General features: G+C 45.0%; 2 protein-coding genes across 5 annotated transcripts; both read left to right on the top strand.

The window, feature by feature from the left end:
- The first annotated feature begins 12,464 nt into the window (after positions 1-12,464).
- gramd1c (GRAM domain containing 1C) lies at positions 12,465-73,748 on the top strand. Of its 4 annotated transcripts, XM_033023126.1 has the most exons (15): positions 12,485-12,565; positions 28,003-28,070; positions 32,562-32,620; positions 32,860-32,983; positions 35,196-35,367; positions 39,051-39,225; positions 48,399-48,542; positions 50,493-50,611; positions 57,899-58,041; positions 58,249-58,352; positions 60,262-60,423; positions 64,052-64,130; positions 67,316-67,435; positions 71,300-71,402; positions 72,702-73,748. In XM_033023126.1, exons 4-15 carry the CDS (start codon positions 32,895-32,897, stop codon positions 72,777-72,779), a joined length of 1,488 nt encoding a protein of 495 aa, XP_032879017.1. In that variant the 5' UTR covers positions 12,485-12,565; positions 28,003-28,070; positions 32,562-32,620; positions 32,860-32,894; the 3' UTR covers positions 72,780-73,748. The 4 variants fall into 4 exon arrangements, with proteins under 4 accessions (XP_032879015.1, XP_032879016.1, XP_032879017.1 ...); XM_033023124.1 differs by lacking the exon at positions 28,003-28,070 and having other exon boundaries at positions 12,465-12,565; XM_033023125.1 differs by lacking the exons at positions 28,003-28,070; positions 32,562-32,620 and having other exon boundaries at positions 12,468-12,565.
- Positions 73,749-117,985: 44,237 nt separating this feature from the next.
- Positions 117,986-119,743, top strand: LOC116974728 (bifunctional glutamate/proline--tRNA ligase-like). The gene is made up of 2 exons (XM_033023442.1): positions 117,986-117,990; positions 118,154-119,743. Exons 1-2 carry the CDS (start codon positions 117,986-117,988, stop codon positions 119,676-119,678), a joined length of 1,530 nt encoding a protein of 509 aa, XP_032879333.1. The 3' UTR covers positions 119,679-119,743.
- The last annotated feature ends 1,010 nt before the right edge of the window (positions 119,744-120,753 follow it).

The raw sequence follows: 120,753 nt of genomic DNA on the forward strand, positions 1-120,753 counted from the left end.
TTAAAAGGCCACAGGTGTTGTGATCCTAGTGCTGCAATAAGTGCACAATTTTAATAGGATGAAGCTGCCTTGGAAAGCAAATTCAAGGGGGGGTTTGGAAAGCGTCCACCTTTTAGATCCATAAATGTCCTTCATAACCTGAAACATGGGTTCTTCTCCCCAGCTCGACTGTGCCGGCCATATAGGAGCTGGTCATATAAGCACACACCCCTCTAAATCTTTCCTATCCATGTAGCTGTCACCATTATACCCACCTTTACAGCTTCCTCTGGCAGCTAGTCATGACTAAAGGTTTAAGACGACGGAAGAGAAAGCCATCATCTTAAACAACAGTGGATCAGAACTATAGTCCTCTCTGGACTATCATGGAGTCTCTCAGGCTAAAGAGAAGAGAAATGCATTTGCAGTGAAGCCCAACAAAAGCTTAATGGGAGAACACACAATCCAAGCCTGGCATTGGCTTACCTGGATCATCTACAACAACTTGGACATGGATCATCTCACCAAACTTGCCCACGTAAAAATCTAAATAACCCTTTTGCAATCAGTACTCAGGCGAGCGTAACCTGCATGAGATAGCCCAGCTGTCGGCGGTTGCACAGGAGCAGAAGATTAATCTATTCCATTTTATTTACGGGGCAGGTTTAAATACCTGAGATTAAAATAATTTATCTACTTTCAATATGAATGTTCCTGCTTAAACAGTGAAAATCAACAATGAGAAATTGCTGAACAATGCAAGGTTGTGAAATAATCAGGGCTGGCTGACCTTTGTGATATGGTTAAATGTCATAACCTTTTTGGTTTCAGCATCTGAACATAGGAAGCAATGTAAATACTTGTCACATGTGACTAGGCTCAGTGAAAGTAGGTATGTTGCAAAGCCTACCTGAAGCGTCGCTGAAAATCTGTCGCTGCGGGTGTGCGCGATTTTGGCGCCGTTTAGAGGGGGGCGGGTTTAAAACGCGATTTTCTCTAGGCTGTTTAAAACGCGATTTTCTCTAGGCTGTTCAGCCTAGTTAATTATTAACGAAAAATCGCTGAAATACCCCGTCGCAAAAGCTATTATTAGTTTTAAAGGCCTCGTATAATAGTTATAGTAGTTTAAAAATCAATCTCTAAACCCGCGACCACCGGCAGCTGTCAGGGTCTCGTAGAGCAAACAACTGAAGGTAGGCTGCATATTTTTACATTAAAAAGGGCTTCTTAAGATCCCTTTATACAAAGTTTAATATTGCGAGTAGCTCATTTTGGGCGCATTATATCCCGCAGTATTTTTCTGGGCATTTGAGGGCACAAATCTACCGCAATGTGAACGTTCTAAACCAGCGCGTTCACAGGATCCCACTAGAAAGCTGATTTAAAATTGACTTTAATTTACAGCAATTAAACACTAAATTCCTTCCATTTGGCCTATAAATTAATGTAAATGAGATTTAAAAATCATGTTTTATTGTGAATTATTTATGAATATTATTTGGACACTTAGGCTATTTAAAAATGTTAATCATTTATTAAGAAATGGATAGATGTTTAGATCTAGTAATTGAAGTTTGAAATTAGCTACACTTGGGTAACTAACTAATTATATGCTTTAATTTCAGGTCATCCAAGAAAGATTATTTTATATTTGTTTCAGAATGGTTCAATCTACGATAACTGAAAATTTCATTCAGTTCTCTTAATTTTTAAGAAGGTTATGGGCTTTTGACTGTCCACGATCACAGCTTTTTTGTTATGTCCATAGAAAATCAATAGGGAACAAGATGCTCATTTCCCAGTATGAAAATGGCCATAACTTTTTAAATACTTGAGATATGAAAGTGAATTAGGTGTCAAATAAACTTCTTTTTATGCTTTATCTGATGGGATAAATTACAGACTTGATTTTTTAAATCTCAAAATTTTGTAACATTGCTAGTGAAAGGTATACAAATAGTGGCCACCTACGGTACTGACAAAGTTACAAAGCGATTTTCCCCAGCTTTTATTTATTTATTTTTTTCTCTCCCCCCCCTCCCCCGGGTCCCCATTGTTCTTCTTCCCCCCCCCCCCTCCTTTCGTCCATTGTTTTTGCCCACCTCCCTCACAGCGCCGCCCCCCCCCACGCCGGGTCCTACATTGTTCTTCCCCTCCCCCCTTACGGTGGTCCTCCACGCTCTCGTCGACCATGGGTCGATCCGCGAGGCTTCACCACCGTTGAGGCCCCATCGCCGCGAGGCTTCACAGCTGCTGTCACTTCACTGCCGCCGGGGCCTCACTGCTGTCGACGCCCCATTTCACGCCTCCATGGTGCCGACCCGGGCACGTATAAATATATTAAATTTAGGCTCGCTGGTCTTGTCATAAAACTGCAATGAAAAAGCACCAGGGGAGGCAGCGATCACATCTGCCTCACTGAGGGGGCATGTCTTGAGCCTAGTGGAGGGAGACCGAGCATCAATTACGTAGGCTCAGCCCACATAATTGACGCTACCTCACTCTCCCTCCACGTTAGCTAGTTTCAGCAGCAGCGGCGACGCAGCACTGGATTCCACCGCTGGCGGCGCTGACTTTCCAACCGCGGCCTGGATTTGTAGCGGCTGATTCGGAGGCTCTGGGCTGCTGAGAGCTCCCAATTGGGCCCTGCGTTGGAGTAATAAACTCTCAGCTCGGGTAGATCTACCCCAGGTGGAGGGGGGAGAGAGGGGTGGAGAGATAGTAGAGAGGCGGAGGGGGAAGCAAGGGGTAGACGGGGAGGGGGGTGTGAAGGGAATGGAGATGGGGGAGAGAGGGAGGTGGGTTGTTCCCTCACAGTCCTGGGGCAACGCTCCCGCCCCTCCAGTCGCCGTGCTTCACGCACACAGCCCTGGCTCCACTCCTCTCTCTCCCGGTGATCAATACAGGGAGGGCTAGGCCACTGATACTAGCCAGTGCCTCCCCAGCCATTGACCTCACCGCACGTCACTGATTAGGGTAGGCCATACTTGGATGCTATGTATAGTTCTGGTTGGCATGTTTATAGGATGACAGTAAATCCATTGGAGAGGGTGCAGGGAAAATTCACTTTACTTGGTTTGGAATTAATTAAACTAATGGTGTTCAATGACTAGTTGTGATTTATTTTTTTTGGTATCCTGGGGCCTTTATCATGATTCGAAAACTGATTGGCATTAAAATGGAGTCTTAAGCTGGTAACATGAGAAGGTAATCAAATGAAGCAAAGATCGAAGTAACAAGTACTAAGAGATGGGGTTTCATTTGGTAGCTTCATGCCTGATGATTTTGTAGCAATTTCCTGGAGTGCTCCATTATGTAAGTAGGTGTTTTTATTCTCTCACCACAAGAAGTGAACGGGGAGATTCACCAGAATGTTGCTCGATTTGGAGTATTTCGCTTATTAGTGTTTGTTTTCCCGAGAGGCAAGGAGGCTGAGGGGTGACCTGATAAAGGTATCCAAAATTGACTGAGATAGACGAGGGAGGTCATGGTGGGGGTATCGTAAACAAGAGGACTCAATCTGGGGGGAAAGTCTTTCACACTGAGAGCGGATGGAGCGTGGAATGTGCTGCCTGAGGGTACGAGCACTCTCAGAACATTCGACAAGAACTTGAATGTCCAACACATAGAAGTCGATGGACTTAATACAGGTAAATGGGACTGGTGTAGATAAGTAAAAAGGCCAGCAAGCATGTGAAGGATGGGTGCTGAAAGACCTATTTCTGTTCTGTATGACTAATATTATTATTGCAGCTTTCTTTGATTCAGCCAAGCAATAAGCCTCTGTGTTTAAATATAGGAGCAACAACAAATAAATTATTTCTGTATAAATTTCTACCTATGTCATGATGGATAATTGACATGCCTAAATATTCTTAAAACTGAATAAACCAATATGTTTTCATCCTGAGAAGAAACAGGCAGGGTGAACATGAACTGTGTCATTGATTTTAGCCATGAAATGAATAGCACAGCTTTTCCATTAGGATAACGGCAGCACAGTTGTATAGCTGCAAAGAAGATTAATTGGCTTCTGTAAATAGTCCCTAGTGTGTAGGGAGTGCAGGCGAAACTGGGATAACATCGAATAATGTGAATGGGTGATTGATAATCAGCATGGGCTCGAGGGCCTGTTTTTCCATGCGTTCAATAAAAAAATAACACGAAAAGAGCTCACATCAATGAATAGATAAGACAGCAACAGCCAGACTACAAATGTATATGCAAGCAAACACAAATCATCTTCCTCTTCTACACACATTTTGCTCATAAACAACATGAAATTGTGGGGCTTCTCGGTTGACCCTGGAAAATATCCTCTGCTCTTTCTAAGATCTTTACATCACTAAATGTTAAACAATACCGAACTAGTTAGTTTCCAGCTCAGAGGTAGAGTAGCGATGAGCCATTTGATTGGTTCATTGAGAGGCATAACAACAAAGAAGAAGGGGGGGTTGACTGGAGTGGCATAGGGGGAGGGGTTGTGTTGAGGATAAGTGCTGAGCTTTGGCCAGGAATGTGAAATAAGGTGAGGTCTTATCTTTTTACAAGTTGAGGAACTTGTGGTGGAACATAGTGGTGAAAATGATAGTTAAGGTCTACACGTCTGTTTCTCCCTCTGGATGTGGAAAGTCAGTGAGACTTCCTATATCCTTGAGGACTACACCAATGGGAAGTGCATCCAACTGCAGCTCCTGACTGACTGCCTGAACAACGTTAGGATCATCTCAGGAATAGGCAAGCGTAATGGATAGGACTCAAAGCATTCAGATGACACAGTGATTGTGGCATGTGTAAGGAACGGGCATGAGGAGGAATACAGGAACTTGACCAGTGCCTTCTGTGCCTGGAGTAAAGAGAACTGTCTCATCCTGAACACAACTAAGACTAACTTTGGCAGGTCCAAGCTCCCCCTTCAGCCGGTCAACGCTGCAGGGGCTGACATTGAGGTGGTGCAGACATGTAAATACCTTGGAGTGCACCTGGACAACAAACTGGACTGGTCTGTCAGCTCTGACGCCCTCTACAAACAAGGCCAGAGCAGACTCTTTTTCCTCAGAAGGCTCAAATCCTTCAATGTGCGTAATGATATGCTGCACATGTTTTACAACACTGTGGTTGCAAGTGTTATTTTCTATTGCTGGGGCAACAGCATTAGTGCAAAAAACATCAAGAAGCTGGACAAACTGGTTAAACGAGCTAGCTCAGTGCTGGAGGGGAGAGTGGACTCTGGGATGGATGTGCTTGAGAGGCATATGAGGCGCAAGGTGCAGATCATCCTGAAAAACCCCAGGCATCCCCTCCATGTAATTCTGGAGAGTCAAAAGAGCACTCGGAACAACAACCGGCTCCTCTCCCTGCCCTGTAGAACGGAGCGGTTCAGGAGATCCTTCACCCCTGCAGCCATTAGATTTTATAATTCGGCTGTAGGGGGATGCATTTTTTAATTTTTAATTGCTAATTATTGGTCTATTTAAGTATTTATTGCTCTCAGGTATTGTCCACATGGTATTTTATGTATTTTATGTCTGCGTTCGTTTTGAATGTGTGGGTTTGGTGATTGGGGGCTTCTGTACATCTGAATTTTCCTGAAGGGATCAATAAAGTATTTATTATTATTATTATTATTAATATTGAATGGTCACACCTAAAGCACAGACAGGAAGTTGATGGGTGACCAATGGGTGAAAGGACAGAATGTATTCAGCGAACGCAACTGTCAGCATGCAGTACTGAGGGAGTGCCACACTCTGGGAGGGGCAGTACTGAGGGAGTGCCACCACTATGGGAGGGGCAGTACTGAGAGAGTGCCACCACTATGGGAGAGGCGGTACTGAGAGAATGCCACACTGTGAGAGGGGCAGTACTGAGTGAGCACCTCAATCGAGGATGGGTAGTTCTGAGGGAGTGCCACGATATGGAGTGGGAAAAGCTAAGGGAATGCCACACTGTAGGGAGGACAATGCTGATGGTACATTGCACTGCGGAAGGGGCAGTACCGAGGGGGTGGTGTACACTGGGGAGGGGAGGGGGGGGCAGTCTTGAGGGAGTGCTGCACTGTGGAGGTGCAGTATTTGCAGGAAGGGCATTGGTGAGGGAATTCCTCAATGTGGGATGGACAGTACCGGGGGGAGTGCTGCCCTATGGGAAAGACAGTATTGGGGGAGTCATTTTTCTACCTACTACTTATATGCTGAAATCCATCAGTATTTTCAGCATCTGTGGGGATTAGTCAGTACTGGTCTGAAAAATGCCCTGTGCTACATTTCCATAAATTTTCTTCCGCAAATCAAAATGTACCAATTTCCAATTGTATTTATTTTCCAGCAAATTAGCTCCCTCAAATTCACACAAAATGAGGCTATCCACTCAGTGAGCTGAAAATTATTTAGCAGATAGCCACGCTAGCCAAACCGCATTCTGACCGGTTGCATCGTGGCTTGGTTCGGCAACTTGAGCGCCCTGGAGAGGAAAAGTCTACAAAAAGTAGTAAACATTGCCCAGCCCATCATCGGCTCTGACCTTCCTTCCATCGAGGGGATTTATCGCAGTCGCTGCCTCAAAAAGGCTGGCAGTATCATCAAAGATCCACACAATCCTAGTAGAAGTTACAGGAGCCTGAAGACTGCAACAACCAGGTTCAGGAATAGCTACTTCCCCACAGCCATCAGGCTATTAAACCTGGCTCGGACAAAACTCTGATTATTAATAACCCATTATCTGTTATTTGCACTTTATCAGTTTATTTATTCATGTGTGTATATATTTATATTACGGTATATGGACACACTGATCTGTTTTGTAGTAAATGCCTACTATGTTCTGTGTGCTGAAGCAAAGCAAGAATTTTATTGTCCTATCAGGGACACATGACAATAAACTCACTTGAACTTATATTCAAGTGTAAGACACAAGAGACTCGGTGAACAAAACATATTACAACAACATGGGTTGAGGATTGACTAACAGACAAGGCAACAGACAGCTGGAGTACATGGGTCGTTTTGAAGATGGAACAATGTAGTGCCAGAGAGTGGCAAGTTTAAAATGCAGGATTCTGACATTTAATAACTACAGTAGCTGCAGTGTGCACCATCGGCAAAATGCATTGCAGTTACTTACCCATGCTATTCCGACAACAGCCACAAAAACAAACCGCTGGAGGACAAAATGTGTATGAAGGAAATGCAGATGCTGGTTTAAACCAAAGATATGACACAAAATGCTGGAGCAATTCACTGGGACAGGCAGCATCTCTGGAGAGAAGGAATGGGTGTTGCTTCGAGTGAAGACCCTTCTTCAGACCACAAGCAAACCATTGGAGGAACTCAAAAATGCTGGAGAAACTCAGCGGGTGCAGCAGCATCTATGGAGCGAAGGAAATAGGCAACGTTTCTGGCCAAAACCCTTCTTCAGACTGATAGGGGGTGGCGGGGAGAAGGAAGGAAAAAGGAGGAGGAGACAGCCCGAGGGCTGAGGAAAGGGAGTAGACAGCAAGGGCTAACAAAATTGGGAGAATTCAATGTTCATGCCCCCAGGATGCAGACTCCCCAAGCAGAATATGAGGTGCTGTTCCTCCAATTTCCAGTGTTGCTCACTCTAGCCATGGAGGAGACCCAGGACAGAGAGGTCGGACGGGGAATGGGAGGGGGAGTTGAAGTGCTGAGCCACCGGGACCCATGGCCAGAGTGAGCCGACCTCTCTGTCCTGGGTCTCCTCCATGGCCAGAATGAGCAACACCGGAAATTGGAGGAATAGCACCTCATATTCCGCTTGGGGAGTCTGCATCCTGCGGGCATGAATATTAAATTCTCCCAATTTTGTTAGCCCTTGCTGTCTCCTCCCCTTCCTCAGCCCTCGGGCTGTCTCCTCCCATCCCTCAGCCCTCGGGCTCCTCCTCCTCCTTTATCTTTCCTTCTCCCCGCCACCCCCTATCAGTCTGAAGAAGGGTTTCGGCCCGAAACGTTGCCTATTTCCTTCGCTCCATAGATGCTGCTGCACCCGCTGAGTTTCTCCAGCATTTTTGTGTACCTTTGATTTTCCAGCACCTGCAGTTCCTTCTTGAACACATTGGAGGAACTCAGTGGGTCAGGTGGCATCTATGGATGGAAATGGACAGTTGGTGTTTCGAGTCAAGACACTTTCTCTGGACTGGAGCGAACGATAGCCAGTATAAAGAGTTGAAGAGGTAGGGAAAGAATTGGCACATGATGGGTGGATCCAGGTGAGGCATGGTGTATTGATGGATGGGATTGAAAATTTCAGTGATACTCTATTGTCACATGTACCAAGACACAGTGAAACACTTTGTTTTGCATACAACCCGGTAAAATCATACAGCAGACCTCACCTGGGCAGTACACAAGTGTCACCATGCTTCTGGCACCGACAAAGTTGCAAAACTTCACCGAAAAATCATCAGGTGGGGGAGACTGGGGTAGAGTTAACAACAGAGGCTGGGATGTAATTGCTGGTGTTAACTAGAGACTGCAGAAGATGGAATCTGATGCAAAAGGAAGGTGGAGTATGGGACCAAATAGAGGAGAAGGAGTGGGTAGATTGGAACACAGGACCAATAGAGGGGAAGGGAGCTGCTGAAAGATGTTGAAACAAGGAACTGCAGATGCTGGTTTGCCAAGGAAAGACACAAGATGCTGGAGTAACTCTGTGGGTCAGGCAACATCCCTGGAGAACACAGATAGGTGATTTTTGGGAGGGAACTTTCCTCAGTCTGATGAACGGAGTGGGTGGGAGAGAGGCAGATAGGATGGGTGGGGGAAGAAACTGGCTGTGGAGGGGGCGTTGTGGGAAAGGTGAAGATCTGGATGCAGAGCCGGATTTACCTATAGGCTTCGTAGGCTGAAGTCTAGGGCCTCAAAATCTAGGGGGCCTCCAGCCAAGGTGTTTTTTTTCCTCTTTGACGGAAATTACCCAAAATTCTGGTTCTGGCCCGCTGGAAGTTTTGGGGAAAATAACATTTCGACCATCCGCGCCTGTGCAGTTGGGGGAAGCCGGTGACGCAGTAGCGATGCAAAATGACGCTGTCTCTCCGCGCAGTGGGCCCGGGCGGGTTCAGATCTCCATTTGCACTCCACACAATCACCTCGATGCCTAGTGTCTACTCTAGGTAAGTAGTGGAATATTGCATTGCAGGAGTGCCCGTTTCTCTGGGACGGGGGGGGGGGGTGGGGGGGGGGGGGGGGGGGTCTGCGGTGTCTGCGGCGCGGAGTCAGAGCCTCGCTGCGTGGGAGGGAGAGAGAGAGAGAGGGGGGGATGTGAGAGGGGGAGAGGGTGGGGGGGAAGACAGAGGGGGAGAGACAGAGGGGGAGGGGGAGAGACGGAGGGGGCGAGAGAGATGGGGAGGGGGAGAGAGGTGGAGGGAGAGGGAAGGGGAAGGAGGAGGGGGGAGAGGGAAAGGGGGATTATCTTTAGTGAGATTGCAAAATTAAGGTAGGTTTTAGAGCAATTATATTTTCTCCTCCATATGAATAATATCAAACAATTGGAACTGCTTTCTTTTCCTTGATAACAATCCTGAAAAATATGAATTCCATAGTTTGAAACTTTCTTTTTGCATCATTTTTAATGTGCACACACTAACACAGTCAAACAGTAACAGGCAATCAAATCAACACACAAAACATTTTCTAAAAAAAGGTTTTATTTGCAGTGTTTGAATGCTCTTTTATAACATTTTACATAACATTTTACAGTACAACTTGATTATTAAAACAAGGGCAACTTCAATTCTTGATTTTTTTAAAATGTATTCAACAATGATCCCAATCATCCCATTCCACTCACTCATTACTCTTGACTCAAACAAAATTATTTCTGAAATAGTGGTCATAAATTTGGTGCAAAATTGCTGCAAAATAAGGCCCAGAATGTATCAGAGAGCATCTAAAACCTCAGAGCTAAAGCGGGCCCTGGACCCTGGCTGCAAGGGACTTTGAGCTTCGCGCTTGTGATATGCACTGCGCGCACTTATTTCACATTAAATATTTGTAATCCTGCCATGCCACCCCCCTTTTTGAACAGCTTTGTACAGGCCTGGTGCATAATATTTTTGACACTGTCATAGGCCTTTCTTACATAGGCTGTCACAACGCACTGTAGTCTCTAAACAACACTTCAGCCATTTTCCTTGCCCTACATTTCAGAATAACAGTGTTTTAAGCTGATAACTCGACACTAGCACTGGCAATAAATAAATAAATAAAGTGCCGCTTTCCAGCCTCTTATCTCATTGGCCACGCTCGGCTGCACATTGGTGTCAATCTGGTGGACTCTTCCATCTTCCTCTAGTCGTGGGGGTGGGGGATTGGGAGGGGCCTCACAAGTGAAATAGCCTAGGGCCTCTCTTCATCAAAATCCAGCACTGTCTGGATGGATAGAGAGACTGAGGAAGAGCAGGTTACCTGAAAGTAGAGAACTCAATGTTCAAGGATTGTAGACTATTGAGATGGAATATGAAGTTTTGTATTTGTAGTTTGTATTCTGTTCAGACAATACTTCCAAAACCAAGGACTTCTACCATCAGGAAAGCCAAGGCAGCAGGCAGATGGGAATACCAGCATGTGTAGATTCCCCCAACGTCATGTGAAATATTGACTTGGAAATACGTCACTGGTCCTTCATCGTGTTCTTCTTCTTAGGCCCTGTAGATTGGCTATTGCATGTTAGTCAATCAGAATGCTTAGTAATTATAACTCCGGCTAAATGTATGTTTTATAGTGTAAGAACTCGCCTACTGTCTTCAGTAGCTGCAGTAGACTGAACTTGTGATGTACTGCTTATATGATGATGAACTAGACAATAAAGATGCTTGTGCTTTAACCTGTGTATTTACAGGCCCCCTTCGGTCATGGCTGACCATGGGTGTCTCCAGGGTGCTATTCCCTGTATGGAGGACACCTGTGCATGACTTTGTTTAACGTGGGGAGACTGGTGCACAGACAGCCACCCCACGGTCCTTGACAGATCTGGATCAGGATCCAGTGGCATGGAGTCCAAGACGACCGGAGACCCTTTTCTGCTACAGCCTTCATCCTCCGCCTGTTCCACCAATGAGGTCTTGGTTGGATTGCCCTTTGTCAGAGACCTCCCCCTCGACCTTACTGCCATGGGTGGCCCTACCAGGAGCATAGCTCCAGATGGCATCGCTCCCAGGAGCTCAGGTCCACACAAGCTTCTCCACTTGGACAAGGTGACAATCCACAAATAAGTTAATTGTGGTAGAGGCAGGTAAGTTTGCAATGTTTAAAAGACACTTGGACAGATACATGAACAAGAAAGGCTTGGAGGGATATGGGTCAGGACAGGCGCAGGCAAATGGGACCAACTCAGTTAGGCAACTTGGTCGATGAGTTGGGCTGAAAGACTGTTTCCATGCTATATAACTTTCTGACATTACGTTGAAGTGGCAAAAGCTCCTCATGCCTGCCTCTTGGATGAGGAAAGGGGAGGGGAGAGAGAGAGAGTACAATGCTTTGGCATTATATGCTTCTGGCTCAGGCAAGATGGGATTGATGTTGATTACTGTGTCCATTTTCACATTGCTTGTTAACTCTTGGTATCAAGGCTTCCACTTGGGATGAGTGTGTTTGAGATGCCAAAGGAAGACCAGGCCCTTCCTGGAGGGTGGAATATTGACTTGACAAAAGTTGAATTCCAATCCCACATTTGCACCAGGCGACTGAATAAAAGATGAGTGGATATTTTTTATTTCACAAATTTGCTTGGATGGTTTGAAGCCCCATTGAGTAAATCTTATACAATACTGGAAAATCCTCCAAGCCAAAGTTGCTTTCATGCACACCCGATGTCAAACAAAAGCAAATTAGACACAGCTGAAAATTTCAGTTTACATGGATAGGAAAGATTCAGAGGGATATGGGCCAAATGGCAGCAGGTGGGACTAGTATAGATCGCACCTTGGTCGGCAAGGGCAAGCTGGGCTGAAGGGCCAGTTTCTGTGGTATCACTCTATGACTCTAACTGCATCTTCCCCAATACTGCTGCCTCTGCTTCCTGATACTTCACAGATTTACAATGTTTACTGTGTGCAGTAGGTTTTTGCACAGGTAAAAGAAATCTGCATTATTGTGATTAAATTATCTTATAATATTCACATTGCAGTTTTCACAGTTGAAATGCTTTGGCACGACATAAATCGGCTTTTAAATAACATCTTGTTAAATGTAATTAATCAGTTTTGAAAGGAATTGAAACGTTTTCCATTCAAAAGTGAGGAAAATGGTTGTAGTCACATCTGTTTAAGAAATAATTGAAAGTGTAGCCACAGCAGGCAACATCAAGTTATTCTACCACAACAAATAATAAATGAACCTAATGCTGTCTTTCACGGTGGTACTGGATGAAGTGAAGGTAAGAGCTGTCACCCATCAACCCTGATCTACCTGAACTCACCAAACCTTACAGGAAGCAGCAGCACTGCTCTGAACTTTGACCCTGAAACCCTCCCTCTTCAACTTTCAGCGGCTTCCATGTTAATCAGGTTTTACATGATTGCTGCTGTGTGAACAAATGTCAGCGCCGACTGGCAAGGTGCAATACTGCCCAGGTAACTAGAAAGCACTTTGTTGAATGTTTTATCGTCAATTTGCAGTTTTGAACGGCTTAATGCCTGGCTTTCAGGTGTTCACTTTGTAAACCTGTTTTAGTGTTTTAGCCTGAAGCTGAAGGGAATGAATCCTCAATGCATACCATCTTGTTTTTTGTGTGAGGTTGTTGCGTCCTTGAATCTGTTCAAGGCTACAGTAGCTGCAATTCATATCTGCTGTGAGCTGTTTGATAATAGTTGTCTGAAATTGTCTTTGTGAGGGCGAGCTCCTCCGTGATCAGGGGGGATCAACGAAATAGTGGAGCGATTGTTCTGAAATCCAGGTGGATAATGGACCTGCTACTTCATGCATCAGCCCCTCAGTATAAACACTCCCTCCCATGGCTGGTCAATACAGTTTACATCATGTGGTTCTGAAAATTATTGAGCTGGCCGTGCGGTAAATGTGATATTGGCGTGCACAGCTGAGCGCAAAGAATGCTTTACTCTTTGTAACTATTGTAGCATGCAGTTAGAAATGACTTTTATTCATTCCCATGTTTTAAATATGGCAGAACTGAAACCAAAGGAGCTGCTGCTGGGTAGTTGATGAAATGCAAAAAAAGGTTTATTTTGTTAAAATGAAAGGACGGATATGTTTGTTCGTGTGCGCAGAACAAACAACAATCTGTAACGTGCCTTGTGCAAGGTTCTGTATCTGTTTTGTTTGTGTTTGTCTTCTATAAAATCTAATCCATTCCCTGATTCAAACTGGGTCAGACCCCATCCATCATTCCCTTCACAGTAGACTCCTGGCCAAACCTCCCCTGGTCTGTGATGTACATGTACCGAAACGATATCCTAGGAATACAATACAATATTCTGCAATACAAGGAACAAACCTGGTGAGGAATTACATTGTTCAGTCTGTATTTGAATGTGTGTGTTATAATGTGGTGCATCAGCCAGTGTACATCACTCTGGCTTTTCTTGATCTGAAAACAGCTTCTGTAAGCTTCTGTGAGAGATAATTGCCAATGGTCCACCACAGATTCAGTCTCTGTGGGTCAAACAAAGCAGTACCCGTGGCCAAAGTTCCTCTCAATGTTTCTCACTACAGTTGTCACCTCGCACCAAACAAACTCCTCAGAGCTACTCGACAAGACGTGGTAACCTGTTTGTTCTACCATACCTCACATCCCCTCATCCTGGCCCTGGTCATCGAACTGCATTATGGAGACAATGTGCATACACGTATTCTGGGAGGCTGTGCTGCAAGTCCTTGACTTTTTCATCGAAACAAACGAGAAGATGCTTCAGTAAATGAGTAGTCTGTAAAACTGAGAACCTCTTCCAACCAACTTACAAAATTCTTAAGTGGTTGGACAGGCTAGGTGCAGGAAGATTGTTCCCGATGTTGGGGAAGTCCAGAACAAGGGGTCACAGTTTAAGGATAAGGGGGAAATCTTTTAGGACCGAGATGAGAAAAACATTTTTCACACAGAGAGTGGTGAATATCTGGAATTCTCTGCCACAGAAGGCAGTTGAGGCCAGTTCATTGGATATATTTAAGAGGGAGGTAGATGTGGCCCCTGTGGATAAAGATATCAGGGGGTATGGAGAGAAGGCAGGTACAGGATACTGAGTTGGATGATCAGCCATGATCATATTGAATGGCGGTGCAGACTCGAAGGGCCGAATGGCCTACTCCTGCACCTATTTTCTATGTTTCTATGTTTCTAACCAACTCCTTCTGCACACCTGCAAATTAAGGTCTATTGCCAGCAGACTCCTGCATCAGTACCAATGCTGTCTCTATCAAAGCCTCCAAGGCCATGGTTAGATAAGCAAACTAATGCCAGCGTCCTGCCATTGTTCTGGTGCTTAGGCAGCCTTGGTGTGTGGGTTGAATCGTTTGTGTGCTCCACCCTCTTGAACCAGGCATCTAATCTGAGTCACGTCACCTCAAGAGACTTCCAGGGAAATGTCTGTTCCCAAAGTCTCCTCGACTTCATGGATCTCTGAAAATCCAACCATCATTCAAATGGAGAAGAAGTATCCAATAGAAAAGAAGAAGGGGGGGGGGGGGGGGGGGGGGAAACTTTTCAAAATCTTTCCCCTGCACGGAGAACCCGACCCTTTCTCTGTCGGGTCTCCGTTGTCGTTGGGGCCGAGCACCGTGGAGCGGCCTCCAACCAGAACGACCCGGGGGCTCCAGTCGCGGAGCCTGCGGACTTGCCCACCATCGCGGAGCTGGCCGAGTTCGGCTTTATAATTGCCGCGGGACTTATTTACCATCGCCCGCCGGGGGTTTTGACTCTGACATCGGGAGGAGAACGAGGACTGCAGGGGAGAGATAAGACTTTGCCTTCCATCACAGTGAGGAGGAGATTCACTGTGATGGATGTTCGTGTAAATTGTGTTGTGTCTTGGTTCTTCTTCTTGTTTGTATGACTGCAGAAACCAAATTTCGTTTGAACCTCTGGGTTCAATAGACAACAAATAAATTGTATTGTATTGTATTGTATTGTATCCAGGAAGTCCCTTCCAATGGATCTGCATTCCAAACTATCAGTCCACCCTCCGCCCCTTTCAACACACTTACCACTTCTGTGGAAGAGTCTGTGGTTTCCACATTGGCCCTTCCAGCAACCTTCGACTCACAGGGTGGAAGCAAGTCAACCGCCAACTCTGAGGCTGGTTGTTCTCTCTATATTCCTTTATATTACAATAGACAATAGACAATAGGTGCAGGAGTAGGCAATTCAGCCCTTCGAGCCAGCACCGCTATTCAATGTGTTCATGGCTGATCATCCCCAATCAGTACCCCGTTCCTGCCTTCTCCCCATATCCCCTATTTTTAAGCCCTATTTAGCTCTCTCTTGAAAGCATCCAGAGAACCTGCCTCCACCGACCTCTGAGGCAGAGAATTCCACAGACTCACTACGCTCTGTGAGAAAAAGTGTTTCCTCGCCTCCATTCTAAATGGCTTACTCCTTATTCTTAAACTGTAGCCCCTGGTTCTGTACTCCCCCAACATCGGGAACAGGTTTCCTGCCTCTAGCATGTCCAAACCCTTAACAATCTTATACGTTTCAATGAGAAATCCTCTCATCCTTCTAAACTCCAGAGTGCACAAGCCCAGCTGCTCCATTCTCTCAGCATATGACAGTCCCGCCATCCCGGGAATTAACCTTGTAAACCTATGCTGCACTCCCTCAATAGCAAGAATGTCCTTCCTCAAATTAGGGGACCAAAACTGCACACAATACTCCAGGTGTGGTCTCACTAGGGCTCTGTACAACTGCAGAAGGACCTCTTTATTTACCTATATTTGATTCATCTTGTTATAAAGACCAACATGCCATTCGCTTTCTTCACTGCCTGCTGTACCTGCATGCTTACTTTCATAGACAGATGAACAAGGACCCCCAGATCCCGTTGTACTTCCCCTTTTCCAAACTTGACTCCATTTAGATAGTAATCTGCCTTCTTGTTTTTGCTACCAAAGTGGATAACCTCACATTTATCCGCATTAAACTTCATCTGCCATGCATCTGCCCACTCCCCCAACCTGTCCAAGTCACCCTGCATTCTCATAGCATCCTCCTCACAGTTCACACTGCCACCCAGCTTTGTGTCATCTGCAAATTTGCTAATGTTACTTTGAATCCCTTCATCCAAATCATTGATGTATATTGTAAATAGCTGCGGTCCCAGTACCGAGCCTTGCGGTACCCCACTAGTCACTGCCTGCCATTCTGAAAGGGACCCGTTAATCCCTACTCTTTGTTTCCTGTCTGCCAACCACTCCTCTATCCATGTCAGCACTCTACCCCCAATACCATGTGCCCTAATTTTGTCCACTAATCTCCTATGAGGGACCTTATCAAATGCTTTCTGAAAGTTCAGGTACACTACATCCACTGGCTCTCCCTTGTCCATTTACCTAGTTACATCTTCAAAAATACCAGAAGATTAGTCAAGCATGATTTCCCCTCCGTAAATCCATGCTGACTCGGACCGATCCTGTTACTGCTATCCGAATGTGTGGCTATCTCATCTTTTATAATTGACTCCAGCATCTTCCCCACCACCGATGTCAGGCTAACTGGTCTATAATTCCCTGTTTCCTCTCTCCCGCCTTTCTTAAAAAGTGGGATAACATTAGCTACCCTCCAATCCACAGGAACTGGTCCTGAGTCTATAGAACATTGGAAAATTATCACCAATGCATCCAAGATTTCTAGAGCCACTTCCTTAAGTACCCTGGGATGCAGACCATCAGGCCCTGGGGATTTATCAGCCTTCAGTCCCATCAGTCTATCCAACACTATTTCCTGCCTAATGTGGATTTCCTTCAGTTCCTCCGTCACCCCAGATCCTCTGGCCACTGCTATATCAGGAAGATTGTTTGTGTCCTCCTTAGTGAAGACAGATCCAAAGTACCAGTTCAACTCATCTGCCATTTCCTTGTTCCCCATAATAAATTCACCTTTTTCATTCTTCAAGGGTCCAACTTTGGTCTTAACTAATTTTTTCCTCTTCACATACCTAAAGAAGCTTTTACTATCCTGCTTTATTTTCTTGGCCTGCTTACCTTCCTGCCTCATCTTTTCTCCCCGTATTGTCTTTTTGGTTATCTTCTGTTGTTCTTTAAACATTACCCAATCCTCTTGCTTCCCGCTCATCTTTGCTACAACTTATCCTGGGCACAAGTGGCAGCCCAGAGATATCTGCAGGCCAAAAGCAAGAGAGGAACTCAGGACAATTACACTCACCAGGGTATAGGGACTGAGCAAATTGTTGGAACCTCTCCAAGTCTTCGGTGCAGTGTAAAGTGGTTGATGCGTTGGTTTAAATTTTTCAAAGTTTCATGGACTTGGAGAAGGTTGCATTAAATTGGAAATTAGAAAACGTAACTCCTTTAGTCAAAAATCAAAAGAGACAGAGAACAGGAATCTACAAGTCAATCATCTTAACATCTCTCTGGGAACATAATGCAAGCTTTTCTGGATTCTGGATTTAGTGTTGTCCAATGAACCAGATTTGATAAGAGAACTCGAGGTAAAGGAACCACTTGGAGATAGTGATCATAATATGATTAGTTTTAATCTGCAATTTGAGAAGGAGAAGGTTAAATCGGAAATGGCAGTGATGTAGCTGAACAAAAGGGATTATGAAGGCATGAGAGAGGAGCTGGCCAAGGTAAACTGGAAAGGGATACTAGCAGGAATGACGGTGGAACAGCAATGGCAGGAATTTCTGGGCATAATCCGGAAGACGCAGGATCATTTCATTCCAAAAGTGAAGAAAGATTCTAAGGGGAGTAGGAGGCAACCGTGGCTGACAAGAGAAGTTAGGGATAGAATAAAACTAAAAGAAAAGATGTATAACACAGCAAAGAGTAGCCGGAAGCCAGAGGATTGGGAAACTTTCATAGGACAACAGAAGGAAACAAAACGGGCAATACGGGCTGAAAAGATGAAGTACGAAGGGAAGCTGGCCAGGAATATAAAGAAGGACAGTAAAATCTTCTTTAGATATGTTAAGGGTAAAAGAGTAGCAAAGCCAAATATGGGTCCCTTGAAGGCAGACACGGGTGAAATTATTATGGGATACAAGGAAATGACAGAAGAGTTGAACAGGTACTTCGGATCTGTCTTCAATGACGGATGACACAAACAATCTCCCAGAAGTACTGGAGGTAAGAGGATCTAAGGGGATAGAGGAACTTAAATAAATTTTCATTAGGTGAGAAATAGTATTGGGTAGGCTAATGGGATTGAAGGATGATAAATCCCCGGGGCCTGATGGATTGCATCCCAGGGTCCTCAGGGAGGTGGCTCTAGAAATAGTGAACGTATTGGTGATCATTTTCCAATGTTCGATAGATTCAGGATCAGTTCCTGGGGATTGGAGGTTAGCTAATGTTATCCCACTTTTCAAGAAATGAGCGAGAGAGAAAACGGGGAATTACAAACCAGTTAGCCTGACTTCGGTGGTGGGAAAGATGCTGGAGTCAATTATTAAAGAGGTAATAATGGGGCATTTAGATAACAGTAAAAGGATTAGTCCAAGTCAGCATGGATTTATGAAAGGAAAATCATGCTTGACTAATCTTCTGGAATTTTTAGAGGATGTGACAAGTAAAATGGATGAACGGGATCCAGTGGATGTAGTGTATCTAGACTTTCAGAAAGCCTTTGATAAGGTCCCGCACGGGAGACTGGTGACTAAAATTAGAGCACATGGTATTGGGGGTAGGGTGTTGACGTGGATAGAAAATTGGTTGGCAGACTGGAAGCAAAGAGTAGGAGTGAACGGGTCCTTTTCAGAATGGCAGATGGTGGCGAGTGGAGTGCCGCAAGGCTCGGTGTTGGGGCCGCAACTGTTTACCATATATATTAATGATTTGGAAGAGAGAATTAGGAGCAACACTAGCAAGTTTGCAGATGACACAAAGCTGGGTGGCAGTGTGCACTGTGAGGAGGATGTTAGGAGGTTGCAGGGGGACCTGGACAGGTTGAGTGAGTGGGCAGATAGGTGGCAGATGCAGTATAATATAGATAAATGTGAGGTTATCCACTTTGGTGGCAAAAATAAGGGGGCAGATTATTATCTCAATGGGATTAGGTTAGGTAAGGGGGAGGTACAGCGAGACCTGGGTGTCCTTGTACACCGGCCACTGAAAGTTGGTGTGCAGGTACAGCAGGCAGTGAAGAAAGCTAATTGAATGTTGGCCTTCATAACAAGAGGATTTCAGTATAGGAGTAAAGAGGTTCTTCTGCAGTTGTATAAGGCTCTGGTGAGGCCACATCTGGAGTATTGTGTACAGTTTTGGTCTCCTAATTTGAGGAAGGACATCCTTGTGATTGAGGCAGTGCAGCGTAGGTTCACGAGATCGATCCCTGGGATGAGGAAAGATTGAAAAGACTAGGCTTGTATTCACTGGAGTTTAGAAGGATGAGGGGGATCTTATAGAATCATATAAAATTATAAAAGGACTGGGCAAGCTAGATGCAGGAAAAATGTGCCCAATGTTGGGCGAGACCAGAACCAGGGGCCACAGTCTTAGAATAAAGGGGAGGCCATTTAAGACTGAGGTGAGAAATTTTTTTTCACCCAGAGAGTTGTGAATTTGTGGAATTCCCTGCCACAGAGGGCAGTGGAGGCCAAATCACTGGATGGATTTAAGAGAGTTAGATAGAGCTCTAGGGGCTAGTGGAATCAAGGGATATGGGGAGAAGGCAGGCACGGGTTATTGATTGGGGACGATCAGTCATAATCGCAATGAATGGCGGTGCTGGCTCGAAAGGCCGAATGGCCTCCTCCTGCACCTGTTTCTATGTTTCTAAGCTTTTACTAAAGACATGATATCAGGCTGGGAAAATCGAAGGTAGTCAAAAAAGCTGGAGAAACTCAGCGGGTGAGGCAGCATATATAGAGCAAAGGAATAGGCGACGTTTCAGGACGGGACCCTTCTTCAAACTGATGTCGTGGAGGGGCGGGTAATAGAAGGGAAGAGGCGAAGACAGTAGGCTGTGGAAGAGCTGGGAAGAGGAGGGGAAGAAAGGATAAAGCAAGGACTACCTGAAATTGGAGAAGTCGAATTTGGGTAGGGTAGTTTACCCCCCAGGGTATGAACATTGCCCTCCAATTTCAGGCAGTCCTTGCTTTCTCCTTCCTTCCCCTCCCCTTCCCAGCTCTCCCACAGCCTACTGTCTCCACCTCTTCCTGTCTTTTTCCCGCCATTCCCCCCCCCCCCCCCACACCCGGATATCTGTCTGAAGAAGGGTCTCGACCCGAAACGTCGCCTATTTCTTCGCTCTATAGATGCTGCCTCAGCCGCTGAGTTTCTCCAGCTTTTTTGACTGCCTTCGATTTTTCCAGCATCTGCAGTTCTTTCTTAAATGTATCAGGACACAGAAAACTTTATGGTGATCATTCAAAGTCAACATGATTTTAGTGGAAAGGAAATAAAGTCTGACCACGATACTGGAGTCCATTTGAAGAAGGAACATGGGTTGTGGATGGAGTGAATAGTCAGGTGCTTTATGCTTAGTTTTCCCTTGGGTATTTCACAAGGTGACGTGGCACAGATTATTTTTGGAAAATAAGAGCTTGTGGAGGAGGAGGTAACCTATTGCTGGGAATGTGTGTTCAGGAAACACAGTAAGCAAATGTCAATGGATCTTTCTCATGTTGGCAAGATATAATGAACGGTGTGCCACATGGTTTGGTGCTGAGCCGCTATGATCAGGTTAATAAAGGTATGGTCGATGGCACTTAGTCAGGTAGGAAAGTAATGCACCTGCCCCACTTAGGAAACCTGGACGGCAACCTCTGGAGACTTTGCGCCCCACCCAAGGTTTCCGTGCGGTTCCCGGAGGTTGCAGGTGGTTGCCGGAGGTTGCAGGTAGTGGAAGCAGGTAGGGAGACTGACAAAAACCTCCGGGAACCGCACGGAAACCTTGGGTGGGGCGCAAAGTCTCCAGAGGTTTCCGTTCAGGTTTCTTAAGTGGGACAGGGGCATTAGTTGTGCACAGTTGATCGAGAGGCTGGGATAGAGATAGACAGATTACAAATAAGGCAAACATCTAGCAAACCGAGTTTAATTGTGAGAAGTTTTGGGGCCCATATCTGAGGAGAATTTTCTTTTAAATCTTCTAAATGGTGACAGATTGCAAAGTGCTGAGATGCAGAGTAATTAGGAATAGTTATTGATAGGGAAGGGGAAAGTACAACCTGTCCGAAAATTCTGCGCGACAACGTCCTGTCGGCCCGCAGGCGCATTGAGGGCGTACGCTGCGTCTCGACGGGCGTACGCAGCGTCTTGACGTTGTACGAAGCGTCTTGACGCTGTACGCAGCGTCTTGATGGGCGTACGCAGCGTCTCAATGGGCGTACGCAGGGTCTTGACGTCGTGGCATTGCGCGATGACGTCACCGCCCGACGCAGTGCGACGTCCAAATTCAGTCGGCCCGCCTCCTGCCCAGCTGATTGGTGAGTATGATGTCGGGACCAGCCCAGCACAACTCCATACGCCTCCGGGGTTCGAATTGGGACCGGCCCCGCGAGGCTGTATGCCTCAAGCGACCACGTTTGGTCGCGCTAGACGCATGCAATCACATGCAATCGCATGCTGGTGGGACAGGCCCTTTACCATCGTGGAGCTTGCTATCCCATTGCCGGGGATCAACTGTGGAAAGCTCCAACCGCGGGCCTGAGGACTTTAACATTGTGGAGCCCGTGGTCCCTGGTTAGAGAACGATTCGGGAGCTCCAAGCCGCAGAGAGTTTCAACCGTCCCGACGAGGGAGTTTCGCTCACCCTAACGCGAGGGCTTCGGATCGCCAGCTGCGGGAGCTTTTGATAGTCCCGACTGCGGGAGAATAAAGAGGGAGAAGATTGTTGCTTTTCACTTAGTATGGCTGTATGGCAACTCAAATCTCACTGTACCTTAACAATAAACTGACCTTGAAACCTTGAACCTTGAAGTTAAATTGAGTTTATTGTGATATGCATGAGTGATGAGGCACAGGTATAATGGAAATCTTGCTGCAGCGGCATCACAGGCACATAGACGCACACAAGTATAAAATATACATGGATTACACATGACATTTCTAAAAGAACTAATAGAAAAAAAAATTAGAAATGAATTAAATGCCCAGCAATTTGAAGCTGCTGGCTCTCAATCACCAATCCTCCAAAGGATAATAATACACATGGTCTCCAGACTTCTCCTTTCTGATTGAAGTCAACGATTAGTTCCTTTGTCTTGCTAGTGTTCAGCAAGAGGTTGTGTGGCAGCACCATAGAAGGGTCTTGACCCAAAACGTCACCTATTCCATTTCTCCAGAGATGCTGCCTGACCCGCTGAGTTACTCCAGCATTTTGCGCCTATCTTCGGTGGAAACCAGCATCTGCATTTCCTTCCTACACATGTTCTTTCTCTCTCATGTACACTCACTCATCGCCACTGGTACTTTGCCATCCACAGTAGTGTCGTTGACAGATTTATAGGTGGCATTGGAGCAGTGCTTAGCCACGCAGTCACGGGCATAAAGAAAGTCGAGCAGAGATCTGGGCATGCAGCCTAGAGGTGCACCTGTGTTGATGATCAGTGAGGAGGAGATGGTGTTACCGATACACACTGATTGAGGCCTGCCAATGAGGAAGTCAAGGATCCAGTTGCAAAATTAAATATAGAGACCCAGGCATTGGAGCTTGATGAGTTTGGAGTGGATGATTGCATTGAATGCCGAGCTGTAGCTGATGACCAGCAAGCAGTCTGGCGTATGTGTTCCTGTTAATCAGATGTTATCCTGAACAGAGGGCAAGACCAACAACATAATCAAGGATGAGTGGCACCCTCTCCTCCCCTCTCCCATCGGGTAAAAGGTTTAAAAGTGTGAAAACGCACACCTCTAGAAAGAGACAGTTTCTTCCCAGCTGTTATCAGGCAACTGAATCATCCTACCACAAATCGAGAGCAAACCTGAACTGCTATCTGCTACCTCATTGATGACCCTAGGACTATCTTTGATCAGTCTTTGCTGGCTTTACATTGCACTAAACATTATTCCGTTATGTATCTATATACTGTAAATGTCTTATTTATAATCATATATTGTCTTTCCGCTGACTGGTTAGCATGCAACAAAAGCTTTTCACTGTTCCTCGGTACACTTGACAATAAACTAAACTGAACTGAGAGCCAGTGAGATAGCAAATGCCATTGACCTGTTGTGGTGATTGGCAAATTGAAGTGAATACAGGTCAATTCTGAGGTAAGAGTTGATTTGCGGCATAACCAACATCTCAAAGCACTTTAGAAACATAGAAACATAGAAAATAGGTGCAGGAGTAGGCTATTCGGCCCTTCGAGCCTGCACCGCCATTCGATATGATCATGGCTGATCATCCAACTCAGTATCCCATCCCTGCCTTCTCTCCATACCCCCTGATCCCTTTAGCCACCAGGGCCACATCTAACTCCCTCTTAAATATAGCCAATGAACTGGCCTCAACTACCTTCTGTGGCAGAGAATTCCACAGATTCACCACTCTCTGTGTAAAAAAAGATTTTCTCATCTCGGTCCTAAAAGACTTCCCTCTTATCCTTAAACTGTGACCCCTAGTTCTGGACTTCCCCAACATCGGGAATAATCTTCCTGCATCTAGCCTGTCCAACCCCTTAAGAATTTTGTAAGTTTCTATAAGATCCCCCCTCAATCTTCTGAATTCTAGCGTGTACAAGCCGAGCCTATCCAGTCTTTCTTCATATGAAAGTCCTGCTATCCCAGGAATCAGTCTGGTGAACCATCTCTGCACTCCCTCTATGGCAGGAGTGTCTTTCCTCAGATTGGGAGACCAAAACTGAAACACTAAGGGGCAGAAAACGCTGGTGGGTGTTGTGTACAGGCCACCTAACAGTAGTAGTGAAGTTGGAGATGGTATCAAACAGGAAATTAGAAATGCGTGCGACAAAGGCAAAACCGTTATAATGGGTGACTTCAATCTACATATAGATTGGGTGAATCAAATTGGCAGGGGTGCTGAGGAAGAGGATTTCTTGGAATGTATGCGGGATAGTTATCTAAATCAACATGTAGAGGAACCAACGAGAGAGCAGGCTATTTTAGACTGGGTATTGAGTAACGAGGAAGGGTTAGTTAGCAGTGTTGTTGTACGTGCCCCCTTGGGCAAGAGTGACCATAATATGGTTGAGTTCTTCATTAGGATGGAGAGTGACATTGTTAATTCAGAAACAATGGTTCTGAACTTAAAGAAAGGTAAATTTGAGGGTATGAGACGTGAATTGGCCAAGATTGACTGGCAATTAATTCTAAAAGGGTTGACGGTGGATATGCAATGGAAGACATTTAAAGACTGCATGGATGAACTACAAAAATTGTTCATCCCAGTTTGGCAAAAGAATAAATCAGGGAAGGTAGTGCATCCGTGGATAACAAGGGAAATCAGGGATAGTATCAAAGCGAAGGATGATGCGTACAAATTAGCCAGAAAAAGCAGCATACCGGAGGACTGGGAGAAATTCAGAGACCAGCAGAGGAGGACAAAGGGCTTAATTAGGAAAGGAAAAATAAATTATGAAAGAAAACTGGCAGGGAACATAAAAACTGACTGCAAAAGTTTTTATAGATATGTGAAAAGAAAGATTAGTTAAAACAAATGTAGGTCCCTTGCAGTCAGAAACAGGTGAGTTGATCATGGGGAACAAGGATATGGCAGACCAATTGAATAACTACTTTGGTTCCGTCTTCACTAAGGAAGACATAAATAATCTGCCGGAAATAGCAGGGGACCGCGGGTCAAAGGAGTTGGAGGAATTGAGTGAAATCCAGGTTAGCCGGGAAGTGGTGTTGGGTAAATTGAATGGATTAAAGGCCGATAAATCCCCAGGGCCAGATAGGCTGCATCCCAGAGTACTTAAGGAAGTAGCTCCAGAAATAGTGGATGCATTAGTAATAATCTTTCAAAACTCTTTAGATTCTGGAGTAGTTCCTGAGGATTGGCGGGTAGCAAACGTAACCCCACTTTTTAAGAAGGGAGGGAGAGAGAAAGCGGGGAATTACAGACCAGTTAGTCTAACATCGGTAGTGGGGAAACTGCTAGTTATTAAAGATGGGATAGCAGCACATTTGGAAAGTGGTGAAATCATTGGACAAAGTCAGCATGGATTTACAAAAGGTAAATTATGCCTGACGAATCTTATAGAATTTTTCGAGGATGTAACTAGTAGCGTGGATAGGGGAGAACCAGTGGATGTGGTGTATCTGGACTTCCAGAAGGCTTTCGACAAGGTCCTACATAAGAGATTAGTATACAAACTTAAAGCACACGGCATTGGGGGTTCAGTATTGATGTGGATAGAGAACTGGCTGGCAAACAGGAAGCAAAGAGTAGGAGTAAACGGGTCCTTTTCACAATGGCAGGCAGTGACTAGTGGGGTACCGCAAGGCTCAGTGCTGGGACCCCAGCTATTTACAATATATATTAATGATCTGGATGAGGGAATTGAAGGCAATATCTCCAAGTTTGCGGATGACACTAAGCTGGGGGGCAGTGTTAGCTGTGAGGAGGATGCTAGGAGACTGCAAGGTGACTTGGATAGGCTGGGTGAGTGGGCAAATGTTTGGCAGATGCAGTATAATGTGGATAAATGTGAGGCTATTATCTAAATGGTGGCCGACTAGGAAAAGGGGAGATGCAGCGAGACCTGGGTGTCATGGTACACCAGTCATTAAAAGTAGGCATGCAGGTGCAGCAGGCAGTGAAGAAAGCGAATGGTATGTTAGCTTTCATAGCAAAAGGATTTGAGTATAGGAGCAGGGAGGTTCTACTGCAGTTGTACAGGGTCTTGGTGAGACCACACCTGGAGTATTGCGTACAGTTTTGGTCTCCAAATCTGAGGAAGGACATTATTGCCATAGAGGGAGTGCAGAGAAGGTTCACCAGACTGATTCCTGGGATGTCAGGACTGTCTTATGAAGAAAGACTGGATAGACTTGGTTTATACTCTCTAGAATTTAGGAGATTGAGAGGGGATCTTATAGAAACTTATAAAATCCTTAAGGGGTTGGACAGGCTAGATGCAGGAAGATTGTTCCCGATGTTGGGGAAGTCCAGGACAAGGGGTCACAGCTTAAGGATAAGGGGGAAATCCTTTACAACCGAGATGAGAAGAACTTTTTTCACACAGAGAGTGGTGAATCTCTGGAACTCTCTGCCACAGAGGGTAGTCGAGGCCAGTTCATTGGCTATATTTAAGAGGGAGTTAGATGTGGCCCTTGTGGCTAAGGGGATCAGAGGGTATGGAGAGAAGGCAGGTACGGGATACTGAGTTGGATGATCAGCGATGATCATATTGAATGGCGGTGCAGGCTCGAAGGGCCGAATGGCCTACTCCTGCACCTAATTTCTATGTTTCTTTGTTTCTAACTGTACGCAATACTCCAGGTGACTGTAACTTTGTTACAGTGGATGCAATTTCTACAAAACAGTTGTTATCAAGGCATACTACCTTGCTTTTCATTAGCACTGGGATGATAGTGGTCTTAAAGCAGTAGCCAATTCTCAGATTGGAGTAGGGAAGAGATTAAAGATGTCCACAAAAACTCTTGCTAGCGGATGCTAACAGGTTGTGAGGACATGGCCAGGAACTCCACCTGTGGTTTTCTGCAAGTTCACTCTCAGGAAGGCTACAATCAACTGACATCCGCAACAATACAGCTGCACCCAAGGATGTTGGGGCGGTGACCATTCTGGTGTTCAAAACCAGCATGAAATGCAATGAGCTCATAGGTGAGGGTTGTGTTGTCAGCACTCTGGCCTTGAGTTTGCACTGTAGCCTGCAATAACATGAAAACATTGCCACAATCAACCGGTTGCTGCGTGATTCATTTGGACTCTAGCTTGGGAAGGTACAACAGATAAAAGCAGATTATAAAGTCACTATATATGTCAAAAAAAAAAGAACAACAGAGGTTAATGACTGTAGTGATAAGTGTGGGGAATAAAGGAACAGCACAGAAGTTCAAGTTCAAGTTCAAGTGAGTTTATTGTCATGTGTCCCTGATAGGACAATGAAATTCTTAAAGCTTCTGCACACAGAACATAGTAGGCATTTACTACAAAACAGATCAATGTGTCCATATACCATAATATAAATATATACACACATGAATAAATAAAATGATAAAGTGCAAATAACAGATAATTGGTTATTAATAATCAAAGTTTTGTCCGAGCCAGGTTTAATGGCTGTGGGGAAGTAGCTATTCCTGAACCTGGTTGTTGCAGTCTTCAGGCTCCTTTACCTTCTACCTGAAGGTAGCAGGGAGATGAGTGCGTGGCCAGGATGTTGTGGGTCTTTGATGATACTGCCAGCCTTTTTTAGGCAGCGACTGCGATAAATCCCCTCGATGGAAGGAAGGTCAGAGCCGATGATGGACTGGGCAGTGTTTACTCATTTTTGTAGTCTTTTCCTCTCCAGGGCGCTCAAGTTGCCGAACCAAGCCACGAAGAATGCAGAACTCTCGCCACCCCTTCTTTCTCCCATCGCGCCCCATCTTCTGCATGTCCTTCTCTTCCCTGTGCCCCGGCCCGACTCTCATCCATTTCTCCCGTTCCCGTTCCACCTACATTCCTTCCCCTGTCTTCACAATTCTCAACTCTTCTATCTTTATCTCACACCTTTAGTCTTTTCAGCTCTGGCCATCCATGTCCATCCATCTTCCTATCCACCTTTCACTTGCCAGACGTTGTTCTGCACCTTCTTTCCTCTAGTTTTCTTAACCCGCTCCACCACCATAATCAGTGTAAAGAAGGGTCCCGACCCAAAACATCATCTATCCATGTTCTCCAAAGATGCTGTCTGACCCACGGAGTTACTCGGGCACTTTATGTCTTTTGTTTTTAATAGCATAGAAGACACAAAAAACTACTGGGAATTGGGACTGCACACCCAGGTGAACGTGGATCTCGGAGATTTTTGTGTGAGTTGAAAACTTAGTATTAGAGAAATTCATGAGACCGAAAACTTGAGTTCTGGGTTTTTGTTGGAAGCAGCTACAGAGAAAGTGGATGCATTGGTAGTCATCTTCCAAGACTCCACTTGTTCGAGAATGGGTTCTCCAAACTGGAAGTTGGCAAATGGTAACTCCATTGCTGAAGCAAATATGTAAACTATACGCTCAGTCATCACTGTACACCTCCGCTCAGTCTGCCTTAACCTACCTGATCTCCTGTTGCTCAGCACTTTAACCCCCCCTCCCATTCCCAATTCGACCTTTCTGTCTTGTGCCTCCTCCATTGTCAGAGGCCCAGCAAATTGGAGGAACAGTACCTGATATTTTTCGCTTGGGTAGCTTACACCCCAGCGGTATGAATATTGACTTCTCTAACTTCAAATAGCCCTGGCTTTCTCTCTCTTTCCATCCCCTCCCCCTTCCCAGTTCTCCACTAGTCTTAAGGGCCTGTCCCACGAGCATGTGACCTGCACGCGGCAAGTGCGACCGAACCGGAAGCGGGGGCCGCGCGGAGGTCGAGTGATCCCCGGACAGGGCCGGTTCCACCAGCATGCACCTGCATGCGGCGAGCGCGACCAAACCAGAAGCGGGGGCCGCGCGGAGGTCGAGTGAGTGACGTGAAGTTCGAGCGAAGTCTGCATGACGTACGGCGTCAAGACGCTGCGTCCGGCGTCGAGACGCTGCATATGCCCGTCGAGGCGGTGCGTACGGCGTCGAGGCGGCTGCGGGCCGACAGGCCGTTGCCGCACGGAATTTTTGAACACGGTCAGTTTTTCGGAGCCCCGCGCGATGTCGGGACCAACTCCGCACAACTCCATACGGCTCCGGCGATCGAAGTGGGACCGGCCCCGCGAGGCCGTAGGGCTCAAGCGACCACGTTAGGTTGCGCTTGCCGCATGGAGTCGCATGCTTGTGGGACAGGCCCTTTACTGTGTCCAAGTACATTCTATCTCTGTCCCGCCCACTCCCCTGACATCAGTCTGAAGAAAGGTCTCCACCCGAAACGCCATCCATTCCTTCTCTCCAGAGATGCTGCCTGGCCCGCTGAGTTACTCCAGCATTTTGTGTCTACCTATGGAAACTATAGACTGGTTTGTCTATGGAAGCTACAGACTGGTGAGACTGATGGAGAAAATGCTGGAGATTGTTTGTAAGAAAATGGAAACGAGGTGCTTAGAAGTTACAAAGATTGAGACAACTCTTTGTGGGAATTTAAAAGGGAAGTCTGTTTGGCAGATCTGAGGGGGGACTATAGTGGTCAGTGCTGATGCTCATGATACCCATCAGTGAATTTGCTCATGTAATCATGTATAATCCATCCATGTTTCTGGACAATATAAATGTTGGTGGTAATAAGGAACATGAGAAGAATCCAGAAGTTAGATTGTTAAGGTGAGGATATGGCAGGTGGTACATAGGGACAATTTAGGAATAGTTCACATGGTTTTGTGCAGAAGAAATCCTATCTCTCCAATCTGAGTGTTTAGAGGAAGTAAGTAACAAAATTGGTAAAGACAGGGCGATAGAAATACTTTATGTAGGCTAGTAGCCTCATAGTAGGCTAGTCTTGAAGGTTCTGGCACATGGGACTTAAGGTGTGTTGGCAAACACATAAGGTGTGTTGGCAAACTAGATCCAAAATTGGTTTAGTGATAATAGACAGTGGGGAGTGGTTAAGGGTTGCTTATCCGACTGAAAGTCTGTAAGCTGGTTCTTGGGACAGACAAGAGAGGAGATTGCAGGTGCAAATATCTTCGTATCCTCTCTAACCATTGACGAGGTCCAAGAGGACTGGCGAAGAGCCTTTGTTTAAGAAGGGAAATGGTGATAATACAGGAAATTAAGGGCTGATGAGCTTCACATAGAAACATAGAAACATAGAAAATAGGTGCAGGAGTAGGCCATTTGGCCCTTCGAGCCTGCACCGCCATTCAATATGATCATGGCTGATCATCCAACTCAGTATCCTGTACCTGCCTTCTCTCCATACCCCCTGATCCGTTTAGCCACAAGGGCCACATCTAACTCCCTCTTAAATATAGCCAATGAACTGGCCTCAACTATCTTCTGTGGCAGAGAATTCCAGAGATTCACCACTCTCTGTGTGAAAAATGTTTTTCTCATCTTGCTCCTAAAAGTCTTCCCCCTTATCCTTAAACTGTGACCCCTTGTTCTGGACTTCCCCAACATCGGGAACAATCTTCCTGCATATAGCCTGTCCAACCCCTTAAGAATTGTGTATGTTTCTATAGGATCCCCCCTCAATCCTCTAAAATCTAGCGAGTACAAACCAAGTCTATCCAGTCTTTCTTCATATGAAAGTCCTGACATCCCAGGAATCAGTCTGGTGAACCTTCTCTGTACTCCCTCTATGGCAAGAATGTCTTTCCTCAGATTAGGAGACCAAAACTGTATGCAATACTCCAGGTGTGGTCTCACCAAGACCCTGTACAACTGCAGTAGAACCTCCCTGCTCTTATACTCAAATCCTTTTGCTATGAATGCTAACATACCATTCGCTTTCTTCACTGCCTGCTGCACCTGCATGCCTACTTTCAATGACTGGTGTACCATAACACCCACATTATCCACATTATACTGCATCTTCCATGCGTTTGCCCACTCACCCAACCTATCCAAGTCACCTTGCAGCCTACTTGGGGTCCCAGCACTGAGCCTTGCGGTACCCCACTAGTCACTGCCTGTCATTCTGAAAAGGACCCGTTTACTCCTACTCTTTGCTTCCTGTCTGCCAGCCAGTTCTCTATCCACATCAATACTGAACCCCCAATGCCGTGTGCTTTAAGTTTGCATACTAATCTCTTATGTTGGACCTTGTCGAATGCCTTCTGAAAGTCCAGATATAACACATCCACTGGTTCTCCCTTATCCACTCTACTAGTTACATCCTCGAAAAATTCTATAAGATTCGTCAGACATGATATACCTTTTGTAAATCCATGCTGACTTTGTCCAATGATTTCACCACTTTCCAAATGTGCTGTTATCCCATCTTTAATAACTGACTAGCATTTTCCCCACTACCGATGTTAGACTAACTGGTCTGTAATTCCCCGTGTTCTCTCTCCCTCCCTTTTTAAAAAGTGGGGTTACATTAGCTACCCTCCAATCCTCAGGAACTACTCCAGAATCTAACGAGTTTTGAAAAATTATCACTAATGCATCCACTATTTCCGGGGCTACTTCCTTAAGTACTCTGGGATGCAGCCTATCTGGCCCTGGGGATTTATCGGCCTTTAATCCATTCAATTTACCTAACACCACTTCCCGGCTAACCTGGATTTCACTCAGTTCCTCCATCTCATTTGACCTCCGGTCCCCTGCTATTTCCGGCAGATTATTTATGTCTTCCTTAGTGAAGACAGAACCAAAGTAGTTATTCAATTGGTCTGCCATGTCCTTGTTCCCCATGATCAATTCGCCTGTTTCATGACTGCAAGGGACCCACATTTGTTTTAACTAATCTTTTTTCTCTTCACATATCTATGAAAACTTTTGCAGTCAGTTTTTATGTTCCCTGCCAGTTTTCTTTCATAATCTATTTTCCCTTTACTAATTAAGCCCTTTGTCCTCCTCTGCTGGACTCTGAATTTCTTCCAGTCCTCTGGTAGGCTGCTTTTTCTGGCTATCTTTTTCTCACACCAGTGATTGAGAGGATTCATAGGAATAGGATTCATACACATTTGGATGAGACCATTTAGGGATAGTCAGCATGGCTTTGTTCATGGCATGTCCAGATTAAACTCCATCTTCCTTTTCTCTGCCCATATTTCCAACTGGCTTATTTCTAGCAGTGCCCTATAAAAACCTTCTTTATCATCCTCAAATCCACAAATTATTTTGTCATCTCCAAATTTACTAATAAGCCCATCTAGATTTTCATTTGTTACCAGCTAATGTCCCAAATGTCCCATGTACCTGCAATGTGGTTTGATGTTGTGTTCTGTAGATGTACTTGAATCTTTAAAATACTTTGTAATATTGATTAGCTTTCAATGGTTGTTTCATTTGGAACCTGATTTCACCAATTAAATAGATGCACTTGACTCATTGGGTAGAATTGTTATTAGGAGCGAATATCCCTGGTTATTACCTCTCACTTTGATGAACTATGAAGAAGGGTCTTGACCCAAAACGTAACCTGTTCCTTTTTTTCCAGAGATGCTGTCTGACCCACAGAGTTACTCCAGCTTTTTGTGCCTATGAATTCTTTGACGTCTATACTGATGTTATTAATTTTATTTTATTGAAAGTATGTTCTGGCAGTTTAATGCTGGTGATTCACTTGGGGTTAGGACAGGAGAACATATGCATTTTAATCATATTCATGAACAGAATGATTGAACTTCCCTGAGGTAATTGAATAAGTCACAACTCACTTTAAATCGGATGAAAGGTTCTTGACTTGAAACATTAATTCTGTTTCTCACTCCGCAGACGCTGCCTGACCTGCTGAGTGTTTGCCACATCTCCTCTCTTTAATGCAGTGAAGGAAGGTAATTCATCATTGTCCAATTTTTTAATGTTCTGATATGGCTTTTATTGCTGGTGGACTGTGCAGGGTCCAAGTGGGACCAAGTGGTTTAAATCTATTGATGGACATCGACATTTCTGTCAAGGTTCTCAAAACAGTTGAACATATATAATTCCACTCCTTGTTAGTGTGGAGTCAGTTTCCTAATCTGAGTGGTGATTCAGGTTCTTTATTTCATTTCCACATTCTTTGTGTTTCCAGCATGTGAGGCCTGTAGTTAATTGGAGCCCTGTAGCATGGTACACCAGAATTACGACAGAGATCGGGGAGTAAATACACATGAAATGGATAACCGATTATCACATGAGAATGGCCCGTTGGCAGGGTAAGGAAAAGTCTGCATTGTAAACTGATATCTACCAAGTTGTATTAATTACTAGCCAATCAGTTTAATTGTACTTTAATATATCAACTGCTGATCAAATACTCGCCTTGTTTAGTTAATTGATGAGTTGAACCCTGCAGTTAGGAAATTCCAATGCTTATCATTTATGGCGGCACAGTGACACAGCACTAGAGTTGCTGCCTAATGCCCCCGTCCCACTTAGGAAACCTGAACGGAAACCTTTGGAGACTTTTGGCTTTCTTCCCAACCAATTGTTCAAGCGCTTTTGATTGCAACATGCGCCTTAATTTAGTTCAACAAAGAAACTGACAAGTTACTAAAGAACCTGGAGGTTCCTGGAGGTTGCAGGTGGTTGCCGGAGGTTGCATGTAGTGGAAGCAGGTAGGGAGACTGACAAAAACCTCCGGGAACCTCTGGGAACCTCCGGGAACCGCACGGAAACCTTGGGTGGGGCACAAAGTCTCCAGAGGTTTCCGTTGAGGTTTCCTAAGTGGGACAGGGGCATTACAGTGCCAGGGACCCAGGTTCGATCCTGATACGGGTGCTGTCTTTATGGAGTTTGTACGTTCTCCCTGTGACTGCGTGGGTTTTCTCCGGTTTCATTCCACACTCCAAAGACGTACAGGTTTGTAGGCTGATTGGCTTCGTTAAAAATTGTAAAATTATCCCTGGGGCATAGGATAGTGTACGGGGTGATTGCTGGTCGGCATGGACTCGGTCAGCCAAAGGACCTGTCTCCATGCAGTATCTCTAAAGTCTAAAGTATAGTAAAGAAATGACAATATTGATGAAGATGAATTGATTTTTGTTAGCAATAAAAATTATTTCCTTAAGTTTATTCCGTGTACTTAAGCCTCAATGCACTGACATTTTCTGAAGAGCTAGTGTAGTGCCCCTAATAGCTGTTAGACTGTAATAACTTAATGTGTTTTACAATTAATTACAAACACTGGTCCCATCAATTGCAGGTGGAAACCTAGCCATTGTAGTTCAGGCCAATTTTGGATCTAGTTTGCCAACACACCTTATGTCCCATGTGCCATAACCATTTTACTTCTATGTCTACTAGGTTTTCCCAAAGTAACTGTTTTTTGCCTCTGTCATTTCTTCATCCCCTCTGCAAACTCTTGATAGACATTTGATATATAACATTTTGAGAGGCATAGATAGGTTAGACAGTCAGAATCTTTTTCCCAGGGTGGAAATGACCTACCCGAGATGGCACAGCTGGAAGATAGGAGAGGAAATATTGAATGGAGCTGCAGGCTCGAAGGGCCGAATGGCCTACTCCTGCACCTATTTTCTATGTTTCTATGTTTCTATGAAAAGTTTAATGGAGATATGTAGCACAATTATTTACGCAAGAGTAGTGGGCACCTGGAACACATTGCTAGGGGTGCAGGTGGAGGCAGATACAATTTAAGAGGCTTTTAGATAGTCACATGGAAGCTCAGGGGATTTCAATTGTGTACACACAGATGAGACCAGTTTAATTTGGCATCATGTTCGGCACAAACATTCTGGGCTGAAGGGTCCATTCCTGTACTGTACTGTTCCATGTTCCATGTTGTTCTATGTACTCCAGTATCAGATGCAAGGGTACCTACATTTTCCATCACTGCTCTGCTCCTTTTTACTTACCTTTAGAATTCCTTATAATTTTATTTTCTTTGTTTACTCTGATATTCCACCTTCTCTTCCTTTATCAATTATCCTGGCCCTCTTTTGCTGAATTCTAAATGCCCCCAAGTGTTGTTGGAACTCTATGAACCTCTGCCTGGATGAAACACTATCACTAATTTCCTCTGTCAGCACAGATATGTCACCTCCTTACTGTTGCGTTGTTCGTTTGGGAGAATTATTCTGTGAGAAATTTATGTAGATTTGGTTAGTTGTTGTTTTTGTTATTTACCAAAGAGAAAAATGTATCTTTTAATCAATGAGAAGCAAAATGCAAACATTTCTTAATATTGTAGTTTACTCCAAACTATATTAATTCAAAGTAAATCAGAAAATAAGGACCAAAAATCATTAAATCTAATATTCACTTAATTCTAAAATGACAGGGCATTTGAAAAAGCAAAGGCCTTGCCTGCTCACAGTACAATTAATTCAGGGTGATGGAGGGAGGGGATGTGAAGGTGATGGGGTGAATCCCTTTCTGGTACATGACAGTATTGTTCTTGTTTAGAACTGTGGGCAAAGACGTGTGCAATGACTATAATGATAAAGGAATGCAAGCAAGTACACCGAAAGTATCTTGGACTGGCACATGTGCTCAGGATACAAGTTCCCCACTTCTGTCTGGAGACACTGTGTTTATAATTCCTACACCTCTCACCCGGGATAATGGATCAGCCATGGTAAGAACAATTTTGCTTCTTTTCCCTGGATCTTTTGTTTTCCTCTATTTTTGCAGCGTGCCAGCCACAAAATTCACTCCATTGTTCAAAGTTTACAACAACAGGTAATGCCAATTATCCATGTTCCTGCATTTCTCCCAGGTGCCATGTGTCTGGAATCTGTCTCCACTGCAGATTTACATGAGAGTCCGGTCTTGATTATTGCTCTTTTGGAAATCATCTCCACCCTCGTGTCTTGTAATCTTCCTAACTTAGACTGACAGAGTTCGATTTTTCCCACAATGTGGAGGACTGGAATCTTACCCCTCCAATCCCAGCTTGTCCTCCTGTGTTCAGTATCCTTGTGGATGGACAGAGAGCATCAAAGGGTAAAATGCCAGGATCAAGATGGTAGGAATTGTTGGGTGCAAGGCAAATGCTCAAACTTGCAAGATCTTCTTAAGAGAAGAGGTGGAAGACCTTGTTTAATTGTGCACACAGCGATATGTGTTTCTGACTGTAGGGTCATTGCAGGATATTGAGCACAGAAGTAACGAGTCCTGACCAGCTCTTCTTATTTGGCTTGCTAACGTGCCTGCATATACACCTATGGACAGAGGTTAGTTCATAACTTCATAAGTTATAGGGGCAGAATTGCTCAATTTGGCCCATCAAGTCTACTCCACCATTCAATCATGGCTGACCTATCTATCTATCTTTCCCTCTCAACCCCATTCTCCCCATAACCTCTGATACTGTTCTAATCAAGAATCTAGCAATCTCTGCCTTAAAAATTGACTTGGCCTCCACAACCTTCTGTGACAATGAATTCTAGATTCACTACACTCTGACTACGAAATTCCTTGAAGTATGGTTTCTCATTGTTCCTTTAACCGTCCATGTAGACAATGTATGGTCCTAATTCCACTATGGGAATAGGGACCTAAGGAGATACTGAAGGAGAAGTTTGACTTGCCAGTATGTGGAGCACATTCATCCATCCATTTGTCCCAGGTGAGGACAGTAGCAGATTAATCTTTGGGTGCTAACTCAACCTGCAGGGTCTGTAGGATTGGGGATATAGGAATGCCCAGAATCCACAGTTAGCTTTGTGAATCACCAGTTTTTTAATTAAAGTTCGTCAAGTCAAGTCAAGTTTATTCGTCACATACACATACGAGATGTGCAGTGAAATGAAAAGTGGCAATGCTCGCGGACTTTGTGCAAAAAGACAAACAAACAAACAACCAAACAAACTACAAACAGAATGGAACAGAATCACATATTCCCTAACCGCTGTGATAAGTTCATAGGACCCACTTAACTCAGCAGACTTATGACAGGTACACAAAAATGCTGGAGAAATTCAGCGGGTGCAGCAGCATCTATGGAGTGAAGGAAATAGGTAACGTTTCGGGCCGAAACCCTTCTTCAGACTGAAGTTCCTTCTTGAACACTTTGTCTACTTCGCTCCATAGATGCTGCTGCACCCGCTGAGTTTCTCCAGCATGTTTGTGTACCTTCGATTTTCCAGCATCTGCAGTTCCTTCTTGAAGACTTATGACAGGAAAGCTTTGTGCATTTGTACCAGGGGTCTATATCCAGAAAAGGGCCTGAAGTTATGCAACCAAACAGAATTTTTCCTGTAGAAACAAAGAACTACTATTGCTGATTTATACCAATGACAGACACAAAGTTCTGGAATGACTCAGTGGGTCAGGAAGCATCTCCAGAGAGAAAGGATAGTCGTCAATTCTTCCCTTCCCTCCCGCACCACCCCCTCCCCGGGCACTTTCCGTTGCAACCGCAAGAAATGCAACACCTGTCCCTTCACCTCCCCCCTCGACTCCATTCAAGGTCCCAAGCAGTCGTTCCAGGTGCGACAAAGGTTCACCTGTATCTCCTCCAACCTCATCTACTGCATCCGCTGCTCTAGATGTCAGCTAATTTACATCGGTGAGACCAAGCGTAGGTTGGGCGACCGTTTCGCCGAACACCTCCGCTCAGTCCGCCTTAACCTACCTGACCTCCCGGTGGCTCAGCACTTCAACTCCCCCTCCCATTCCCAATCCGACCTCTCTGTCCTGGGTCTCCTCCATTGCCAGAGTGAGCAACAGCGGAAATTGGAGGAACAGCACCTCATATTCCGTCTGGGGTCCTTGCGCCCTTATGGCATCAACATTGAATTCCCCCAATTTGGTTAGCCTGTGCTGTCCCCTCCCCTTCCTTCACCCTCTAGCTGTCTCCTCCCACCCTCCCATCCGCCCGCCCTCGGGCTCCTCCTCCTCCCCTTTTTCCTTCTTTCTTTCCCCACCCCCCATCAGTCTGAAGAAGGGTTTCGGCCCGAAACGTCGCCTATTTCCTTCGCTCCATAGATGCTGCTGCACCCGCTGAGTTCCTCCAGCAATTTTGTGTACCGTCGGGAATCTTCTTCATGGTTTCCTGTGGACTCTTCCATCCTTTTGTCTCACAGGTTTTTCTTTCATCTATGACCTTTGTCCAACTAACTGCCTATTAAATACCCCCTTTGCCTGTGTTCACCTATTACCTGCCATGCTTTGTGCTAGCCCTCCTCTCTTCTAGCTTTCTTTCTCCCCCTCCCACCATACAATCAGAATGAAGAAGTTTGCTGACCCGAAATGTCAACTATCCATGTATTCCAGTGATGCTGCCTTTTCCGTCTCCAGCATTTTGTGTCTTGTTTTTTGTAAACCAACATCTGCAGTTCCATGTGTCTGGTGGCCCCCCATTCCCAAATGGATCCTCTGTCGAGATCTTCGCATCACTGAGGAATCCCTGGTCCAAACCCGCTCCCTCACACTCCCTTCAGTTAACAATTGAATCACACCCTCCAAATAAGGTGCACATCCATATTTTGCATCTTGAGTCATGGTGAACACCAGGACAACCAATGTTCCATTTCTTGCTTGCCTTTCCCCACCACCTGTGTTCCAGGAATAAGGAATGTTGAAAGAGTTTCTCGGTAAAGTTTCTCGCACTTCCATGCCCTAGGCCTTGTATCACCTCAATCCTAGTCCCTCCATCATCAGGTACCTGCAACCTCTGGCAACCACCTGCAACCTCCGGCAACCACCTTCAACTAGCATCGCAACCGGCTTTGACTAAAAAATTACCGATTTTTAAAACAGCAACCTATTTTCAGTCGCGGCCGGTTTTGAATTTTTTGAAATAATCGCCGGAACATAGAAGAAGCGGAAACCACTTTTGACCATTATGGAGACTGACAAAAGCCTCCGGGAACCGCACAGAAACCTTGGGTGGGGCGCAAAGTCTCCAGAGGTTTCCGTTCAGGTTTCCTAACTGGGACAGGGGCATTAGTCCAATATTTGAAGTTGCTTTAACACGCAACATGCAACATTTGTATTTCTGTTTCTTCCAATCATTGTTGCCTGCTCCTTTTTAGGATATGCTTTATTCTCACCCACGGTGAGACCCGTGACTGCAGTCTGCACCCCCCCCCCCCCACCCCGCCCCCCACCCCCCCCCCCCCTCTCCGACGGCACTTGTTGTGATCTGTGGGTGTGAGTGAGGTGAGGAGAGAACGTGGGCAGCGAATACTCTCGCACGAATGTGTCCAGACCACAAATGACCAAGCACTCCTTTAGAAAATGGGCCGAATCATAGTTTGGGTGCTATCTGTGTCAAGTAACATATTTTTTTTTAAGTATCTAATTCCTGTTCAGTCCCCCAGAGAAGAGGTCAAAGGTGAGAGTTGGGAGAGGAGCCGTTCAGAGAGGAAGACTAGCAGAGGCAGCAGAATAGTGCTGCCCACCCCATCACCGGTGTCCTCCTTCGACCTCAACGGCAATGAAGAGCTTCCCACAGACAGGACCGATACATCTGATGCAGCAGAAGAAGGTATGTCTTTGTATGGGATAATGATTTAAAAACAATTGAAGAAAAATACATTGTAGAGTCTTAAATGTTGAGTTTTATTCGTCAAAGTTATTAAATCTGGAACTTTGACAATCTTTTATTTAATTCAGTCTTTGCCTGTATACTTATTATTTGTGTGTGAACGGTGACAAGGTGTTGGCAACTACCTGACTGAAGAGGGAAGTATTTCCACTGCTATGCTGTCCCATTAACCACTTCCTGTGACACAGGATACCATTCAGCCCATCAGATGCATGCTGATCTCAGCACAGCCATCCCATCAGTTCCATTTCGTTTTTTTTAATGCAGCGATTAGCTATGATCTCAGCTGCAACTCACTGCCCTAAATCATATAACAATTACAGCACGGAAACAGGCCATCTCGGCCCTTCTAGTCTGTGCTGAACACGTATTCTCCCCTAGTCCCATCTACCTGCACTCAGACCATAACCCTCCATTCCTTTCCCGTCCATATAACTATCCAATTTATTTTTAAATGATAAAATTGAACCTGCCTCCACCACCTCCACTGGAAGCTCATTCCACACAGCTACCACTCTCTGAGTAAAGAAGTTCCCCCTCATGTTACCCCTAAACTTCTGTCCCTTAATTCTCAAGTCATGTCCTCTTGTTTGAATCGTCCCTACTCTCAGTGGGAAAAGCTTATCCACGTCAACTCTGTCTATCCCTCTCATCATTTTAAAGCCCTCTATCAAGTCCCCCCTTAACCTTCTGCGCTCCAAAGAATAAAGACCTAACTTGTTCAACCTTTCCCTGTAACTAAGTTGCTGAAACCCAGGCAACATTCTAGTAAATCACCTCTGTACTCTCTCTATTTTGTTGACATCCTTCCTATAATTAGGCGACCAAAATTGTACACCATACTCCAGAATTGGCCTCACCAATGCCTTGTACAATTTTAACATTACATCCCAACTTCTATACTCAATGCTCTGATTTATAAAGGCCAGCACACCAAAAGCTTTCTTTACCACCCTATCTACATGAGATTCCACCTTCAGGGAACTGTGCACAGTTATTCCCAGATCCCTCTGTTCAACTGCATTCCTCAATTCCCTACCATTTACCATGAACATCCTATTTTGATTTGTCCTGCCAAGATGTAACACCCACACTTATCAGCATTAAACTCCATCTGCCATCTTTCAGCCCACTCTTCCAACTGGCATAAATCTCTCTGTAGACTTTGAAAATCGACTTTATTATCCACAACACCACTTATCTTAGTATCATCTGCATACTTACTAATCCAATTTACCACACCATCATCCAGATCATTGATGTACATGACAAACAACAGTGGACCCAACACAGATCCCTGTGGCACCCCACTAGTCACTGGCCTCCAACCTGACAAACAGCCATCTACGATTACTCTCTGGCATCTCCCATTCAGCCACTGTTGAATCCATCTTGCTACTCCACCATTAATACCCAACAATTGAACCATCTTAACCAACCTTCCATGAGGAACCTTGTCAAAGGCCTTACTGAAGTCCATATATACAACAGCCACTGCTTTACGCTCATCAATTTCCCGAGTAACCTCTTCAAAAAATTCAAGAAGATTAGTCATACATGACCTTCCAGGCACAAATCCATGTTGGCTGTTCCTAATCAGACCCTGTTTATCCAGATGCTTATATATATTATCTTTAAGTATCCTTTCCATTAATTTGCCCACCACTGACGTCAAACTAACAGGTCTATAATTGCTAGGTTTACTCTTTGAACCCTTTTTAAACAATGGAACAACATGCGCAGAACGCCAATCCTCCGGCACTATTCCCGTTTCTAATGACATTTGAAATATTTCTGTCATAGCCCCTGCTATTTCTACACTAGCTTCCCTCAATGTCCTAGGGAATATCCTGTCCGGACCTGGAGACTTATCCACTTTTATATTTTTCAAAAGTGTCAGTACTTCCTCTTCTTTGAATCTCATAGTTTCCATAGCTACTCTACTTGTTTCCCTTACCTCACATAATTCAATATCCTTCTCCTTGGTGAATACCGAAGAAAATAAATTGTTCAATATCTCCCCCATCTCTTTTGGCTCTGCAGATTGCTGTCCACTCTGACTCTCAAATGGACCAATTTTATCCCTCGTTATCCTTTTGCTATTAATATAGCTGTAGAAACCCTTTGGATTTACTTTCACCTTACTTGCCAAAGCAACCTCATATCTTCTTTTAGCTTTTCTAATTTCTTTCTTAAGATTCTTTTTACACTCTTTATACTCCTCAAGCACCTCATTTACTCCATGCTGCCTATAATTATTGTAGATCTCTCTCTTTTTCCGAACCGTGTCCAATTTCCCTTGAAAACCATGGCTCTTTCCAATTTTTACTATTTCCTTTCAACCGAACAGGGACATAAAGATTCTGTACTCTTAAAATGTCACCTTTAAATGTCCTCCATTTCTCTTCCACATCTTTCTCATAAAACAAAATGTCCCAATTCACTCCTTTTAAATCCTTTCGCATCTCCTCAAAGTTAGCCTTTCTCCAATCAAAAATCTCAACCTTAGGTCCAGTTCTGACCCTTTCCATAATTATATTGAAACTAATGGTATTGTGATCACTGGACCCGAACTGTTCCCCAACGCATACCTCTGCCACCTGACCTGTCTCATTTCCTAACAGGAGGTCCAGCACCGCCCCTTCTCTAGTAGGTACCTCTATGTATTGCTGCAAAAAACTATCCTGCACACATTTTACAAACTCCAAACCATCCAGCCCATTTACAGAATGTGTTTCCCAGTCTATGTGTGGAAAATTGAAATCTCCCACAATCACTACCTTGTGCTTACAACTAATATCTGCGATCTCCTTACATATTTGCTCTTCCAATTCTCGCTCCCCATTTGGCGGTCTATAATACACCCCTATAAGTGTTGCTACCCCTTTCCCTTTTCTCAGTTCCACCCAAATAGCCTCCCTAAACAGTGGTGGAAGTAGAGATAATCAGGTTTTTCAAAAGAGAATTAGATCAGCACTATGGAGAATGATATTTGCAGAGTGACGAAGAAAGGACAGGGAAATGGTGTGGGGTTACCCGACTTGAAGCAAGCAAGCAGCCAATGGGCAGAATGGCCTGTTTCTGTGCTGTAACACTGTGCTGTGTCAGATACCACCCATGGATGTTGGCCACATTACCTAATCCAGAAGCAAAAGATTGCAATGAATGAATGAATACATGAATACTTTATTATGAATAGAGTCATAGAGTGATACAGTGTGGAAACAGGCCCTTCGGCCCATCTCGCCCACACCGGCCAACAATGCCCCAGCTACACTAGTCCCACTTTGCCTGTGCTTGGTCCAGAACCCTCCAAACCTGTCCTATCCATGTACCTGTCCAACTGTTTTTTAAATGATGGGATAGTCCCAGCCTCAACTACCTCCTCTGGCAGCTTGTTCCATTCACCCACCACCCTGTGTGAAAAGGTCACCCCTCGGATTCCTATTAAATCTTTTCCCCTTCAGCTTGAACCTATGTCCTCTGGTCCTCGATTCCCCTACTCTGGGTTAAAGACTCTACACGATCTATTCCTCTCATGATTTTGTATACCTCTATAAGATCTCCTCTCACCTTCCTATGCCCCATGGAATAGAAACCTAGCTTACTCAGCCTCTCCCTATAGCTCACACCCTCTAGTCCTGGTAACATCCTCGTAAATCTTTTCTGAACCCTTTCTTCTGCAGTTGTATAGGGCTCTGGTAAGACCACATCTGCAGTATTGTGTACAGTTTTGGTCTCCTAATTTGAGGAAGGACATCCTTGTGATTGAGGCAGTGCAGCGTAGGTTCACGAGATTGATCCCTGGGATGGCGGGACTGTCATATGAGGAAAGATTGAAAAGACTAGGCTTGTATTCACTGGAGTTTAGAAGGATGAGGGGGTATCTTATAGAACCATATAAAATTATAAAAGGACTGGACAAGCTAGATGCAGAAAAAATGTTCCCAATGTTGGGCGAGTCCAGAACCAGGGGCCACAGTCTTAGAATAAAGGGAAGGTCATTTAAGACTGAGGTGAGAAAAAACATTTTCACCCAGAGAGTTGTGAATTTGTGGAATTCCCTGCCACAGAGGGCAGTGGAGGCCAAATCATTGGATGGATTTAAGAGAGAGTTAGATAGAGCTCTAGGGGCTAGTGGAATCAAGGGATATGGGGAGAAGGCAGGCACGGGTTATTGATTGGGGACGATCAGCCATGATCACAATGAATGGCGGTGCTGGCTCAAAGGGCTGAATGGCCTCCTCCTGCACCTATTTTCTATGTTTCTATGTTTCAAGCTTGACAATATCTTTCCTATAACATGGTGCCCAGAGCTGAACACAATATTCTAAATGCGGTCTCACCAATGTCTTGGGGTGGGAGATTGCAACCTTCACGTGGTCCACCCTGTTTCAACTAATGCAATCAACCCGACGAGCACAAACAAGATCAAATAGAACAAGTTGACCTACAACTTTAGGCTGCGCACGCCACATGCAAGAAGAAGACCAACGTCTTATACATAATAACGGAAGCTGGAATAATAACAGAAGCTGGAAACCAGAAATGCAAAGGGACAGGGTTGGAAATGCTCAGTAGGTTGAGCAGCATCTATGGAGAGAGGGGCAGAGTTAACGTTTCAGGTCAATGATTCTCATTCAGAAGGATTCTAAACCATTAACTTTCTTTCTCTCCACATATGCTGCCAAGAACTTCCAGCATTTTCTATTTACAGTTTTGGTGTTATTTATGGGCTGCTGGTAATAATCTGAAGATGGCACCTATTCTGTGACAGATTTTGGTTAACACTTGGACACTTCCACCAGAATCTCAGTCTCTTTATTCCAGAATTGATAACCCAGAAGGGCAGGTTTGAGCAAGCAATGAACGGCGCCATCTCCTGGGCACTGGAAGCAACAAGTCTGCCATCATGCACTGTATTACGAAAATTAACATCACAAAGATGTTTGTTTAAGAAGGAACTGCAGATGCTGGAAAACCAAAGGTAGACAAAAATGCTGGAGAAACTCAACTCAGCGGGTGAGGCAGCATCTATGGAGCGAAGGAAATTGGCAACTTTTCGGGGTCTGAAGAAGGATCTCGACCTGAAAAGTTGCCCATTTCCTTCGCTCCATAGATGCTGCCTCACCCGCTGAGTTTCTCCAGCATTTTTGTCTACCTTCACAAAGATGTTTCATATTTTTAGTTTAGTTTAGAGATACAGTGCGGAAACAGACCCTTTGGCCCACAGGGTCCGCGTCGACCAGCGACCTACACACTAGGGACAATTTTACCAAAGCCAATTAACCTACAAACCTGCTCGTCTTTGGAATGTGGGAGGAAGCGCAGCTCCCAGAGAAAACCCACGCAGGTCACGGGGAGAATGTACAAACTTCATACAGACAGCACCCACAGCGGCCGAAGGTGCACGTCCCTCGGGACAGCCCCCACTCTCCGACGGCCACCCTCCGCGGGCTGTGGGTCGGGTGGAGCGGAGGTGTGGGACAATGTTCATCCATGCTGAGTCGGACCGTTCCTGTTAATGCTATCCAAATGTGCCTCTTTTATGATTGACTCCAGCATCTTCCCCACCACCGATGTCAGGCTAACTGGTCTATAATTCCCTTTTTTCTCTCTCCCGCCTATCTTAAAAAGTGGGATAACATTAGCTACCCTCCAATCCACAGGAACTGATCCTGAATCTATAGAACTCTGGAAAATGAACACCATTTCGCGTCCACGATTTATGGAGCCATCTCCTTGAGTACCCTGGGATGCAGACCATCAGGCCATGGGGATTTATCAGCCTTCAGTCCCATCAGTCTACCCAACACTATTTCCTGCCTAATGTGAATTTCCTTCAGTTCCTCCGCTATCCCAGATCCTCTGGCCACTAGTACATCAGGAAGATTATTTGTGTCCTCCTTAGTGAAGATGGATCAAAAGTACTGTTCAACTCATCTGCCATTTCCTTGTTCCCCATAATAAATTCACCTTTATCAGTCTTCAAGGGTCCAAATTTGGTCTTAACTAATTTTTTCCTCTTCACATATTTAAATAAGCTTTTACTATCCTCCTTTATATTCTTGGCTAGCTTCCCTTCGTACCTCATCTTTCCTCCCCGTATTGCCTTTTTAGTTATCTTCTGTTGCTCTTTAAACTTTACCCAATCTTCTTGCTTCTTTACTATGTTGTAGTTCTTCTCTTTTATTTTTATACTGGCCCTGACTTCCCTTATCAGCCACGGTTGCCCTTTACTCCCTTTGGAATCTTTCCTCCTCTTTGGAATGAACTGATCCTGCACCTTCTGTATTATTCCCAGAAATACCTGCCATTGTTGTTCCACTGTCATCCCTGCCAGGGTATCTTTCCAGTCAACTTTGGCCAGCTCCTCCCTCGTGGCTCCTTAGTCCCCTTTGTTCAACTGTAATACTGACACCTCCGATTTACCCTTCTCCCTCTCAAATTGTAGATTAAAACTTACCGTATTATGGTCACTACCTCCTAATGGCTCCTTAACCTCAAGTTCCTTTATCAAATTTGGTTCATTACACAACACTAAATCCAGAATTGCCTTCTCCCTGGTTGGCTCCAGTACAAGCTGCTCTAAGAATCCATCACAGAGGCACTCCACAAACTCCCTTTCTTGATTTTCACAGCCTACCTGCATGTTGAAATCTCCCATAACAACCGTAGCATTACCTCCACGACATGCCAATTTTAACTCTTGATTCAACTTGAACCCTATATCCAGGCTACTGTTTGGGGGCCTGTAGATAACTCCCATTAGGGTCTTTTTACCCTTACAATTCCTTAGTTCTATCCATACTGACTCCACATCTCCTGTTTCAATGTCACGCCTTGCAAGGTACTGAATTTCATTCCTCACCAACAGAGCTACCCTACCCCCTCTGCCCACCTGTTTGTCTTTTCGATAGGAGGTATACCCTTGGATATTCAGTTCCCAGCCCTGGCCCTCTTGCAGCCATGTCTCTGTAATTCCCACAACATCATACTTGCTAATTTCTAACTGAGCCTCAAGCTCGACCACTTTATTTCTTATACTTCACGCATTCATATACAACACTTTGACCGGTAGTCACCTCCCCTCTCACACTGCTCACAATTGGCCCTGACCTTACTCTCTTATCCTTTCTCGAGCTTTCCTTCCCATTAATTCGAGAATCTTTTATAACTTTTCCTGTACTCACTTCCCCATTAACTACATTTTTATACTCCCAATTTGTCAATCCCTCCCCCCCCACTATTTATGTTTAAACCCACACGTGTAGCCCTAGCAAACCTGCCTGCCAGACGTCGGACCCCTCCAGTTAAGGTGTAACCCATCCCATTTGTACAGGTCACCCCTACCCCAGAAGAGATCCCAGTGGTCCCTGCACCAGCCCTTCAGCCACAAATTAAGACCCCTTATCTCCCTGTTCCTGTCCTCACTAGCACGAGGTACTGGAAGCAATCCAGAGATAACCACCCTAGAAGTCCTGCCTTTCAGTCTTCTTCCTAACTCTCTAAACTCGTGTTGCAGAACCTCCTTCCTCATCTTCTCGACGTCGTTTGTGCCGACGTGTATGACTACTGCCGGCTCTTCACCTTCCCTCTCGAGGATGTTCTGAATTTGGCTCGTGATATCTTGAACCCTGGCACCAGGGAGGCCACTGACCATCCTCGAGTCTCACCTGCCTCCACAGGATCTCCAGTCCGCACCTCAGACAATGGAGTCACCCACCACTATAGCTCTGCCCGACGTCGGTACCGTCGGTCGAGTCTCATCTCTAGTATTGGAGCCACCGACGTGTCCGCCGCTCGGACTGGAAGCGCGCTCCCCCGACAGCTCCCAAGAGGGCGTACCTGTTTTTATTAGGCACAGCCGACTGGGTCTCCTGCACTCCACAGTTACTCCCCTTTCTCTGAGTCACCCACCTTCGTTCTTCCCGTCTCCTGGCGTGACCACCTCACTGTAGGTCCTGTCCAGGAAACACTCGTTATCCCGGTTGATCCTGAGGTCATCCAGCTGCTTCTCCAGTGCCCCAACACAGTCCTTCAGGAGCTGAAACTGGACACACTTACCACAGCTGTAGCAGCCAGAGGCACCATCAGAGTCCCTGACCTCCCACATCCTGCAAGCATCACACTGACTCATCTTGCCCATCATCTGTTCACCGCATCCCGTCCTCTCCAGCTGTTGGTATAGTCTCCTCTACTCAGCCTCCTCATCGAAGACTCTCGAGCCAAAGACTCGCACTTTTCTCTCAAGATTCTCGAGCAAAAGACTCACACTTCCCTCTCAAGGCACTTCCCTCACAAGGCCGCTCCCCCACTGCCTCTCCCCTAGAGCAAGCTTGCTTATCAAATCAAATTCCTCAGTTTAAAACCGTGTTTTCCCTCTGACTCCCATGGGTTTCAGCCAATAATCTCTTCTCCCTGCTTCTGAGTGATTGAATTCTCAGAATTACAAATGAAAATGAGTACATAAGAAATTTGCCTCATATTCCCAGTGCAAATCACTCGTATGCAAAAGCACTAGATCTCCAAGGCTGTGAGGCTTTTGTGCTTTTCCAATGGTGAACAATGAGGTCAATCAGTAGTCTTAAAGCATTATGATGCTCTTCAATGTTTGGGCATAAAGTTACATTAATGTACATTTTTGGCTCACCTTTCCCAATTAAAGTCCCCGTTTTTACCCACCTGCATATAGATTTGAGCAGAAGCTTCATCATAAAATAAAGAAAACTATTGAAATTCTTGACAATCTCAAAGCAGTAGGAGAAATAAGATGCGCATACTACCTGCATACAAAATGCATATGCATTCAAACAAAATTCCCACTGGCAACCCTATATCAGCCAATGAGTTGGATACTGAGTAGTGCAAATACTTGTACGAACAGCAAACAGTCGTTAACAGTGTTAATTTAATCAAAATCATTTAAAATGATAGAAATTTTCCCCAATGAAAGCAGTGGATTTTCACCAGAAATACAGCAAAACACACACATTTGATGCAGCTAAAATATAATGCCATGCACGATGATTTAAGTATTATACATCAGTGATTTTTGTTAAAGAAAGGATTCTTGAGGAACTCTGAAATGACTTTCATTTGATTCTGTGCAGCTGAAGAGAGAACCTCGTGCAGTGATCTCCAGGGTAAACTTTACATTAATAGAGTATTCAACATGAATGCAGACAAGATGTTTGAGCTTCTCTTCACCGACTCTCACTTTCTACGGAAATTTGCAAATGCAAGAAAAATTACAGGTAACTGCAATTTTATGTAAAGTTGGGACAGGTAACTGTTCCAACAAATGTGAGGTGATGCATTTGGGGGAGCCAAGTAGGCGTAGAACAAATGCAGCGAATGTTAACAAACTGAGAGGTCGTGGGGTTCAAGTCCATAGCTCCCTGAAAGTTGCAACATTGGTAGACATGGTAGTGAATAAGGTGTATGGCATGCTTGCTCTGTTGGTTTATAATATATAACGTTAAGACATTAAGTTGCGACTTTAAAGAATACTAGACCAAGTGCAGAATTGGGTCTGCTCCCCCAACGCACCTGTTCCCTACCCATAGCCCCCACGGGAGGCATGGTCCTCCAACTCAAGCCGTTCCCGAACGTAAGTGAAGCTGATCACTGCTAGCTGAGCCATGCCTGGAGGGGGAAAATGGGACTCAGAATATGTAAAAATCTTGTGAAAGTTGGCATTTATAAAGCTTTAATCACGAATAACTTGTCAAATATAGGATGATATCTTCAGTGAAGCTGATCACTGCTAGCCGAGCCATTGTGACGTCATCAGTTGAAGCTGGTCGTGTTAAATTCAAAGTCTTTTGATTTTTTTAAACTTTAATCAGTAATAAGTCGAGAAATAAAGCATAAAATGTTCAGTGAAGGTGCTCTCTGCCTAGAGGGGAAAAATGTGAATCAGAATATGTAAAAACATAATCGTTATCGCGTAGTGTTTTTGCGAAGATGTAAAGACAACCACTTATACACACATACATATACACACACATATACACACATACAAGATCAGACTTTTAATAAGTATATGATATGATAGACTTGTAATATTATGTGCTGTTCTGCTTGCCACACTTTAGGAATAATTTGATTGTGCTGGAGAGAATGCAGAAGACAATTACCAGGATGTTACTTGGATTGAAGAAGGATCTCGACCCAAAATGTCACCCATTGCTTTTTTCCAGTATGCTGCCTGTCCCACTGAATTATTCCAGCATTTTGTGTCCATTTATGGGTTGGAAGAAGTTAGTTATGGGGAGAGAATGTACTCGTTCTCCCTAAAGCGAAGGAGGCTGAGGGGTGATATAACTACATAAAATTAATACTGGCATAGATATAGTAGTGAGGCTGAAAATGTTCTCCCATGCTAGGGATATCAAAAACAAGAGGGCTTAGGGTTAAGGTGAGGGGAAAGGAGGTTAAAGGGGATTTAGTGTTATGTTTTTTCATTCATTCGGAGAATGGTTGACATGTGGAATGCGATGCCAGAGAAAGTGGGGGAATCATAAAATCACTATATTTATGAAATATTCAGACAATCACAAATAGGCAAGATACTGAGGAATGTGACCCAAATGAGGCAAATGGATTGGCATGGATAACAAGTCAACATGGACATGGTGGGCTGAAGGGTCTGTCTCTGTGCTGAATATGCTGACTCTATGACTAGTTATATTTGGGAATCTCATTGTTAAGCATTGAATATAGATATAATTTCTCTTTGTTTCTTTCAGGTTTGTTCATTCTCATTGTTAGTGTAGCTAGATCATGTGTATGTATACTGGGCATAGAATGAGCATAGATGTGCACAGTGAAGACTTGGCAAGCAGTGGGATCTGATTAAGGAGATTATACATGATGCTCAACAAAAGCATTACTCAGTAAAGAGGACGGATTCAAGAGGGCAGTGAACAAGGGTAAAAAGAATCAGAGAATGTAGAACACTACAGCGCAGTATAGACACAGAATGCTGGCGTAACTCAGCGGGACAGGCAGCATCTCTGGAGAGAAGGAATGGGTGAATTTTCAGGTCGAGACCCTTCTGTGACTGAACAAATTGAACAATTAAATTTTTACTTGCAGCAGCACAACAGATGTGTAAATGTACTCCATTTGTAAATTATTAAGAATGGAATAGTAGCTGAGTGGCTACTAATATGAAAGAAAAACTAATCTTGTTCCCTTAGATCTTGTTGTTGGTCGATGGGAGAAAGACATGAGTGGTTACCAGACAAGGACACTAAAATATGTGATAACTATCTCAAACCCTCTAATCGGCAAGTTTTCAACAGCAACTGAGAACCAGGTACTGACAAAGGCAATGTTTTTTTATTGCATGTGAGAACATACAGTGCCCTCCATAATGTTTTGGACAAAGACCCATCATTTATTTATTTGCCACCGTACTCCACAATTTGAAATTTGTAATAGAAAAAAAATCACATGTGGTTAAAGTGCACATTGTCAGATTTTAATAAAGGCAATTTTTATATATTTTGGCTTCACCATGTAGAAATTAGAGCAATGTTTATACACAGTCCCCCCATTTCAGGGCACTATAATGTTTGGGACACAGCAATGGCATGTAAATGAAAGTAGTCATGTTTAGTATTTTGTTGCATATCCTTTGCATGCAATGACTGCTATTCATGGACATCACCAGTTGCTGGGTGTCTTCTCTGGTGATGCTCTGCCAGGCCTGTATTGCAGCCATCTTTAGCTTATGCTTGTTTTTGAATTGAATCCTTTATTTGTCATTCAGACCTTTCGGTCTGAACGAAATGTCGTTGCCTGCAGCCATACATGTAATAACAAACAACACACAATAAACACAAATTAACATCCACCACAGTGAGTTCACCATGCACCTTCTCACTGTGATGGAGGCAAAAGTCTTAGAGTTACTGTCTCTTCCCTCCTCTTCTCCCTCTGCGCTGAGGCGATACCCCACCGGGCAATGGTAAGTCAGTCCCGCGATTCAAGCTCCGCGGCCCGGGGGTGGTCGAAGCTGCCGCCCTCCAGTCCAGCGGACGCAGCTGTTGCCACGGGAGCTCCGGAAAACAAGCATCAACCTGTGACCCGCGAGCTCCCGACGATGTCATCCACTGGCCCGCGGCCGAGCCCCGGATTCAGGTCGTTGCCGCCAGAACGCCACCTCAGCCACCGGAGCACCGTCTCCGCCCCGCACCGGGCCGCCCACACGGGAGCGTCTCAGCCCCGCACCGGGCTGCCCCCACGGGAGCGCCTTCCAGCCGGGAGCCGGGCCGCCCTCAGAGGAGTGTCTCAGCCCCACGCCGTCCGCCCTCACCGGAGCGCCTTCCAGCCGGGAGCCGGGCCGCCCTCACTGGAGCGCCTTCCAGCCGGGAGCCGGGCCGCCCTCACAGGAGTGTCTCAGCCCCGCGCCGCCAACCTCACCGGGGCGCCGAGACGAGCCGCTGCCCGAACGCCGCCGCAGCTCGAAGACGGCCAGCCTCGCGTTGGTAAGTCCTGGCTGGCTCTACCTCCGGATCCTCGAGGTCGGTCGCAGGTTGGAGGCCGCCAGCTCCGCCATTAGGCCACAGCTCAGACGGGGGAAGAGAACGGGGATACGACAAGAAAGTCGCATTCCCCCGAAGGGAGAGACAGAAAGCCCTGTTTAACCCCCCCCCCCCCCACACATAACACAACCTAATAACCAAAAGTTTAACTAAACAAGACAAAAAAAAAACAAGACAAAAAAGTAAAAACAGACAGACTGCAGGCGAGCCGCAGCCGTTTCACAGCGCCGCCACTTCCGGATAGTCCCTTCAGTTTTCTCATCAGCATATAAAGAGCATGCTCACCTGCTTTCAGATCGGGTGATTGACTTGGCCAGTCAAGAATTGACCATTTTTAGCTTTGAAAAACTCCTTTGTTGCTTTAGCAGTATGTTTGGGATCATTGTCTTGCTGTAGAATGAACCGCCGGTCAATGAGTTTTAATGCATTTGTTTGAACTTGAGTAGATAGGATGTGTCTATACACTTCAGAATTCATTGTGCTCCTACCATCAGCAGTTGTATCATCGATGAAGATAAGTGAGCCAGAACCTTCAGCAGCCATACATGCCCAGGCCATAGCACCCCCACCACCGTGTTTCACAGATGAGGTGGTATGCTTTCGATCTTGGGCAGGTCCTTCTCTCCTCCATACTTTACTCTTGCCATCACTCTAATACAAGTTAATCTTCGTCTCATTTGTCCACAAGACCTTTTTTCCAGAACTGTGGTTGCTCTTTTAAATACTTCTTGGCAAACTGTAACCTGGCCATCCTATTTTTGCAGCTAACCAGTGGTTTGCATCTTGCAGTGAAGCCTCTGTATTTCTGTTCATGAAGTCTTCTGTAGGCAGTGGTCATTGACAAATCCACACACATGTTTCTGAACTGTCGGACAGGTGTTTGGGGATTTTTCTTTATTATAGAGAAAATTCTTCTGTCATCAGCTGTGGGCGTCTTCCTTGGCCTGCCAGTCCCTTTGCGATTAGTAAGCTCACCAATGCTCTCTTTCTTCGTAATGATGCTCCAAACAGTTGATTTTGGTAAGCCTAAGATTTGGCTGATGCTTCTAACAGTTTTATTCTTGTTTCTCAGTCTCATTATGGTTTTTTTGACTTTCATTGGCACAACTTTGGTCCTCATGTTGATAAACAGCAATAAAAGTTTCCAAGGTGATGGAAAGACTGGAGGAAAGACTAGGTGCTGAGAGCTCTTTTATACCTGCATTAAGGAGGCATTTAAACACACCTGATCAATTAGGAACACCTGGAAAGCCATGCGTCCCAAACGTTATGATGCCCTGAAATGGGGGGGACTATGTATAAACACAGCTGTAATTTCTACATGGTGAAACCAAACAGTCTAAAACAGGCCTTTAATAAAATTTGACAATGTGCACTTTAACCACATGAGATTTTTTCTATTACCAATCTCAAATTGTGGAGTACAGAGGCAAATAAATAAATGATGTGTCTTTGTCCCAAACATTATGGACGGCATTGTACATTGTCTTGTTTGCCAATGTAGTTGCAAAATGCAAGATAGGAGTGACCTTTACTGTTTTGCACAACAGTACTATTTTTTGGGAGGATATTTATTGAGCGATCTAATGCCTTCATCTAGATTTCTAGCGTTAGTACAGATTTAAGTGTGAACGCAACTCAGTGGAGAGCACTGTTGTCTCTGTCAGTTCAAGGTCTACATCAGCACCTTGAACACACAGCTCAAGCTGCACACCCTCTGCAACACAAAGGGTCCAGTGCACCTTCACAGGTGCTGTTTTCCAGGTGAGATGTTAAACCAAGGTCACATCGGCCTACTTAGCAATAAAGAACATATCCCTTTACATTGTTCAACACAGAACAAGTAATTGTTCCCAACATTCTGTGATGTTCATTATTTTGTAGCTACTTAAGGGCCTGTCCCAAGAGCATGCGACCTGCATGCGGCAAGCGCGACCTAAAGGGCCGGTCCCACCAGCATGCGCCTGCATGTGGCAAGCGCGACCTAACGTGGTCGCTTGAGCCGTACGGCCTCGTGGGGCCGGTTCCACTTCGATCGCCGGAGCCGTATGGGGTTGTGCGGAGCTGGTCCCGACATCGCGCGGGGCTCCGAAAAACTGACCCTGTTTAAAAATTCCGCGCGGCAACGGCCTGCCGGCCCGCAGCCGCCTCGACGCCGTACGCACCGCCTCGACGGGCATACGCAGTCGCCTCGACGCCGTGTCACTCACTCGACCTCCGCGCGGCTCCCGCTTCTGGTTTGGTCACGCTTGCCACATGCAGGCGCATGCTGGTGGGACAGGCCCTTTAGGTCGCGCTTGCAGCATGCAGGTCGCATGCTCGTGGGACAGGCCCTTAAAAAGCAGATTATTTGGATGTTATCCCATTGATGTATGTGGGCACTTGATTTGAATAAATTAGTTGGCCATCCTCGAAACTGCACATGCCTAAGGGGGGCACAGTGGCGCAGCGGTAGAGTTGCTGCTTTACAGCGCCAGAGATCCGGGTTCGATCCTGACTGTGGGTGTTGTCTGTACGGAATTTGTACGTTCTCCCTGTTGGTTTTCTCCGGGTTGTCTGGTTTCCTCCCACATTCCAAAGACGTACAGGTTTGTAGGTTAATTAGCTTTGGTAAAAATGATAAATTGTCCCTAGTGTGTAGGATATGCTAGTGTACGGGGATCGCTGGTTGGCTATAGTTGGGTGGAGATTATTCCATGCTTTAATTGTGCGGGGAAAGAACGAATTGCTGTACACATCTGTCTTTGTAGCTGGGATCACAAATTGGATCGAATGCCCTCGTCTGATCCTAATTGGCTTGGGTTTGGTGTAGGTCTTGTAATCTATGTCGAGCTGACCATTTAACATTTTGTAAAAACAGGTCAAACGGTGAACTTCACGTCTGTCTTGGAGAGGGTTCCACCCCAGAGAATTCAGAAGCTTGGTGACACTCGCTTCTCTCTCAAGATATCTCAAGATAGCTTTTAGTTTAATATCTCATCCAAAAGAGGGCACTCCTCAGCACTGTAATGGATCATCACTCCAGACAATCTCTTGTGATTACAAAATTTAAACTCAAACCCACAACTTAGTGTCAAAGTTATCACAAATCTGCAAGGAGAACTTTTGTTGTCGGTTCAGTGGTGCAGCAGTAGTTTCTGCCTTCAGGGCCGGCCTTAAGCCGATTTTGTAATCACAAGAGAATGTCTGGAGTGATGATCCATTACTTCCAATTGGGGGCTAAGGGGGGCCCCGTGCCAGTCTACCCCGGGTGGAGGGGGGAGAGAGGGGTGGAGAGAGAGTAGAGGGGTGCAGGGGGAAGAAAGGGATAGACGGGGAGGGGGTGTGAGGGGGAATGGAGAAGGGGGAGAGGGAGAGGGGGTCATTCCCTCTCGGTCCCGGGGCAGCGCTCCCGCCCCTCCAGTCGCCGTGCTTCACGCACACAGCCCCGGCTCCACCCCTCTCTCTCCCCGGGAAGACGCGGTGAACAATACAGGGAGGGCCGGGCCGGGGGTTGGATCAACGTTTACAAACCTCGGCCTCAGCTCACACCCGTCCGCCCGGACCCCAACATCCGCTCCCGCTGCCGGCCCTCTCCCTCACTTCTCTCCTTCCCTTCTTCCCTCCCTTCCCTTCCTTCCTTCCCTCCCTCCCTTCTTTCTCTCCTTCCTCTCTCTCTTTTCCCTTCTCTCCTTTCCTCCCTCCCTTCTTTCTCTACTTCCCTCACTCCCTTCACTCCTTTCTCCCTTCTCGCCCACCCTCCCTTCTCTCCTTCCATCCCACACACACATAATGCACAGCCAACTAAAGGGCCTGTCCCACCAGCATGCGACTGCATGCGGCTAGCGCGACCTAACGTGGTGGCTTGAGGCGTTCGTCCTCGCGGGGCCGGTCCCACTTCCAACCGTGAAGCCGTCTGGTGTTGTGCAGAGCTGGTCCCAACATTGCGCATGGCTCCGAAAAACTGACACTGCCCAAAAATTCCGCGTGACAACGGCCTTTCGGCCCGCAGCCGCATTGAGGCCGTACGCAGCGCCTCGACGCCGTACGCAGCGTCTTAACGCCGTACGTAGCGTCTTGACGGCGTACGCCTAGCGCGTGGCATTGCACGATGTTGTCACCGCCCGGCGTTGCGTGATGACGTAACCGCCCGACGCCGTGCGACGTCCAAATTCAGTCGGCCCGCCTCCTGCCCAGCTGATTGGTGAGTATGATGTCGGGACCAGCCCCGTACAACTCCAGACGGCTCCGCGGTTGGAAGTGAGACCGGCCCCGCGAGGCCATACGCCTCAAGCCACCACGTTTGGTCGCGCTAGACGCATGCAATCGCATGCTGATGGGACAGGCCCTTAACTCACACATCACGCACGCACACACACACATCATGCACAGACAACTAACACACGTGCACACACACACACACACACACACACACAACTAAGTTAGGATGGGGTAGAAGCCCAAAGGGTAGGATGGGGCTGAAGCCCAAAATTTAATGCCTGGACTGGTTTTTCGCCAATAGTTATTGGTTTTCCAGGATCTAGTTAATTAGATTTTTTTTTTTTCATTTCACAGTCACTAAAACAAGTGGTATTGTAACTATGCACTTTACAGGTCTACACGTTTTGTTTGTTACCTGTGGGTTTACATGTATGCAATTTTATATTAAATTGTAGCTTAGATCTGTTTAGTCCATTAACTCGCAGGCACTTTTTAAGCGCACATGTTGATTACTTTCCATTCTGCCATAGCGATATAAAGTCTACAATAGTCTATGATTCTACAGACCTTGGCTGAGAACCTAGGGCTCACCAAAATTGTTCCCAATTGGGCCCCGCACCTCCTAAGGCCGGCCCTGTCTGCCTTACAGCGCCAGACACCCAGGTTCGATCCTGAGTGCGGTTGCTGTCTGTCCGGAGTTTGCATGTCACCCCCGTGACTGCGTGGTTTTTCTCTGGGTGCTCTGGTTTCCCCCCACATTCCAAAGACGTGCAGTTAATTGGCTTCTGTAAATTGGCCCGAGTGTGTAGGATAGAACTAATATACAGGTAATCATTAGTCGGATCGGTGGTCCCAAGGGCCTGTTTCCATGCTGTATCTCTAAATTAAACTATAGAACTGTAGAAAAACCAGTGGCGATGTTTAGGAGGCAACATCTATCTGAATAATTGTGTAGAGCAACTTCAAGATTCAAAAAAGTTGGCTAAAGCAAAATCCTGTCCAAAACAGAAAGGGGTAATATTGGCAGCACTGTGGTCAGGCAGCATCTGCGGTGGGAAAAATAGATCGATGTTCTGGGTCAGGACATATCAGAACGGAAATGGGAGAAAATAAGTGTGTTGTGTTCCTGATCGAGAAAAAGCAGAGAGAATAAAGAGAATCGTTTAATCAAAGGTTTATTTGATTAAACGATTTTAGTCCCCTGTCAGGTTATGAATCATTCTCAGTATAAATACATTGTATGAGAGAGGAAATATATGCATATAGTGTGTACACAAAAATGCTGGAGAAACTCAGCGGGTGCAGCAGCATCTATGGAGCGAAGGAAATAGGCAACGTTTCGGGCCGAAACCCTTCTTCAGACATAGATGTGGGATGTGTTGAAGGGCATGGAGCTAGATGTTCCCCATAATTATGCATGGAAAAACAAAGTTAGCAAACATAGATCGTAGCATTTATAAATTGGGGCACAGTGTACGATGTTGTCATTGAGCAGATAGTCTAGTTAGGGCAGAGCATGACGACCAGATATCAGGAAAGGCGGCTTCAGTTATAAATTGATGCAGGAACTTTATTTTGAGAACCTTTGATTAAAGTGGCCATTTGGTGTTTTGATTTATTATGTTTGGGAAAACTGCTTTGGGTTTGTAAGTTAGTACAGAAGACCGATAAGATAATGTTCAAAAGTACATTTTCTTTTGTGTAGTCATCTGGATCCGACAAGAATTAGCGTTGGAAACAAAAGCACGATATCTTTTAAAAGGTGGTGGATAAATATTTGGAAAATGTCTTGTCTCTGGAATCACTGCCTATCTACCGGGTTATTAACTAATTGAGATATCTCTGCATTGTTGCAGGCCATGTCCAAAGACAGCCAGACTGGTCAATACTACCTGATCGATGCTGAGGTTATCACACATGATGTGCCTTACCATGACTACTTCTATACGCACAACCGGTACTGCATTATTAAGACGTCAAAACGCAAGTGTAGACTCAGGTAAAGCATGCACTGGTGCGCTCTGGAGAGGATATTACTCTCGGATCACTGTTGTCTCCTGCATTCCTGTTTAATTGCTTCCAACTTGAAAGACTTTGTGTTTCGATTGATTTCAGGCCATGGTTTAGATTTTTCCCTTCAGGTCAGGGTGTTGTAGCAATGCCTCTTATTTTTCAGTAACTTTACCCTTCTTTACTTTCATTGCAGAGTTTCCACAGATGTCTGTTACAGGAAGCAACCATGGGGTCTGGTGAAGACATTCATACAGAAAAACTCCTGGAGCGGATTGGAAAACTACTTCAAGCACTTAGGTTTCTATCCGGCCAAGAACGGAACTCACTATCAAAACATGGAGGGGACGGGGGACACAATTTTTTGGTGGCCACGCGCGCATGCGCACACTCACACACACGCGCGAGGCTTCGGAGGCTCAATCCAGCGCTAAAAACGGCGATTTTAAAATCTGGATCACAAAAACTTGGGGGGGGATTTCCCCCACCTCTCCAAACATGGGGGGGGAAGTGTCCCCTCTGGCCCCCACGGGTTTTCCGCCACTGTATCCGGCGTTGTCACCTTATAAATGAGGAGATTTGTGACGATAAACAGAGATCACTGCAGTGAGCCTGGTGCAAGTCATATGACGGATGTTTAGCCATAATAAACAAGAAGAAAAGTGGAGGGGACACATGGAACTGCCTGGCATTGGAGATGGTGGCTTTGAGAGTTAGCTTTAGCTCTTAGGGCTAAAGGAATCAAGGGATATGGGGAAACAGCAGGAACGGAGTGTTGATTTTAGATGATCAGCCATGATTATATTGAATGGCGGTGCTGGCTCGGAGGGCCGAATGGCCTACTCCTGCACCTATTTTTCTATGTTCCTATGTTAAGGGAAAATAAAAATCAGAGAGCAGGCTTCCTGGGAGAACTGCTGAGTAGGACCAGTCTTTCTACAGGGGGGATCTGGTTCTCCTTATTCTTCGTATCCTCCACCCTCCTCTACTGAAAGGGTTAAGTTATCTGGAGTACAATCCTCAGCGAGATCAGGAATGGTTTTCCACATGTGTAAGAAGGAACTGTAGATGCTGGTTTAAACCAAAGATAGACACAAAAAGCTGGAGTAACTCAGCGGGACAGGCAGCATCTCTGGAGAGAAAGAATGGGGGAAGTTTTAGGTCGAGACCCCGAGGAAGGGTCCCGACCCGAAACGTCACCTGTTCCTTCTCCCCTGGGATGCTGCCTGACCCGCTGAGTTACTCCATGGTTTCCCACATTCTCGTGCACATTGTCTCGAGTCGGTGACCGTCACAAACCAAAGGTGCAGGCCGCTCCAGGCTCGATTACTCGATGTTGTACAGGCCGGTTGGAGTGAGTTGTTAGCCTCTTGCCTATAGAACATTTTAAGGCAATTGAACATGGTCCTAATTCTGATTTATTGATCTGCTGAGTTGAAGTGCATCTGTGAAACTGAGCTTGGATTTGGTGGCACATAGGACACAAAGCGCTGGAGTAACTCAGCAGGTCAGACAGCATCACTGGAGACCATTGATTTGGGTTTTGGTTTTAGTTTTCAGAGATCCAACATGGAAACATGCCCCTCGCCCACCAAGTCTGCACCAACCAGCAATCACACGCTTACTAGTTCTATTGTACACACAAGGGACAATTTACAGAAGTCAATTAACCTACAAACCTGCACGTCTTTGGAATGTGAGAGGAAGGTCACAGGGAGAATATACAAACTGTACAGACACCAGCCATGGTCAGGATCGAACCCTTACCCTACTTTGCTGACTTGAGGCCCTGTACATGAGATAGGGAGGACCATAACTGATCTCACTGAGGATTATACTCCAGATAACGTAATCATTTCAGCACAGGAGCAGAATAAAGAGAACAAATCCTCCCTCTGAAACATTGGTTCTGGTCAGCCTCTCTTGCAGGAAGCCTGATCTCAATTTTTTTTTCAAGAATAAATACTCCTCATTCTCAAGTGCCAGGACATTCCTCCTGGGATCCTTCCATTTTTCATCTTGTTTATAGTGGCATATTGTGGCCCAGACACAATGGGTGAACATCCACCATTGGCATCTGTGCTAAGGTGTGCTATATTACTGTGGCTCAGCCTTTCATGATCCGCCAGGTTTCCAGGCAATCAGCCTATCCCCAAATTAGGATGAGAATGCAATGAGAGCTAACTTCACCTCTGTCTTCCCTTCACAGAATCTGAACTGCTGACTGAAGAGGTCTTGCACAACCCTGTCTCTGCTGACCCAGGTCAGCCTGGACTTCGGAGAAGGCGCCGAGGATTTGGCCGGGGTGTCACTGACCAGTTTGGCAGCTTATCTCAAAACCTGGATGCTAGCACACGAGAAGGCTACACAGGTAGTACATTAGTAGCATCCGCTACACCTTGCTGTAAGTAGGTGGTCACAGACAGCTTAGGGTCTTATCATCTTATCATAAATGTCAACATGAAAAATGTACCAGTTTATTAAGGCAAGAGTCAAGATTATTAGGGTCAGCACCAGGATTATTCAGGGTGATTAGGATCAGGGGCAGGGTTCTTTAGTATCAGAGGCTGGAAGATTAGTCAGAATAGTGGCAAGATTCCCGGGGCAGTGTCGGTTCCTTGGGATGGGGGCAGGGTTCATGGGATTAGGATTATTAGATTTGGGATTAGGTTTGGTTTTAGTGCTATTAGTCATAGAGCCATACAGCATGGAAACAGGCCCTTCGGCCCAACTTGTTAACACCGACCAACATGCCCCATCTACACTAGTCCCACGTGCTTACATTTGGCCCATATGCCTCTAAACCTATCCTATCCAGATACCTATCTAAATGTTTCTTAAATGTTGCAATAGTATCTGCCTCAACGACCTCCTCCGGCAATGTAATGGTGTTGGGATAAAGTCTGAATCCAGGATTTTGGCCTTTGGCCTTCTGCCACAGGCTTCCGGACCTCCTGACAGTCCTCAGTCGGTTAGAATTGGTCATAACATTTCCTCCACCCTGACCCTCAACACTGGTGCCCCCCCCCCCCCCCCCCCCCCCCCCCCCCCCCCCCCCCCCCCCTGGTCTACTCCCGATATAGCCATGACTGTGTTGGCAAGAACAGCTCTAACTCAGTCTTTAAGTTTGTTGATGATACTATTGTTATTGGTGAAATCAACCACAATGATGAGACGGAGTACAGGATAGAGATGGTGTCAGAATAACAGTTTAGCCCTTAATGTCAGAAAGATGCAGGGTTGGTATGGAGGTTAATGGTAGGGTTAGGATTAGGATAATTATATATAATAAATGATAAACATCCCATTAATAGCAAGACATGACCTGAATGGAATCAAGGGATATGGGGAGAAAGCAGGAAAGGAGTACTGATTTTGCATGATCAGCCATGATCATATTGAATGGCGGCACTGGCTCGAAGGGTCGAATGGCCTAATCCTGCACCTATGTTTCTATGTTCTATGTTTCTTATGATTAGCTGGTGGATTGATGAAGTGGGCATCTTCTTTGAAACACAGAAAGGGCTGAGGACGTTTAAGGGTTTTTGTAGAACTTAGAAACATAGAAAGGTGCAGGAGTAGGCCATTCGGCCCTTCGAGCTTGCACCGCCATTCAATATGATCATGGCTGATCATCCAACTCAGTATCCTGTACCTGCCTTCTCTCCATACCCTCTGATCCCTTTAGCCACAAGAGCCACATCTAACTCCCTCTTAAATATAGCCAATGAACTGGCCTCAACTACCTTCTGAGGCAGAGAATTCCACAGATTCACCACTCTGAGTAAAAAATGATTTTCTCATCTTGGTCCTAAAAGACTTCCCCCTTATCCTTAAACTGTGACCCCTTGTTCTGGACTTCCCCAACATCGGGAACAATCTTCCTGCATCTAGCCTGTCCAACTCCTCCCCTTCCTTCACCCTCTAGCTGTCTCCTCCCACCCTCCCATCCGCCCGCCCTCGGGCACCTCCTCCTCCTCCCTTTTTCCTTCTTTCTTTCCCCACCCCCCATCAGTCTGAAGAAGGGTTTCGGCCCGAAACGTCGCCTATTTCCTTCGCTCCATAGATGCTGCTGCACCCGCTGAGTTCCTCCAGCAATTTTGTGTACCCTTAAGAATTTTGTCAGTTTCTATAAGATCCCCCCTCAATCTTCTAAATTCTAGCGAGTACAAGCCAAGTCTATCCAGTCTTTCTTCATATGAAAGTCCTGCCATCCCAGGAATCAGTCTGGTGAACCTTCTCTGTACTCCCTCTATGGCAAGAATGTATTTCCTCAGATTAGGAGACCAAAACTGTATGCAATACTCCAGGTGTGGTCTCACCAAGATCCTGTACAACTGCAGTAGAACCTCCCTGCTCTTATAGTCAAATCCTTTTGCTATGAATGCATGCATGAAAACATGTTTGTTGCCCTTCCCTATTGCAAAAGTGGGGTCCACCAAAGAGGTGACTGATCTTGCACAACATCACCCAGGCTACCCAACTCAACATTCTCAACTTAACTTTCTGCTCTACAGATGCTGCCCGACCTAATATATATTTCCACTCTTTTCAAGTTTCCAGCATGACTGTATTTTGTCGATGAAAGCCGTACTTATGGAAAGCCGTATGGAAATCCTGCATTTCACTAGTGTTGATCTCTGGGACTGAGTAGAAGAAAGAAATTGGGATGGATCCCATCCCTGCAATGAGGGAGGGGCATGTTGGTACCTCCTGCACCAACCTGAGCATCTTTTGGAAGTGTTTGTCCTGTAGTGCTTCCTGCTCCCAGAATCTTCCACTGATCCTCTCTCGTGGCTGATTGTAATATACATAGAAACATAGAAAATAGGTGCAGGAGGAGGCCATTCGGCCCTTCGAGCCAGCACCGCCATTCATTGTGATCATGGCTGATCGTCCCCAATCAATAACCCGTGCCTGCCTTCTCCACATATCCCAAGAGCTCTACCTAACTCTCTCTTAAATCCATCCAGTGACTTGGCCTCCACTGCCCTCTGTGGCAGGGAATTCCATAAATTCACAACTCTCTGGGTGAAAACGTTTTTTCTCACCTCAGTCTTAAATGATCTCCCCTTTATTCTAAGATTGTGGCCCCTGGTTCTGGACTCGCCCAACATTGGGAACATTTTTCCTGCATCTAGCTTGTCCAGTCCTTTTATAATTTTATATGTTTCTATAAGATACCCCCTCATCCTTCTAAACTCCAGTGAATACAAGCCTAGTCTTTTCATTCTTTCCTCATATGACAGACCCGCCATCCCAGGGATCAATCTCGTGAACCTACGCTGCACTGCCTCAATCACAAGGATGTCCTTCCTCAAATTAGGAGACCAAAACTGTACACAATACTCTAGATGTGGTCTCACCAGAGCCCTGTACAACTGCAGAAGAACCTCTTTACTCCTATACTGGAATCCTCTTGTTATGAAGGCCAACATTCCATTCGCTTTCTTCACTGCCAGCTGTACCTGTAAGCCAACTTCCAGTGACCGGTGTACAAGGACACCCACGTCTCGCTGCAGTGTACTAATTGTACGCTACAATGTACTAATATACTTGTGGGCCCTATATTGCAAAATGATAGTTTTCCAGAGGGGGAATAGTAGGTGCACCAAAGGGGAAACATTAGGAAATGGTTCTCAAATGCTATCAAGTCCGCAGACTAAAGCAATAATATACCCCTGCTCTTGTGTACCGATCCTGATGGTTAATGGCCTCCTCTACACATTGGAGATGGGTCCATGGTGAAGTTCATTCCATGATACGCATGTACCTTAGGTACAGTGAAATTATTCTTATGCATACAGTTCGGTAAAAATCCTGCTATACGTGAGCACAATCACACTTAACTACAAGAGCATAAGAACAGTAGATTACACTACAGTGCACATGAGTGGACCCTTTACCAACACCATCTTGCAACGTTCAAGTTCAAAGTGGGTAAAGGTTTGCTGACCTGCACAAGGTATTAGCGTAATTAACGTTTATTTTTATTGCAGATAAAGGAAATAATTTGGAAAACAAACCAGCAAATCAGAATCAGAATCTGTCGAAGCTTGTGTTGACCATGAGTGCTATGTAAGTATGTAAGCTTTGAAAGGCTTGTCTAAACATCTGCAGGAGCATTCCAAATACAGCTAAAAACAGTTCTTGAGCAGATAAAGGGATGTTGGATATGATGATTAAGTGTTTGATCAAAAGAAGACATCGCAGTGAAAGAGGGGATGGTGTAGTTTAGGAAAGGGATTTTAGATATTGGGCAGCAATTGAAGACACACTGACTGTGATGAAGTGATCCTTATTGGATCATCTTTGACCCTTAGAGACTGTTTAAGAATGAAAGAGAACAATCCAAGGTTATCCAACCTCTCCTTATAGTTAATACCTTCTAATCATCTTCTGTACCCTCTCCAAAGCCTTCAGATGTATGTAATAGAGCAACCAAAACTGCACACAATACTCCAAATGCAGACTAAGCAAACTCCTATAAGGCTGCAACATAACTCGCTGATTCATATGTTGCATGCCTGGACCGATGAAGGCCAGCACACCATATGCCTTCTTTACCACTCTGTCTAGTTGCTTTGCCAATTACAGGGAGTTATGGACTTGGACCCCAAGATCCCACTGTACCTCAGTGTTGTTAATGGTCTTGCCATTAACAGGATTACTTCTAGCTTAAGCAAGAGGCCAGAAGACACATCTCAGAAAGGTGAAGAGGAAGAAAGGACAGGACTTCATAATGATATTAGTGATCATAATATGATTAGTTTTAATCTGCAATTTGAGAAGGAGAAGGTTAAATCAGAAGTGCCAGTGATGCAGTTGAACAAAGGGGACTATGAAGGCATGAGATAGGAGCTGGCCAAGGTAGACTCTAAACATCTGCAGGAGCATTCCAAATACAGCTTAAAACAGTTATTGAGCAGATCAAGGGATGCTAGCAGGAATGACGGTGGAACAGCAATGGCAGGAATTTCTGGGCATAATCCGGAAGACGCAGGATCATTTCATTCCAAAAAGGAAGAAAGATTCTAAGGGGAGTAGGAGGCAACCGGGGCTGACAAGAGAAGTTAGGGATAGAATAAAACTAAAAGAAAAGATGTATAACACAGCAAAGAGTAGCCGGAAGCCAGAGGATTGGGAAACTTTCATAGGACATCAGAAGAAAACAAAACGGGCAATTCGGGCTGAAAAGATGAAGTACGAGGGGAAGCTGGCCAGGAATATAAGGAAGGACAGTAAAAGCTTCTTTAGACATGTTAAGGGAAAAAGAGTAGCAAAGTCAAATGTGAGTCCCTTTAATGCAGACACGGGTGAAATTATTATGGGTAACAAGGAAATGGCAGAAGAGTTGAACAGTTATTTCGGATCTGTCTTCACTAAGGAAGACACAAACAATCTCCCAGATGTACTGGAGGACAGAGGATCTAAGGGGGTAGAGGAACTGCAAAAAATTTTCATTAGGCGAGAAATAGTATTGGGTAGCCTAATGGGACTGAAGGATGATAAATCCCCTGGGCCTGCATCCCAGGGTCCTCAGGGAGGTGGCTCTAGAAAAAGTGGATGCATTGGTGATCATTTTCCAATGTTCAATAGATTCAGGATCAGTTCCTATGGATTGGAGGATAGATAATGTTATCTCACTTTTCAAGAAAGGAGCGAGAGAGAAAACGGGGAATTACAGACCAGTTAGCCAGACTTCGTGGGTAAGATGCTGGAGTCAATTATTAAAGTGGTAATAATGGGACATTTGGATAGCAGTAAAAGGATTAGTCCAATTCAACATGGATTTATGAAAGGGAAATCATGCTTGACTAATCCTCTGGAATTTATTGAGGATGTGACAAGTAAAATGGATGCAGGGGGGCCAGTGGATGTAGTGTATCTACTTTTAGACAGCCTTCGATAAGGTCCCGCACGGGGGGCTGGTGACAGAATTGGTTGGCAGACCGGAAGCAAAGAGTAGGAGTGAACGGGTCCTTTTCAGAATGGCAGGCAGTGGCGAGTGGAGTGCCGCAAGGCTCGGTGTTGGGGCCGCAACTGTTTACCATATATATTAATGATTTGGAAGAGGGAATTATGAGCAACACTAGCAAGTTTGCAGATGGCACAAAGCTGGGTGGCAGTGTGAACTGTGAAGAGGATGTTAGGAGGTTACAGGGTGACCTGGACGGGTTGAGTGAGTGGGCAGATGCGTGGCAAATGCAGTATAATATAGATAAATGTGAGGTTATCCACTTTGGTGGCAAAAACAAGGGGGCAGATTATCATCTCAATGGGGTTAGGTTAGGTAAGGGGGAGGTGCAGCGAGACCTGGGTGTCCTTGTACACCAGTCACTGAAAGTTGGCTTACAGGTACAGCAGGCCATGAAGAAAGCTAATGGAATGTTGGCCTTCATAACAAGAGGATTTCAGTATAGGAGTAAAGAGGTTCTTCTGCAGTTGTATCGGGCTCTGGTGAGACCACATCTGCAGTATTGTGTACAGTTTTGGTCTCCTAATTTGAGGAAGGACATCCTTGTGATTGAGGCAGTGCAGCGTAGGTTCACGTGATTGATCCCTGGGATGGCGGGACTGTCATATGAAGAAAGATTGAAAAGACTAGGCTTGTATACACTGGAGTTTAGAAGGATGAGGGGGCATCTTATAGAAATATATAAAATTATAAAAGGACTGGACAAGCTAGATGCAGGAAAAATGTTAGTAATGTTGGGCGAGTCCAGAACCAGGGGTCACAGTCTTAGAATAAAGGGGAGGACATTTAAGACTGAGGTGAGAAAAAACTTTTTCACCCAGAGAGTTGTGAATTTGTGGAATTCCCTGCCACAGAGGGCAATGGAGGCCACATCACTGGATGGATTTAAGAGAGAGTTAAATAGAGCTCTAGGGGCTAGTGGAATCAAGGGATATGGGGAGAAGGCAGGCACGGGTTATTGACTGGGGACGATCAGCCATGATCACAATGAATGGTGGTGCTGGCTTGAAGGGCCGAATAGCCTCGTCCTGCACCTATTTTCTATGTTTCTATGACTACCGAGGGAAAATTAGAATGATCTAGGTGTTGGGACCGGATGCTGCAAGGTACAAAATAAGGGATACAAAGTAAGGGAAATTCTGGCTAGGAGCATTAAGGATGAGCCAAATGGAAGAGGAAGTTTTAGTTGCATTTTATGTTACATATTTTGTCTGTTAAATTAATGACCGTTTTTAAAGAACAGCTCGTTTTGGACATCTACTAATTCAATGTTCTTATGTTTCAGTCTCGTTATCCTAGCTGCCTTGAACATGGGTCTATTTTTTAAACTTTTGGATGTAGAAGATGTGGCCCAAAAGGTCTATTTGTCGAACAAGTTAAGGATGTCAGAGGATCTGAGCGTCAGGTAAGTGGTGCTCCACTCAGAAGTGACGTGCAAGACAAAACAGAATGAAATTGGAGATGTTGTAAGGTTTACGGTTGTATTTTTAACCACTGATTTACCCCAAAGTGTCTCATGTTCTGAGTAGGCTGAAGAAAAACCTGATTCGATTCTTCTGCCATCCTGGACTGGTTGTCACATTCTGTGCTTTACTAGGTTTTAATCAAAAATATACTTCGGATCAATACATTTCGGATCAATCAGTTCATAAAGGATAATAACGATTATACCATATTTTGAATGCATTGTGCCTTGATTTCGGTCACAGATTCAGAGAGAGGTATAGGAAAATAAGGCCCTTCGGCCCATCAAATACTTAAGTAGAGAGAGTTAAGGATGGGACAAATGGAAGGGGATGTTTTGGTTGCATTTTATGTTGCATATTTGGTTGGTTAAATTAATGCCTATTTTCCAATGATCGCCGGGCCGCGCGGCCAAGGCTTCACGACAGTCTCCCCACCTGCTTCCACTACCTGCAACTTCCGGCAACCACCTGCAACCTCCGGGAACCGCACGGAAACCTTGGGTGGGGCGCAAAGTCTCCAGCCGTTTCCGTTCAGGTTTCCTAAGTGGGACAGGAGCTTATGGAGGACCACCATGAGGAGGAGGGGATGAACAATAGAGGACCCGATGTGGGGGGACCGCCGTGAAAGGGGGGGGGGAGAACAATGGGGACCTGGCGTGGGGTCCTGCGGGGTGGGGGAGAACAAAAGTTGGAGCCGCCGTGCTTTGCAGCTTTGTCAGCGTCGTAGGTGGCTGTTATTTGTATACATTGTGTACGCAGCAAAGAATTTCACTGTGCCTAGTCACATGTGAGAATAAAGTATTCCATTCCATGCAGTCTGTGCCATCAACTGCCCACTTCCCCATTTTTCTTATTCTCTCCACCTTCTCATCAACTGCCCACAGATTTTACCTTGCACCTGCACAATTGGCCCAATTTACTGTGGCCAATTAACCTGCCAACCCGCACATTTTGGGCTGTGGGAAGAAACCAAGAACGTGCAAACTCCAGCCAGACAAGGCTCAGGGTCAGGATTGAACTTGGGTCTCTAATGAGATCTGCCAGTTGTATCACTATGCTGCCTTTTGAAATAGACAGTTATCAGATACTTTGTTTGCTTTAGTAGGCTGGGTGCTAAATATTGGACAATATAGGGCTTATGTTTCAATGGTGATCTGGGATCACTTGCGTTCATCAGAGGGAGTAGAAAAGATCTTGGATTAACGTTTCTTCTGAAACTGGCACCTCCAACAGTGTAGCATTCCCTCAGTTGTAGAGAAATTCAACCTAGATTACAGTGATCCTCTGAATCATGGGAATGGGCCTCACTGGTATCTGACTCGGGTGCCAGTGAGGCATGGTTGACAATTCTAAAGTAGTTCAGTCCCTGATTTGTAATTCCACCCAGCTACTGTTGTGGTTGCCGATACTCAAAATTAACACAGGCGACGCGGAGAATTCTTCAAGAAGTTCAAACCTTTATTTGCAGATTAAGGCTGGAACACTCAAAGAGCAAATCACTTGAGAGTTCACTGCAAACAAAGAACTGTCCCTTTTTATGGCATGTTTAACTCTGTATATCCCACCCCCGGTGCATTTCCATTCTCAATCACTTGCAGACATTCCCTTATCGATAACCAATCACTTGCAAACATTCCCTCAGCAATAACCAATCACTTTTACTTTTCTTCTTCTTCCCAGTTATTTTCCATTCTGTAATTCCTAATTTTAAATCGCATGACTCCCCTTTCTTGGTCCCCTTATTTCTCTTAGCTAGGGCTTGATACAGTTACAAAGTTCATATAATTGTCACAATAGATTTACGCTATGTTAAGCTAGCAGAATCCAATGTTTACTTTCCTATCTTAGGCCTCCTTTATCGCTCTTAGTCATCAGCTAAGGGAGTTACAAAGTTACAAAGGTCATATAACTGTCACAGCGTTAAGTGTTGAGCTAGCAGAACACGAACACCCCCCCCCCACCCCAATTTATATAAACAAAACACACAAAGGCGAGCGAGCAAATGTCTTAACATAAACAAGCTAATCCAAACATGCAGAGCAAAGCCAAATCGAAACATGCCGAGCAAAACTAATACAAAGGATAATAAATAAAGGATAATATTTAAGTATCTCGAGTATTACAAACACCAAGAATATAAAATATAAAGATAATTTACTCCTCTACTACTGGGAATGTTCCTCAATTAGTCTTCTACAGGAACAAGAAATACATGTTGAGAGATCCCATACTACATCCATTTCTATCAGAGGGAGTCACTGATAAGATCTCCATGTCACACTATTAATGGCTGGACCATGAGAAAAATAGAAAATAGGTGCAAGAGTAGGCCATTCGGCCCTTTGTGCCAGCACCGCCATTCAATATGATCATGGCTGATCATCCAAAATCAGTACCCCATTCCTGCTTTTTCCCCCATATCCCTTGATTCATTTAGCCCTAAGAGCTAAATCTAACACTCTTGAAAACATCCTGTGAATTGGCCTCCACTGTCTTCTGTGGCAGAGAATTCCAGAGTCACAACTCTCTGGCTGTAAAACTTTTTCCTCATCTCAGTCCTAAATGGCCGACCCCTTATTCTTAAACTGTGACCCCTGGTTCTGGACTCCCCCAACATTGAGAACATTTTTCCTGCCTCTAGCCTGTCCAACCCATTAAGAATTTTATATATTTCTATAAGAATCCCCTTCATCCTTCAAAGTTCCAGTGAACACAAACCAAGGCGACCCATCCTTTCATCATATGTCAGTCCCGCCATCCCGGGAACTAACCTGGTGAACCTACGCTGCACTCCCTCAATAGCAAGATTGTCCTTCCTCAAATTAGGAAACCAAAATTGCACACAATACTCCTAATGCGGTCTCACAAGGGCCCTGTACAACTGCGGTAGGACCTCCTTGCTCCTATACTCAAATCCTCTTGCTATGAAGGCCAACATGGGGCAGGAAAGGAAAACTCTTAATCATACAAAACCTACCTGAGGGACCAACTGGGTAAAATCCAACTGCAGACATGTGACAGATGACAAATCACTGGTTGAAGGGGTGTGCATTAATGTTTCAATGGTGTTTCATTGCCACATGTACGAAGTACAAAGGCACAGTGAAATTATTTTCTTACAAACAGTCCGGTGGAACATTGCAATACCATCCCCAATGAGTAGTGGACTAGAAACAGTCCACTGAGCCCGCATGCATGAGGCGGCATGTTGGCACCATTTTCTAAGTCCAGAGCATGTTAAGAGCGGTGCCCGATTAAAGCTGCAGCTGAATAGTTTAACAAGTAACAGGCTCTCCCCGACTCAATTTGCTGAACCGCATTGGGTGAATATTCTGCAGCGAGTCCAGACGTTGTGATCAAACGGTTACTTTATTCGGTAAGATAGGTTTGACATACATATGCGTTTGGGACTCTCTAACATATTGAGTCATTGCTGCTGAGCGAGGGTGTTGACTCGAGCTCAGCTACCTGTTTGCTGATGACCTTATGGTAAGATCTGCTGATGTAGCAGGACACTCCCCTTAACCCATGACGTCACGTGACAGTCCTCGTAACCACTGATGAGGGTTCGACAGTAAGTGGTCTGACTATCCGGTGACGCCACAATTCCAGCATAAACTCAAATAGCAGTTTGTCTCTATTAGCCAAGACACCACCTCATCTGTCCGACACAGCCCACAGGTTTCATTGCATCAGACAATAGGTTTGACATCTTCTGAGGCACGAAGAAAGGTCCCTACAAAATGCAACGTGAGGCCACATCCAGTTTGGCACTGCTCCTGATATTTTCCTGTTCTTCACAGTTTAGATCAAGAGATGGTAAAGCAGGAACCGAAGCACAAGAGTTTTGCCCAACATCTACAACTGCAGGCAGTGATCAACGATTCCATTGTACTACTTGAACAGGTAAAACATGGAACAATTCTGAGCACCTTTCCGTATATATTCCTAAAGTTGAACATGTTGAAAAATTAGCGGCGTCTAGATTGAAGCCGCCATGGAGAGTAGCAAGAACTCTCGTGACGTAGGTGGGTCGCCAGGAGGTATTAGTGGGTTGCCAGGAGGTCGAAGATTCTCGTAGGTTGTAGCCGGTGCAGACCGGTGAATTTCGTTGGCTCATTGGGAAAAAAAAACGTAAGCAGTAGTTTTCAGAACCATGGATATCCGACCGGTAATGTTAAATGTCCGTTTATCTCTGGCTTCTTAAAAGTTGGCTCCACTCCTTCTCCCCCCCCCCCCCCCCCTCTTTTAAATGACTTACCATACACTGTGCTTTAGCTGTCTTAATGATAGCGCCAACCTTCCTGTTCATCGTGGTGTGTGTCTGTATCACCTTGGCTTTGCACCATGTGAATTTCACTCAGACAGCGCTCCCCCCGCTTGCCCTGTCTCCCGTCTGCATAACGGGCTGGTGAAGGAAGTGGTGTGTGTGTGTGTGTATATATATGTGTGTGCGTGTGTGTGACAGTCGCCGGTTTTTCAGGCGACTGCCGGCAACTTGACAGTCACCTGAAAAATCGCCTAAGTGGGACAGGCCTATTACTTGGCCCAGCTTTTTGAGAACTGTTTCAATTCTAAATTATTGCTGACCAATGCTGACCACCATTGCAACTTGAATTCAAATGTTTCTCCCTACCTTATTTTTGTGACCTTCTTTAATCCTCGAACCCTCGCAGATCTGAACATCATAATCCAAGTATGTAACTAAATATATGCAGGATTCTAGAATTCAAATCAATGACTGGAGAAAGAACATTTTTGAAGAGCACACACTATTTATTTAAACAAAAAAAAAGTTTAAAAAACAGAAAAACTATTAATAAAGTAACAAGCAACTATTAACAAAGTACCAAAACAAAATAACGGGTCTCAGGGCCCTCTTTGCATTTGAGTCTCCTGTCACTGACAAGGCATACAGCCCATGGTCCAAACTCTCTCGCTCTCTCTCGAAGGTGAAGTGACTTCATGGTTACCATTTCCACATTACCTCCTGCTTACTACATATTGACGAAGCCACGTGTTGGGCAGAACGCTGAAGATAGCAGAAAGTTACATTGCATAGGGTAACTTGTAATGAATGCAACTCCTCTCCGAACCCATATGATAAAGTGACATCAATATGTAAACAATGCACATGAGGTCTTGGTGTTGATGTTCTGGAAAGTATTCATCTTTTCCATTTCAATGTTCTCTTTCATTTTGCAGTTGAAGAGTTCACTTGCAGCGATTCAGAAGAATTTTGAGCTGCACAATCGGACAATGAAGAGTACAAGTGAAATCTGAACAAACACTTCATCAGTGAAGAAAGAAAATTTAAATAGACGTTTATATGGTGCAACTGAATCCCACTGAGTACAACCCAGTATAGGTGATGGACTTGTATCCGGGTACGAATCAAACCCGCAACCTTAACTCAGGTTATTGTGCTTCCAGATCAGTAAAGCTGATACCCAACGATATAAAGCACACATATTATGCATTAAATGTAAATTCTACTGAGCCATTGTTAACTTTCAATGGTAATGAATATTTTGTGAATTTCAGCCGATTTAAAAATCAGTGATGTTCAATTATTGCACTTAAATCACTACGTCAGCTGTACTTTATAGCAACTTTAATTTCTACATGTTAACAATTCCAAGACTTGTTTGGCTGTGGACATTGCTAAACATGACTTCTCCATTTTCGTAAATCTATTTAATTTTATATAAGAACTGACATCCTGTTGTTGCACACATGGCTGAAGCTTGTACATAACGCAAAGTAATTCATTTGATTGCTGCTTAATTTGGATTAAATCCAATGCAATTTATGAAAGAAATTCTCAATTTTAAGAAAAATCATTGGTGGATTTTTGATGCATATTATCCTACAGTAAAGCTAGATTTATGACTCTCCCTAAAACAAGTTTTTTTTAATGAGATAACAAGCAGCATCAGTTGGGGATATTTTGCTATAATGTTTACATTTTGGAACATAATTATTGCACCTGTATTCAAAATAACTTTTAATAATTTCTAATGATGTTTGAAGATTTAAATAACTTTGCCTGCAATTTTCTGCTGTAATCTTTGGTCCCTTTACTTGCTGGGCAATGGATCGGGAGAAATCCATAGGAATGTCAAACTGATGCATTAATGACTTTTGGCCACTCCAATGAACACTATTTTTTACTCTCCATAGTTTAAACCCATGAAAGATCACAATGTCAAAACATTTTCTGTAATTAAGGAATAAAGGATTTTCAAGTAACTTGATTTCATTATGTCTAAAAACCTGCAAAGGCCAAAGGTTTTATGGGAGAGTGAAAGTGAACTTGAAAGTTATTTCAGCTTATTCAACACAGAGCAAATGGTCTACTCCTGCACCTATCTAGAACATAGTTGGAACTTGGACCCAAAATGCTGGAGTAACAGCGGGTCAGACAACTATTCGAGTCAAGATCCTTCTTCAGACTGAGAGTCAGGGGAGAGGGAAACTAAAGGTATGAAAAGGAACAAATCAGAGCTGGCACTGATGACCAGGGAAATGTGTAGCCCACAAGGTTGGGACCAGCAGGACGACTAGGGGGGAGAGGGGAGAGGGGCAGAGAGGAGGAGGAGGAACTACCTGAAATTAGAGAATTCATTATTCATACTGCTGGGTTGTAAGCTGTTAAGAGAAATCGCCCAGCTGGTTCCCGCCCCCCCCCCCCCATCCTCTCATCAGTCTGAAGAAGGGTCTCGACCCGAAACATCACCCATTTCTTCGCTCCATAGATGTTGCCTCACCCGCTGAGTTTCTCCAGCATTTTTGTCTACCTCCTGCTGGTTCCACTGTTCACATCCATATATTCCTCTATTATCACCTCTTCCACAGCCAACAATGGACCATTGTGGGTTTGATCTTTCCTTGGTCATCCCTTTTTCTGGAAATGCTGCCTGATATGTCAAGTTACTCCAGCATGTTGTGTCTATCTTTGGTATAAACTAGCATCTGCACATGATTGGAACTTGAACAAATCATTTGAACTAGAACAAAGGAAAGCATTACTTGTTATCCGCGATGTATATATAATACATTGAACTAGACTGGAAACAAATTTAACAGATCTTGGCAGTTAGAAAAAGCAATTTTACAAATCTTTCAGCAAATATATATTTGTTGTTTGTTGATCAATAGAAGGACTTGTTTCCCTGTTCTGTTTCTATCAGCAGAATTACCTCCAGGATGGGTCCCAGTCAATGCTAACAAGCCCTGTCAGATGGAATATAACAGGTCTAATTATTAGTGGTACTACATCTGTACTTGTAATGAATCTACACCTGTGTCACTTTGCAATCTAGTCTAATACTTGAGAGCAGAGGTGACCTGAGGGGCAACTTTATCCACAGAGGATGGTGGCTATGTGGAACGTGCCGCTGGCAGAAGTGGGGGAGGTTGGAGAAAGGTACACTTACAATGTTTAAAAAAAATACTTGCACGGGTTTGTGGATAAGAAAGATTTGGAGGGAGATGGGCCAAACACATTAAAATTGGAATAGGTCAGCTTTATCTTTTGGTCATAAGTGATAGGAGTATAATTAGGCCATTCAGCCCATCAAGTCTACTCCACCATTCAATCATGGCTGATCTATCTCTCCCTTCTCCCCATAACCTGACACCTGTACTAATCAAGAATCTATTTATCTCCGCCTTAAAAATATCCACTGATGGCCTCCACAGCTGGCAAAGAATTCCAGATTCACCACCCTCTGACCAAAGAAATCTCTCCTCATCTCCTTCCTAAATGTAGGAACGTTACAAAATGTTGAGATTTAAAAAATTAAGCCTGTAATTTACCCATCAAATAAAGCATAAAAATAACTTTAATTTGATACCTAATTCACTTTCATACCTTCAATATTAAAAAAGTTATGGTCTTTTTCATACTCAGAAATTAGCATCATGTTCCCTATTGCTCTTCCATTGACTTAACACAAAAGCTATGATCGAGGGCAGTCAATTGACATAAAAGCCCATAACTTTCTTAAACATTAAGAGAACTGAATGAAATTTTCAGTTATTATAGATTGGAACATCTTACTTGGATGACCTGAAATTAAAGCATATAATTAGTTAGTTACCTAATTGTAGCTAATTACAAAATTGACCGTTGTGACGGAAATAGTAATAAACACCCAGACTGCCTTGAAAATTCAAAAATGTGATATTCTCAAGATCAGAACTTTAATATTATTGTATTATATGCTGTAAGTCTGCAACAGACAGGTAAAGAAATTACAATTTCTAGCAAAAGACCAAGTCTTTATGGAGAAGATCAGCTGCTAGCTGGTACATTGGCATATCATAATCAGTAGCATCATCATACTCCTCAGATTGTAACCAATAAGCAACTCTGTACACCTTGTTTTTCCTCAACTTTTCAATTTTGGCATTGTAAATTACATGTTTTTGCTCATCTACCACGCATGACATGCCTTTCTGCCCACTACTTTCCCATTAAGAATGTCCTGTAGATCATCACATTTGGAGTAGTCCAAAATTTGGATAATCTCTGCGAATGCTGTCTAAATCAGTCTCTTTTGCTGGGCATTTGGATTGACAATTTTGCATTTCTTCTTCGGAGACATCTGTTTAAATTGTAAAAAAAAAAAACACTGAACAGCATTAACAGAAATAAGTTATTATTTCCAGTTTTAGAAATGATAAAGTTAAACGTTAAAACAAATAGTAAATAGCAAACCAAAAAAATCATATTCATCAAATTCATCTAAATTCAATTACTAGATCTAAACATCTATCCATTTCTTAAGAATTCTTAAGAACATCTATCCATTTCTTATATGCCAAATGGAAGGAGATTAATGTTTAATTCCCATAAATTAATCCAGAAACATCCACTCTCAAGATAATCAAAATCATTATTTTTTGCACAATACATCTGACTAAAACTGTACTGTGGATATTTAGTATAAAAATATTGATCATGGATAGGCAATAACACAAAATATACATGATTTAGATGTTCTTATGACATGATTGTGCAAAAAAAATAATGAATTTGATTATCTTGAGAGTGGATGTTTCCGAAATGTGATCAATTGGAATATGGCCGTTGCCATGATTTAAGACCCGATCGGCAGGCGAGACACGGTCGATTCGTATCGGGGCCTAAATAACATTTTTCACATCATAAAATTAAAATGAAGCCACACCAAAAAGCAAGATATTATGTTAAATAAATGACATACCTTTTGTTTTGTCCTGCACGTGATCCGTGATGTTGAAGGCGTTGAAGGCATTTTTAGTCACGTCAAAGTTCAATCTAGCGACGCAATCGACCAGCAACTTAAAAAAAAAACGGGGGCGGGATCGCAGAACGGATTTTCTTCATCAGCTAGCAGTCCGAGCAAATTCCTCTCCGACAACCAATACAAACCTGCATTTTAATCCTGCCCACCCCCCCCCCAAAGCCTCCGGAATTGCACACACAGGCAGCAGGCAGATCTGGAGCGCCACTGATGGTAGGTTTTGTAACAACAATACTAAAAGAATGTCCTTTAGTTCTGAGGGAGGCAATGACCTCTCGTTCTTGACTCTCCCACCAGTGGAAACATCCTCTCCACATCCACTCTTTCACTATTCTATATGTTTCAATGCAGTCCCCCGTCATTCTTCTAAATTCCAGCAAGTACAGGCCCAGTGCCGACAAATGCTCATCATAGCTTAACTTATTCCTGGGATCATTCTTGTAAACCTCCTCTGGATCCTCTCCAGAACCAGAACATCCTTTCTCAGATATGGTGCCCAAAATTGCTCACAATATTGCGATGTTTGGTGAACTGTGTGGGGTGGGAGGACCCATTGCTTCTCCCGTACAGCAGGTGGCGCTGCACAGGACAAAGGGAGATGTTGTGTACATAGTTTGTAGTGTGTGTCTGTGTGGGTTCAGCCATTTTTGTGTTGCCTTGCTGCCAGCATTGAGTAATGTAATAAAGACTTCTGTTGTAACCTTGAAGAGTCTCAAGTTTTGTGCAGACCTAGAAAACTAACACGAAAGTGGTGTCAGGAGTGGAACACTTCGGATTGCGTCCGAAGACCCAGATAAGAGCCTATTTTTCGATTTGTTTTTAATATATAAATGTTTGAGTTCTGTAGTGTACTCAAACTAACATGTCTCGGCAATTCGATCGTTTCGATCCCGAGCGAGGAAGGTGGTCGTCGTATTTAATGCGCGCTGAGTTTTATTTTGAAAGTATGGAAATTACGACTGACCAGAGGAAGAAGGCTCTCTTGTGTTCATCAATGTCTCCAGAAACATTTGTACTGCTTCAAAATTTACTTACAGAAGTAACTGAAGCCTCATATGCTGAAATCACAACAGGTTTGCAGCTGCATTTCGAAGAAAGGCGAAATTTCCTCGCAGCTCGCCTTGATTTCTACAGGACGGTGCAACAGGAAGGGCAATCGATCACCGAATTTCTTGCTGAACTTCACACCAAGGCAAAGGCATGTGATTTTAAAACTCAATTATGTGAAAAGTGCCAAGACAATGCATTGCGGGATAGACAGGTCATGGGCTGCAGGCACGCATTCATCCAGCAGGTGATTCTCAAAGAATCGGATGCCTCATTGAAGAATATGCTGCTGTGTGCTAAGATGGCCGAGCTGCTGAGTAAAGAACTGCACAAAATGGCCGGCGAAACATCATCGAAGCTCCCTCAGGAGGTGCATACAGTTCGTCAGACCAGACCCCCAAGGCCAGAAACCAGTTGATCGCCCCAGAGCAAATCCGGAGAAGGTGGGACAGTTTCAGAAGAGCCGTCCCCCTGTGGGGGGAGAATCAAAACCCTGCTACCGGTGCAGCTCGACTGCTCATCATCACCTTGAGTGCCCATATATCAAGTCCATTTGTTATGTCTGTTACCGAAAAGGTCATCTCCAGGCAGTGTGTCAATCCGTAGGAAAGCTGAGAAAAGGCAAGAAAGCACAAAACAGTCGACCAAATCGCGGAGACCATTTCTATTGAAGTGCTCGGTGTGTCTACAATCACCGACAAGACGAGGATTTCGCTGCGGTTCTCGAACGTCGATCTACAGTTCCAGGTGGACACTGGTGCGGCTGTGTCGCTAGTGGGTCAGGACATCTGGGAGAGGATCGGATCGCCGCAACTGAAACCGGCCAACATCCGCCTTTTCAGATACGGACGACAACCCAATCCCATGAAAGGCAAATGCACTGTCGCCGTTTCCTGTAATGATATGACAGAGATGTTGCCGATGATCGTCGTTGGTAAAGAAGGTACATCCTTGTGCGCCATCGACTGGATCCATGCTTTCAAGCTTGACATGAACGCCTTGATCTACGATGGATCAACTATAGCATTGTCATCGACTACGGATTGCAACATGGTCAGCAAGTGCGAGAATAACCTGCGAAAACAGGACGTCGAATGGCACTGGTCAAATAGTATGACCATGCATTCACCAGGTTGAAGGAGATGCTCGCCCAGAAGACGCGCTTGGTCCACTATGATCCATCGAAGCCGATCTCGCTGGCCGCCGATGCATCGCCTTATGGTCATGGAGCTGTAATCTCACAAACGGCACCGAATGGCAAGGAAGAACCAATCGCATTCGCATCCAAGACGCTGACGACCGCCGAGAAAAACTACAGTCAAGTGGAGAAAGAACAGCATTCAGATAAAGCAAATACTGATATACTTTCAAAAGAGAACACTGAGTAAAACTCTGTTGCTTCTGATCCTTTAGCAAGGGTTGTGAAACGCAAAAAAGGCTGGAAAAAAAGAGTGAAGCGAGGTCCAGCTAAATGGAGAAGTTCAAACTGGAAAGGGGAAATGATGTTTGGTGGACTGTGTGGTGTGGAGCATCTGTTGCTCCTCCCGTGCAGCAAGTGGCGCTGCACAGGACAAAGGGAGATGTTGTGTACATAGCAAAGATTCTCTATAATCTTTGGTACATAGTTCTCTCCTGTCTGTAGTGTGTGTCTGTGTGTGTGTGGGTGCAGCCATTTTTGAGTTGTCTTGCTGCCAGCATTGAGTAATGTAATAAAGACTTCTGTTGTAACCTTGAAGAGTCTCAAATTTTGTGCAGACCTAGAAAACGAACACGAAAAATATATCAAATGTGGTCTTAGAGAGCCTCAGCATATACATCCCTGTTTTTATATACAAGCCCTCTTGAAATAAATGCTAGCATTGAGTTTGCTTTCCTTACGACCAATTCCACTTGTCGATTTTTGGGAATCCTGTACCACCACTCCTGATCAGCCAGGACAAGTAGGGCCAAAGGGCCTGTGTTTGTGCTTGGTCTATAATCAATTCTAACCTTGTTCTGCTTTATAGTCATACAATGTGGCAACAATCCCTTCTGCCAACATGCCCCATCTACACTAGTCCCACCTGCTACAATGTGGCCCATATCTCTAAAACTATCCCATCCATGAAACTGTCCAATCTTCACTATAAATCCATCTTCACGATTTCACAGGAGCAAGAGAGATTATGTAGCAAGAAATATGATAATAAACAGGAACGAAATAGGATGAACGCGTTCATGCGTTGAAAGATAATATTTCCCCTCAGTGAGCTTGCATTAAATGTAGAAAACCAGGGAGAAAGTCTATAAAAGTGGGGGGGAAAGAAGGAAGAGTAAGTGAAGGCTTGGAATACACCAGGACATGGGCGGAAATCCAGGGGGGGGGGTCAGGGGGACACGTCCCCCCATGTTTTGAGAGGCGGGGTACAATCCCCCCCATGTTTTGTAATCCAGAGTTTGAAATTCAGTGATAAAAAAGTCTATTAAAAATCACCGCTTTCCGCGAGACAGTGGGGGTGGGACTGATGATCGACGGCGCAGATTGGACGAGAGAAACATCGGTCAGCAGGCAGTTGGGGGGGGTGGTGGACCATCGCCCGGTGCGGCTTAAAATCGGCCGCGGGATCTTCCTCCACCTCGCGGTCAAATTACTGCATCGAGGCGATCGAGGCTCCCGATGTTGAAGCCCCCGCCAGGCGTTGGAAGATCCTGGGGCCGATTTTAAGCCGCGCCGGGCGATGAAAGGCCCCGCGAACGGGCCGATTGAAGCCCCACGATTCGGAGCGGCCAAAGCTGCTGTTGCTGGAGTTCGGAGTCGGTCACCGACCAGGTCAGTTCCCGATTTTACCGTCCACAGGGCCCACGGCTGAAGCCTCGCATGTGTGTGTGCGCATGCGCGTGCGGAACCAAGAAATGGTGCCCCCCCCCCCCCATGTTTTGATAGCGATTTCCACCCCTGCACTGGGAGGTTTGGAGTTAATTCATTACCATTAATTGAGGAGAGAAAAAGCAACAACTAGGTGTCGGGTGAGAAATCACGATCAGCACAGCACTGAAATCTGGAGGAATGGGGACAGTAGCTACAGGGAAAGCCCCACTGTTCCAGTGAAGCCCTGGCTTGGGCAGGTGAGCAGTCATTCACACCAGGCAGCTTTTTTGCTTTACAACTCCTACTACAGCCCAAGTTGCACAGTCCTTCAGCACATCAGGTTCCTGCCCACCTTGTATACAGCTCCCCTGGTCTACTTCTCCATGCAGCCCTGCAACTTTCCCCTCAAACCATCTCACCTCCAGGATTTAACATGTGCTATTTACAAGTGTTTGCCTCAATGTTGCACTAGTTCCTGGTGTCAATTGAAATTCAGGCTTTCATCATGTCTGGCCAGGAACAAGGTTTATCTACTTAATTAAAACAGGGCAGCTAAAGTATTAAATAACCTACTCTTGTTCCTATTTAGTACATTGTTGGAACTCTAACAAATTACTAGCCACTTGGATCAGTGCAAAGGGAAACATTACAGATTATTCACAAATGAGTGCAAGATACTGGACACCAGATTAGAAACATTTGATAGTTATTGATGCAATGTACTTTTTCGTCTTACAGCTTGATCCCAGGACTTTTAAAGCTTCAGACTACCATATTCTGCTTTATACTGGTCCCCTTCTTCCCTGGCTTTGTGTTTAGAACTGTTACACCGGGCAGCACAATGGTAGAGTTGCTGCAGCGTCAGAGACCCGGGTTCAATCCTGACTATGGGTGCTGTCTGTACGGGGTTTGTATGTTCACCCAATGACGTGCGTGAATTTTCTCCGGGATCTTCAGTCTCCTCCCATACCACAAAGATGTACATGTTTGCAGGTTAATTGGCTTGGTATAATTGTAAATTGTCCCTAGTGTGTGTAGGATAGTGTTAGTGTGCAGGGATAGCTGGTCGGCACGGGCACAGTGGGCCGAAGGGCCTGTATCTCTAAACTAAAACTCAGCTTCTAGTGGTATCAAATACACTGGGTTAAGTTTCCCTCCATGGCTGCCACAAGAGCATTGCCAACATTTCTGTATCTACTACAATTTGCATGGCTACATATTTCCTGGTCAAAACAGAGGCTTTGGGCAATGATGAAAGCTGCAGCTGCTGGGAATCACAAATAGCAGAAAATGCCAGGAACACCAGGTCAGATTTGTGACTTTCGAGATAGAGCAGAAACAGGCTCTTCAGCCAACCCTGTACACTAGCACTATCCTACACACTAGTGACAATTTACAATTTTTACCAAAGCCAATTAACCTACAAATCTGTCCTTCTTTAGTGTGTGGGAGGAAACCGGAGCACCCGGAGAAAACCCACGGTCACAGAGAGAACATACAAACACCATGCAGACAGCACCTGTAGCCAGAATGGAACCGCGACTCTGGCTCTGTGTGGCAGCAACTCTACCGCTGTGCCACTATACTGCCCCAGACAGCATCTGTGGAGAGAGAAACCTTTAACGTTTCAAGTCTGAAATTTGTTGCTCGGCATTTTCCATTATAACTCAGTGATTTTCAACTCAACCCTCTGGTTTGCTCAAGTTTACAAATAATATGTTTACTTCCAAGTTCACAATCTTTTCCCTGACACCCCTCCCCAACTAAGAGTTCAAAGGTCTGACTGGAGTAGGATGGGCATCTGGAAATTCATTCCAACACATCCTTAAATGCAGTATATCCGATCAAACACAGTGTTTCATAGCAGATTCAAACAGCCTAGAAGCAGCAGTACCATGTGCAAAAGGCAAACTGCTGGAGGAACTTGGCAGGTCAGACAGCATCTGTGGGGGAAAAGGCAAGTTTCTTCCGCTGGCTGCTCTAAACAGCAAAGAGTGTTTATTGTTAGCAAGGTATATACCGGTACTGATTAGGACAATTAAGGATTTATTTCCATGGGTGACAGCCTGACTTTTTAAAACCACATCTGTCATCTCAAATCAAGCGATTCTTATTTGAAGCACACTTTTTAAGCAATTACGCAGTACTTTCTTCTGCCAACACTTCCATTTAAGAAAACGTTGCAAATATCACAAGTTTAACTAAATAATTTAACATATTTACATAAACAATTAGGTAGACAAATATTAATCAAACATACAACAAACAAATTGTGAACCTAATCCTTTTAAACCTTCTGAACAGAGAATTGCTTGGAAATTTAAAGTGCTGACTTTGAACTTGATAACAGCCTTCAACAGGTTTAAAGGTTTGATGAATGAAATCCACATCAACAATTTCAAAACTATAATTGTTCGGTGTTTGCCATTGATCAGAATGCAGTTAGCCAAACGAGGGGACAGATCACAACCGTGGCAAATCCAGACAAGGTCCTCACTGAATTGCGGCATTTCATCTCTGCAAAATAAAGAATCAATTTATAAATATAGCAAGGACATTCATCGTACAAAATGAGACTTCAGTTTAGTACCACAGCAAATAAATTGGCAGCCTCCACAGCAGCTTAAAGCAACAAAGCCTGCAGGGAAACAGCAGCCAATTCTGCACAAGAGGGTTCCACAAAGAAAATGTATCACCAGATAATCAATTTTAGATTGTGAGGATGATTTCCCAGATCATAGAAACATAGAAAATAGGTGCAGGAGTAGGCCATTCGGCCCTTCGAGCCTGCACCGCCATTCAATATGGTCATGGCTGATCATCCAACTCAGTATCCTGTACCTGCCTTCTCTCCATACCCCCTGATACCTTTAGCCACAAGGGCCACATCTAACTCCCTCTTAAATATAGCCAATGAACTGGCCTCCACTACCTGTTCAAAAGGGAACTGCAGATGCTGGAATATCGAAGGTACACAAAATTGCTGGGGAAACTCAGCGGGTGCAGCAGCATCTATGGAGCGAAGGAAATAGGCAACGTTTCGGGCCGAAACCCTTCTTCAGACTCTGAAACGTTGCCTATTTCCTTCGCTCCATAGATGCTGCTGCACCCGCTGAGTTTCCCCAGCAATTTTGTGTACCTTTGGCCTCAACTACCTTCTGTGGCAGAGAATTCCAGAGATTCACCACTCTCTGTGTGAACATTTTTTTTTCTCATCTCGGTCCTAAAAGATTTCCCCGTTATCCTTAAACTGTGACCCCTTGTTCTGGACTTCCCCAACATCGGGAACAATCTTCCAGCATCTAGCCTGTCCAACTCCTTAAGAATTTTGTAAGTTTCTATTAGATCACTCCCTTGGTCTTCTTTCTTTATCGGCCAAGAAAATAGAAGTGGTCGTTAACATCTCAGAGTGCAGCATTCCCCCAGCACTACTATTGTGAAGAGACTGTTCCTCAAGTTTTGGCTATATTTTAGCCCAACACTCGTGATATTTGGGCACCCGGTACAGAGGGGGGAAGGTCGGGAGGGAGGGACGGGGGGGGGGGGGGGGAGTCTCCCTGTCCGTCTGTCTGCTCCTGGTATAGTGGCCATTTGGCTTGTTTTGCATGTCATTGATGATGGCATGTGTCTTTAAATTTTAGGCTGCCCTTTATATTGTGGGAGGGATTTATGACGTAATTTAGGGCATGTTTGGGGCTATGTATCTTGTGCAGAAGCTTAGTTGTTAGTTTAGTTTGGAACCAGCATGGAGGTTTACCCTTTGACCATGCAAAGTGTAACGGAGACACGAGGAGTTTTCTAACATTTAAAGCAATAAGCTGGAGTTCGATGAAGATTATAGTAATGAGTTGGAAGAAGTTTGGATGTACCTTATTGTTTTTCATCAACAATAAAGAATTTATTAGTCAAAAGACTGTGTTTTGGAAGATTTGTTTGTGAAGAAGCTCTGAAGGTCTCTGACGGTGAGCTCGCATGCATATGAAGACATTCCCCTTAACCATGCAGTCCATTTAACGGCTAGAGGGAGTAATCTCTTGAATGATATAAAAATCTGCCTCCACATCAAGTCAAAGGAGACTTCCGGCGAAGGAGTGAATACCAATCCCAGAGAGTGGGACAGATAATTTGGCTAAGATCTCGGAGAGGTTTTGGCCAGAATTCCGGTTCCAGCTGAGGAACTGAAGAAAATAGATCTCGGACAGAGAAGGCCTTGAGGTCTATCGACTGCATTGAAACTTATCAGAAATTGTGAGTAGAAATCGACTATTATTCTTTGAATTTTGAGGCTGCAAGCTTTAAATTTAAACGGCTTCTGTAGAAGAGGCAGAAAGTGTTTTTTTTAATCTGTCTGGAGAAAGGAGACAGACCTTGGAGATTGTTTTGAACTTTGATAACATGCATTCCTAACGAATTATCGTCATCTTTAAGCACATGGATGTTTGAGAGAAGCTTTCTATACTTCGTTTGTTATGGTTTTGATGAGAATGTTGACAAAACAAAACAAAACCCACAGAGGATTCTGTTTGTTTAATTTTAAGATTTGCCAACCTGGCAAGACCTCTTTAAAATCATGGAACTAGAAGATGAAGAAAGTTCCACGCCTGAGAGTGCACGAGGTGGCGATGTAAGACCAAGTAGACAACTTAAACTCACTGAGAAAGGTTGAGTTCTAGCTCTGAAAGGAGCCGAGAAGGAGAGAAACAAGTTGTGGAAGAGGATATGGAGGCTGTTTGATAGGGTGAAGATATTCAATGGTTTCATGAAGGAGGCAGAGGAGTGGTTATCGGAATTTATACCACAACTTACGAGCTTAGTAGCTGGAAGTGTGATGCAACAAGATGCTAGGATGGAAGATGAAATTACACAACGAGATAATATCTCGAAAGTATCTCCACGAGGATCAGGACATAAATCTGGTTCTACAGCCAGTTCGGTATCAAAGGCTTCTGCTCGATTGGGAGTTCAAGCTGATCTAACTGCTCTCTCAATAGAAGCGGATGCCTTGAGGATGAAACATGTAATGGAGCGAGAAGAAGAAGAGATGAGAACACGGAACTGCAGAGAAGAAGAATAGATGAGACAACTGAACCGCAGAGAAGAAGAGCTAAGGCGATGAAAGGAACAACTGAAACTAGACACAAAGATGGCGATGACCAAATGAAAGAAGGAGCTACTGGAAAGTGAGGGGTCAAGATGCAGTTCTAGAATATCGAAGGTGATGAACTCCGATTTGGGAAGAAAGATTGCTCGAAGTGAATTAGCAATTGGATAAATTCCACAATTGAGGTCCACCGGATTTCATGGCTTTGAAAACCCATTGGAACAGAGGAAGATGGGTGAAACTTCATCTCAGGAAATGGGTGCTAGATCGAAACCAACTACTATTGGAGCGTCTGTGGATACTCGAGACAAACCAATAGCGGAACACGCTTGTCCGAGGCCTGGTGCACAGACTCGAGCAGGCCAGTTTGAGTCACGAAGGCCTGTTTATCAACAGGTAGAGCCAAGCCAAGGTTATCAGGATGGATTATTGGCATTGGTGAAAAGGTAAACTGAATTCAACCAGATCATGGCTCGACAAAACACCTCTCTCATTCTACCACCAGCAGAAATTCCTACGTATGATGGGAGATCCCTTGCGGTATGAAGCTTTCGTAAGGGCATTAGAAGAAGTATTAGAAACTAAAGTTACGGATGAAAAGGAGCGCTTAAAATTTCTGGTGAAGTACACGTGGAAGTGTTCAGGTACTTGTAGAAAGTTGTCAAAATGAGCCAGGCAGCCACGGCTATAAAAAGGCGAGGTTACTTCAAGAACGTTTTGGTAATGAACAGAAGATGGCTAACGCATACATGGAGAAGGCCCATGCTTGGAAAGAAATCAAGCCGGAAGATGGGGAGGCATTGAGTGATTGTGCAATATTTCTGAGAGGTTGTTGCAGCTCGATGAAAAATCTCGGCCACATGGAGGAAATGAATCTTCCAAGTATTACTAGAATCATCATTAGCAAGTTGCCCAGAAGACTGAGAGAAAGGTGGAGATACGAAGCAGGCGGAATAATGGATAAGAGGAACCAAGTAGCGAGGCTACCAGACCTGGTGGATTTCTTGAACAGGGAAGTATGGTACATGTTAGAGCCACACTACGGGACTATTGAAGATTACAAACCAATTGCAACTAACAACGGTTCTACCTTTACCAAAACTGAAGAAAGATTAGAACCTAAGAGAATTAGTTTTGCTATTACAACCATACCTGTGGAGAACACAGATGGAATGAAAAGAAATGTATCTACTAGCAAGCAAATAGTATTTTGTTTGTTATGTGATGAAGTTGGTCACACCATAAGACGGTGTCGAAGATTCATGATGAAAGAATATGAAGATAAGATGGATTTCTTGAAAGAGAAGGAAATCTGTTTTGGATGTTTGAAAAAAGGACATATGGTGAGAGACTGTACGAGTCTTATAATTTGTTATAAGTGCAGGCAATATCATCCTGAAGCACTTCACACTGAAGAAGAACTACCAGAGCATTGGGAAGAAGAAGTAGAACTGGAACAAATAGATGGAGAGACATCAGAGCAAATAGCAGAAGATGAACCGGAGCAAACAGAACAGAAGAAGAAGCCAACTTATTAGAACTTACTAGTGATGCTATCACCTCGCCTCAAGTAACTGCTCATATTGGGGCCGGGGTTGAAGCTTGTAATTTTTCTATCTTACCAGTACAGGTAAGGAACGGCAAGACAAATACAGTGTAGCAAACATATGCTTTTCTGGATCACAGAAGTTCGACTACCTTTTGCACAGAAAACCTGACGAGAAGGCTGAACATCACAGGAGAAGAGACTAAGATTCGATTACGTACCATGACTAAAGATAAAGAGAGCAGGTCATTACATTACGAGTATGGAGATATCCAGTTTTGGATGAAGATAATTTTATACCAATATCTGAAGTGTTTACATATGGAACCATGCCTGTTGATCGTCAAAATATACCAAGACATAAACACTTGAAACAATGGCCTTTCCTGAAAGATGTCAAGATATCTGAAATAAATTCTAGTGTTGATCTACTTATGGAAACGAATGTTTTGAAGGCATTGGAAACTATACAAATTGTTAAGAGCCAAGGGGATGGACCATATGCTACGAACACCCGACTTGGGTGGGTTATCTATGGCTCCTTGAAAAGGAATAATGAAAACAGGAATCAGAAGAACTATCCTACCATTGCTGTTAATCAAATATCTACTGATAAATTAGAAAAGCCGGTGATGAAGCAATACCATCATGACTTCAATTAAAGTACCAGCAAGGAATCTGAAGAGATGTCGAATGAAGAGTTGAAGTTCATGGATATTATGAACTACTCAGTAAAAACTGACGGACACTTTTGTGTGGACTTACTTTTCAAACAAGAAAGTGTTAATCTGCCGAATAATCATCGTAAGGGAGAGCAACGTACCCAGAATTTGAAACGCGAGTTTGACGAGAATACTAAATTTCATGAAGTAAGAATCTCTTTGAAGAATAATAACAACATGGATGATTGCTTAAGATCCATGTCTACTGAGCAGGAAGCAATTCTAGCAGTAGAACATCTGACTTCCCTTTGCAATAAGGGAGGATTCACACTCTCCAAGTGGATCAGCGACAATTGTGAAAGCATTCCACTAGATGATAGAGCCAAAGAAACCAGAGAGTTGGATTTGGACAAAGACAATCTGCCAATGGAAAGAACATCGGCAGTCACTAATGTTGTACAACTGAAATATGTTAACACAAAAGAAAATCCTGCAGATAAAGTTTCCAGAGAACTGACAGTGAACCGTTTCTTAAGCAATAAGAGATGGATCAATGAACTAAAATCTCTCTGTAAGCCAGACAGAGAATGGCCAAAGCTTGAGCTGGGATTTGAAATCTCTGCTAATGATCCAGAAATTAAATCAAACCTAACGGTGAACTTTATTGCTAAAAATCCTGTTATTCTCTCAAAGGATTTTCACACTTCAATATTGTTGTTAGAACACATTCATGAATTGATCGGAAATGGAGGAAGACGTTTCATGCTATCAAAGCTTCGGACTGTTATGTTTTGGTTTTAAGGGTTTGGTGCGCACGGCTCGACTTTAAACTAGAACCAGTGTTTTAATGAGATTAATAATCAAGTTATGCTTGCTGCTAGAAGGCGAAAGTGAAGATAGAAGAGTCGATGAAGAATTTGGATATATAGTGCATGCTATATTTTCCTCGTTAGTATAGTGATTAGTATCTCCGCCTGTCACACGGTAGACCGAGGTTCAATTTCCCGACGAGGAGCCACGGGGTTCAATTCCCTGACTTTTTGTTTTTGATATATGTTAAGCCTTCATGGCTACTTTTTTGATGTTTATTAATAATTGCCTCGTTATATATTCGGAACAATTAGGGGGCCAGTATGTAGTGACCATTTGGCTTGTTTTGCATGTCATTGATGATGGCATGGGTCTTTAAATTTTAGACTGCCCATTATATTGTGGGTGGGATTTATGACGTATTTTAGGGCGTGTTTGGGGCTATGTATCTTGCGCAGAAGCTTAGTTGTTTTAGGTTTACCCTTTGACCATGCATAAGGGAGACACGAGGAGTTTTCTAACATTTAAAGCGATAAGCTGGAGTTCGATGAAGATTATAGTAATGAGTCAGAAGACGTTTGGATGTACCTTATTGTTTTTCATCAACAATAAATAATTTATTAATCAAAAGACTGTGTTTTGGAAGATTTGTCTGTGAAGAAGCTCTGAAGGTCTCTGACGGTGAGCTCGCATGCGTATGAAGACATTCCCCTTAACCATGCTGTCCATTTAGCGGCTAGAGGGTGTAATCTCTTTCACGGTATAAGAATCTGCCGCTACATCTGGGCCTGGCCAAGATGGCCATTCGTGGGTCCAGGCAGCGGGTAGTCGACGGCTGCACCGGGGTTGACTGCCTGCCTGCCTTTTCGGGACCTACGACCGTGCCCGCGAGTCCCTGGAGAGGGAACATGTGTCCACGGGGACTTTGGAGGCCTTCCGCGAACGCTGGTTGCCGCGGGAGGTCAAGTGTTTTGTTGATAAAGTTGGCATCATATTAATTTCATGAGCGTTTGTTTGTAAAACTGTCAACATAGGCAATCTCTGATTGTGTTAATTTGTATGTTTATTTTCATTTATTGAATAAAAAGTATTTGTATAATGAAAAGTGAAGAGTCTTGGCCAGATTCCACACGTGTGCTTTGATGGCAAAAAGTGTTTGATCTCCAGCCACAACTATCGGGCAAAGGAGGGATTTTCTATCCCAAGAGTCATGGGAAAACAATGTGAACCCTTTCCAGAATTGTACAGCATCTGAGGGGCAGAGCAGAGGCATTGTGGAGTAACTTCTATCCTAGTAGGTTAAACATGGGTTCTGAACACAAACAGGGCAATCAAAGGCATTTCCATGTCAATGATTCCCCACATCTATAAAGAGTTACATCAAAGAGGGCAAGATCTACAGGAAATCTGGTTTTAAGTACCGTGGAGGGCAGGAAAGTCAAAGTCAATGTTTCAGGCTAAAGATTTTTCAGATCTTTTAACTCCAGATCCAGTCTCTGCAGGTGAATTCTTAAGCATTTTGGGGAATAGAAGCCTCTGGCAGGAATAAGGTGGCCTCAAGATTATCCTCTTCTCACCATTTTCACAAATTGCTTGATGTTATTTTGTGAACTATTCCATTGAAAGAATTTGTTTTGTGAAATAAATATGGCAATCCAATCAAGATAAGGACAATGCAGGGCAAGAGTGCAGAAGTATGGAGATCATGTTGCATTAATAAAAGACATTGGTGAAGTCGCATTTAGAATATTGTGTTCCGTTCTGGCCACCATGCTATCGGAAAGATGTTAAGTTGGAAAGGGTGCAGAGAAGATTTACAAGGATGTTGCCAGGACTCAAGGATCTGAGCCGTAGGGAGAGGTTGAGCAGGCTGGGACTCTGAGGGGTAACTTTTTCCACAAAGGTTGGTGGAGGTATGGAGTGAACTGCCGAAGGAGGTAGCTGAGGCAGGGTCTATTGCACCGTTTAAGAAAAAATTAGACAGTTACATAGATAGGTTTAGAGGAATACGAGCCAAATGCAGGCAAGTGGGACAGGTAGAACATGCTTATTGGTGTGGCAAATTGGGCCGATGGGCCTGTTTCCACATTGTATGACTATGGCAAGTTGGGTTAAAGCAAGCCATAAAAAGCTTGTATTTCTGGATCAGATATTGAAGGAGTCTCAAACCCAAGGAGTTAGAGGGAACATTACAATGACAACTGCACAAATAAAGTTAAGATTGTAGTAATTCAGACGTCGTGAATCAAATGATCTTTATTAGCAAATACAACTGTTAAACACACGCACGCTAAGTCAGAGCTCCAGCAAGGTCTCTGCTGCTGCTGTTGGACACACCTGTGGACTGATGACGATCTTCACTCCCAAACTCCCACCAAACTCGGTCACATGATCGTTCCACCTCTAATGACGAAGGTTCGATCTAAAAGTGGCTCAACCACATGGTGCCACAAGATCCACCAAATCATCTATAACAATCTGATCACCCAGGAACAGGTTGACAGTAAAGATTGTTCAATTCTTTCTTTCACTCCAAAAAGAGATTTTAGTAAATCTCCAGGGTGGCACAGAGATAGAGTTGCTGCCTTACAGCACCAGAGACCTGGGTTAGATCCCGACTAGGGGTGCTGTCTGTATAGCGTTTGTGACCTTCACAGAGATCTTCGGTTTCCTCCCACACTCCAAAGACGTACAGGTTTGAAGGTTAATTGTTTTGATAAATGTAAAAATTGTCCCGAGGGTGTGTATGATAGTGTTAATATGCGGGGATCACTGGTCGGCATGGTCCCAGTGGGCTGAAGGGCCTGTTTCCGCTCTGTATTTCTAAACTAAACGTTTTTATTGTTTTTCCAAACTAAATTCAGAAATTTCTCTCACAAGAAATTAGGTTTGTTTTGTTGTTAGACACAAAATGCTGGAATAATTCAGTGGGACAGCATCTCTGGAGAGAAGGAATTGGTGACATTTCAGGTCGAGACCCTTCTTCAGTTTTGTTGTGTTGTGTTGAAGGATTAATAAAAGATACTCACCGATTACATCAGATGTTAGACCAGTCCAGTAGACTTCTCTGGACTGGGCCACAGTTGCTCTGCAACAGAAAGCATCAGCTTAATTATTACAAACATTCCACAAAGGCATGGAGAAGAGGTTCACTTAACCAACCACTTTTTCATCAACGATGAACACTGTCCAGCCATGCAATCTCTCCCAGGGAGAGAAAAAAAAACTGCAAGACCAAAAATATTTCCCAGCCCAACCCCTTCATAAATTTATCAGTTACTAGATGACCCGTGGATCCATTGGGTCCAGATGTGACGCCAGGTCAAAAATGCTGGAGTAACTCAGCATCTCTGGAGAGCAGGAATGGGTGGCGTTTCGGGTCGAGACCCTTCTTCAGACTGATCCTTCCTCAGACTGACCCTTCTTCAGGCACAAGATTTGGTAAGTTATGACTTACTGGTAAATTCATTGAACATAGAATATAGAACTGCAGTCTGAAGAAGGGTCTCGACCCGAAACGTCACCTATTCCTTCTCTCCAGAGATGCTGCCTGTCCCGCTGAGTTACTCCAGATTTGTCTATCTTCGCTTTTCATGTATGGTTGGACCTCGATGCTGTGTGCATCAGAACAGGAATTATCTTTAGCAATCATCCAGAAGAATTAACTCTTTCTCCTTTAACTGGTATGTGGTTTTTTTCCACTGTACATGTGATAGTTCCAACTTGGAAAGAGCCGCTTGGATCCACCATGCCTGCATGTCATCAATCACTAATTTGCATTAAACTCATTAAAAAAAATGTTCACAATATTCACACCGATTCACCCCATATTCTACCACACCTGTGCATGAGGCGATTTTCAATCAAAATTGCAATCTGAAAATCGCCAAAGGCAAGCCCCCCCCAACTGCGCAGGGGCGGCTGAGGAATCGTTGGGTGCCCTTTCTGATGCCAATCAAGTACACACGGAAGTATTAGATAAAAATATTACGTCAATCAAAGTTTATAAAGGGAATTACTTAGTTAAATCGAATGAAACTTGCTACTGCACACCGCAGGCAAATGGTGAGTAAGGCACCCCAAAAACTGTTGCGCTTTCATGTACTGTTTCGGCTGTATTTCGGGAACATACATACAAGATGAGACTTTTAGTTATACTCAGATTGGAGCTGAATTAGGCCATTCGGTGCATCGTCTACTCTGTCATTTATTTATTCAACCCCATTCTCCTGCCTTCTCCCCACAACCTCTTCCCTCAGCAGATACGTTTTCCTCTTCCCACCACCCCCCTTCAAAGATTACACGGGGTTAATATCGGGATGCATCACAACATGGTTTGGGACCAGCTCCATCCAAGATGGAAAGAAACCGCAGAGAATTGTGGATGCAGCCGACCATCAAACAAACCAACCTCCCTTTCATTTACTTAATTTCTACCTCTCGCTGCCTCGGCAATGCCACCAGCATAATCAAGGATGAGGCGCACTCTGGCCGTCTTCTCCCCTCTCCCATTAGGCAAACACCTCTAGATTCGGGAACAGTTTCTTCCCAGCTATCAGGCAACTGAACCATCCTACCAACAAATAGAGCGCAGTCCTGAACTACCATCTACCTCACTGAAGAAAGTCGGACTATCTTTATCAGACTTTACTGGCTTCATCTTGCATTAAACGTTATTCGTATTGTTCCCTTTATCATGTATCTGTACACTGTGGATAGCTCGACTGTAATCATGTATTGTCTTTGTGCAGGTTCAATCAGCTGTAAAATATACTTACACAAACTCAACTTTTAAGCCACACTTATTCTTGCGGGGTGGATTCCAGGTGTAGGCAGTATTGCCACTCTTCATTTGCGTGTTTGAATGAGTGATTGCACTATTTTCTATATTAAAACACTGGTAATGGAGAGCAAGAAGTTAGACAATTCCTTCATCTTTCAGCTTAAAACATTTTAAACCTGACAAGGATTTGAATATATAAAGCAAAAATGTCATACTGCAATTATACAAACCTTATACACCGCAAGGCTGCGTACTCTCTCCTCTACTCTCTCTACACCAACGACTGCACCTCCACAGACACCTCTGTCAAGCTTCTCAAGTTTGCGGACGACACAACCGTGATTGGACTGATCCAGGATGGGGAGGAATCTGCTACAGACAGGAAGTGTCACAGCTGGCGGCCTGGTGCCGTGGCAACAACCTAGAGCTCAATGCTCTTAAGACAGTGGAATTGATTGTAGACTTTAGGAGAGCTCCCCCTCCCCTCACCCCACTCACCATCAACAACACCACAATCACATCTGTGGAGTCTTTTAAGTTCATGGGAACCATCATTTCCAAGGACCTTAAGTGGGGGGCTACCATCGACTCCACAGTCAAAAAGGCACAACAGAGGATGTACTTCCTGCGGCAGCTGAGGAAGCACAATCTGCCACAGGCAATGAGTCTGTTCTCACCTTCTCCATCATGGTCTGGTTTGGCTCAGCCACCAAGCACGACACCTGGAGGCTGCAGCGAATCGTCCGGTCAGCAGAGAAGATTATTGGCTGCAGCCTTCCCTCCAATGATGAACTGTACACTGCAAGGGCCAGGAAGCTAGCAGGCAAGATCATCTCTGACCCCTCTCACCCTGGCCACAAACTCTTTGAATCACTTCCCTCTGGAAGGCGACTCCAGACTGTCAAAGCTGCCACAGCCAGACATAAAAACAGTTTTTATCCACGCGTAGTGGCTCTACTCAACAGCCAAAAATCTGTAGCCTCCCTTTGATCTGGTATTTTGTTGGTTCACATGCTTGATCAATGGTGTTTTATCATTAATGTTTTATTATTATTAATGTTTAGTGTTATCTGAGTCATTCGTAACTGTCACTGTATGTCATGTTGTTACTTGTGGGCGGAGCACCAAGGCAAATTCCTTGTATGTGAATACTTGGCCAATAAACGTACTTACTTACTTAGTGAGATCTCACCTTGGGTACTGTAGGATTTGGGTCTCCTACCCAAAACAGGGTGCTATTTGCTGTACAGGGAATGCTGCAAACATGCCAGGTGTGGTCCCTTGTAGTCCTAGCTTGCCCAACCTTTCCCTATAGCTCAGGCCCACAAGTCCTGGCAGTATCCTCAAAGCTTCTCCACACTCCTTCCAGGTTTACAATATCCTTCCTAGAGCAGAGAGACCAAAACTGAACACGATACTCCAAATATAGCGCACCAGAATTGTACAACTGCAACATAACATTCCAACTTCTATACTTAATACCCTGTCTGATGAAGGCCAATGTAACATAAGCCTTCTTGACCACCCCATCTACCCGTGATGACCCTCTGCTCTACAACAGCCCCAGGGCTCTGCCATTCACTATGTTGGTCCTGCCTTGGTTTGACTTCCCAAGATACAATGGCTTGCAAATGTTTTCATACCCCTTGAACTTTTCCACATTTTGTCACGTTACAACCACAAACGTAAATGTATTTTATTGGGATTTTATGTGATAGACCAACACAAAGTGGTGCATAATTGTGAAGTGGAAGGAAAATTATACATGTTTTCAAATTTTTTTACAAATAAAAAACTGAAAAGTGTGGCATGCAAATGTATTCAGCCCCCTTGAGTCAATACTTTGTAGAACCACCTTTCGCTGCAATTACAGCTGCAAGTCTTTTGGGGTATGTCTCTACCAGCTTTGCACATCTAGAGACTGAAATTTTTGCCCATTCTTCTTTGCAAAATAGCTCAAGTTCAGTCAGATTGGATGGAGAGCGTCTGTGAACAGCAATTTTCAAGTCTTGCCAGAGATTCTCAATTGGATTTAGGTCTAGACTTTGACTGGGCCATTCTAACACATTAATATGCTTTGATCTAAACCATTCCATTGTAGCTCTGGCTGTATGTTTAGGGTTGTTATCCTGCTGGAAAGTGAACCTCCGCCCCAGTCTCAAGTCTTTTGCAGACTCTAACAGGTTTTCTTCCAAGATTGCCCTGTATTTGGCTCCATCCATCTTCCCATCAACTCTGACCAGCTTCCCTGTCCCTGCTGAAGAAAAGCATCCCCACAGCATGATGCTGCCACCACCATGTTTCACAGTGGCGATGGTGTGTTCAGGGTGATGTGCAGTGTTAGTTTTCCGCCACACATAGCATTTTGCATTTAGGCCAAAAACTTCAATTTTGGTCTCATCTGACCAGAGCACCTTCCTCCACGTTTGCTGTGTCCCCCACATGGCTTGTGGCAAACTGCAAACGGTACTTCTTATGGCTTTTTTTCCCAACAATGGCTTTCTTCTTGTCACTCTTCCATAAAGGCCCGATTTGTGGAGTGCACGACTAATAGTTGTCCTGTGGACAGATTCTCCCTCCTGAGCTGTGGATCTCTGCAGCTCCTCCAGAGTTACCATGGGCCTCTTGCCTGCTTCTCTGATCAATGCTCTCCTTGCCCGGCCTGTCAGTTTAGGTGGACGGCCATGTCTTGGTAGGTTTGCAGTTGTGCCATACTCTTTCCATTTTCGGATGATGGATTGAACAGTGCTCCGTGAGATGTTCAAAGCTTGGGATATTTTTTTATAACCTAACCCTGCTTTAAACTTCTCCACAACTTTATCCCTGACCTGTCTGGTGTGTTCCTTGGGCTTTATGATGCTGTTTGTTCACTAATGTTCTCTAACAAACCTCTGAGGCCTTCACAGAACAGCTGTATTTATACTGAGATTAGATTACACACAAGTGGACTCTATTTACTAATTAGGTGACTTCTGAAGGCAATTGGTTGCACTGGATTTTATTTAGGGGTATCAGAGTAAAGGGGGCTGAATACTTTTGCACACCACACTTTTCAGTGTTTTATTTGTAAAAAAATTTGAAAACCATGTATCATTTTCCTTCCACTTCACAATTATGCGCCACTTTGTGTTGGTCTATCACTAATCCCAATAAAATACATTTACGTTTGTGGTTGTAACGTGACAAAATGTGGAAAAGTTCAAGGGGTATGAATACTTTTGCAAGCCACTGTACAATATCTCACAACTGATCATGATTCTGCTGATTTTTGACAACCATCTTCATTATCTATGATGCCACCCACTTTAGTGTCATCTGCAAAATGAATAATCATATCTATATTATCACCCAAATCATGGATATAAACAACTAACAGCACTGAGTCTGGCACACCATTAGTCACTGGCAACCATCCACCATCATTCTCTGCTTCCTGATCTCTATCCAGTCAGCTAGGTCTCCCTGCATCCCATACATTCTAACCTTCTGTAGTGTCAAAGCAGAACAGAGTTTTTTGCTTAATGTCCATTATTATTGCAGTTAAATAGAGAGCATTGAGATCACAAACAGCTCATACCGAAATGACTTTTACATTGTTAGGAGGCTTGGCCCAGTTGCCAACTGCAACATTCCCATTTTGTTCTCGGCCTTGAAGTAGCAGACCACGGTAATCTGCGCCTATTATCATCACTGTAAAGGAATTAGATTTTTTGAATGAAATTTATACCCCTCCCCCCCCGACCCACGACATACCCCCCACCAGACACACAAACCTCCCACACCTCACCCCCACCCCTAACCCACACCTCAGATACTCGCCCCCTCCTCACACCAGACAACAAACACCTTACATTCCCACCATCGACACACCCTTCCATCACACCCCATCGCATACCAGACCCATAACATACACCATTGTTGACATTCAACCCCCCCCTCCCCACAACAGACACCCCCCCCCTCACACCACATAACCCACACTTCAGACACGCCCCCCCCACCCCACAAATCCACAACATACTCCTCACCAATAACTCACCCCCACGTGAACACCTCCCCACATTTAACCCACAAACACCATTGATACTCATCCCTACCCACAACTGATCCACATACCATAACATAACACCACACCACTGATACTCGCCTCCACCCACTTTAACCCTCCCACAACATACCCACACCATGTGCAAGAAGGAACTGCAGATGCTGGTTTAAACCGAAGATAGAGACAAAAAGCTGAAGAAACTCAGCGGGACAGGCAGCATCTCTGGAGAGAAAGAATGGGTGACGTTTTGGGCCGCGACCCTTCTTCAGACTATTTAGGGATAAGGGAAACGAGAGATATAGACGGTGATGTGGAGAGATAAAGAAAGATGAATGAAAGATATGCAAAAAGGTAAGGCTGATAAAGGAAACATTGTTAGCTGTTTGTAGGGTGAAAATGAGAAGCTAGTGCGACTTGGGTGGGGGAGGAATAGAGAGAGAATGCCGGGGCTACCTGAAGTGAGAGAAATCAAAATTCATATCACTGGGCTATAAGCTGCCCAAGCAAAATGTGAGATGCTGTTCCTCCAATTTGCATTTAGCCTCACTCTGACAATGGAGGAGACATAGGACAGAAAGGTCTGTGTAGGAATGGGAAGGAGAATTAAAGTGTCTATCAACCGGGAGATCAGGTTGGTTCACGCGGGCTAAGTGAAGGTGTTCCACGAACAATCACCCAGTCTGCGTTTGATACAGTAGATGCCGTTGGAGGAGGTGCAAGTGAACCTCTGCCTAACCCGAAAGGACTGTCGGGGTCCCTGGACAGCAGGCACGGAAAACGCTGTCAAAACATGGGGGGGGGGGGGGGACATAATTTCTTGGCGGCCACGCGCGCACGCATACACGCATGCGCGGCTTCGGCAGTGGGCCCTGTGGACGTTAACATCGGAAGCTGACCTGGTTGGTGACCGATTCCGAACTCCAGCAACAGCAGCTTCGTCCACCCCGAATCGTGGGGCTTGAATAGGCCCGTTTGCGGGGCCTTTCATCGGTCGGCGGGGGCTTCAACATCGGGAGCCTCTATCGCCTCAATGCAGTAGTTTGATTTTAAGCCGCGCCGGGCGCTGAAAGACCCCGCGAATGGGCCGATTCAGCCCTTAGAAAGCATCAGATAAAGTCCGGATTACAAAACATGGGGGGTATTGTCCCCCACTTCCCAAAGCATGGGAGCACAGGATTTCCGTCTATGCTGGACAGAGTTGAGGGAGGAGGTATAGCGACAGGTGTTGCATCTTCTGCAGTTGCAGGGGAAGGTACCTAGGGTAGGGGTGGTTTGGGTGGGAAGGGACGAATTAACCAGGGAGTTGTGGCAGAAACGGTCTCTGTGGAAGGCAGAAAGGGGTGGAGGTGAGAAAATGTGGCTGGTGGAGGGATCCTGTTGGAGGTGGCGGAAATTTTGGAGGATTATGTGTTGCTTGTGACAGCTGATGGGGTGGAAGTAAGCACTAGGGGGACTCTGTCTCTGTTGCGACTAGGGGGAGGGGGAGCAAGGGCGGAGCTGCGGGATACCGAGGAGACACGAGTGAGGGCCTCATCTATGATGGGAGAGGGGAACTCCAGTTCCCTAAAGAATGAGGACATGTTGGATGTCCTAGTAGGGAACACCTCATCTTGGGCGCAGATGCGGATTCCCTAACAGAGGAATTCCCTAAAGGCTGAGGTTGCTGGACACTTTAATTCTCCTTCCCATTCCTACACAGACCTTTCTGTCCTCGGTCTCCTCCATTGTCAGAGTGACGCTAAACGAAAATTTGAGGAACAGCATCTCATATTACACTTGGGCAGCTTACAGCCCAGTGGGTCCTCCCATTCTGAACCCGACCTTTCCGTCCTGGGCCTCCTCCATGGCCAGAGTGAGGCCCACCGTAAATTGGAGGAGCAACACCTCATATTTCGCTTGAACAGTTTACACCCCAGCGGTATGAACATTGACCTCCAATTTCAAGTAGTCCCTGCTTTCTCCTCCCCTTCCCAGCTCTCCCTCAGTCCACTGTCTCTGTCTCTTCCTTTCTTCTTCCCGCCCCCCCCCCCATATCAGCCTGAAGAAGGGTCTCGACCCGAAACGTCGCCCATTACCTTCGTTCCATGAATGCTGCCTCACCCGCTGAGTTTCTCCAGAATTTTTGTCAACCTTGAATATTGATTACTCTCACTTCTCTCTCTATCCCTCCCCCACCCAAGTAACACTCGCTTCTCATTTTCACCCTACAAACAGCTAACAATGGCCTGTTTCCTTGATCATCATTACTATTTTGCATCTTTCATTCATTGTTCTTTATCTCTCAACATCACCTCAGAGAAACATAGAAAATAGGCGCAGGAGTAGGCCATTCGGCCCTCTGAGCCTGCACCGCCATTCATTGTGATCATGGGTGATCGTCTCCAATCAATAACCCATGCTTGCAGACACTCATCCCCCACACCAGACCCACAAACACCATATATCTCCACCACTGACACTCACCCCCACCACAACTCAACTCACACCATATCCACCCCATTAGACACTCACCACCCCCACCACACTGGACTCCTCATCATTGACACTCACCCCCCACCACAACCCCTCCCCACAGACCCTCAAGGAATACAAACCACAGACACTACCCTCCCTCCTCCCCCACTAACACCGGGGGGGGGTGATCTCCCTCCTATCTGACCTACGACATGCCCTCACTTACACCTTCCCCCGCGGCCGCCCACCTTCCACGGTGCCGTTGACATAGTTGGCAGCGATCGTGTGCAGCGAGTTGGAGGTCTGTGGGCTGATGCCGGAGTGTGAAGGCATGAGGCTGGTGCAGGCACCGAGAGGCGCGCCGTTGGGCAGCGCCAGGACCAGCGGGAGGCAGAGGGCGAACAGCGCGGGAACCGCACACGACAGCAAACCCGGCATCATCAAGCAGCAACTCCGGTTACCGGTCCAATCCCGGGCGCTGCCGTTCTTGTGGAGGAGGGAAGGTGCGGCCGGAGGAGGAGGAGGAGGAGGAGGGTGGGGTCAAGCGGCAGGCGGGGCCTAGCGGCAGTGCGACGCTCCCTCAGCCCATCACCAAAGATTATAGAGGATTTAATCTTTAATCTTTGTCTATACTCTATAATCTTTATATATAATCTTTATAATCTATAATCTTTGCCCATCACCTGAGCAGCACTCACCAAGACCAGGTTAATTGTCTGTCCCTCGTGTGCATGGTGGATGATAGTGTTATAGATCAATTTCTCCTTGTATGGTGACACAGAAAATAGATGCAGGAGTAGGCTATTCGGCTCTTCGAGCCATTCAATATGATCATGGCAGATCATCCAAATTTAGTTCCTGCTTTTTCTCCATTTCCCATGATTCCGTTAACTTTAAGAGCTAAATCTAACTCTCTTGAAAATATTGTGAATTGGTCTCCAATGCCATCTCTAGCAGAGAATTCCACAGATTCACAACACCCTGGGTGATTCCCCCCCCCCCCATCTCTATTTTAAATGGCCTACCCCCTTATTCTTAAACTGTGACCCCTGGTTCTGGACTCCCCCAACATGGGGAATATTTTTCCTGCATCTAGCCTGTCTAGACCAAAACTGCAAACTATACTCCAGGTGTGGTCTCACCAAGGCCCTGTACAACTGCAGTAGGACCTCACATTTATCCACATAATGTTGCATCTGACATGCACCTGCCCACTCACCCAACTTATCCAAGTCACCCTGCAGCCTCATAGCATCCTCGTTATTCACACTGCCACTCAGCTTTGTGTCATCCACTAAATTGGCAATGTTACATTTAATTCCCTCGTCTAAATTGTTAATATATATTGTAAACACTGTAACTGGGGTCCTAGCACTGGGCCTTGCAGCACCCCACATCACTGCCTGCCATTCTGAAAATGACCCGTTAATTCCTACTCTTTGCTTTCTTTGCCAACCAGTTCTCTATCCATATCAATATCCTACCCCTAATACTAATCTCTTGTGTGGGCAGGGTTTGATCCCTTGTGTGCAGGGAATGGATGAGAAAGTGGGATAACATAGAATTAATATGAAGGGGTGATCGACGGTCGAGGTGGACTATATGGACCGAAGGGTCTCTTACCATGCTGTATCTCTCAACTCTAAATACCAAGCAGGTATTGCAGCTCTAACAATGAGAACTGCAATGTGGAGAGGAAGCACTGAGCGAGGGGCAGTACTGAGGGAGTGCCGCACTGTGGGAGAGGCATTACAGAGGGAGCACAGCACTGTGGGTGGGGCTGTAGTAAGGGAGGGCCACATTGTGGGTGGGGTAATACTGATGGAGAACCGCAATGTGTGAGGAGTAGTACTGAAGGAGCACCACACTGAGCGTGGCTGTACTGGGGGAGTCTTCTTCTTTCGTGTGGCGTGCACAGCCTAAAGTTGTTGGACAACTTGTTCTATTTGATCTTCCGTTTGTGCACGTCGAGTTGATTGCATTAGTCGAAACAGGGCTGACCACGTGAAGGTTGCCATCTTCCACCTCACTGAGGGAGTGAGGGAGCGCCACACTGTGGGAGGGGTTGACTGAGGGTGTACTCCTCTGTGGAAGGGCAGTACTGTGGGAAGGGCAGTGCTGAGGGAGCTCCGCACTGTGGAAGGGGCAGTACTGTGCGAGCGTCAGTGTTGACGGAGCACCATACTAAGGGAGGAGCAATACTGAGGGAGCACCGTTTTGTGGGAGAGGCAGTCCTGTGTGACCACTACACTGGGAGAGGCAGTACTTTGCGAACTGCATTGTGCAAAGGGAGTTACTTATGGAGCACCATACTCTGGGAGGGGCTGTACTGAGGGAGTGCCGGATTGTGGTAGTACTGAGGGAGCATCGGACTGTGTTCGGGAAGTGCCGATGGACTACCGCACGGCACTTTTTTTTTTAAACCAAAAATATATTTTTGCTGTAGATTTGGGAGCAACAGCAGCAGGAGTTTAGCAAGAGATACGACTGATTGGCTCTAGCCCAAGTGGGAGGAGAGAAGTGAAAACAGTTAAAGTAGAGGTCAAGGACAGGCAGACTTTACTCAGAACTGCTGTAGTTTTGGGAGCAACAGCCGCAGGAGTTTAACAAGAGATACGACTGATTGGCTCTAGCCCAAGTGGGAGGAGAGAAGTGAAAACAGTTAAAGTAGAGGCCAAGGACAGGCAGACTTTACTCAGAACTGCTGTAGTTTTGCGAGCAACAGCAGCAGGAGCTTAGCAAGAGATACGACTGATTGGCTCTAGCCCAAGTGCGAGGAGAGAAGTGAGTCAGTGCCGGGAAAACAGTTGAAAACTGAGGAATTTGGTTTGTAATTTGGTAAATCAGGCAATTTATCAGTCAATTTAAGCAAGACGGCTCTTAGCGAGCGGCAGTGAGTGAGCGAAGTGCCCTGTGAGAAAAGTGTGAGTCTTTGGCTCGAGAGGCTTCGGCGAGGAGACCACGCAATACGCATGAGAGGTAGAGATGAAAGAAGATGTCAGGCAAGCTGATTCAGTGCGATGCTTTCCGTATGTCGGAGGTCAAGGACACCGCTGGTGCCTCTGGCTGCTACAAATGCGAGAAGTGCATCCAGGTAGAGCTCCTGAAGGGCCGTGTTGGGGAACTTGAGAAGCAAGTGGATGACCTCCAGTTCGTCCGAGAAACTGAGTCGTTCCTCGACAAGTCCTACAGTACGATTGTTACACCTAAGGTACTGGAAGAGAGAAGGTGGGAGACAGTGAGAACGGGAGGGAAGCATGGAATGCCAACGTCCCCGGGTGTTGTACCTCTTGTGAACAGGTTCACCCACTTAGAAGCTGTCGGGACAGAAGAGGTGTTTACACTGGGCGGAGGACTGGCTTGTGATGGGAATAGGGCTGTTGAGCCAAAACCAAAAAGGCCTAAGGCAGGCAACGCCATTGTAGTGGGAGACTCCATTGTGAGAGGTAAGGACAGGGGTTTCTGCGGCAACAGACGGGATGCGAGGATGGTGTGCTGCTTTCCTGGTGCCAGGATCCAGGATGTCACGGACAGAGTGCAGAAAATCCTGAAGGGCGAAGGTGAACATCTGGAAGTGGTAGTGCATGTCGGCACAAACGATGTCGGAAAGAAGGGGATGAATATTCTGCAGCGTGACTTTAGAGAGCTTGGAAAAATGCTGAAAAGCAGGACCTCCAGGGTTGTTATCTCCGGTGTGCTTCCAGTTCCTCGTGCTGGCGAGGGCAGGAACAGGGAGATACGGGACCTGAACGTGTGGCTGAGTAACTGGTGCACGGGGCAGGGATTTAGATTCTTAGATCACTGGGATCTGTTTTGGGGTAAGGGGGAACTGTACAAAAGGGACGGATTGCATCTTAACAGGTGTGGGACCAGCATTCTGGCAGGCAGGTTTGCCACTGCTACACAGGTGGTTTTAAACGGAATAAGGGGGGTGGGGTGTCGAATGGGATAGTGGAGGATGGAGTTAAAGGGAAAGGGTTTCTTAAATGTGTGAGCGTAGAGACAGAGGGGTGTAAAATGAGGGTAGAAGCAATAGGTAGCAAGGTCAAAAGTAAAAGTGGCAGGCAGACAAAACCAGGGCAAAAATCAAAAAGGGCCACTTTTCAACATAATTGTATAAGGGGTAAGAGTGTTGTAAAAACAAGCCTGAAGGCTTTGTGTCTCAATGCAAGGAGCATTCGTAATAAGGTGGATGAGTTGAATGTGCAGATAGCTATTAATGACTATGATATAGTTAGGATCACGGAGACATGGCTCCAGGGTGACCAAGGCTGGGAGCTGAACATCCAGGGATATTCAATATTCAGGAGGGATAGAGAGAAAGGAAAAGGAGGTGGTGTAGCGTTGCTGGTTAGAGAGGAGATTAACGCAATGGAAAGGAAGGACATTAGTTTGGAGGATGTGGAATCGGTATGGGTAGAGCTGCGAAACACTAAGGGGCAGAAAACGCTGGTGGGTGTTGTGTACAGGCCACCTAACAGTAGTAGTGAAGTTGGAGATGGTATCAAACAGGAAATTAGAAATGCGTGCGACAAAGGCAAAACCGTTATAATGGGTGACTTTAAATCTACATATAGATTGGGTGAATCAAATTGGCAGGGGTGCTGAGGAAGAGGATTTCTTGGAATATATGTGGGATAGTTATCTAAATCAACATGTAGAGGAACCAACGAGAGAGCAGGCTATTTTAGACTGGGTATTGAGTAATGAGGAAGGGTTAGTTAGCAGTCTTGTTGTACGTGCCCCCTTGGGCAAGAGTGACCATAATATGGTTGAGTTCTTCATTAGGATGGAGAGTGACATTGTTAATTCAGAAATAATGGTTCTGAACTTAAAGAAAGATAACTTTGAGGGTATGAGACGTGAATTGGCCAAGATTGACTGGCAATTAATTCTAAAAGGGTTGACGGTGGATATGCAATGGAAGACATTTAAAGACTGCATGGATGAACTACAAAAATTGTTCATCCCAGTTTGGCAAAAGAATAAATCAGGGAAGGCAGTACATCCGTGGATAACAAGGGAAATCAGGGATAGTATCAAAGCGAAGGATGATGCGTACAAATTAGCCAGAAAAAGCAGCATACCGGAGGACTGGGAGAAATTCAGAGACCAGCAGAGGAGGACAAAGGGCTTAATTAGGAAAGGAAAAATAGATTATGAAAGAAAACTGGCAGGGAACATAAAAACTGACTGCAAATGTTTTTATAGATATGTGAAAAGAAAGAGATTAGTTAAAACAAATGTAGGTCCCTTGCAGTCAGAAACGGGTGAGTTGATCATGGGGAACAAGGATATGGCGGACCAATTGAATAACTACTTTGGTTCCGTCTTCACTAAGGAAGACATAAATAATCTGCCGGAAATAGCGGGACCGCGGGTCAAAGGAGTTGGAGGAATTGAGTGAAATCCAGGTTAGCCGGGAAGTGGTGTTGGGTAAATTGAATGGATTAAAGGCCGATAAATCCCCAGGGCCAGATAGGCTGCATTCCAGAGTACTTAAGGAAGTAGCTCCAGAAATAGTGGATGCATTAGTAATAATCTTTCAAAACTCTTTAGATTCTGGAGTAGTTCCTGAGGATTGGCGGGTAGCAAATGTAACCCCACTTTTTAAGAAGGGAGGGAGATAGAAAATGGGGAATTACAGACCAGTTAGTCTAACATCTGTAGTGGGGAAACTGCTAGAGTCAGTTATTAAAGATGGGATAGCAGCACATTTGGAAAGTGGTGAAATCATTGGACAAAGTCAGCATGGATTTACAAAAGGTAAATCATGTCTGACGAATCTTATAGAATTTTTCGAGGATGTAACTAGTAGCGTGGATAGAATAGAAGAATAGTTTCTTTATTGTCATTGTAACATGAACCATGTACAACGAAATTGTAAAATGTCAGCCAGTCAGTGCACCATTCAAACATTTCTAAAAGCTAACGATACATACAAAGTAAAATATTTAAAAAGATAAACAACTAAAATAAATATCATAAAAATAGCACGCATAAACACCCAGCCCTACATCCTTCTGTCGATTTCATGTATGTATGTATCGCCCCTGCGTTCCTTGGCGGCTACATTTAGTGCCTTTATAGCAGTGGGGTAAAAACTGTTTTTAAGTCTGTTTGTCCTTGTCCTTGTAGATCTGTACCGTCTGCCTGACGGTAACAGTTCAAACAGGGAGTGTCCGGGGTGGGAAATGTCCTTTATAATACTCTGGGATTTTTTGATGCAGCGGGAACTGTGTAAGTCCTCCAAGGTAAGGAGAGGGCATCCGACAATCCTCTGGGCGAACCAGTGGATGTGGTGTATCTGGGCTTCCAGAAGGCTTTCGACAAGGTCCCACATAAGAGATTAGTATACAAACTTAAAGCACACGGCATTGGGGGTTCAGTATTGATGTGGATAGGGAACTGGCTGGCAAACAGGAAGCAAAGAGTAGGAGTAAACGGGTCCTTTTCACAATGGCAGGCAGTGACTAGTGGGGTACCGCAAGGCTCAGTGCTGGGACCCCAGCTATTTACAATATATATTAATGATCTGGATGAGGGAATTGAAGGCAATATCTCCAAGTTCGCGGATGACACTAAGCTAGGGGGCAGTGTTAGCTGTGAGGAGGATGCTAGGAGACTGCAAGGTGACTTGGATAGGCTGGGTGAGTGGGCAAATGTTTGGCAGATGCAGTATAAATGTGAGGTTATCCATTTTGGTGGGAAAAACAGGAAAGCAGACTATTATCTAAATGGTGGCCGACTAGGAAAAGGGGAGATGCAGCGAGACCTGGGTGTCATGGTACACCAGTCATTGAAAGTAGGCATGCAGGTGCAGCAGGCAGTGAAGAAAGCGAATGGTATGTTAGCTTTCATAGCAAAAGGATTTGAGTATAGGAGCAGGGAGGTTCTACTGCAGTTGTACAGGGTCTTGGTGAGACCACACCTGGAGTATTGCGTACAGTTTTGGTCTCCAAATCTGAGGAAGGACATTATTGCCATAGAGGGAGTGCAGAGAAGGTTCACCAGACTGATTCCTGGGATGTCAGGACTGTCTTATGAAGAAAGACTGGATAGACTTGGTTTATACTCTCTAGAATTTAGGAGATTGAGAGGGGATCTTATAGAAACTTACAAAATTCTTAAGGGGTTGGACAGGCTAGATGCAGGAAGATTGCTCCCGATGTTGGGGAAGTCCAGGACAAGGGGTCACAGCTTAAGGATAAGGGGGAAATCCTTTAAAACCGAGATGAGACGAACTTTTTTCACACAGAGAGTGGTGAATCTCTGGAACTCTCTGCCACAGAGGGTAGTCGAGGCCAATTCATTGGCTATATTTAAGAGGGAGTTAGATGTGGCCCTTGTGGCTAAGGGGATCAGAGGGTATGGAGAGAAGGCAGGTACGGGATACTGAGTTGGATGATCAGCCATGGTCATATTGAATGGCGGTGCAGGCTCGAAGGGCCGAATGGCCTACTCCTGCACCTAATTTCTATGTTCTATGTTTCTATGTTTACCAGTTTGAAGTTTGATCTTTATTTTATCAGGAGTTACCATGAGCCCCTATGCGCGTCAATCTTCAAAGCAGGTGTGTGAAATCACAGATAACAGTTGTTGAACTGAACATAATAAGATTCGAGAAACTAGAAATACCAGCTAACCTTTATGAGAGAGGGTTGGGAGCGGAGGGCACGTAATCCCTCGTCGTAACTCCTCATAAAATAAAATTCAAACTTCAAACTGGTAAGTTCTCGTTTAATCTTACTATTTTACTTCGGAGTCACGTGAGTCACATGCCGTGGAAACGAGTCCAGCATCACACACTGCATCAGTTGACCAAGGATGAGTGAACATTAATAATGCATTCAGACATGACATAGATATAGACATGTTGATGCTTTTTAATGATCAAATAATAATAATAGTAATCCCTCTCATCCGGGAGGAAACTATAAAACAGAACCTAAAATAGAGTTGGCAAATACCCCCGGTCTGGCAATGGAAGATCGTTTGTTTGACCATCCTGCAGCCGCTAGGATGTGGTGCAGCAGAACGTCCATAACCCTGCTGCTGATGTTGTTGCAGCCCTGGTGGAGTGAGATTTGAAAATGTCAGTGTTCACTCCTGTATAAGCCAGAACCCGTTTAACCACCTGGAGAAGGTCTGTACTGATAGTTTCTTATGAGGCTTTATGTAACTAACAAACATTGCAAGTTCAGAGCCTCTAAGGCTCTTCGTGACCTAACACACTGTTGTAGATGTGTGACCACACACAACCGAACGTCCATGGGATATGCTAACAAATCTACTTTGAGACCTGATGCCCCTGGTCTACTCTGCTTGACTAAGTCATAAACATAAATGTTATTTTACTTCGGAGTCACGTGAGTGACTACGTGAAGACCCCGCCAGTACGCATGCGTGTTTTCGTCTATCGCATTGCGTTACGACTGGCAGGGTGGACGTGATTCTCCTGCCACCAGCAGACCTGAGGTAAGTTTTTAAATAACTTTTTCAGGTTTTCAACTTCTTGCAGGAACCTCCACTTAGAGGTCCTGCTAAAAGTCCGGGGCAAAGTCGGGACAAAGGGGGAACCCCAGTCACGAACTTCCAGGGAACCCCGGGCCTGCCCACGGACCAAGTCGCTCGGGAGACCGCAGAGAGTGGGTAGCGGGCGGCGGTGGATTCGCTTTCCGAGCCGCTGGCAGTAAAACTAGCGGCTTCATATTGGTGCCGGTGACACCTGGAGAACCCGCTCGGAAGACCGCGGAATGCGGGGAGCGGGTGGCGGTAAGTAAAACCAGCGGCTTCATATGGTACTGATGGCACCTAGAGAGGATACCCCCTACCCCCCCCCCCCCCGACTTTGTAATCGAGCTATCCCTTTTATAGGGACCGCGGGGATATCCCGGCTGCAGTTACTGCGGGGATACCTAGCTCAGGAGGAGGGGGGAGGAGGGAGGGGAGGGGGGGGGGGGGGGGGGTGGGTGGGAGGAAGCCCCGACTGGAGAACATCGCGGAGAAGCCCTGCTATAGGGACTGCGGAGGTAAAGCTCGGGGGAGAAATATCCGACAATGGAAGCCTTTCTACAAGGACCACAGAGGGAACCCCAGCTGCAACAACTACGACCAGGAGACCAGGCTCGGGATGAACGTTGCCCCTGCAGCAGAAGGTCTAAAACAGGACATGCAGGTAAATTCCTAACTCTAAGGTCGTTTTGTGTTATTTTGTGAGAATATGTTACAGGAATGGACCTCATCCAGACTGACTGCGGAGGACCGCTAAATTGCGGGCAGTCAGCAGCGGTAGGCTGCACCTGGATCGCTATTGATCAGCAGTCTCCGACCTAGCACCTGCACAGTCGGAATCGACACCACAGACTGGCGGGAAGGCCAAGTAGAAGTTGGACAGGCCCGAAGACTCGGACGAGTCGGGCTGTGGAGACTCACCGCCGGCGGGAGTGACTGTGATCGCATATCCCGCATGGAGCGGTTGATGGAGCAGATGCTCCAATGTGACATGCTCCGGTATATGGAGTCTAGTCACCAGGGGGTCCTAGGACGCCCATGGCAGCACCTTATTGAGGGCTGCATAATGCATCTCCCTCAACAGAGGGGAGCATTAGGAGTCACTTCTGGGCTGACTCTGAAGACAGGGGTTTGGCTGAAGATACCAGAAGGGTGCAGGAACAACACAACCAGCAGCAGGAGCAGGCCCAGCACCGGGGAATTGTGTTTCGCTCAGTGTACCTGCGGTGAACAGCTATCAAGGGGATACTTCCATTTGGGCAACCTGATGAAACAAGAAGCTCAACAAGGGCCCTCGGGCTCATGAAGGCCACATCATCACGCAAGACCTCACATCTCCGGCGGCAGCACCCCTACGCACCCACCAGCAAACCACGATACACTGAAGCTGGGGAAAGCTTGAAGGCCGTACAACCAGGACAAAGGTATTTTTTAGGCCACAGCCCAGAACGGCCTTCCTGGAAGATGCGCCAACCCCGTACCAGAGCTCCTCTACATCCCAGGAGCAGGAGTGCAAAATCATGCACACATGTTTGAGGCAGCTCCTGGGTCGGGTTGCATAAGTCCTCCCATTCGAATGTGGAAGGATGAAGCCGATTGAGGCAACTCCTGGAAGTTCCCATCCGGCGGTGTGAAGGTAGGGACCCACATCGATGATGTCTCCTGTCACGGATACAAGTTGGTAATATTTACACTGGTTTGAATATTTACCATGGTTTGGGATAACATAAGATTAGTTTATACTGCACAACAGGTATGGTTGGAGTTGCCTTTTAAGGCAGGCTCACAATTATGGGAGATGTGGTAATTGTCAATAGCCTCAACTCACATGTGCAGTATAGACATTTCTGAATAACTTCTATGTGATCATTTCCGCTCACAGGGTTCGGAGATATTTGAAATTTAACTGGATGAGGCATGATACACTCAGTAGCGTTGCAAAATGGGCTAACTTCAGTTTCCAGATTATTTACCAAATCACTACAATCAGTGCTTCGACTGCACAGAGCTAACAAATAAGTGTTATGGCCAATCTGGATGATATTGAACATACTGAATTTTACTAAATCAGCCACATAGCTATATTTTTAGAAATTGGGGTTCTAACCCGTCCAGTTAAATTTAAATTAAGCTGATACCAACTGAAACTATTGATTATTGGAATACAATCAATACATTTATTTGTATGGGATTCGGCTCTGAGACAAAAGATTAGACATCTGCTATTCCCAGCTGAAACTATCAAAGTCACAATGGTGGACGAACAGTATTCAGTGTTGCTCCACTAAACCTCTCATCTGTAAATCTTCAGTCATTCCCAAACTGATGCTATTGCTCAAGGATGGGAAATTTACTAATACCATCTCTAGTTTACGGAGGCAGATGGGATTAGCATGAGTTATCAATTGTTCAGTCATGGTATCAACTGCCAATGGACACCAGGTGCATTCTGTGCATTAAAGGGTGTGTGAATATGCATAATCTGCATGCACAAGTCCAAGGTGATACACTTTGGTGGTGGTATATGTTATTCACTAAGGTACAATCAAATCAAAGTATCCGGTGATAGTTTTACCTAACCGCATTTAGCACTGGTGTATTATCATGCAAATCAATGACAACACAGAATGAATGTGCGATCACAAGGTATTTAATTACATTGTGGATTGATGGAACACTAAGGAGCACTAAGGAAAGCAGACTATTATCTAAATGGTGGCCGACTAGGAAAAGGGGAGATTCAGCGAGACCTGGGTGTCATGGTACACCAGTCATTGAAAGTAGGCATGCAGGTGCAGCAGGCAGTGAAGAAAGCGAATGGTATGTTAGCTTTCATAGCAAAAGGATTTGAGTATAGGAGCAGGGAGGTTCTACTGCAGTTGTACAGGGTCTTGGTGAGACCACACCTGGAGTATTGCGTACAGTTTTGGTCTCCAAATCTGAGGAAGGACATTATTGCCATAGAGGGAGTGCAGAGAAGGTTCACCAGACTGATTCCTAGGATGTCAGGACTGTCTTATGAAGAAAGACTGGATAGACTTGGTTTATACTCTCTAGAATTTAGGAGATTGAGAGGGGATCTTATAGAAACTTACAAAATTCTTAAGGGGTTGGACAGGCTAGATGCAGGAAGATTGCTCCCGATGTTGGGGAAGTCCAGGACAAGGGGTCACAGCTTAAGGATAAGGGGGAAATCCTTTAAAACCGAGATGAGAAGAACTTTTTTCACACAGAGAGTGGTGAATCTCTGGAACTCTCTGCCACAGAGGGTAGTCGAGGCCAGTTCATTGGCTATATTTAAGAGGGAGTTAGATGTGGCCCTTGTGGCTAAGGGGATCAGAGGGTATGGAGAGAAGGCAGGTACGGGATACTGAGTTGGATGATCAGCCATGATCATATTGAATGGCGGTGCAGGCTCGAAGGGCCGAATGGCCTACTCCTGCACCTAATTTCTATGTTTCTATGTAACGATCGAGATGCTTGCAGCCAGGCTCAATCACCAATTGCAAAAAATACGAGGCATATCAGTGGCGAAGGGTGCATTCTCGCAACACTAGGGAGGAATGTTCTTTTATGTCTTCCTCCATTTGGCCTCATAGGACGGGTCTTGCAAAATTCCCGCTTCCGGCTTTTCATAGTGTCTGCCTGGGTTATTTAACCATGGTTCCCGCTGATGTGGGGAATGAGCATAAAACCTTACATGGTTATTCCTGGACACAAAGATGCTTGTACAGTTGTGATGTTGAAACCATCCTCTGCATGATATAATCAAATCATTGACTTACAGACTCCGAGAGACCGTTCCTGCGGCTCGGGTTGTCAAACCTAAAGCATTGGGAGTGCACACTTCAGATTGCAGGAATAGCATCAAATAGCAGCATTCCTCTTAGGAGATGGGAAGTATTGTTTATGCTTCTTTACGTTTAACTCGGCACGGATGACTGACACCTTGAAATTCAGTTTTATGGGATTATAACAGATTATAAGTTAATATTCCATTTACTGCGCCTGAAGTAGCTCCTCATCATTTGGCTGCGGGGAACATAAACCACTCTGTCCGGTCTCACCCTCTGACGTCTAGATTATGAAGGGTATCGTCAACTTAAAACCTCCCAGGCCTAGGGACGCAGAGATATGGGTTGTTAACATTGTGCTACGTCACTTCGCCAATGGGCACCAGCAACATCCCTGTCCTTGGCCAAACTCACTTACTAGTGGTTATGCCATGATGCTGAGTATAGCGCTACGGGTCCAATCATTGCTACACTGGATAGGATGATCATATCTGCGGGCCATAATAACATGGTTTGTTTATGATTAGACAAGCAGAGTAGACAGGGACATTAGACCAAACTAGATGTTGCATATCCCATGGACCGTGGGTTGCGTGTAATCACGCATCTACACCAGTATGTCAAGGTCCCTAAGAGCCTTATAGACTGACTAGCAATATTGTTAGTTTCATAAAACCTCGTTAGAAGGAATCACTACAAACCTTCTCCAGAGGATTAAATGGGTCTGGCATATACAGGAGTGAACATTGACATTTGAGTCTCACTCCACCAGGACCGCTATACCTCAGCAGCAGGGTTATCATGCGGCTGCAGGATGGTCAAACTATTGATCTGTCCAAATATTCAGAACAAACCCATTGCCAGATCAGGGGTATTTGCCAACTCTATGTTAGGTATGTTTCCTCCCGGTTGAGGGAGGTTACTATTGCCACTATTGTTCATTAATAGCATCAACATGTCTATATCAATGTCATGTCTGAATGCAATATTAATGTTCACTCATCATTGGCCTACTGATGCAGTGTATGACACCTGGACTCGTTTCCACGGCATGAAATCACAGAGCTTTAAAATCTCACGTGACTCCGAAGTAAAATAGTAAGATTAAACGAGAACTTACCAGTTTGAAGTTTGATCTTTATTTTATGAGGAGTAACGTTGAGGGATTACGTGCCCTCCTCGCCCACCCTCTATCATAAAGGTCAACTGGTATTATGGTTCTCTTATATTACTATGTTCATTTCAATAACTGTTGTCTTTGATTTCACACCGCTGCTTTGAAGATTGACACGCATGCGTACTGGCGGGATCTTCACGTAATCCCTTAACGTTACTCCTCATAAAATAAAGATCAAACTTCAAACTGGTAAGTTCTCGTTTAATCTTACTATTTTGCTTGCAGATGTAATCATCCTGTCCAGTCATAGCTTATGCAATGACTGGACCCATTGCGCTGAACCCAGTGGCATGAGCATAACCACTTTGTAAGTGAGTTTGACCAAGGACAGGGATTTAGCTGGAGCCCACCGGCGAAGCGGCGTTAGCACAATATTAACATCCCATATCTCTGCGTACCTGGAAGGTTTTGAGTTGAAAATACCCTTCATAAATCTGGATACGAGAGGGGGAGATCTGACAGAGTGGGTCCCGCTCCCTGCAGCCAATATGATAAGAAGGCACGTTTGGCACAGTTAATGGCACTATAACTTAATTTTTGTCAAAGACCCATTCAAAAATGAACTTCAAGAGTCCGTGCCGAATTATATGTAATATTAGCATTTAAACAAAATACTTCCCATCTCCTGATGAGGAAATGTACTACTTTTTTGGTGCTATCCCTGCAATCTGCAGTGAGCACTTCCATGGTTTGGTCTGACAACCCGAGCCGCGGGAACGGTCTTCCCAGAGTCTGCAGGTCAATGAATTGATTTTATCATGCAGAGGATGGTTTCCCGAGACACGGGCTGCACCAGCAATTTTTGTGTCTAGAAATACCATATAAGGTTCTATTATCATTCCCAACATCAGCTGGAACCATGGCTGCATAGGCCAGTCAGGCACTACGAAAAATGCCTGAAGCGGGAACTTGCTGAATTTTTTGCAAGACCCGACTGATGAGGCAAAATGGAGGAAAGACATAAAGAACATTCCTCTCCAGTGTAGGAGAATGCATCTATCGCCACTGCCATGCCACATATATTTTGCAACTGGTGATGGAGCCTGGTTGCAAATATCTCGTTCTTCGGTGTTCCATCGAGCCATAATGTCATTTTATAATGTAATACTTTATGATCCAACATCCATTCTGTGTTATCATTGATTTTACGTGATGATGTACCAGCGCCAAATGATGTTATGTAAACTGTCACAGGATACTGACTTGATTGCACCCATGTGATTAACATATGCCACCACCATAGTGTATCAATTTGGAGTTGAGCATGCAGATTATGCATATTTGCACAATAACCTTTAACCCATAAAATGTACCTAGTGTCTATAGGAAGTTGATACCAAATAACTGAAGAATTGGTAACTCATGCAAATCGCATCCGCCTCCGTAACTAGAGATGGTATTAGTAATTTTCCATCTTAGAGCACTAGCATCAGTTTGTAATATAACTGAAGATTTACTGAACAAAAGTTATTAGCTGAACACTGTTTGTCCACCATTGTGACTTTGATAGCCTCAGCTGGTACTAGCATAGGTCTGTTAAGGATTTGAGTATAGGAGCAAGGAGGTTCTACTACAGTTGTACAGGGTCTTGGTGAGACCACACCTGGAGTATTGTGTACAGTTTTGGTCTCCTAATCTGAGGAAGGATATTCTTGCCATAGAGGGAGTACAGAGAAGGTTCACCAGACAGATTCCTGGGATGTCAGGACTTTCATATGAAGAAAGATTGGATAGACTCGGCTTGTACTCGCTAGAATTTAGAAGATTGAGGGGGAATCTTATAGAAACTTACAAAATTCTTAAGGGGTTGGACAGGCTAGATGCAGGAAGATTGTTCCCGATGTTGGGGAAGTCCAGAACAAGGGGTCACAGTTTAAGGACAAAGGGGAAATCTTTTAGGACTGAGATGAGAAAAACATTTTTTACACAGAGTTGTGAATCTCTGGAATTCTCTGCCACAGAATGTCGTTGAGGCCAGTTCATTGGCTATATTTAAGAGTGAGTTGGATGTGGCCCTTGTGGCTAAAAGGATCGGGGGGTATGGAGAGAAGGCAGGTACAGGATACTGAGTTGGATGATCAGCCATGATCATACTGAATGGCGGTGCAGGCTCGAAGGGCCGAATGACCTACTCCTGCACCTATTTTCTATGTTTCTATGTTAACAAAGATCTAAATGGTATTTAAGAGCTTGGTCCTTTGTACGTTGTAAGTTCTGATAATGCAAAGGCCCAAATTGCGCAGCTGAAAGCACAGCCTCTATATTGCCAATTACATTGCCAATTACACTGGTTACTTGATGAATAGAAGGCCGCTTCTACCAATTCTAATCTCTTGCCCCAGGGCGGAGTCACAGACAAATAAATAGAGTTAAAGGTAAATCCCAATAATCAATAACTCTAGTTGGTATCAACTTAAATGTAACCGGATGGATGAGAAACCCCAATTTCTCAAATATAATTTGCGGCTGAAACAGTTAATTTTAGCAAAATACAGCGTTTAGAATATCATCCAGATAGGCCATAATAAGTGTTTTGGGGCTCTGAGCAGTCCAAGCACTGGTTTTTAGTAATTTGGTAAATAACCTGGGAGCTGAAGTTAGGCCATTTTGAAATGCTTTAACTGTTATTATTGCCCCATCCAGCTAAATTTCAAATATCTCCATTGATCCCTGTGAATGGGAACTGAATAGTATGTATCTTTGAGATCGATGCATGCCATAAAGATCCTATGGAAATCAGTTGTTAGACAGTAACAAAGTTTCCTAAGCTGAAATGTCTATACTGCACATGCGAGGTAAATCAAGGATGAACCGACCTCCACCATCTTTCCCAATGCTCAGGCCACGCCTGCTATAATTCCGAGCCTGTCTTGAAAGACAGCTCTGGCCATATTTTCGAGCCTGTCTTGAAAGGCAATCCTGGCCTGGAAGCCTGCTTGGAAACCTTGTATACTGTGCAGTATAAACTAATTTCATGTTATTATTGTTATTTGTACAAAAAACTAGTGTGAATATTACCAACTTGTAAATGGTCCACATACCCCATGTTTCGGAAAGAACCAGACCCACCTACCTCCATGGTTACCGGTGGTTTTATGGTAAGCCCAAAGGCCCCTGATGCGGGTTCTATTTCCGTCATTAATTTGGAGAGAAGGACTGCTGGGGTGCATGGAATCCATATATTTACTGAGGACCGGCTTGAGCCTTGGCCTGAAAGACCTTTGCCCAGCTTTGAAGCTGCTATCAGCTTCAGTGAACCGCTTACAGCCGATGGAGGAGTGGGGTGTGATGTCGCCAAAACAATGAAGCTTTGCTCGTTGTTGGTACTTTGATTAGTCCGACAGCTTTGCTTCTTCATCCAGGTCTTACCTGTTGGATAGGTCTTCCCCGAAGAGAAGATTCGGCGCCTGGACATTGCTGGCCTTACATGAGCCTGCAAATTTGGTTTTAAGGCAGGTCTGATGGAGTACTTCTGAAAGCAGTTCATTACGAAGTGTGCATTGTACATCAACACCAGGCCAGTAATTTTTAAAATTTGTTGGAGTTTTATCTCCTGGATTCCTCCAATGTCACCCCAGATAGCGCTGTTCACTGCCGGTATTTTGTAATGTGAGGGGAACGCTGGTATGTTCCACGGACATCCTTCCCAGTTTGGAGTCAGTTACACACTGACCCCTCGCACTCCCCTCCACAGAAAGGGAGATTTGTAAGCAGCCTTGAAACAGGTGTTGCCGCAGGCCCCCAAGGAGACCTGCGCTGATATGGCCCCGTTCCATGGACCATATCAGGATGGAGCATCACATTTGTGGGATAAACGCCCGAGGGCGCTATCCATGCTCCATCTGGGTTTAAACGTCAGAGGACATACCCATATCCGAGTCGACAGGCCTATCCATCTTACTCTTGGCTTTACCCCCTTTCTGGGGAACCACAGCGGTTCCTATCCTTCTTACTCTTGGCTTTACCCCCTTTCTGGGGAACCACAGTGGTTCCTATCCTTCTTACTCTTGGCTTTACCCCCTTTCTGGGGAACCACAGCGGTTCTTATCCTTCTTACTCTTGGCTTTACCCCCTTTCTGGGGAACCACAGTGGTTCCTATCCTTCTTACTCTTGGCTTTACCCCCTTTCTGGGGAACCACCGCGGATTAAAGAGGCACTCGGAAGTCGCCGACCGCACTGTCAACGACTTTGGTAGCGAAACCGACAGCCGCTGGCTATCCGCACTTCCACTGTCTCCGTAGCCGATTCCCCGCGGTTCGTAGCCGGTTCTCCCTGCGGTTTGTGATCGGGATTCCCCGTGGTCCATAACCGGTTTTCCCCCGCGGTCCGTAGCCGGTTTTCCCCCCGCGGTCCGTGACCGGGATTCCCTGCAGTTTATAACCGGTTCCCCGCGGACCGACCGGGATTCCCCATGGCGTATATTATATCCAGCAGGAAACTCTGCAGGTTTAAACTTACCGCTGGAGGAGCAGCGCAATGCATTAGACGATATGACGCGCATGCGGGCTGGCGGGCTCTTCACGTAGTCACTCACGTGACTCCGAAGTTAAATCAGAATAATATGTACAATAGAAAACAGTACCAACAAACCCACCACCACCCGATTGGGCCTCGAAGCTAAAAAAGAGGAGAATCTGGCAGATTGGTATTCACAAGTCATTACAAAATCCGAATTAATTGAATATTATGATGTTAGTGGCTGCTATATTCTCCGTCCATGGTCATATGCTATCTGGGAAGCCATCAAAGAGTTCTTCGACCGTGAGATTAAAAAAATGGGGGTGGAAAACTGTTACTTCCCCATGTTTGTGTCACAAGCAGCCCTCGAGAAGGAGAAATCTCATATATCAGATTTTGCCCCGGAGGTTGCTTGGATTACGAGATCAGGGAAAACGGAGCTGGCAGAACCAATTGCTGTTCGACCAACAAGTGAAACTGCTATGTACCCAGCTTATGCCAAATGGGTCCAATCACATCGTGATTTACCAATCAAGCTCAATCAATGGTGCAATGTAGTGCGCTGGGAATTTAAGCACCCACAACCATTTCTACGCACTCGTGAGTTCTTATGGCAGGAAGGACACACAGCGTTTGCTATTCGTGAGGAAGCCACAGACGAGGTCTTACAAATTCTGGAACTCTATGCACGAGTGTATGAGGAGTTGCTTGCAATCCCCGTGGTGAAAGGAAGAAAAACTGAGAAAGAAAAGTTTGCAGGTGGTGACTATACAACTACAGTGGAGGCCTTTGTATCTGCCAGTGGAAGAGCTATCCAGGGTGCCACTTCACACCACTTGAGACAGAATTTTTCAAAGATGTTTGAGATCGTTTTTGAAGATCCAATGAAACCTGGAGAGAAACAATTTGCATATCAAAACTCTTGGGGAATTACAACCCGTACAATTGGGGTCATGAACATGACCCATGGTGATAACCAGGGATTAATATTACCTCCACGAGTTGCTTGTGTGCAGGTTATAATAATACCTTGTGGTATCACTAACAACCTCTCAGAAGAGGACAAAGAATCTTTAATAAAGAAGTGCAGTCAATATCTTGACCGATTGATGAATGCTGGAGTCCGTGCTCGAGCTGACTTGAGGGATAATTATTCACCTGGCTGGAAGTTCAACCATTGGGAGTTGAAAGGTGTCCCCTTCAGGCTCGAAGTTGGACCACGAGACATGAAAAATCACCAATTTGTAGCTGTCAGAAGAGATACTGCCAGTAAACTCACGGTTCCTGAGGGTGCTGCTGAGACAAAGTTGAAGATTTTATTGGAGGAAATCCAAACCAATCTTTATAACAGGGCTGCACAGGATTTAAAGGACCATATGGTTTTGGCTGACACAATGGAACAATTTCAGCAGGAGTTAGATTCAGGAAAGATTGTGCAGATTCCTTTTTGTGGTAGCATAGAATGTGAAGACTGGATCAAGAAAACAACAACTAGGGATCAGGATATTGAGCCTGGAGCACCATCCATGGGAGCCAACAGCCTGTGTATCCCTTTCAAACCTCTTCGTGAATTACAGCATGGAGCCATGTACATCAGTGGCAAAGAGCCTGCTCAACATTATGTACTTTTTGGGCGTAGTTACTAATGAAGATGTGAATAGTGGGAAAATCATGTCTTTGTCTATAAATGTTTTTATAAGACTAAAAAAAATTAAAAAAAATAAAAAAATATTAATAGCGTGGATAGGGAAGAACCAGTGGATGTGGTGTATCTGGACTTCCAGAAGGCTTTCGACAAGGTCCCACATAAGAGATTAGTATACAAACTTAAAGCACACGGCATTGGGGGTTCAGTATTGATGTGGATAGAGAACTGGCTGGCAAACAGGAAGCAAAGAGTAGGAGTAAACGGGTCCTTTTCACAATGGCAGGCAGTAACTAGTGGGGTACCGCAAGGCTCAGTGCTGGGACCCCAGCTATTTACAATATATATTAATGATCTGGATGAGGGAATTGAAGGCAATATCTCCAAGTTTGCAGATGACACTAAGCTGGGGGGCAGGGTTAGCTGTGAGGAGGATGCTAGGAGACTGCAAGGTGACTTGGATAGGCTGGGTGAGTGGGCAAATGTTTGGCTGATGCAGTATAATGTGGATAAATGTGAGGTTATCCATTTTGGTGGGAAAAACAGGAAAGCAGACTATTATCTAAATGGTGGCCGACTAGGAAAAGGGGAGATGCAGCGAGACCTGGGTGTCATGGTACACCAGTCATTGAAAGTAGGCATGCAGGTGCAGCAGGCAGTGAAGAAAGCGAATGGTATGTTAGCTTTCATAGCAAAAGGATTTGAGTATAGGAGCAGGAAGGTTCTACTGCAGTTGTACAGGGTCTTGGTGAGACCACACCTGGAGTATTGCGTACAGTTTTGGTCTCCAAATCTGAGGAAGGACATTATTGCCATAGAGGGAGTGCAGAGAAGGTTCACCAGACTGATTCCTGGGATGTCAGGACTGTCTTATGAAGAAAGACTGGATAGACTTGGTTTATACTCTCTAGAATTTAGGAGATTGAGAGGGGATCTTATAGAAACTTACAAAATTCTTAAGGGGTTGGACAGGCTAGATGCAGGAAGATTGCTCCCGATGTTGGGGAAGTCCAGGACAAGGGGTCACAGCTTAAGGATAAGGGGGAAATCCTTTAAAACCGAGATGAGAAGAACTT

The sequence above is a fragment of the Amblyraja radiata genome, chromosome 6, assembly GCF_010909765.2.
Source record: "Amblyraja radiata isolate CabotCenter1 chromosome 6, sAmbRad1.1.pri, whole genome shotgun sequence".
NCBI lineage: Eukaryota > Metazoa > Chordata > Chondrichthyes > Rajiformes > Rajidae > Amblyraja > Amblyraja radiata.

Excerpts from the sequence above, each read along its gene's own strand:
- gramd1c (XM_033023124.1), top strand. The coding sequence starts at position 32,895 with ATGGTACACCAGAATTACGACAGAGATCGGGGAGTAAATACACATGAA. Across the intron at positions 35,368-39,050 it reads GGGATAATGGATCAGCCATG|TCCCCCAGAGAAGAGGTCAA; the intron begins GTAAGAACAATT and ends ATTCCTGTTCAG. Across the intron at positions 58,042-58,248 it reads AAACGCAAGTGTAGACTCAG|AGTTTCCACAGATGTCTGTT; the intron begins GTAAAGCATGCA and ends CTTTCATTGCAG.